The 144,179-nt window shown below is 38.6% G+C and overlaps 2 protein-coding genes and 10 pseudogenes across 2 annotated transcripts; all 12 read right to left on the bottom strand.

Moving 5' to 3' along the window:
• Positions 1 to 5,968: 5,968 nt before the first annotated feature.
• LOC148937478 (uncharacterized) lies at positions 5,969 to 7,090 on the bottom strand. Its single transcript, XM_089072399.1, has one exon. It carries the CDS (start codon positions 6,825 to 6,827, stop codon positions 6,045 to 6,047), a length of 783 nt encoding a protein of 260 aa, XP_088928525.1. The 5' UTR covers positions 6,828 to 7,090; the 3' UTR covers positions 5,969 to 6,044.
• A 6,540-nt stretch (positions 7,091 to 13,630) lies between these two features.
• LOC148937479 (uncharacterized) lies at positions 13,631 to 14,975 on the bottom strand (annotated as a pseudogene).
• Positions 14,976 to 17,757: 2,782 nt separating this feature from the next.
• LOC148937480 (uncharacterized) lies at positions 17,758 to 18,961 on the bottom strand (annotated as a pseudogene).
• A 36-nt stretch (positions 18,962 to 18,997) lies between these two features.
• On the bottom strand, positions 18,998 to 21,375 carry LOC148937481 (uncharacterized; annotated as a pseudogene).
• Positions 21,376 to 21,384: 9 nt separating this feature from the next.
• On the bottom strand, positions 21,385 to 22,891 carry LOC148937482 (uncharacterized; annotated as a pseudogene).
• On the bottom strand, positions 22,843 to 24,095 carry LOC148937483 (uncharacterized; annotated as a pseudogene).
• Positions 24,096 to 24,231: 136 nt separating this feature from the next.
• On the bottom strand, positions 24,232 to 31,442 carry LOC112552349 (uncharacterized). The gene is made up of 3 exons (XM_089072207.1): positions 31,332 to 31,442; positions 30,940 to 31,080; positions 24,232 to 24,344 (listed from the first exon to the last, which is right to left on the bottom strand). The coding sequence occupies exons 1-3, from the start codon at positions 31,396 to 31,398 to the stop codon at positions 24,232 to 24,234; spliced, it is 321 nt and encodes a 106-aa protein (XP_088928333.1). The 5' UTR covers positions 31,399 to 31,442.
• A 10,298-nt stretch (positions 31,443 to 41,740) lies between these two features.
• Positions 41,741 to 44,391, bottom strand: LOC148937484 (uncharacterized; annotated as a pseudogene).
• A 5,140-nt stretch (positions 44,392 to 49,531) lies between these two features.
• Positions 49,532 to 50,094, bottom strand: LOC148937485 (uncharacterized; annotated as a pseudogene).
• A 1,459-nt stretch (positions 50,095 to 51,553) lies between these two features.
• On the bottom strand, positions 51,554 to 52,568 carry LOC148937486 (uncharacterized; annotated as a pseudogene).
• A 3,890-nt stretch (positions 52,569 to 56,458) lies between these two features.
• On the bottom strand, positions 56,459 to 57,303 carry LOC148937487 (uncharacterized; annotated as a pseudogene).
• A 2,262-nt stretch (positions 57,304 to 59,565) lies between these two features.
• On the bottom strand, positions 59,566 to 60,317 carry LOC148937488 (uncharacterized; annotated as a pseudogene).
• Positions 60,318 to 144,179: the final 83,862 nt, after the last annotated feature.

Genomic DNA, 144,179 nt, shown 5'->3' on the forward strand with positions numbered 1-144,179 from the left:
CTTCGTTAGTTTTCCCTCGATATATAAAAAGCTTTCGTACGGCAATGTGTACAGATCCTGTTGCTGTATAGGTATTCTTATCTCATCGCTGTACATCCGAATCGTATTGGCGAACGGGTTGTACGCATGAGTCTCAATCTTGACGATGCGATCGTCAAAGATTGGCTCGTCTTCGATGTTTAGGATATCAGTCATTTCACAAGTTGCGCACGACGAATCCTAAAGCTTGTAAAAATTTAACGTTCGACGCGTTAAGTTTCTTCCTCTTCTTGACGCAGCCGGATGAGCGAATATTGTCGATCGATGTTTTCTTTGTAAAAGATGCGTTATCTCTCTGCGTATGCTTCGCTTCGTTCAACACGAACATCTCAAATGTCACGCTCGCGTTATCGCTGTCGCCGTCGTACGTGCAATCTGACGGTGATCTCTTCTCCTCTGAAATCGAGCAATCGTCCGTTTTGGTCAACAATGCGTATCGTTAGCTCCGTAATGCTCCGTACGATGACTAGCAGGTAAATGATCTGCATCGGCCTTTCCGATATCTTATATCCTGGCGACACACTCGGCGAAAATTCGTGTATCATGTGCACATTTTTGTCGTTGCTGTATGCGCCCGCGGTCACGTTGCACTCTACACGGATAATGTTTACGTTCATTGATCGACACATCTGATTCGTGCCATCTTCGCGGTTGCAGTATACACCTCGAGAAACCCAGCAGCGATCCAATGTTATGAGACTTGTTAAAGTTTATTCTGTAGGCGCATTTAATCTCACATCTCATCGTGTTGTAATTTGCGCGGAGCACTATCGGGTATTCTCCAATCTCGTCATCGCCGCGCGCGGTGTTACCAGCGTTACCCTCGGGCGCGTCGCGTCGCGGACGTTTCCGTAAAATCTCATGTTTCAAAAATTCATTTATGGCATGCAGTTCATACGATTCCCCTCGGGAATCGTAATTTCTGCATCGTCTTTGCCAAAATAAAATGTATTGTTCGAAGCGTTTACATTCGGTATCGTATGATAAGTCTCCAAAATTGTTAGACCAAGCTCGTAGTCATCGTCGCTCAAATCTATGGCTGGAGAGTAATTTGTCGCGAGAACGCTGCTCTTCCCGCTCAGCGTAAGCGTCAGCGACATGATGGAAAAAGCGTTCGACGAATACTGAGACGTCGCGACATTTTGTCGGACTTTATAAATTCACACGCGTCGGCAGTTTTGGAGAAGAAACCACAAGCATAGCTGTCCGCAGACACTCTGATTGTACGTCTGATAGGACGTTCGATTGTATTCTATCGTAGCATTGTCTCCGAAATATCGTATCAGTTCCTTGGGCGGTCGAAGATTACCGAAACTGTCAAAGTACACAACGCGATTGTTTCTCTTTGCGTATGCTACCCAATGAGTACCGGGACCCGTCGTGTCGTCCAGATTTACAATATCGCTCTCTTTTCGACATGTGCCGCTAATCGGTAATGCGTCACGCATAAAAACGCCTCTAAAGTACGGTACGCGCATACGCTTCGCCAGCTGGTCCAATTGTACATTGGTGGTTACACCCGTAGGTATTTTTATCGTCTCTTTGGCATTTTTTTTTCTTTTTTCGCTGTTACTCCTCGTCCACGTTTGTACGGAGCGAGATACAGTCCTCGTCCGTATTTGTACGGAGCGAGATGCAGTCCCTGTCCGCGCGTTTCCATCGCGCGACGTTGCAGTTCCTCGAGTTGACGTTGCGCGATTTTCCTGTCGTTTACCGCTTTCGCCACACTAGCCGCTCCGCCGATTAAGGACCCGAGAGCGCCCAAAATTGGCAAAATCGGTAACACACCACCTCGTTTCGCCGTTGGAAGTATTCGTTTCTTTTTTTTGCCGGCTTTTTTCTTCGCCTTCATACCCATGCTGATCTTGGTCTTGGCTTTCATCGCTGTCCAAACGGCTGCAGCTGCAGCTTTCTCGCTCAGAGCCGAATCTCTCGCGATGACGCGTACCGAGCCAGGATATAAGATATCCTAAGGCTTTATCGGCGAGTACTTTGTCCGCCGCGTGTCTGTCGGTGAGATCGTTGCTCTGAGAATACGCAATGTCGTGTTCACGGCACGCCGCGTTCAGTGGATTTATGCCGGTTTCACCTCTAGCTAATCGCTTTTTCAGCCGAGTACCCGAACCACAAAACTGATAGCTCGGGATATGTAGTTCGAAAGGAAGCGCGTTTATCGCTCGATTGAGCAGACCTCCAATGTAGCCTTCGTTTGACGCTGTTGCTGCCATAGGCCACAATTCTTTATCTTCGGTGCAGGACCGTCTATATGATCTCGATCCCACGATTGATTATAATGTTCGACGCAGCGACGATAGGTTTGAACTTCCAAATCCGCCTTTATATACTCCGAAAGCTTGTCCCACACGTGATCGATATAATTACCGCACACGCGTAACAGTACGACCTGCGGTATATATTGCAACTGCTCAGCGCTCAAATCCCGAATATCGGAGGGATGCGACAGCGCGAGATACATTTTTGCTACTGAGCGATTCGTGGTTTCACGCGCCTATAAATAGGCGTTCGATCGAAGCCTAGATAACACAGTGCGAACATGAAATTTGTACGGCAGCCGCTGACGATACGCGTCGCGAACTGTGACGAGAGAGCGCGAATGATGGGAGACATCGCGACGGAGCGCAAGCACGGTGAAATGTTACCGAGTACTATACGCGCCATCATTTGCGGGCCGTCGAATTGTGGTAAAACCAACGTTCTCATAAGCTTGCTCGAGAGTTCGCATGGTGTACGTTTCGAGAACGTGTACGTATCTCGAAATCGCTGCAACAATTGAAATATCGATACTTGGAAAATTTACTAACATTGATAGAAGAAATCGGCTACTTTACGTTCTCCAACAACAGTAACGTCATTCCACCGAGCGAGGTACGTCTCAATTCGATCTTCGTCTTCGACGACGTTGCGTGCGATAAGCAAGATGCTGTGAGAGAATACTTTTTGATGGGCCACAACTCGAACGTCGATTGCTTCTATCTCTGTCAGACGTACGCGAGGATACCTAAACATCTGATAATGATCGCGACAATGCGAACCTGCTGATTCTGTTCAAACAGGATGGTACCAACTTGAAACATGTTTACAACGATCACGTAAATACCGACATGTCATACGATGAATTCTGTGCGTTATGCCGCGATTGTTGGCAGCGCGAGTATGGATTTCTAGTGATAGATAAGGACAGTCCGCTTATCAATGGGCGATACAGAAAGGAATTTAATACGTTCGCGGTACCGTAACGTGGTTAATCGATGTCGATACGTGGAGCAGGCAACATGGATAACACCAAAGATCGCGAGAAAATAGCGAAACAGATTGCGAAAACGAGCGATTCGATTCGCAAAAAATATCGCGCTTTAAAAATTGGTAAAATAGCTGAAGATACAGCGTTGGAGAAACGCTTCAAGCCCATCGTCGAACCTCTAAAACAGATTGTTGAAAAAACCGAGGAATCTCAATCGATTGAAAGAAAAGCAAAGGATCTCGGTATTAAGAAAAAACAAAAACGTGAAGACAGCGATGACGATAACGATAACGATATTATTACTACTGACAAGGATTCATATTGGACGGATGTTGGATGGTTGAAATTAACGCCGCAGTCTAAAAAACAACGTACAACGAAAGAATTGAAAGCCGTGTCAGATTCACTCATGTTCGAGTCTATACCGATACAACCATCGAAAGACCCATCAAAAGAACCACCGCTGTTCCTGCAAAAGGAAGATGTTTTCGAAACAAAAGACGCCAGTGAACCGTCATTCGAAACAACCATTAAACAGAGTCTGCAAACGCAACAAGGTCGAGAGGCGTTGCATAATCAGCTGGGACCATTAGGGCAAAAGTACGTAGCCCTCTCCTCGATGATAATGGAAAAAACGATACATTTGATCGCGTATACGGTGTTTATTTCGATAAAAACAATGGTGCGATGCTTGGTGACAAGAAATTTGACGTTGACAAAAATGACTCCATAATCATAGACAATGTGAGATACAATGGTACACCAGGATTGTACGAATTGATCTTCAAGAGACTTCCCGATGACGCGGTTTTTACCGAGGATGACAAACAAACGTATAAAAGTATATTATTAACAACAAAGCTCATAGACGACAAATGGTCATAGCGCCCATAATCCCATCAAGGGCAATAGGGGATCCAAGTATATTAACATCATCGCTCCGCTCGTATCTACGTATGGAAGTAGCGAGCGTAAAAAGGGTGCAGGCGTGAGCAATATACCAACCGCCATGAAGTTAAACAACAACAAGATCGATTACGTGCATTGGGACGATCCCAACAAACTGGTGGATCGACTCCGATTGCTCGACGCTTCGCACCGAGCTAGTAACAACGCTCACGACAACGAGATACTGTCGATCATCGAGGAACTTCGCGAAGCCGGCATTATTATAAATTAATCGCGTATCGACGAAACGAGCCAGTCGATTAACGTCAGTGAGGAAAAAAACAATTTTAAATTGTATATCTTATTTACTATTAAACATCGTTGAAACATGCGATCCGATGGACGTGAAAAAAATGTTAGCTCCGAGAGGCGACGACTCGTTGAGGAATTGCACGCTCCGGCGAGGAGAAATTTTCCGCGAAGACGTGTCATAATTCGGGGATACGACGATCTGTGGCAGGCTGACATCGTCGAGATACGTCCGTATTCGAGTTTCAACAGAGGTCATCACTACATACTCACCGTCATCGATGCATTGAGCAAGTACGCCTGGACCGTACCGCTCAAGAGCAAGGTCGGAAGCGAGACGGCTAACGCTATCGCTAAGATAATTCGAGAGAGCGGAAGATGCCCGAGAAACTTGCAAACAGATATGGGAAAGGAATTTTACAATGCCGATGTGCAAAAACTCTTGAAAAAACACAACATTAATCATTATTCCACGTATACGGTGTTGAAGGCATCGATCGTCGAGCGATTCAATCGCACGCTTAAGAACGACATGTGGAAGATGTTTACGCTCAACGGCACTTACAAGTGGGTCGACGCGCTACCGTGTCTCGTGTCAGATTACAATGCGCGTAAGCATCGCACTATCGGCATGCGACCCGTTGACGTAACTCCCGCGATCGCCAAAAGACTCTTGGATACGGTATACAGCGCGATAAAGATCGCAGGTCCAGCAAAATTCAAAGTAGGCGAATCGGTACGCGTGAGCAAGCACAAGACAATTTTCGAAAAAGCTTACACGCCAAATTGGATCACCGAGGTATTTAAGATCGTTAAAGTGCAGCGTACTAATCCCATAACTTATCTGCTCGAGAACTATCGCGGAAAATCGATCGCGAGCGCGTTCTACGAGCACGAATTGCATCGCGCGACTCATCCGGACGTATCTCAGAGAAAGTACTACGCAGGAAGGGAGACAAGTGGCTGGGATTCGATAGATCGCATAACTCATGGATAAACAAAAGCAGTGTGATTTAATTCATTTTTCTTATTTTTATAATGTATTTAAAAAATTAATATACACTGTATACATGTATACAAAGAGTTTTTATTATTTTTTTCTGCCATTACATTTTTTAAACTATACATGTATGTAACTTACGAGAACACATGTAAAACTGCATGTATTATAAACAATATATATATTAAGCCGAGTATACATTAAATAAATCGAAGAGAGAATTAAAGCTAATTCCTCAGCAAGCAGGATCTTGGTTGCTATTATAAATATTATATAAAATAAATTTTATTGTAAAACTACATATAAAAACTATAAAAAAATACATACATCTATACTACATATATAACAGTGTCGTATCGTATAAAACAGTATCGTATAAAACTACAAGAATACATACGTTCATACATACATAAATAGATATGATACATAGGTACGTACATACATACATACATGCATTTATGCATATATATAAACTATATAAAAAATATAAAAATATATGTACATTATATAAACATGTATATATATATATATATATATATATATATATTACAATGGAATCCGCCAATGTCCCCACGGTAACGTCTCCGTCGAATCCGGTACGATGTATCGTTTGTCGTCGTACGGACTCAGAGCGATTTTCGATTCGGACACCGTATATATTTGGTGTAGCTTGGATCTTATACACGACTGGCGACGAGTCATTTCGATCTCTTCATTCAAGCATCGCGTATAATCGTCGAACGTTATTGTTCGCGTTACGACGTTATTCTTTACACCTTTCGCCTTTTTAATATCTTTTCTGCCGTCCAGCCTCACCGCATACATCTTCGCTCTGAGTCCGACGAATTCCGTCATTATCGCACCGTTATTCTCATCCGTCATTAGACCGGGTACTTTTTTATTCGCGAGAGGCATCCCGTACGCGTTGTCTATCGGATAATCGCTCGTATCGAATCTAGCGATATCACGTTTCATCGCCTCGTACACATAATCGCACTCGATGTGATATACGAGACTGTCCGTGTCGGTGTACATGATCTTACATTTCTCGCGATACAGCGGTGACATGTATTCGTGATGAAATTCGTACAAGCAGATTTTCGATATGTCGAGTATACACATACCCACGTAAATCGGCTTGTTGAATTTTACCTCGAGTTTACGCATTTCGACGGCGATTAAGTTTTCCGCAAAGACGCTGCGGCTGTGGAAATTTGGTTTCGCGATCATTGCCTCCGCGCCATACCGTCCGTCCCATTTGGTTAAAAGTTTAACGTCGACGTGATTGCGCACATTTTCCATTGTTTTACCGAATACCGCGTTGTTCATTAATTTGTACAAATTTTTCTCAAAATCGTTTTTCGCGTACGTTCTAAAGTGTGTATTGAATTCGATGTAATCGCGGAGCCAGGCGGATTGAGCAAATTGTAGTACGCGATATATCTTTGCGATACGAAAATCATGGCGCGTACATTGCTGCAGGTTGCGATAATGGATGACATACCGCTTCTTATGGTATAACGTCGCGAGAAGTTTATCCTGCCGCGTGCCGGGTGATTTATCGCGCGTCGGACAGAAAGGTAGGTCAGTGTGTCGATCGTGCAAATGATGCGGACCTCGAGAATATAACCCGTAGACGAATCCGGAGTGATCGCGCTCGCGTCAAAGTTCTCAATGTCTTCCATCTATCGAAATTCGGCATAGGGCAGCGGTTGACACATCGCCCATCCGTACAGATTATTTACGTCAAAGTACATAAGGTATGACGACGGTTTCGATGGGTCGTACGAATGCATGTACTTATTATTGGCCTGCGCGTATCTGCCGGAACATTGACTGAGACCGCCGCGTATACCGCGTTAGATAAACATAACCATATCGATGTCGGTGAGCAACTCAAATTTTACGCGCGTATGTTTCAACATGGCGTCCCATGTGAAACCTGGCAATGTGTAGTAATGTGCGGGATCGAGTCCGTAACTCGCGACGCAAACTTTCGCGGAAATTTTCGAAAACGTCGGCCAATAACAAGACATCAGTCTTGAGATATAGATCGCTGTATTCGCTGAGCGTTCGGATGGAGAATCGCTGCCAAACGTTCGCGGCGTGCGCGTAATCGTTCTCAGACACTCCGTGTCACCGGTCAACGAGTTATAGAACGATTCGCGCGGTGGTAGGTGCATGTCCTGCAGCTTGTCCGCACGATCCACGTATTCGTACGGACAGACATCTTTGCGCGTCGACAAATCAAAATCTTCATTTGAGACCGTGGAAAATTTGGAACGTAAAATTTTTAATTTTTCTTTCGTTAGAAAAGATGCTAATTTATCAAGGCTGGTATTTAAAAATTTGTACGAATCTATGAACCGCAAGCGTACGCAATTTCGCGAATCTGATCTCTCGGTGGTACCTTGAATATGTTTTGTAAACGAAATATATTTTTCTTTTGTTATCGGCAGCACGTCGATCCTGCCTTCGAACGCCGTAGCTATTTCCGTGATAATAAAGTGCGCGTCATAACCGGATAAGTTGTGAAATACTATGGGAATGCAATATGAATCTTTATAATTTAGATTACAATTTGAGTGCGCGGGACTACGGTAACGACCGGTAAGATGGCAATGATCGCGTATCCGCGTGTCGTCCGACGCAAATGATTTTTCGCAAATGTGACAACGCGTCGCGCTACGATATGCCTCCCACTACTTTCTCAACAACGACAACGTTTCCATGGGGACATTCGCGGATAACAGAATTTTTACTTGATGCGCCAAATCTTTGAATTGCCGAACGAACCACGCAACGCAGTTTTCGTCGCGACGAAATCGATATACCGATAACGCGTCGTCGTACGAGCATCGCACGATGCTAAATACCTCGTGCTGCTGGTAAGTACGATGCGTCTTCCCTCTCTGCCGGTTCCGTTCGCCGTAGTACGCATTCCAAGTCCGCGTAAAGATGAATGGAAGTCATTCCTTATTCGTGTAGTTCTTGAATTCGAGACACTTGTCGTCCTCGCTCGGCAGTCGGATGGCGCAATCGTTCATCTTTTCGCAGTCCGTTGTATGTGACTGCAATCTTTCAGACAAACTGAAGTAATGTAGACATCTGCAAACGGAAAATATGATTTTTTAAACAATTTTATAAGAGAATTTTATAAGAGAAATAATAAATTTGTTAAAATACATACCGGTCGCAAAAGTATTTCTTATGTCCGTATTTATTTAGTTGTGAGCTCACAAGACGGGACAGATCTTTGATGTACGCAAAGTGCCCCGCGTTGTCGTCGCGCGGATCCTGCACGTACAATAGATTTGCTTCTCCATCTTCCTTGATGTCAGCCTTATCGGGAGAATCTCCTTTTCCTTGATACCGTAGACGTTGATTGAGATGTCGTTGAGATGTTCGAACTTCTTAATTTGGTTCAACGTCATCGGAAACGTAATGTCTTGCAAATTTAACACCGTATAATGCGGGTACGACAATTCCCGATTTGTATTGCTTTCAGCCGAATGCAGAGCCGCGACCACCGACCACGCATTGTCATTGGATCGTACATTGATCACCGCTCGCTTTAACATAATTTCCCGCGGTAATTCGATGTAACATCTCGCGTGCATTGGATTATATTTGTTCACGTTTACAGTCAAATTTAGAATTCGCGACAACGCCCATCTACTGTCGCATTCTTGGAATTCTTCGAGCGACGCCAACGTGGGTTCGATAACGTACTGCTCGTACCACTCGTCCAAATTTGACATTCGAAAGAGTTCACTATTTTTAGTGTTTATACTTTTGTTCGCGCGTTTATCGCTCGTCACAAACTCGCTGTTAAATGCAGTGTTCACTTTCACACTATTGTATCTTTGTACAATATCTCGCACTCGCTCGAGCACTACACCACCAGCGTCTTTTAAAAATTGTCGCAGCTCGATATAGTCCACATTGATCATCATACCAGTCAATATACGGTTTTCAAATGCCGTATCGATCTCTCGCCAAACGAGAGATCCAGTGTCTCTACTCGCGTATTCACCACCAACGTGCACGAAACGTCTTTCTAGTTGTACTTTTGCACCCGCGAGTCGCGCGATCCTCGCCATCGCAGATTGTCTATTTGCAACGGTGAATCGAGGAGGCTTAACACGGCTAAGTTCCTCGAGTTCGACTCCTCACATCGTTGCAACCACGCGAAACACTCCACCAAGGTAGCGACTTGGCTGCACTGCTCCAGCAGCTCGCGTTCCACTCGCTCTAGGTGTTCCATATTGCAAAATCTTGATTCTTTTAAAATGTTGTGCTGTCTCATCAAAACAATTTTACATTTTTTTACTTTATTTTTTTCTTTTCTCTATAGCTGCTTTAACTCGAAGCCAGTATATAAAGCGTTGTATTTCCGACATGTCCGGAGATTGATGGGAATAGAACAACCATATATGATTATCCTTGCTTCTTGGAATTATCTCTGCTACTTTTTGCCGCGAGAGAAGTAATAATATATTGTATGCGTGTCCTCTATAATGATAATATGTGCACGCTTCCAGAATTATTTCCGCTCTCTCAGAAGGAGGGGAGAAGCAGAGAGTCTAATTGTAGCGTCCCTTAACTCTTGGACGAGAAATCGGGAAATGAGGAGTTGAGGTGTAGTGTCTCTTTATAAAATACATCGCCACGTTTACTGATAGATGAGAAATTGAATCCCATAACGGAGAACTTGTTAATTCTTCCAATGACCTTTCCATATTGTTTTTATATCACATCACACTCTTCCACGAAGTACTTGCATATGCCTCGTTCACAATGTCGTCTTTTTTCAATTTGTGCAAATTGGGAACATGTTGCATGGCATTACCATACAGACGGACTGTTGACAATTGGAGCAAAATCGGCTGTTTAGCGCATTGAGAGTATCTATCTCGTGCTTCCTAACGGCATACAATACTCCAATGTCAGTGTCCGCCAGACGAATGCATTCGGCACATAGAGTTAGTGCACCACCCGTTGAATAATAAAATTGTATTGAACAATACTTTTTATTATTATTCTCAACGCAAGGAGTTCCGAACGGGTAACAATTTTTTCTGCATAATCACTTTGATCACTTATGTAATTGCTATCGTGCGATGACAATGCGTGCTCTTCGTCTTCAATATCAGTGTCAATATTGTCAATATTGTCAATCTCTATTTCTTCTTCATTTTCAAACACTTCGTCCACTATATTCACAAAGTCTTCCTCATTCATATTAAACACATTTTCTATATTCAACACATTATCCATTTTCACCGTCACCTATTTTTTTTACACACATTAGACTTCCATCTACTGTGATCCTGCACACTCCATAACCCATTATATATCATCGACAATTTCTTTGTCCCTTTGTCGGAGCATCATCATAGGTCTCCCCAATTTGTTTATAGCAGCCGGAGTATCGGCGCTTCTCTTGACACGCCGCGACACGTACGCCGATTTCCACGAAAAAAAACCATCATAAGTCTCCCCGATTTGTTTATAGTAACCGGAGTATCGGCGCTTCTCTTGACACGCCGCGACACGTACGTCGATTTCTACGAAGAGCTATCTTTTCACGGGCTCTTCCTAGGAACAAATTTGAACATCATCGTGCTCCTTTGCGAACATGTCGCTACATGTTTGATTGCAACAATGCAATTCCTAGAAAAAAAGGAGGGCGGGGGGAGGAGGGGGGGGTTTAACGATATGCCATGTCAAAAAATTTACACGATCAGTCCTCCTCCATCGAACGATCTGCACGACAAAAAAGATACTCCTCTCCTCCATCATTCGAACAACACGCAATGTATTCCGCCAAAGGAAGCAGCGCACCGTACAATGGCGAAAAACAAAAGAAGAAATGTAACGCGTTTCAACTGCATTTTTTTATTTTTTTCTCTTTTTTTCCAACATTGTGCAATATTATATATTTAATTTCCACAGTATTTCGGTGGAGCGTCGCGCGGTGCGCTTACTGAGCAGACGTTACACTCTGACAGCCACGGGTTACAAATTTCTGGAAATTGGAATCAACGTTGATCCACCGCTACGTGGAGATCGCTCTGGGAGATCATCGGGGATAGGAATTGATACTGTCTCTCGAAACATGGAAGGGACTCTACGAGCAGCGATAGAATATTTATAAATTGCTGCGAAACGATTACAAAGACAATTTTATAAGCGTCGGACCGTTAACCGTCAGAATTTGTCTGATGAACGACGTTACACTCGTACGTCTTGAATCTTTGAACGTACGCGTAACGATGATCGAATCGACCCTGCGCCGTATGTTTGCTCTGGACGAATGTATCGATGTGACGTTCGATCGACTCGTCAGATTCGTCGATACGATCGATACCAAGTATACGCGATTCTCCAACATCGCGTCTGTTGTAACAGATCCCGAGGAAGTGCCGAACGCGATACGCGATTGCGATACATTCGATAGACGTCAACTCGTCGATTGCGAGCTGTTAGCTTTAGTTTTTAGTGTATAAGAAAAAAACATGTGAATAAAAAAATTTCACACTTAAAAATGTATTCAATTTGTTTAAAAATATAAACATATATAATATGTAAAAAAACATATATTTCTTTCATTTCTTTCTTCCTCACCATAAAATAATTAGAAAAAAGTAACATTCGCCATAAGAGAGAGAGAGAGAGCCACAACGGAAGAGATAATACGAGAGAGTTATTTATTTTTTTACTCGGCGGCGGTGGCGGCGGGCGCGGCGGCGGCGGCGGCGGCGGCGGCGGCGGCGGCGGCCCCCCTCCCCCTCCCCCCACTGACGTCATGTTCACGCGCAATTTTTTATATCATCTTCGCCGCCCATTTTGTTTATATCGCCTTGCTATCTTATCCTATTTGTTTATCTCACCTCTTTCTTCACTACCCCTTCCCCCCCGTGACGTCATGTCCTTCGAGTTGCAATTTTCTATTTATTTATCTATATATTTATCTTCTTATTTATCTATTTGTTTATCTATTTGTTTATATCCCCTTCACCGAATCCTACTATCTTATCCCCCCTCCCTCCCGCGGTTTAGTTCAAAGGACTGCCGACTCGGACTTCCCCCTCCCTTCTTCCCCGCACCTTCCGTTCCCCCCCGCACACCCGCACCCCTCTCAACGCTTCTGAGTTAGAATCGGTGCTATATTCTTCCTACTCATATCACTTGGGTTTAGTAGAATGATGTAACTTTTATAGTAGGATTATAACTTGGTACCAATTATTGATATCAAATCTTTTATACAAATGATATCATTTGAGTTAAGTTAGCAATGTGGAAATCAATTTTTTTTTTTAAGAATTAAAGCTACTATCACTTGGGTTAGAATACGAAATGAAAATATAAAGATCATCACAAAGATACTAGCACTTAGATTTTATTTTTTAGTTTGATCACAACTAGAATTGAGTTAAGTATTAGATGTACAAAAAAGTTCTGAGCTTTTATTTGTAAAATTCAAAAACAAACAAAAAAATATTAATCAACGAAATATTTCCCGTCGTTTGCATCAACGACCTTTTGCCATCTTTCGGGTAGCTTGCGAATTCCTTGACGATAGAAGCTCACCGGCTTCGAAGCGATAAAATCAATGCATTTTCGCATCTCTTCAAATCTCATGAAATGTGTATCAGCCAAATGATGCTGCAGCGATCGGAATAGATAGTAATCGGAAGGCGCCATGTCTGGGCTATACGCGTGCGGGAGAAGTTCCCAGCCTAACGCAAAGATATGGTCCTGAGTCGCTTTCGCAACATGTAGTCGAGTATTGTTATGAAGCAAGATCACTTTACGACGTCCTTGGCCAGTAAATGGTCTCTTTTCTTCTAATGCATCGCTCAAATTGGTCAATTATTGTTAGTAGCGATCTGCCGTGATTGTTTCATCCGGTTACAACTAGTAATACAACACTTTCCAATCCCATCAGAGCAAAACCTTCTTGACGTGGATATTGGGCTTTAGCGTCGATGTCGAAGGTTGACCAGAGTCAACCCATGATTTTCTATGTTTAGGGTTATCATAAAGAATTCACTTTTCATCGCCTGTAATGATTTTGTACAGAAAATCTTTTTTCCAGAACTTTGAAAGCAAAGTGAGTGCAGTGTCACACTGATGATTTTTGTCTTCGGACAATTCATGCGGAACTCATCTGCCTTCCTTCTGAACCTTTCTCATCGTATGTAAACATACAGAAATGATTTGCTGCGTAACGCCAAGCTGTTCTGCAAGCTCCTTTTCTTATATATATTACTTTCTAACAAATATTCGTTTTATAAATTATGTTTCTGTAAATACTTTCCTTTCGATTGTGTGTCCGCCTTTACCAAATCACGTCAATCTTCCATTTCCCTCGTTGCAACAATATCTGGAAGATTGTTAATATTCTGGTAGTCGACACATATTCGTTGTTGACCGTATCCTTCTTCTCCAACTGGCTTCGAACATTCATCTAAAGCATGTACATATTTTTAACATACATAACACCTATGTCCTCCGGTAGGCTGATGTCCATTTGCTCACGCTGAACATTTTTTTTCAATTCCAACGTTGTTTGTAATTTCATTTTGATTTGTTGGAATACTTTGTTCAATGTTTATATCCATCTCCATATTTGTGTCCGTAGAAATATCACCGGCTTCGAAGCGATTATCCGTAGGATTATTCGTAGAAATATCCTTATTCTGTACTATTTTTAGGCGACCGTTTAGAAACTTGATATGTTTTTCGACAAACTCGTCTGCACGCATAGATGTTTTCTCTGTTTTTAATAAAATATGTTTTATTATGTTGAAATCACTTTCCACGGATGCGCTATTGGCAGGTACTCTGCCAAATCCGAAGTTATCCCTGCAAACACAAGACCATAAAGGAAGTAATTTTACATTTTTAATCAAGTAGTTCGGCAAATTTCGACATGTAGTGCGCGTTTTCTCTGTCTCCTTTGTTGTCAATCAATAAAATGTTTACTTCTTCGTCGATATTTCTTACCCACCACTGATTCCAATTATTGGAACAGTCTTCTTCTTCGTTTTCAATCTCAATATATTCTTTATCATTTTCTACATTTATTTCTTCGGAATTTTTAAGTAAATTTTTCATTTTTATTTTATATTCTTCACATAACGTTTTATTATTTTCGGTTATCATCCCTTGCTTTTCGTTTCGGGCAATAATTAAAATTCCTTTTAATAAATCACGCGCGGCTACGATATCGCGACATAAAATTAATTTTCCTACTATGTATAAATAAAATTCTTTTATTCGCGGACGTGATTCTTTTAAAAAAATTAGCGTATTTTTTTATAAAATGCGCTACATCGACGCGAATATAGCAAGACGGTACATTTTCATAGCAAGCGTCCGCGTATTCGTCCAGTGAAGAATAACGAGTAAAGTTTCGAATGGCTGCGGTTAATAATACACGTGAAAAGTTGCAAACGACTTCACGTGATCGTGGCGCACCGGATCATACCCATTCATTTAACCAGTACTGAATCGAACTTGTATTATGTCTTTTGGATAACATTTATGCAACTGGAAACATACCACTTTTTTTAGAATGAACGACACAATTTTATAAAAATATATGACCTGTCTTTGAGTTATCAGGTCTTTTAATTTTCTTTATAATGCTTCCAGTTGCATCTATAAAAATACAAGCTGATTCATCTAAAGTATATGTTCTATATACATCCAGTTGAAAATTGGAAGTAATGAATAAAAAACGGATTTAAACCAATGTTATGAATTACATATTTTAAGGAACCTAATTGCATTATTTCTAAAGCTCTTAATGGATTTTTATGAAAATAATTTTTTTGTTTGACTTCATATTTGACTACTCGTAAAATATTAGCATTAAATAAGTGAGATAGTTCGACATTATCACCTTCTTGCATTAATTTTTTTGCTAATTCGATCCTGTATTTCATAATATTGGTTCCTTGTAAATTATTAACAACAGTTTGTCTAATAGGATTTCTTAAATATCGTTTTCCATACCGTCCTTCTCCCTCGATAAATTTACATTTTATTTCTGTAGTTGTATCGTTACTGTTATTAATAATACATTTTATCAACGAACCACATTTACAAGTTCCGTACGCGTACTCGGATTCCCCGTTACTTATCAACTTATGTCGCCTAAAATTAAATCCGCAAGATAATTTTGTACTTTTCCAAATTTTTTCAGAAAATACATGCTGCCAAATGCCCGATTGCAAAATCGTATATTGTCGCGTGGAAGGGGATCGACCTTTCTCTCTTCGTCTGTACGTTTTATTAATTAACATGGCATTAAATTCCGTTTTTGGTATTGTAATTGTAAATGTAAGCAAGCCGTCCTTATTATTTAAGGGCATATTTAATCCACTTATTATTGAACTATTTATTATTATTTATTATTATTTATTTTATTGAATCATTTTTCGTTCTATTAATACTAGATACTTCGAACAGTTCTAATTCTACGCTGTTATCAACATTTATTGATTGACAAGAAGGGACAGAAGGACGATCAAACAATATATTTCTTACATTATATCTATTGCATGTTACAAATGTATATATGGACAACGGCGTCAACTGATTTTCAAGTTCTCTCGCTATAGTTACCCAAATTGCATTACATTTAGTAACAATTTTTTGACCGTCTTCTATAATTTAGTCTTTATATTTTAGTAATATCTAAATTAAAAAATGCTTATCTGTTTTAGCTGGTCTTCCTCGTGCAGGCATTGTAATCCAATCGTGTGTGAATACTTCCACAGTTAAATCTTAAATCTAAACTTAAAATTTAAACACGAAGATAAAAAATGCGAAAAAAGAAAGGAAAAAAAAATCAAGAACACAAAGTAATAAACGAATCACAAATGTAATAAAAAATACTAAATGAAATAGAAAGAAAAAAAAACTAAAAGAACTAAATAAACTAAATAAATGTGAATAAACTAAATAAACTATGAAAGAATTAAGAATTAAGAACTAAGAAAAAAAAAACAAAACGAGAAACGCGAAATTAATAACACGAAATCACGAAATTAATAACACGAAATCACGAAATCTCGAAATCTGTCGTACACTGACGCGGTCACCGAAAGAATGAGCACTGCGATTTCAATCACACTAGATATTCGTAACTATGGCAACGATGAAATCGCCGAAGTATTTGCGCATTAAATATCTGCGCGTAAAGAATCTGCGAATATCCGCAGCATGAACAAAAAATTTACCTTTCAGAAGCCGAACAAACACGGCCGAGGACCGCAAGGTAGCAAATTCTTTGAACTTTTTATCTCTATTGTTTGCCTCATATCGAAAGAGGAAACTAGATGACACGTGCATCACAACAATCGAGCGAGAAACATAGAAGAAGTGAGATAAAAAAATAAAAAATTGTAGCATCTAAAAGAAAATATTAATGCAAAGATGTTACATATAAATTTAAGACATAGATATTACCATAAATTTAAAACATAGAATTTTTAACAAAACTTTTCCTTTATTTCAAAAATTTTTAAACCACAAAACATCAAAATACAATATATAATAATAAGGTTCGAAAAATATCTGACAAGCGGACCTGCCAAGATAAATTGTCTATTTCCGAGTCTTTGGCGATTCTGTCTCGACAATTTGATTATTTGCGAGCCGTTAGAACGAGCAACAAATTCGGATTTTGCCATACCTCGAAAGTTTGGAGTGTGTAGAGTATGTCAGTAACAAATTGGACCAAGCAACAATTTATTTGTTATAATTACAACGTCTGGAATCTGAGTATCTGACACGCGGAGGGGTCCAGCTTAATGTCAAACTAGTCCCCCCAAAGAAAAAAAATATATAGGCGTGTCGTATCAACAAAAACAAATACACCAGAATTTGTTGCTAATTTGTTGCTCTAACTTTACGCAAAAATATTTTCAAAATTAATATTTTTACTATTGTTTACTAATATTATTTTGCAAAAATATTGAATTTTTTTTATACGACACGCCTATATATATTTTTTATTATGGGGGGGGTCCAGCTTTATGTCAAACTGGACCCCTCCAGTTTGATTGCGATTTCCTGTCAAACGGCTGGAGCAACAAAATTCGGACTAGAGCAACAAATTAGCACATAAATAGCACTAAATTTTTTTTTATATATGAACTCGATTTGCGATGGTAGGAGCTCCAATTTAATAGAGATCATTTCTTCCACAACGATCACATGATTGGTCAAACGATTGACATCAATTTGATGAAAATATAGTTTTTAGTAAATCATTAAGATTAAAATTTTTCTTTTTCATGTTATTAATAGAAATTAAAAGAATAATCTTAATAATAATTTTTGTATTATCACATGAATTGTATCAATAATTTGCAATAATTTGATGCTCTATAAAATTTTTTATATAATCGTATTTTATACAGAGAGATGTAAGAAAATCGAATGGATCTTGTTTAATAGCAACTGAAAAATTCTCTTCTAAAGATTTCCGTATTTCAGATATCCAAATTGTTCATTTTATGTTCATATCGATGCAAGTAAATTTAATACATCTAGTTTATCGCAATTTAATAATTGTTGTCTGATAATATGTAAACATTGCAATAAACATTGTAATACCGTATTTGCATAACATGAAATCTTGTCTATATTTTGAAAACTATACATAATCCAATTAGTACTTTTGAGAGTGCGTTTTGAGCTGACTCTTGAACGGAAGTAATTGTTTTCAATAATATTCATGAAACATCTTTAACTTTACGATAACGCTCCTTCGAAACAGTAATCATTTTTGATTCTGGATTATATATTCGTTTAGCCGATTATATTCTATAATAGCTTTTTCACTAGCAAATATGGATGGAGGATCAAAATTAATTAAATGCAATCCATCTAGAGATGTCACTCGGGATAAGGCAACATAAACCTGTTCGCAATTAAATATGGAGTTATATTCATAATAGCACTTTTCAAACTTAATCTCTGGCTTTTATGAATAGTGATACCATAACTCAAAGATAATGGAAATTGTTTTCTAATAACATATGCTTTATCCATCACTTGGAACTTAACACTTACTTTTTCAATAAAATATTCCAAACCAGATGATAAAAGAAGTTTTATTTTTTTCTATGTAATCAGTTGTATCTTGTACAAATAACTGTAGCTATTGTACCATTTACAAGGCTATTGTATCATTTACCAAACTAGCAATATTCAATCATAATCAATATTGCGTTTTATCATAACTTCTTTTGCTCCAATTTTAATTATAATTTGTTTTAAAAACTGTTCTAGTATTATCATCATCGTTATCTATCAATATCCCTTTTTGTTATCCTTTTTTTCATATATGAAATACAATTAATTGTATTTTCAGCTATTAATAATATTTCTTTTGAAACAATACGATTTAACATTGCAGTGTTAAGAACGTCACACATATGACAAGTAGGTAATAAACAAACGGTATCATTTGACAAATTATTAATAAAATCACACAATTCGTTTATTTTTGCTTCGAAAGATTTATATGTGTATGTGAAAGATGTATAAACATTAAAATTAAATTTGATATCATTGACACTTCATCAATTATTATAAAAACAACATCTTTGAGATCAACTCGTATAATTTTCAAAACGTGGTCAGATAATTGTTTATATTTAAGAGTATGAGCATGTTCAACAGGTAACTGCAGTAATCTGCGAACTGTCAAACTATCTATATTAAATGCTGTTATACCTGTAAGTGCTATAGCAGTATTTTTGTTAAGATTTTGTTTTATCTAACACTTAATTGTTTTAACCAAGTAACTCTTACCAAGTACCTCTTCCTCCACTAATATATAATCGTAATATTGATTTATTTGACATTATGGTATTAGTAACTTTATCAAATACTCTTTTTTGATCTATATTCCGTTTTGAAATCATTTCAGATATATCGATTTTTTCGATTTGTCAACAAGATCTTTAAAATCTTGCATTGCTTCATCAGCTTCAACATTTTGAACATTTATTGGGTCATCTTGAAACATTCTGTTTTGCCAAATTATCTAAATGTTCTTGAAGTAATTGTTTTGCAGTTTCAAATGCTTCTTGCAATTTCTCTAATTTTTCATGATACTGCAATGCTTTCGCAAGATGTAATTTTACATTGTGAAATGATTCCGCATAAGTATCACATCCATTTTTAAGTTCTTCTATCTTCCGCCATGTTTAAACATAAGGTTTAAACATAAGAAGTAATAAGAAGAAATAATTTTCTAGCCATACTTTGACATTATCTATAGAGATTAATAAGATATCCACGTCGTTGTTTAATGACCATTAGCCATCTTAAAGAACTTAATTTTTTTACTTTGTGGTTTTATTTTGGTACTATTATTTAATATTAAACCACTGTGCAAATTCATAATGACATCGATTCTAATTCTTTTGGTCTATCCGGATAATGATTATATATTAAAGATGGATAAAATGTGTCTGTAGAATCTTTATCAAAAGTTTCAATTTCCTTATAGCTTTTGAGTTTTCTGTATCTAATCGTATCTAATTAACATCTAACTATCTAATAGTCGTATTTGTACCAGTTCCATGTAAAGAAATACTTAATAATGTATCAGCAGCTTCAAAAGCTTTATATTCTCTATTATTCGCAAAGCGATATTCCAACGATAACTCGCTAACGATTTGTTTTTATTATTTTTACTATTAAGGATAGAATCAAATAATTCACATTTTCTTGCTTTATTCATATACTTAGTAACATAAAAAGTAAGCAAAGATGATTTTTTACCTATAAATTGTATATCCATATTTCCTTCCCACGCAGTAAGAAGGATAGAATTATAATCATTTATATCAATTTCGAGGAAGGTCATAAAGTCTTTTATGTTTTAATTGTTTTCTACCTGCTATTGAACTTAAGACATCTCTCAACAAATATTTCCGTGATAGGATGAGGAAAACTGAAACGACATATACGAACAATTTTACGTCCTATTTTCTTAGAACGAAGACAACATAATCGCTATGTTTGTGTTGTTGATATATATTGACTCGTCTGTATAATAATGGTGAAATATTTTTATTCGGCAATTTACAAGTTATATGTTGTAAAATAAATGAAGACACTTCTTTTGGAGAAGATTTGCCAATAATTGATGAATTTTTAACCCAAAGTAATAAATGAAAATATGGGGTACCTCTACCTTGATATTTTCGTCGCCAGAAGTAATGTAACTTCTCTAATCGGATGATCTTTAGAACAAATAAAATCAAGCATTGCTCGAAATTTTTTGTCCAGAAATCTCGATGTTGATATAGGATCTCTAGCAATTGAAATACTGGTAAATAAAGAAGATTCATTAGACCATCCATTTACTTCACGAATATATTCGCCTAATTCATTCCACATATACTCGCTAGGACTTAAAAACCACGTTGCAGGACCGTAATGTTGCGTCATACAATTTAAATCACCTCTTGGTTTACGCCAATATTGTTCCGTATTTCTTAAAGTAGAAAAAATAGTACTTAAATCAGATTCTAATAAATCTTTTTTGCAATGCTTCTAAATATTCTGAAGCCGTGTAACAGTCTCGCAAATTAGTTATATTCAATTTATGATAAATATCATAATTGAATTGACGTAAATTCGCATTATTTAATAAATAAGACAAATATTATTATTTTAATCTATATTGTGGATGTTTAGATTTTAAACGACATTTAATGAATTTATGATCATGAAGTTTAATCAGTCTAGTTTGACATTGTCCATTAACACCAAAAGGATATAAATCTGGAAAACACAATAGAGCTAAATCTTTTTCACGATTATCTAAGGTAAATCGGTATTTTTACATAATTTGTTCCATGTGTTTCTTGTAAAGGTAGTGGTAATGAAAAGTCCTACCTTTTATTTTTTGTATCATTCGCCTATGAGGTAATTTTTTATTAATAACAGTTTCCATTTTAACAACAATTTGAAACGCTTTAGTTCTTTGTATGAGAATTTTTTCGAATATGTTAAGAGATGCTTACATTAGATACATCATGTACAATGAGATTATTTAATACGCAATATGCATTTAACCCGTTCCGAAATTTGCGTTCGCAATAATCGCATATATACTGTGAGTTAATATTTTATTTCTTTATATATGCCATTAAATCTCTCCAACCTGGAATATTTATTTGTGCTTTAAATTTATTAATTTCGGATATATTTCTTTTTTAACAAAGTCTCTCACATGATACACAAACATATCGAGGTGTGTCCATGGAGCGCTTAATTAAAGCTTTAAACGCGTTTTTATATTTATAAATAATATCCTCATCACTCAAAATAGTATCAGTAGATTGATGTCTGTACATACGATTTGTTGTGCCAAAATTATAATTTGATTTAATGTATCTAAATCAGCAAATGTTAAAGCCTTTTCTAAATTTAACATTTTTTTATAGAAATTTGTTATATGATAAATTAAACTTTTAAAATATCTGACCATTGGGAAATAAGATGATAACAATTGAACAGGAAGAATCATTGCTTTGTAAAAAGTTGTATCAATGTAACAAATATATGTGTGTGACCCAACTTTGTATTCAAATTCTCTTTTATTGTATTGTATATTTATGAATTTTCTATAATAATTTCGGTATTCTTTTGAAACATTACTTACATGTACTTATTGTTCGGAGGAATGTTTCGATAACATTCAATTAGAAGTGGATTATCAGTTTTACATAATTCGTTAACACAACTATGATTTTTTTTTTGTTCTTTCATCAAAGATAATACATATGTATTTTGAGCTCCTAAGTCCACAGATTGTGATAAAGTAATGTTACGATATATAGAATCATTAAAATAATTTTCAGACGAAGTTATGCGATTTACCACAAAATGCACTTAATTTATCACTAATTGTTTTACAGTTAATAGCAAGATTCAAGCACATTTCTGACTTTTTTTTTTAGTAAAGTTAATATTTTATACATAACCATGATTTTTTTGTTTGTTTTTTGTTTGCGAATATAATTGTCTCGAATATATATACAACAACAATACAATACAATAACAGTACAATTTTTTCGACTTCTAATCGTTCTTCAACATAATTTTTAATATCAAGTTTATTATAAATTTCTTCAGTTGTTTTAGAATTATGAAATTTTATATAATTGCGTGACCAAAACTTTTCATATTTTCTAATATAATATTTTTGGCAATATCGCAATTATTTTTAACAAAACTGAATTTTAACTTTTTTTTCTCGTAATATTGTTTGTTATACAATCACTTACGATCACAATTTATTTTTTTTTATCTCGTTCATGGTGAAAATTTTTTAAATAATGCATTCGTTTTTTAGCACGATTTTTTTCTAAATCTTGTTGGTATAGACGATATTTTTTAGCATGATTTTTTTATAAATCCTGTTGGTAAAGACAATGTTTTTTAGCAAGATTTTTTTCTAAATTCTGTTGTGTACTGTTGTGTACTATTGATGTTTTTTAGCACGATTTTCTTCTAGATTTTGTTGGTATAGACATCATTTTTTAGCAAGACTTTTTTCTAACTGCTGTTGATAACATTTTATAACATAATTATTATCTATATCTTGTTTATATTGCTGACGTTTTTCAGTAACATTATTTTCTAAGTTTTCTAGATACCGATTTTTATTTTGAGAACATTTATTTTTATGTTGTTCAGTTTGAATATTAATTTGTGTTAATTGTATTTCTTTAGAAACACTTTGTGGTAACTATATTTCTTTTGTAATGTTTTGAAGAATTAACTATATTTTAATTAATTTTTGTTTAGTAATATAATTATCGCGATATTTTCTTAATTGATTCGATTTTTGTTGTTCCATCTCATGTTGACGTATTGTTCGTATACAAATCGCTTCAGTTTCTCTCGCTTGTATTACTATTAATGGAAGTACTTTTTGAATGAACACCATATTGCAAATCTTGAGGAAAATGTTCAATTACATTTGTTTCAATAATTTGTATTAAATGCAAACGCATTAACTTACGTTCATACTTCATTTTATCAAGTTTAATGTTAAATAACAATGAAGTCGCAAAAGTTATAACGAAAACATCACAATTACTACAGTTCGATTGACAGTAGGAAATTTGACAGGACGTTTCTGAAAATCGTATGATGGAAATAATCTTTTTAAAAATTGTTTATGATGTTTATGCAAAGTTTTATTATTTAAGGAATCATATATAAACATATTTTTTCTATCGTATTAGCTACATACCCAATGTCCATTAAATATATCAGATGAACTGTGAATATTTGTATATATTTTTTATCTATAAGTATGGATTGTATTGTATCAGGTAACTGTATTCGCCATGTTTCAATAGGTGCATATTGTGAATAATTTCGTAAAAGATTTTGAAAATGTTCCATATGTGAGTTTGTAAACCATTCGCCTTATTCAATAATATTTCTATTGGCAGATGTTAAAATATATTTTGTCTTTATAAACATTTTATTAAAAATATACGGACAATAAATTTTCTTGATAATAAGCATTTTGCAGATAGACACACAGCACCTTTGTATTAGCGTATAGTATTTTATGTTAATGCACAACAGTGTTTGTTGGAAATGCCTAGTAATCGTTCCTTTTAGGCGCACAACACTCGTTCCTTTTAGGCGCATAACATCCGTTTTTTTAGGTGCACAGCATCCGATCTTTGCAGGCGCACAGCACCCATCCCTTCGTCCCTTTTAGGCGCACTCGTTCCGTGCAAGCGCACAGTACCCGTTCTTTGCAGGCACACAGCACTAGAGATGTCAGAAAAAAATTGATTCTTAAATAATCGAGTGTCCAAATAATCGATTATTAAATAATCGTTAAATAAATAATCAATCATACACATCGATTGTATCTTAACAAAAAAATGATCGATTATTTTACAAAATATCGAAAAAGATCGATTATTAAGCAATCAATTATTATTTAATGGCTGTGCAATAGAAAGCGCAGTGCTCTATAGCGAAAGACTCGCCTCCAAATTTTAACTACTCGAATGCTATTTTTTTATTAATATCATTTATTTACTTGTTTGTAAAAAGTATAAGTCATATATTTAAATCAGATTAGATATATAATCAAAATATATAATCAGGATTGACAATTTATTCCATTTTTTCAAGTATCTTTGTGCTAGATATGAATCATCGTTATAAGTCCCAAAATCTAAAATATAAAAAAGTAGCAATTAAAATTTTATGTGTATTAATAAATCAATATAATATATAATAGAAACTTATAAGAAAATATATGAACAATGGCATTGCATACAGACAGAATAGAATAATAATAATAAAGATGAGAGAAAGTACATGCCAATTGCCAATTTTAAATATATGCAACTAATCTTTACTAAAAGAAAATTTTTTTACAATGTTTTTTTTTACAATTGTTTTTTACAATTTTTTACAATTTTTTTACAATTGTTCATACAGTTGTGCACAATTATACACAAAACTTAATTATATGACACACACACACACACACACACACACACACGCGCGCGCGCGCGCGCGCGCGCATAATATATAAGTAATATGTACTTAATATATAAGTTATATGTAATAATAGAGTATAATATACATAAAACTCAGAAAGCTTGGATTTTTTCAGTCTAGTGCCCAAGTCTATTCACTAAGTGAACCTAAGAAGAGTAATCGTTTTGCGTTAAGTCTATTTCGTAAATTTGACTTGATAATTCCAGTTTCTTAAAAAATACGCTTAAAAGGAACCGAAGTTGCAACGACGGATAAATAATGCATTGCAATTGTGAAAAGTGTCAGCTAAGCGGACTTAAGTGTCTGTCAATGTTCAAATGGATTTTGATTTCACAAAATAGGTGGTTAGTTTAAATATTGCCGTAACTCAAGATTCATACCTCCGGATTCATCGAGAGATGATGCATGTTTCGATTTAACTGTCATGAACAATCCACACATCGAACCTATTAGTTTTGGTCTCAATTCGAGATTCCAGATGTACTTTGTTTATGTTATTATTAATGGAAACTGATTTTAATTGATTATTAATATGTGACAAAGCGACGGAAGCAGCTTTTGGTGACTGAAAATGCATGCGTTTATGTCGCGGATCCAGAAGAGTTGATACTCAAGCAAGTACGATTCAATTTCTTTGAAACGTCGCTGAATTTTGGACAAGATATTATTTTTGAATGTATTATCTTCAACTGTTAAAGGAACGTACTTTTTATTTTACTTTCCATGCAGTGAATAACTAGAATCACCAAACTACTAGTCAGATACGAATCATCGTTTCGGTAGTTACAAAGTCAATTGGACTTAAAATTAGTACAATATCTTCTAAGATATTGATTTGAACAGTACAAAATAAATAATAAAATTTTATTTAAATAAAAAAAATTTTTATGTAAAAATATAATAAAAGTTATATGAAAGTTATCAATGTTTAAAAGAGACATGAATGATACCCTAAATGGATCTAATGGTGTGTGTGTGTGTGTGTGTGTGTGTGTGTGTGTGTGTGTGTGTGTGTGTGTGTGTGTGTGTGTGTGTGTGTGTACAAATGAAATTCTAAATTAACAATGAGATTAATAAAATTATAGTTTTAGATTAGTATAAAAATATATAAATGACACTATATATTTTATTACATAAACATTTATATTTGATGACATTTATATCTGGATATACCAGGTGTATGCATAAGTTTTTTCTGGTTTTTTAGTAAAAAAAGACACATAATTTTCAAGGGAAATTAATTTTTTTTTATTCAAAATATTAGCCATCGGCTTCTACACATTTCGCCCATCTTTCAGGTAATTTATGAATACCATGCCAGAAAAACTGCTTGTCTTTTGCGGCAAACCATTCGTCGAGCCATTTTCCAACTTCCTCGAAATTGCTGAAGTGCTGCTCTGCGAGCGCGTGCCTCATTGATGCGAAGAGGTGATAGTCAGATGGCGCCAGGTCTGGGGAGTACGGCGAGTGCGGAAGGATGTCCCATCCAAGCGATTTCAAGGTGTCTTTCACTGGTTTTGCTGTGTGAGACGGCGCATTGTCGTGTAACAAAATCACTTTGCTATGTCTTCTGGCCAATTCCGGTCGTCTTTCGATTAATGCGTGGTTTAAATTAATCATTTGTTGGCGATAGCGTTGTGTATTAACGGTTTCGCCGGGCTTCAAGAGTTCATAGTACACAATACCGGTCCCACCAGACACAGAGCATCTTCTTGCCGAAGCGATTTGGCCTTGGTATTGATGGACCGGCTTCGCCAGGTGAAAGCCACGATTTTTTCCGCTTTGGGTTTTCAAAATAAATCCATTTTTCGTCACCCGTCACAATTCGATACAAAAATGATTTCCTTTCGTGGCGTTGAAGCAGCATTTCACAAGTGACTTTGCGATTTTCCATTTGACGTTCATTCAAATCGTGTGGGACCCATTTACCGAGTTTATTGATCTTTCCCATTGCTCGTAAACATCTGCTGATTGTTTCTTGTGATACATGTAATGCTTCTGCTAATTGCCGTTGAGTTTGAGTTGGGTCATCATCCAATAACTCCTGCAATTGCTCGTCTTCGCATTTTTGTGGTCTACCAGAGCGCTCACTGTCTTTCATATTGAAATCACCACTTTTAAATTGTCGAAACCATGTCTCACATGTTCTAATCGATAGAGCATGTTCATCATATGTTTCTACCAGCAAACGATGACTTTCAATAGCCTTTTTCTTTTGATTAAATAAAAAAAGCAATGCGTGCCGCAAATGTTCTTTTTCAGGCACAAAACTCGACATGATCACTGAACGATAAAACAAAGACGCTAGTTTTTGGCGGACTCAACTTGTGTGTGTTTGTAGTTTTAAATGTCGACGAACAAAATGATGTATGTGTCAAATTAATACGCTGCGTACTTTTCGCTGGCGACATCTCTTAATTAAACCGGAAAAAATTTATGTATACACCTGGTATATCCATATTCATATACATATTTTTATATAAAATAAGTAATTTTATTTAACTGTGGAGAAAAATACTAAAATTAATTAATTATTGAATGACAAAGTTCAGAAGAAAATTAAAATGTTAATATTAACATTACTATTTTACATAAACGTTTCAACTTGGCTTTAGATTCTTTGTAACTGGTTTTTATAATCGTATATTTAATTGGTAAATTTTATAATTCTTTCATTTCTTGTTGAAACAAGAATATTTGAGAACCAAAGATATTTATTTATTTTAACATTTCTTTCTCTTGCAGATTTAAATAAGAGAGTTACATGAAAGTTATCAATGTTCAAAAGAGAAATAAATGATACCTATACTAAATGGAACTAATATGTGTGTACAAATGAAACTCTAAATTAATGAGATTAATAAAATTATAGCTTTAGTTGGATGTTATCTAGATTATATTCATGTATATATGTAATTATAGAAAAAAAATCAAGTACAAAAATGTCAAGACGCGCTTATCGAATATGAAAGATGGTTAATATTACAAATGTTTGATACCACTATAATTATCTTTTTAAAAAGAGGTAAAAAAAGGGTGTCAAGTATAGTGGACGCTTGAAAAAAAAAAGAAGCTGTTGTTAACCAAATTAAAAAATAGAATCCAATTGACAATATCTTTTATTTTCTTTTTATAATTCTCCAACCCATGTGATAGTAGTTTTAATTCTTTAAAAAAAAGTTATGTTACGAAATTGCTATATCTAATGCAATTCTAGTTGTGATCAAACTAAAAAATAAAATCTAAGTGCTAGTATCTTTGTGATCTTTATACTCATTGAAGAACCTGCCTATTCTAATTCAAATGATACTAGTTTTAATTAAAAAACAAAAAAAATTTATTTTGCACATTGCCAACTCAACTCAAATGATATCATTTGTATAAAAGATTTGATATCAATAACTGACGCCAAGTTATAATCCTACTATAAAAATTGTGTTATTCTACTAAACTCAAGTGATATGTATTAAAAAATAAAATTTAACTGACAATACCTTTTATTTTAAATAAATAGAACCTAAGTGGTATCTTCATTGAAGAGTCTTTTCATTCCAACCCACGTGATAGTAGTCTTAATTTAAAAAAAAAATTTGAATTTTGAATAAAAAATCTTCCTATTTTGATCAAAATGATACTAATTTTAATTCTTTAAAAAAAAAAATTTTGTTTCGAATAAGAAGGGAGGGTGTGCGTCACGGCAGAGCCCAACCACGAATCAGTTGTGAAAACTCGTAATTATTCACCGAAAATGTTTTTTGAAAATGTTTTTTGCTGTTCTCAAATAGTCGGGAATAATTCTTTCGACATAATCGGATAATTTTTTTGATACGATTATTTCTCCCCGCGTACTATTAACCATTAAAATGAAATATAATATCTCTAATTCTTTATTTAAAGTAAATTTTTCACCGTCACTATTTATTAATAAATTTTATTCCCGTCAAATTGCATCAAACGCATTTAAATCGTTCCATTTCTAAGCGCGTATACTACGCAAGCGAAACGGAACGCTATCCACAGTGTCTGCTATCTATGCGCTCGATGTGTGAAACGGAACGGACCCATAGTTCTATAAATATTGAGCTACAATCCACCTTAAATTATATATTTCAATTGTATAAAAAATTTGATATTCCACTATTTACAAAAAAAATTAAAGTAGTAGTATCTTTAATTTAAAAATAATAAAAACCAAATTATATATTATATATATCTTTCTATCTATTCAAGACTTCTTCTTCTTCTAATTCAAGTGATAGTAATTATTTAGCTCTAAAATATTATTATATCACAAAATTGCTTTACTCAATCTACGTTCTTATCACAAAGAATTAAAAAATAACAGTACAAAATAAATGATAAAATTTTAAATAACAAAATTTTTATGTAAAAACAGTTGGCGCTGCCTAAACCTCTAAAAAGAACACGAATAAGTGAATATATATATATGTATGTGTGTGTGTGTGTGTGTGTGTGTGTGTGTGTGTGTGTGTGTGTGTGTGTGTGTGTGTGTATTATATATAAAATTGTAATTATATTAAACAATAAATCTTACCTTTATTTATAACATTCAAATAATTTCATTATTAGTTTTGCATTTTTCTTATTTTCCTTGTTTGGTCTGAGCAGCGTCAAGTATTATACTTCGAGAACATTTATTTAAGCAGCGATGACCCCCTTTCCTCGCGATATCTGATATTGCATGATATGCAATAACCTCCTCTATTTTCCGCGACCGCTTTTAAATTTAAAATAAGATTATAATGATGTTGACGTTTGTAATATATAATATTGTCGCGTTCGGGTTCTTGGCGGAACACTTCCGGATAGGAGAACACAGTTTTTAAGAAAAACACGCTCTTTATTTGATCATCGATACACCGGCACAGAAACGCGTCCATCCGCCGCGGAATCTGGCCGTAAACATCACATAACAACCGCAGAACAACGCGTTGTCAAGGGCCGATCCTCACTTAAAACTCTCATCGAACGGTATTGATTGATTTTTCGGGAGCAGCGCCGAGCGGAACACCGCACGGCCGCAACAATATTTATAATAGGTATAAGGGCTCGTGAGAGGCAAGTACCTTCTAGAAAGGCAAGTACCGCGGTTCCGTCGAGTAAAGGTCTCTCGCCGCGTCTGAAAGTGGCAAAATTACAAAATTAAACAATAATCGCGATATCGGATGCGGCGAGAAAGCGTTGGAAATATTCTATTTCCTGAATCCCGCAACCCTCCGATGTAATAGTGATGCCAGCCCTCCTCGTCAAATCCTGCGCGAGATCGCGTTGTAACGAGGAATTCTGACGTTTTACCATATTCCATCGCTTGTGAAGTTCCCCCGCTCGCAACGTTCCGCGTTCATGATAAATTTGCGTGGTTATGAGAGAGCAGGGAAAACACAAATTATCCAAATTGGAGATTGTTAAAATCGAACGTTTCGCAACGTCTTCCCGTGTAAGTTTATTCGAAACGCGCTCGCGACCTCTGGGTGCCGTTGATATTGAAAACACGTTAAAATTCTTCGCGATATCGAGACCACCGGCGTTTTGCGCTACTGAACTCACAAGACGCCAAATGTCCTCATGAGTTAAGTCGCGTGCCGGTCGAAATGAACCCCACAGGATCGTGCGTTAAATCCTCCGAATCGAATGAAAATCCCACATAATCATGCGGTTCGAAAGTATGCAATGCATAGGCATGAATTTCAGCGAATGCGTTTTCAAGCCAATTATAAAATTCGATTCCTTCGGATAGCGGATGCAAACGGAATATCGTCTCCTTTCCTAATATCTCTAAACCGGCGCGAATTTTCCCCGATTAATAGTAAATGGTTAAAATTTCTACCTCGTGCTTGTTCCCTTTCCTCCTCCTCCCTTTCTTCGTCAGCTGTTTCTTGCTCCTGCTCCTCCTCCTCTTCCTCTTCCAAATTCTCCTGAGCAGGGAGTATTCGGTTTCCTCCACGCTGCGGCTCTTCGATGTTCGCTTCTGCACAAAAGTTACAAAAATTAGAATTTTACTTTATAGAAAATACTTCGATAATGCTTCGAATATTATGTCCGTATTTAATTTAATAAACGTGCATACATGATATTTTTCGTCGAGGTAACCCGCCTTTTAACGTTGCCGTCTCCTTTTCACATGAAGAATAGGACTGAGAGGAATTCTTATTAAAAAAATTCGATAATTTAAAATTAAATACGAACATAAATCGAAAAATTAAGAAAGAGTTTATATACCAGCAGGAGGTGTTTCTCCAATTTCCTCTTCGGCTTCTCGTTCTTCCTCGCGTTTCCTCCTCCTCATCCCCCCTCCTCCCCCTCCTCTCTTCTCCTCCTCCTCTTCCTCCCTCTTCTTCCTCTTCCTACTTTTCCCGTTTTTCATCCCCTCCCTCTTCCGGGAGAATACATATGATCGTATTCTAGGAAAAAAGTATATATATCATAAATTTTTATTCACGATATTAATATTATGCCCTTAATTAATATAATTATTATGTCTTTTAATTAATTTTTTCTCTTTATCAACATATAACGGTCTCGCTTTTCCGCGCGGAGAGCGGTCAGTCGGTTACCAGGGGGAGAAGCGAGGACGTTGGAGACAGAAAGGCGAGATTAAAGTGTGAGGCGAGATTGATAATAAATAATAACGAGGTTTATTTAACTAAAAGTGGTGCGATGGAATGCACCGAATCGTCGCGTTAAATGTTCGTGGCCGTAGACGGGCGAGGCGGCGATCGGCGTGCGGATAATGCGTAAATACAAAATAAGAGATCGCTCGGGCGGTCGGCGCGATACTGATCGCGGTGCGCAGTTCGGTGGCGCGGGGCGCGCGCGGCGGCGGCGGTGTCGCACGTGTTAGTCGCGGGCCTTTAAATCGGCGATTTAAACGTGCACGCGTGTCGCGGGTATTGTCGCGAGGGTGGATATTTCGCGAGGTCGGCGGATCGTTGAGATCGGAGAACGGGTGTGCCCGTTCCCTGCCGAGAGTGCTCGGCTGACGGGGGGTGGGCCCCTCATCTGTTTGCGTGAACGCCGAGTGTACTCGGCCAGCCGGGGAGAGCCCCAGCTGTGTGCGGAGAAGGTGGCGGCGCCGAGTGTACTCGGCCGACCAGGGTGTACCCTGGTGCTCGGAGAGGTAGTATCGGGGAGAACCCCGGTACTCGGCGGTGAAATCTCGGAACGGCAGAGTCGGGTCGAGCGAACTCGACGCGCTGGGGAGACCCCAGCAACTCTCGGCTTGCCGTGCGAGTTACGGAGACGGCTTTCGGCCAGGCCAAGCGAACTTGGCGCGTTGGGGAGAGCTCCAACAATCTCAGGCTTGCTGCCGGTTTCGGAAGATCGTTTCCTCGAGGCGAGCTCTCGGAGACGATCTAGGAACAGGAGTAAACGGAGAGTGAGTGCTTTTCTGTGGAGAGTGATGCCTTTTTATATCCGAGATCGACCTCGGTATTTTCGGTCGGATCGGTCGGATTGGTCGATCTCGGGGTTAGCATCCCTCTCCCCAGGAGCGGAAAAAAAAGGATCGGGGGGATGATTGGTTTTTTGGGTAGGGAAGGAATTCGGTGGGAAGGTAGCGGCGCGGTGCGGGGTGGTTGCGCGCTTGTGGACGCGGTCGTGGCGCGGTGCGGGACGCTCGCTCGGTTGCGTGGCGCGGCGTCGGTGCGGTGCGGGACGCTTTCGCGCTCGGTGGTACGGTGCGTGGCGCGGCGTGGGGTGCGTTCGCGCTTGTTGACGCGACGCTTGGCGCGGTGCGGGGAAATACCACGAAAACATACGTGTTTTCGCGGTATTCTCCGACGCTTTCGGAGTTCGCGTGTTACAAGAATTTAAAAAAGGAGGCATTGCTGCCTCTTTGCGGCCACTGCCGCACTCCGCCTGATGTTCGGCGGTCCCCGACGGATGGTCGGTCGGGGGAAATCCGGAGGAGGAACGGAGCGGAAGGATGCGCTCCGTTACAAACATATCAGGCGAAAACACACACGGGGGTACTTACTTCCGTATCTGAAAAAGTTGTAAGATTTTTTTATTTTTTACTTTTGTTTTAGAGATTATTTATTTAAAAATGTAAACCTACCAGACGAGAGCTGGATAATTTCTGGAGGTGCCTCCTCCTCCTGCGTTAATTCAACACGTGCCCTTCCTAAAAGCATTTAATATTTTAATCTTAGAAAATTGTAAAAAATTATATTTTTAATATTACTCCTGTCTAGTTTTTTAGTGATATTACTTACGCGCTGGTCCTGTTTCTGACTCTTCCTCGGCGTGTCGCCTCCGAATCTGCATGAGAGGATACACTAACGCAGTAACTCTTTGACGAGCATTTTCTTCTACAATTTATTATTAAAAATTAGCTAAATTGCCGATTTGTTATTGTAATTACTTATATATAGAAATAATAGTGCGGTGCTTACCATTATGGAGATGCGAGAGGAGATTTTGGATGTGTCCACTCATATCCTCCTCCTCGTGTCCAGCTGCACGTCGCGATTATTTCTCAATTATTTCTCTGGCAATTCGGGGTAACTGCGCGTCGATACCAAAGTATCCTAACTGATACAATGCTCCCAATATTGTATCAGAACATTCGCACGAAAAACGTGTGAAAAGCAGATAGTTAGCATCGAGCGAAATGTTGGATATTTTAGTTAAAAATTTCCCCGTTGTTTATGCGAGTATCCAGCATCGATGCTAACTTTACGCTTCTTCTAATTACTTCACTGCCCATTTTTCGCATCTTTATTCGCACAAAATAATTTGAAACTTTTAAAACTCGCGTGACGAAACTGAAGTGAAGCACGAAAGAGTTCAACTCAGAAATAGTTTTAGATAGCGCAAAACGCACTATATATAAGGAAAATCCTACCTTTTCTGGCAAAGAGACTTATAAAAATTCTAGAAATTTTCTTTCTTCTGTAGTTTCAAGGAGAAAGGAGGTAAGAATGTTATCTCAGCCTTAGTAATAAACCATTTTTTCTTGAAAATTTGTATTCCTTGTATCTAGACTTGACCTTTTTCAATTTTACCTTTTTTTGTTTATTAACGCATAAATGGTGCCAGACATATGTCCAAAGGAATAGTTATTTAAGTTTGAGGAAAGTTCTCGCTTCTTCAAATTTAATAAAATTTATAAAATATTTCTTATTCGTAATTCTATTGTATATTTCGATAATTTCTTCTTCTTGAAATAGTTTTTGTATGATGTTTTTCGATGATTTTTTTTAATTTTCTCATTTAATTTTCTCATTTAATATTCAAGCATGTTCGAACGTGATCGAACTTGCAATATTCGCTTTATTCGAAAAAATTCTTTCCTTGTTGAAAAAAGAGCAGCGTCAAATTATAGTTTACTCGAATGTTTAATAATTTATTTATTTAAAAATTTTTCTCATCTAACATCTAAGACACACGCGTGTTCGAACATGATCGAATCTGTAATAATTCTGTTATTCTGTTATTCGAGAAAAGTTTTTCGTTGAAAAAGAGCAGAGACAAAGCGAAGAGATGCGATTTCTTCTAGAATCTTCAATCTTTTGATTATTATTTATAGAATGTACTTTTTTATTTATTTCGAAAGGATGGAAGACTTACTATATAAGTAGGTATTGCTACATACTAGTACATTGCTTTATTCAAGTATCGACATTTGAAGCGTTCACTTCGAAAATATCCCTCCAAGTTTTTGTTTATTAAAAATGAACATTTATTCAAAATTCGTCAAGTAATATGGCCACGAGAAGTTGCGAATCCCACTAAAGTAGAAAATATTCGCAAGATATTCAAGAATTCTGTACAAAATGTGCAACAAAATTTGTTGCTTTCTACGACGTACCCTCTCATACGAAAAAATTACACGTGGAATTACAATTATCTAAGGAAAGTATCTTCAAGCCTGTCGTCAAATTGAATGGTAATTCTGCAGAAGGAATCAGTTTTGATCCGGACACGTAACAGCAATTTCAAGAGAATATGCGGGAACATGAACGCGTACTTTAATGGAAGCAACAAAAGCAAAATAAATCCTATCACATTTGCAAACATATTCATCAACTTCACCTCTGCCTACGGAACGAAAGCTGTATTGGTGACGTATAAGGAAAATGAAAATTTTCCTAAAGAAAGCAATACTGGAGTAATACGCAAGCAGACTCGAAAGCGGAGGAACAATCACCATCGAAAAAAAAGAAAACTTACTCCGTCGCAGTTATGCAGCAAGCTACTTTTCAAGGAATGAAGAATATCATCAAATATGTCGATGCTCGTATAAACCAGCTAGCATCTGTCGTCGATGCTGTTAACAAGTGCGCACGTTATTTGACCAAGGAGATAGAATTATGTCTACCTAACAATTACATCGACGCCGATATCATCAAACTCACTCTCCAAGGCAACCAAAAGGATATCGAAGTTGCTGTGAGAACACAAATAAATAATTTACCATTTTTGAATACATATTTTAATATTGTATTTTTAGAATTAATTACACTAAAATTTAAAGAAATTACTAATATAATTTTAATGAATCGAGAGTTATAATTTTTATATAATAACTGAATCATGTATTTAATTTTGTAACAAAATATATTCATATATAGTGAAAAATAATAAATTTAGCTTATACCTGATAACATTCAAATTTACGTCGTTTCTTTATCTTTTTCTTTATTCTAAATTTTTCACAACTCTTTCCCTTTTTTTTGAAAGCTATTTACGCTGACCTGCACGAGCGTGTTTTCCTATTGTCTCCTAGTATCTCTCTGTTTTCCTGACATATCTCTCTCTCTCTCTCTCTCTCTCTCTCTCTCTCTCATCCTTCAATATTCCTGCAAAGTTATCATCGCGTCGAAAGAAAATTTTTTCAATCCACGTTTGTCATAGGATAAAAGCCTCGTATAACTCTAAATTCGTCGTCGTCGTCGTCGTCAGAAACTTCTAGTGCGAACCTGACCGTTCCTGTTTTCCTCCCCCAAATACCATACAACTCGATAAATAACTCTAACTCTAACGGTTATTACACTTCGAAAACCTCTCTTCAAAACATTTATTCATTTCCTCCATACAAAAAATGTCAAACAACTCGAGAAATTTATTTAAATTCGTTAGTTATGAGGCGCCGAGAAACCTTCCGTCTTAGAAAACGTGATTCATCATAACCCATATACACGTAATAAAAACTCGCAAAAAATCAATTTTCTTCTCCTCGCTCCATCTCTCGTGTCATAAAAAACCGTATTCCATTCTCGTCAAGTATATTCCCTTCACACACCCTCCATCTTTCTTTTTCGCTGACGCCATTTTGTTTTCGAACCCCGAACAGTCCCAGACACTTTCTCCCCCTTCCCCTTCTTTTTCGGCATTTCGACAACCAATCACACACATAGGGCAGATTATGGGCAGAGCCAATCATGCGTCGGGCAGCCTTGGCTTCAGCCAATTAGAACGGTACTAATTACGTAATTATTGCCTGCCACGCCCATCGATCAATCAGAATGCTCCATTCCCATGTGACTGACAGTTTTTTGACAGCGGGAGGCCACGTCTCTGGCGCCAGTGGGGAAGTGGTGAAGGTTTGTTTTGACGGGCCATGGCTATCCACATACTACTGATGAAATTTTCACTAACTAATTTGGTCATTCGCCAGGAAATCCGGAAACATAAAAATAACCACAATCCACAGAACACTGCTTCCCTCCTCCTCCTAAACTCGCAATTTTTCTAAACTCTATCATTCGACAGCCAACACAGAAATTCATTACGTCCTCAGATATTCCCATCCTTCCGGAACCCTTTATAAACCGCAACTTGGAACAGATCGCTCTCTCTTCTCTTCACTCCACACTTCCACAGACGGGACCCTTTAAAACTGTTGGCGAAATACATTTTCAGTTAGAATCTGTGCGCGAAACTCCAATTCCGTGTGATTCACGATCCAGCCAAGCCAACACAACTCTCGTCCATCACCTGCGCCACAACAAAAGTAAGTTCGTCTTTATCATTCTTTTCCGCGGTTGACTGGCTGTTTGGTTCGCAATCTTAACTTAATTGTTTTCTGGAATCACCCCTCCACATTCCAAATTGGCAAGTCGCCAATTGATTCGGTGAAGCTGCCCTAGCACGATTCCTCAGTTCTTTTACCTCTCTCAAACTCACTCTCTCTCTCACTTAACTCTTACATTTATCATAGTGAACCAAACGAAAATAACGGCCCGAACAAACAAAGCATTGCGACATCGTCAGGAAAAACAAAACAAGCGGATTCGTCGCGAAACTGAACACGCCGGGGAACTCGCGGACCAGTTGATCAAAATAGAATCTAGATTCGTGAATATCTCATTACAAGAGTACGCCACCGCCCTCCGCTCCGCGGCAGAATTCAAAAATCAGTGCACCCCTTCGACGTGGAGAAGTTCTACCATCTCGTCCGCCAATTTCCTTGATCTTCCACACATCCTCCACCGAGAGTTTTCTACATAAAACGAAAATTTAAACCCGACAATGAGTTTTGGGAAGAAATCTCGAAACATTAATCTCACAACACTATCCCTCTATGTACATTTCCCGTAATCCTTTTCCCTATCTCGTTCCCGTCAAGCACAGCGCTCACCCTAATCTTCCGCCACCTTCAACCCGATCCCATTGACATTCTTCCATAATCAACTTTTTGCCCCAATTAGAGCAATTGGGAATTTAGAGATAATCGGATTCTCAACTATATAAAGTTTTTTTTTTATGTAAATGAAAGTTTTTTTGTAAACGAAAGTTTTTCATGAAACGAAAGTATTTAAATGTACACTTTAATATTTGTGTTCGCTTGCTATTACATAAGAGCATAGAGTTAAGATGTTTGTATTTCGTTTTTTATTATTAAATCATAGTTGACCCGAATTGCGTTTCAATTTATTTAAAAAAAATCTTGACCTCGAACCATTCTCGAGTCCCTGAAGGTCGCACGAGGTCCATCCCTGGTTGAAGAGATTCGATTCTCTGATCTAAAAACGGACCACCGACCGCGCTAGCGCAGGGTTATAGCGCAAGGGTTATAGCGTCACCGACGTTGATCCATTCCCTATGCTCTTAGGGCGCGTTCGACTCGCGGATCGACTCCATGACGTTGATGTGGGAGAGCAAAAAAATAGTTCCGTGTGTCCACCCGAGTTCCTGACCAAAAGTATTATCTTTTCTCTCGATCCTCGGACGTAACAGATTACTCAGCCTATGAATAGCGACTCGTAATTATAATTATTTAATATATTCTTAACTTCAATAAAAAGAACATGTACAAACGAATACATCTAATAATCCGCACATTTTAATGGAAATAAGGAATGTAACAATATATAAGATTTTTATATTATACCATCAATAATATATTTAAAGTTCAAATAAATTTTCACAGAAAATATAATTTTCAGTATATTGAAAATAAAAATGATAAATCTATTAAATTTTTTTGTTTTATAAAAAAAAAATTGATTCTATTCTAATATCTTGTACTCACTTTTATATGGATTAAAACTTAAAGTAGAAAGTTTTTCAAATAGAAAGAATATTTCTTTGTTTTGGTTCAAAAGAATATATCGAATTTTTCCAAATGAACGGTCGTAAATATTTGTACATATAATATTATTAATTTCATACTGTGTACATTAATTATAGCCTATGATACTGTATGTAAATCATTATATATAAGTTATTATTTCTGGATGTAAAACATTTTTCATATTAAGATAATCTGATAATATAGTAAATTTGATTATTTTAGCATCATATTGTAAACGATTTGATAATCCTTTTCCGCAAACAAATCAATGACAAAGTTTTAATTGATGCTTGAGAGCAAGTGTATAGGAAGGATTTGACCGTGACGTAATAACTTTAGCATAATGTTTCAATTCTCGATGTTTTGTCTCAAAGCGAAGAGATGACATTAATGGATCCATATTTTCTCATAATTCTTGCATAATAAAATAGATTATGTTTAGATTTAAATGCAATGTTAAATAATTTTTTTATGTAAAGATAAATACTTAGTTACAGCATAAATAGTTAGTTACAGCAAGAGCAAATAAATCAATACAATTAGAGGTAAGGAAACGTGAACATGATATATTAATCTTTTTTAAAAATAAAAATAAATTGCCAACTTAAGTTTTTTTCTGGTACAAAATCACTAATCATCAATGACAAATTATTGATCAAATAATACATTTCAGAAGCTGTTATAATTTTTTTTATTTTAATTGAGTCAGAATTAAATAGTGGAAGTACATTCTCATGAAATGAATTAATACAATGTAATAGTCTCTCATTGAAAATTTCCAAAGTAAAAAATTGTTTCTATATAAATAAAATTATTTAATAAGATTTTAGGAAGGTCGTATCTACAAATACCCTCTAGTAAATCATGCATTGGATCTATAGATAAATTTTCCAAAACATGATAATTAGGGATCTTATTAAAAATACATTCTTCCTTTATTCCAAACGTAGAATTAACACAGTTAAAATAATCATTTTGTGTTCTTATATATTTCTTTTCTTCGTTAACAAAATTTTGTGCATCCTTGATGACTGTACAAATTCGACAATAGTACTGAGTATTAAATCCCTTTGAAAAACCAAGAATTGTGTTCAGATCTAAATTATCCTCAACAATATACATTAAGCGGAAGATTATTTTAACATCTTATTTTAACCTCTTTATTAACATTTATAATTAATCCATTAGTACTTAGGTCAATTATTTGATCAACAATGTGTGAAAAGATTTTATTTCCTAACTTTTTGTGATTTTGATAGTTATGAAGTTGCATAAGTAAAATATTATCTAGATTGCTACTATTAGAAGGTAAACCAAGATTGCTACTATTTAGAAGGTAAACCAAGTAGATTTAAATAAACTTGCACCTAACTTATGAATCGATTTGCGCGATCCTAGTGGATTATTGATTTCAAAATCGTCAAAAAATATTGCAATTGGTAGAACAAATTCATTCTTTTTTAATCCTGTAGAATTCCACATTTTGCCATTCATACCCAAATAAGAAGGGAGGGTGTCACGGCGAGGCCCGACGAACCAGTCATGAAAACTCGTAATTATTTTGCGAAAAAATACCACCTCAGCCAGGAATCGAACTTGAATCTCCTGCTTATCGGGCAGGCATCTTATCCCTTCGACTATGCCGATAACGATAATATATATATATATATATATATATATGTGTATCATTGTATTGTTGACGTGTTATTTTAAATATGTTATTTGCGATATCATCACATGCCTCGGCATAGTCGAAGGGATAAGATGCCTGTCCGGTAAGCAGGAGATCCAGGTTCGATTCCTAGTTGAGGTGGTATTTTTTCGCAAAATAATTACGAGTATACGTATATATATATATATATATATATATATATATATACACACGTATATTACAATAACATATATACATGTATTCTTTCGAATCTCCACGACCGGTACTCCAGAGAGATGATGTTCTATTCTCGATAAATCGAAGTTAGTAATGTAATATTATTTTTGCATTCATTAATATATTTTATAATATTAGCGAAAACATTAGGCATTTCCAGAAACTTTTTCAAAACAGATTTTATAAGAACTAGAGCAATTGTTTTATAATGTATAACTAATTGCTTTTTTAACTTTTTCTTTTTTGGAATTAAAAAAGAATAAATTTTTATTTTTGTCGGTTTTATTAAACAATAAATATCAGATAAAAATTTTAAAGTGTAATGCTCAGTTTTAAATTTCTGAAAACTCTCTTTCATAATACTTAAATAATTACATATATTATTCGTATTGCCAATTTTCTTTTCTAATATTTCAAAACTGTCTGACAAATAAATATAAAAAATTTCATTAACAATTTTATGGACGTTCTTTTTATTCAAATTTTCAAAAGAATATAATTTTGTAATTAGAGATAATATTATATTTAATATTTCAGAACTGAAATTTTCAAGAGAAAAGTCATAGTCTTTTTTTTTTATTTATTATAGATTCTAAATTTGTAGCAACAATCTACTAGATTTACGTTCTGAGAAGTTGTAGCTTCAATCATCGATTTGTTAAAAGACATGGATTCTTTATTATATGTTTTACATCCTTTGTCTGATTCAATATCATGAGCTGTATATGTCGAAGTAGAATACGTAATAGTATGTGATTTTATGCAATTCAAAAAATTACATTTACTTTCTGAATATAATTAATCAATATATTTAAGTTTAATATAACATTTCAAATATTCGAAGTCAGATAAGATCTCATTACAAAACATACAATTAAACATTTTGGATATAAAAAGTTGTAATTATATTAATAATATACGTATTTTGAGTGTAATATAATATTTATAGAAGAGATAGTTTAAAAAATTTTGTTTTTAAAAAGTTTATCAATATGTAATATTCAACTTATGAATAATATGTATATCATACATGTATGTACATATAACATAAACTTATATATGATACACTATATAATAAATGCATGTGTGTGTGTGTGTGTGTGTGTGTGTGTGTGTGTGTGTGTGCGTGCGTGTGCGTGCGTCTGCGTGTGCGTGCGTCTGCGTGTGCGTGCGTCTGCGTGTGCGTGCGTCTGCGTGTGCGTGCGTGTTGCATGCGCGCGCGTGGTGTGTGTGTGTGTGTGTGTGTGTGTGTGTGTGTGTGTGTGTGTGTGTGTGTGTGTGTGTGTGTGTGTGTGTGCGTGTGTGTATCATATATATATGGAAATACTATACTATAATAAACAAAAAACAAAATCTTCAAAATTCTTCGAATCCTTTAGTCTGATATATAAAATAAAAATTTTATTCAGAAAAAAATAGTACCTCACTTCAATTATGTGTACTTAGTCATTTCAAACTGTATTAATTGTAAGCTTTTTTAGTATATGTTCTGTATTTGAATATGATATGTCCCATAGTGTATAGAACTGGTATAATCCTTTCTATATAAACATCCATAAATGTTTATTAGTATCAGGATAGTTAAAACGGTCTCGCTTTTCCGCGCGGAGAGCGGTCAGTCGATTACCAGGAGGAGAAGCGAGGATGTTGGAGACAGAAAGGTGTAATTAAATTGTTAGGCGAGAATGATAATAAATAACGATGTTTATTTGACTAAGAGTGGTGCGATGGAATGCACCGAATCGTCGCGTTTAATGTTCGTGGCCGTGGACGGACGAGACGGCGATCGGCGCGCGGATAGCGCGTGAATACAAAATAAGAGATCGCTCGGGCGGTCGGCGCGCAGTTCGGTGGCGCGGGGCGCGCGCGGCGGCGGCGGTGTCGCACGTGTTCGTCGCGGGCCTTTAAATCGGCGTGGATTTAAACGTGCACGCGTGTCGCGGGTGTTGTCGCGAGGGTGGATATTTCGCGAGGTCAGCGGATCGTTGAGATCGGAGAACGGGTGTGCCTGTTCCCTGCCGAGAGTGCTCGGTTGACGGGGGGTGCGCCCCTCGTCTGTCTGTCGGAATGCCGAGTGAACTCGGCCAGCCGGGGAGGGCCCCGGCTGTGTGCGGAGAAGAAAGTGGCGGTGCCGAGTGTACTCGGCCGACTAGGGTGTACCCTGGTGCTCGGAGAGGTCGTATCGGGGAGAACGATACTCGGCGGTGAAATCTCAGGAACGGCGGAGTCGGGTCGAGCGAACTCGACGCGCTGGGGAGACCCCAGCAATTCTCGGCTTGCCGTGCGAGTTACGGAGACGGCTTTCGGCCAGGCCAAGCGAACTTGGCGCGTTGGGGAGAACCCCAACAAATCTCAGGCTTGCTGCCGGTTTCGGAAGATCGTTTCCTCGAGGCGAGCTCTCGGAAACGAGCTAGGAACAGGAGTAAACGGAGAGTGATTTCCTGTGGAGAGCGATGCCTTTTTATATCCTTTTTATATTCGATCTCGGTATTTTCAGTCGGATCGGTCGGATTGGTCGATCTCGGGGTTAGCATCCCTCTCCCCAGGAGCGGAAAAAAAGGATCGGGGGATGATTGGTTTTTTTGGTAGGAAAGGAATTCGGTGGGAAGATAGCGGCGCGGTGCGGGGTGGTTGCGCGCTTGTGGACGCGGTCGTGGCGCGGTGCGGGACGCTCGCTCGGTTGCGTGGCGCGGCGTCGGTGCGGCGCGGGACGCGTTCACACTCGGTGGTACGGTGTGTGGCGCGGTGCGGGGTGCGTTCGCGCTTGTTGACGCGACGCTTGGCGCGGTGCGGGGAAATACCATGAAAACATATGTGTTTTCGTGGTATTCTCCGACGCTTTCGGAGTTCGCGTATACAAGTATTAAAAAAGGAGGCATTGCTGCCTCTTTGCGGCCACTGCCGCACTCCGCCTGATGTTCGGCGGTCCCCGACGGATGGTCGGTCGGGGGAAATCCGGAGGAGGAATGGAGCGGAAGGATGCGCTCCGTTACATAGTTAATTTTTAATACATGAAAAGCTTTAAAGCAAATATCTAAAGCTTCTAATGTAGATTCCATTGAATATAAGACTTCATCAATTATAACATATGAGTTGGTTATGTTTTTAATTGAGCCCTCAACTATTACATAAAGGTGTACAGATATTTGCATTTCTTTTGCTATATCACTGACTTCTTGATAAATTTTTGTAATATCAGCACAAGTCTATAATAATATAATTAAATTTTGAGTTAATGAAAACCATATTTAAATAAAAATTCAAACATCAACATACTAACAGTTACATATTTTATCATGCTGTCTCTTGACAAAGCAATAGATGCTTATTATAGTATTTCTTTGTCCCAGTTTGACCTTTTTGTTTAACTTTTTGTTTTGGGGGTATCAAATATGAAAGAAGTTGTATTGCAATCGTTAACTTAGAGTCCTTAACAAACCAAAAATTGTTAAATTATAACAAAGCATTTATATTGTATATAATGCAATATAGTATAATATGAATAATTTTACCTTCGGATATGTCTAAATTTAATGTTTCCATTAAATCTGAGAAATCATCATTTTTACTCGTAACTTGTATATTTTGTTTGACTGTATTAAAAAATTCATTCCATTTTTCTAAAGTTAAACAAAAATTTGTTAATTGCATTTGATGAAAATCAAGTTTCAAAAGTTTATATCTATATGGATGTTTCAAAAGGCCATTCCTCGAATATGTTACTTAATATTTTATCAGATGAATTCATCAATATTTGTAATCGAGTACTTAGAAGTTAAGCTCCATTTCTCCAAAACTATTTCTCAAGATGCTTGGTTAACTTTTAATCAATCCAAAGCTTTTTTAATATTTTCATTGCTTACTAGAAACATAATAGTTACATAATATGTACATAACAGTTACATAATATTATATTAATATTAAATAATAATATAATTATTATTTAATTTAATTAATATTTTTAATAATGTTATTTAATAATATAAATATTACAACACGACGCTAGCAGAAAAACACGTTCTCGTCCGCCGCGTGCGTGCCGACTTTTCTGCCAGCGTCGTGCTGTAATATTTATTAAATAATATTAAAAATATTAATTAAATTAAAAATAATTATATTATTATTTAATATTAATATAATATTAAATACTATTAATCATGAAAAAGAAAATTGTAGTGTCATGGGTGTTATATTAATGTTTTACTTATGTATTTTTGTATCTGGCTGTGGCATCGGCGGCTACGGCTCTGATGGTCCAGATACAGTGATGGTCCCGGCTGAGACGAACCCTTTGCAGGTTCTGAGGAGTGATTTATTTTTTTATTTAGCTCTTCTTTTAATTTTTTAATTTCCGCCTTTTAAGATTCAAGATTTCAGTTGTATCGTTAACAACAATCTGACTGACTTCGTCACTCGTATCTCTGAAATTAGAAATGATTAAAAATTAATATTTTTATTTTATATTATTATAATTATATAAATTTATTTATTATAATTATATAAAATGTTAGGATGAATATACTTACATGTTTTCTTCCGTAGCCATGTTGCAGCAGCTTATTTCATGATATTATCAATTGAATATGTTATTGACTGAATACGTAAATAAATTAATTCAGTATAAAGATATACATGAACAGTGTAAAGTTCAATCAATCAATTGAATATATTTCAATCAATATTCAATAAATTGAATATGTTATCGACTAAATATGTTAATAGATTAATTCAGTATGTACAAAGATATAAAGAAAATATACGTGAACAGTGTAAACTGTCAGTGCAAAAGTTGACTCTGCGGATAAATCAGGCCGATAATCAGGGTCACTGTAAGACTAAGCGAATCAGCGAATCAGCGGCTCTCGCGACAGAAATTGCAACTGTACATGGGAGACGACGACGACGTTTTTTAAAGTAAAAATTTTCAAATCGGACTTTGCATAAAAATATCTTCACTCGTAGGGCGCTTAGTAAAAAAACAAAAATACTTTTATTATACAAGTCGAAGCTACCGATTGAGCCTACTTAGAAATCAATTTATCGATTACTGAGATCTGATAGTTTTAGGTGCTCGCATCTCGCCGACTCGCGTAAGTAAGACTCACACGGTAGCGTTCAGTTGACTTGATTACCGTGTCTCCTGACGTGTTTCCTGTCGATTTTGAAATATCCATTTCATAACTTACTGCACGAATACTCGTTGTAAGATCTTCTTCTTGCGTAATACTTCCTCTTCATTTTCAAGTGTTCTAGCGATAAAATCAGGACCTGCGCCAACATTTTTTGTTACTATTTGGATTGAGCTTGTTATCTTAACTCGATTTATTAGACGAAGAAATACATTTGGGTCTGGCGTATTCTATGATTAAAGGGACATTCCATGTATATTTGTCTTGCTGCATGTGCGTTTTTATTACTTGCACCATAAATAAATAACGTGTCAATAATTCTTTATTAATATAGTCCATGTAATAAAGAAATTAACATATACATACATACATACATACATACATATACAGGATGTCTGATATCGGTTGCATCGCCTGTCATGGGCAGGTAGAGCTGATAAAATTGAATAAAAAAGTCCTCTACTGTTTCGCAATTTTCGCAATTATCGAGTTATTAATTTTGAAAAATCATCGTCTTAGTTCGGCAAATGCAAACGTGCGGTGATATATTCCCGCCTGGTGATTATCGTTATTAGGCATGCAAAAAATTGTTTTCTCCAAGCGGCAATAACGGCGATACCACGCGACTCGTGCGTAGCGATGCATTAAAAGGAAATCTACAAACTCCTATTCATATACATTATCTAAAAATTCTTTTATTTATGAAAATTATTTCATTAATAACTTGTAAATAAATATTAACTTATAAATGAACAATTGCTAAAACCTTTAAAATATTACTCAGAAACATAACCTTGACAACATATATCAGGGCAAGCTGAGGCGAGATGTTTAATATTAAATTACTTAAAAATATATTTAAAAAATATAAATATATTTTTTACAGTTTATTTATTTTAAATATTAAAAACAATTTATGTAAAGTTTTAAAGATGACAAAATTTAATTACTCTATAAAATGTGTTTCTAACACATTTTCATTAGAACACATTTACACTTGTTTAAAATATAAAATAACACGGCACTCACACTTGAATATGCATGGTCCCACAAATGGAGAGAAAAACAAAATAGAATAATGTAAATAAATAAAAATAAAAATAACAAAAAAATATAAATAAAAAAAATTACAAAAAGCGGTGTAAAACAACTGTCCGGTCAAAAGAATATATAAAATAAATAAAAAATATAAAATGTCCGGAAGCTAAAAAGAGGCGGGCAGGAATCCTGTCTGCATAGCTTAAAAACTAAAAATTAATTACTAAATATACATAATTAAAAATAAATAAATTAAAGAGAAAAACTTAACATATTAAAAAGCTGAGCATCGGCTCCTTTTTTTTTTTTAAATAATGGAGATAGGGGAAATGCATTTACGCACACTTGGAGAGCGACCGTTCCCTCCAGATAGTGTGGGACTCATCCGATATGCGGAAATACCCACTAAAACCCCTCCTCAGGACATGAGAACACCCTCGAGCCACAATGAGACGATCCTGGAACGTTAGGCATAACTTCAAGACCAACCCAGGTCATAACAATAAGTCACATCCAGTACGGTTGACAAGAAACTACAGAAAGATAGAACCTACTACAGAGGTCTTCAGTGGAGGACGTCACATGACTGAGACATGAGGCATCTCAACAGGCATCCATCACAGTAAATAAATAAATAAATACGACAAAACCGTACACTAAAGGGAGAGAGGGGGATAACAAGTATAACCAACACGACCACTAGATAATAACATAAACTATAGTATATAACATTTAGAGAGAGACGATAGACAAATGGTGACTAGAAGATCACTAGACATCACGAGAAACAGCAACGAGGGACACAAAGCGCAATACGGGATACGCATAATACGGGCAATGCGATTGACCATGCGGGAAGACCAATCCCATCATCCATCGGAACAGGGAACACCGCGGCTCAAAGACGATGAGTCTCACAGTGCTATCCATCGGAAGGAGGACCCCGTTGTCTCGCTCTCTCCGCACACTCCTTAACAAACATTACATCTTCCGCGAAAGAAGCAACGAGCTTCCAATTATCCTCGCTGGAAAGCAGTATCAAAGTGATTGTTTCGTCGTTCAAAACCCGACCTACGCTAGTCACAAGAACATCCCGTAAGAAGGACCACGCCTCGCAACGTGTGGGACGCGTCGATCCCAAACTCGCAATGTTCGCAACCATCCGAGTAGTATCTACCTATTCTCTTAAAGTATACGCTAAAACAGTCATGGCCCGTAAAGAGTTGTGTTCAGTCTAAACGTCAATCCGCCAAAATCTCGTGACATCCACTCGACAAAGTGAGGCAAGATAACTCCCCTAGTGCGAGGAGCGGGATCCTCGGGGCCCATCCCCTCGATGTGCGCTCGCCACATGTACATCAGTTCGTTTCCCTTCGTCTTAATAGCCAATCAAGCTCTGTGTGAGATAGCACAACCATTGCGACGTCCAATTTGCGAAATCGTACACGTATTTTCAATTTTCAGCCATCAACTGAAAAGGAGAGATCCTAGCCAGCAGGGTGGCTGCGACAAAGGAAACCGTATGGTAAGATGACGTCACCCTAATAGTTAGCCGACGCTGTACCCTATGAATCAGCCGCAGGTTCCTATTGCTGAAAACGCGATCCAAAGCCCACACTGGAGCCGCATACAGCATAATGGAATGCACGTCGCTCGCGTACAACATACACTTGTTGGTCGATGGCCCACGGAGATTGGACATTAACGAGCTAAGAGAGCTTCTAAACTTCCCCGCCTTCAACGCTACTCATGTGCTCGAAGAATCGCCACCGATCATCGATGACCACTCCCAGATATTTCATCGATTCTTTAGTTACGACTATAACGGAGTCAAATATGAATCGGAAAGGTTCCGATTTGATGTATCTCGGTAGAAAGAGCAGTCTTATGCGGGGAGACCTCCAAATCCAGTACCTTGATGTGTTGCAGGATTACCTCGCAAACGATGTTCGCTTTATTATACAACACGTCTCTATTTTCAGCAGCCACGAGCAACAGAGTGTCGTCGGCGAAGCAAATGGCGTGAACACCTCTGGGAAGACCCACACTCAATATAGAGTCGTATGCGATAATCCACAGGAGAGGACCCAAGACGGAACCCCACCACACGACATCGCGTAAGTGCGCGACACTCCACTGCTCTTGACCGCAACGATCGATCGATTAGACAAGTAGTCCATAGTAATGATACTAGGACGCTTCTAACCCAGGAGTTCCGAGTGGGGTGCGGGTGTGCGGGGTAAGCGTGGGTGTGGTAGGCACGGGGAAGGGGGAATGCTTTGTCGATGATCCTTTGGAATGTACTTTTGAGGGGGAAAGGGGGCAAGGGGGTCCTTTTTTGTCTAGGAAGAGCTGCTAGAAAAGATATTTTTTTGTAGAAATTGACGTAAGAAAAAAAAGGAAAAAAAGCGCCGTTATTCCGGCTGCAATAAATGTACGTGTCGCAACATGTTCATTTCGAACAATCTCGAAAAATCCGTTATTCAATGAAAATAATGTATTAGTCGGTAAATGGATACTTTTCCTTAATTTTATTCTTGTTTTTTTTTAGTAATAAATACTGAATGTGCTCATTTCTATTTGATCAAGTTCTCACGTAGGAAACAATAAATTTTGATGGCGACAGAAAATGGGAAACTACAAAAAAAGTGAACTATAGAAAAATGAAATGAATTCAATAAAAAAAAGATATTATCCTTTTTTTATTGATGTTTTTTATTGATTATACCAATAAATAATATCTTATTATAACTGAAATATTATTTTATTTTAAGATGAGAAATAGGAAAATTTGTTTTGATTGAAATCATATTTTTAAACGTGAAAACGTTTTTATTCACATTTTTTACATCATCTTTTTTTCATACATCCTAAAAACTAAAGCTAACAATTCGCAATCGACGAGTTGATGCCTATCGAAGATATCGCTATCGCGTATCACGTATGGTACCTCCTCGGGATTTGTTATAATAGACGCAATGTTGAAGAATCGCGTATACTTTTCATCGATCGTTTCAACGAGTCTGTCTAGTTGATTGAACGTTATATCAATACATTCGGCGAGATTAAACATCGTAGCGTCGATTCGATCACCATAATGCGTACGTTTGAAGATTCAAGACGTACGAGTGTAACGTTGTTCATCATACAAACTCGGACTGTTAACGATCCGACGCTTATAAAATTGTCTTTATAATTGTTTCGTAGCAATTTGTAGATATTCCGTTGCTGCTCATGGAGTCCTTTCCATGTTTCGAGAGACAATATCAGCTCTTGTCCTCGATGATCTCCTAGGGCGATCTTTACGTAGCTCGGTGGACCAACATTGATTCCAATTTCCAGAAACTTGAAGCCCGTAGCCGTCAGGTTGTAACATCTGCTCATCAAGCGCACCGCGCGAGGCTCCATCGAAATGCTGTGTAACAGCAATTAAGTACATAATATTGCGTAATGTTGCAAAAAGAAAAAAAGAAAATGTCGAACTTACGCGTTACGTTCCTTCTTCGTTTCACCATCGTATAGTGCACTGCTTCCTTTGGCGGAGTACGTTGCGTATGGTTCGTTTGTACAAACGAATGACGGAGGACTGATCGCACCCGCGTAAATTTTGACACGGCAGAGCGTTAATCCCCCCTTCCTCTCATTTGAAAGATGGAGTGGACAAAAACTCCAATGACCTCGCTGAACGATAATACTCTATTATGAGTATTTCGTGAATAGGCATGTTATAGTGGCCAAGAAAAAGACAAAGAATCGTACAATTGCAGATAGCACATCGAGAACGAGTTTACTGTTATAGTGATTATAAACTGAAAGAAAAAAAAGATTGCGTCATTATCAATTAATTATAAAATTTTTATTTCAAGAAAAAAAAACCTAATCAGCTATAAAAAATATGTAAAGAGAAAAAAAGAAAATGTGAATAAAAAGTTTCACGCTTCAATCATAACGCAATTTCTTTGTCATCGATGAATCGATCGAACGTTACATTGAAAAAAAATGTATAGGATCGTTGGAATATTAAATAATCATCAATGTAATAGCGGGGAAAAGAAATAAAAGAAAATATATTATATGTTATATATGTTTATTTAAGATTATCTACCATCAATTAAACAATTTAAATACATTTTGTATAATGGCGCGCAATTGGTATAATGATATCCACATCGTATAGAATTATCAGCATCTAGATTATTTAAAGAATCTATGTCTTCGTAATCCGCATCCAGGATCTCGATGCACACGCGCTCTCGCTCATCGTCCAGAAGCAAATTCCACAACCATTTTCGTTTTTCGTGTCCCTTAACATATATGACAGCATCATCGTCGTCGTCGTCGTCGTCGTTATCTTCTTTCGTACCATGCACAGCTTTCGTAATCAAACTTTTAGCTTCGCTGTACGGAATCGTTCCGTCGTTCCATTGCAGTCTATGATGATGACGTATCACCCAGCGTGCGCGAGATTTGTCGGCACTTGCCAGGAAATGCTACGGTATAGAGCTTGCGAAAATGTAATGAGAGAGAACGGTCCGTTCTTTAAGAGCAGCAACTCTTTTACGACAAACTGTCCTTCAACGAGGAAGGACCTTGCAGGTCTACGAACGTTGGCACAGACATGACTGTCGAGAAGAAAACTGCGATCGATGTATAAATTTTATTGTCTCTCTCTCTCTCATGTGCCAGCGATGCTCTTAGGTGATCTTGCGTACAACATTGGTCAACGGATTGTACTGAACCACGCGATCGTGTATAATGAGACAGCACGCGGTGATATTCATCGGTACGTTTTCCTTAGTCTCAAATTCCAATCTCACATCCACGGTTGCGCTCTTGACTGATTCGTTTTGTCGAGAACAATCGATGATTACGAATGGACCGTAATGTAGAAAAGACGTGAGGGTAAGACTTGGCTGGAGATACTCGTATCCGTAGTAGTTTTTGCAGAAACGCGCGTACGTTTCGTACAACACAGACTATCTGTTTTTTTCGAAATCCAGATTCATATCATCGTACGGATAACATTCCGAGTTCAGATAGAATTTCACGTTGGTCAAGTTGCAGTCGTCGAATCGGCTCGTGTCCTCGGCCATGATGTTCTTTCGGCCTGTTTACAAAGCGAAGATGACATATCGCGGCTTCTCCAGCTGAGTAGCGGTCTTGATGGCCCACGAATGCTTGGTTGTACGCTGTAACAGCGGAAATTCGTACAGATCCCACGAGCGAAAAGCCAAGTATCGTCCGCTCTCCAAAGTGCGCAGCATCGATAGTTTTGTTATCTCGTTTAATAACACGTGCGGCATTCGCCATTGTATCTTGAATAAGTCGATCACGGGATCCAATGCCGAATTTCCCATCAGGCAATTGTTGTCGTTGCGCGATCGTATTAAGATCAACTCGTGACGAGCGTTGATTACTACGCGTCTGTAATCCTCGCAGAATCCTAACAGTACGTAGAGAGGTACGCAAAAGTTAAAATATCCATCTGCGTTGGTACGCGCCATCCTAGCATTTCTCAGAATCACGCTTCTCTCGGATGATGTCGTTACGTAGTATTTGAGCGCGTTAGTTATGCCCACGTTTCTGTTACGATCAATCTCCACGCCATCGAGCTCGTATCGAATCTCATCGAACATGAACGCCACACAATTATTTCCCAACATCACATCAGATCCGTCGACATTTTTCTTCGTTAATTTTCCCTCGATATATAGAAAGCTTTTGTACGGCAATGTGTACAGATCCTGTTGCTGTATGGGTATTCTTATTTCATCACTGTACCCAAACGTTATATTGGCGAATGGGTTATACATATGAGTTTCAATTTTGAAGATGCGATCGTCGAAGATTGGCTCGTCTTCGATGTTTAGGATGTCAGTCATCTCACAAATTGCGCACCGCGAATTCTAAAGCTTGTAAAAATTTAACGTTCGATGCGTTGAGTTTCTTTCTCTTTTTGATGCAACCGGATGAGCGAGTATTGTCGATTGGTGTTTTCTTTATAAAAGATGCGTTATCTCTCTGCGCGTGCTTCGTTTCGTTCAACACGAGCATCCCAAATGTCGCGCTCGCGTTATCGCTGTCGCCGTCGTACGTGCAATCTGATAGTGATCTCTTCTCCTCTGAAATCGAGCAATCGTCCGTTCTGATCAACAATGCGTATCGTTAGCTCCGTAATGCTCCGTACGATGACTGGCAAGTAAATGATTTGCATCGGCCTTTCCGATATCTTATATCCTGGTGGCACACTCGGCGAAAATTCATGTATCGTGTGCACACTTTTGTCGTTGCTATACGCGCCCGCGGTCACGTTGCACTCTACACGGATAATGTTTATATTTATTATGTTGATTGACATGTCCGATTTATACCACTTTCGCGGTTGCAATATACGCTTTGACGAGAAACCAAGCAGCGATCCAATGTTATTGGGCTTGTTAAAGTTTATTCTGTAATCACATTTAATCTCATACCTCATCGTGTTGTAATTTGCGCGGAGCACTATCGGGTATTCACCAATGTCATCATCGCCGCGCGCGGTGTCACCGGCGTTACCATCGGATGTGTCGCGTCGCGGATGTTTTCGTAAAATCTCACGTTTCAAAAATTCATTTATGGCTTGCAGTTCGTACGACCCCTCGGGAATCGTAATTTCTGCGTCGTCTTTGTCAAAATAAAATTTGTTGTTCGAAACGTTTACATTCGGTATCGTGTGATAAGTCTCCAAAATTGTTAGACCAAGCTCGTAGTCATCGTCGTTCAAATCTATGGCTGGAAAGTAGTTTGTCGCGAGAACGCTGCTCTTCCCGCTTAATGTAAGCGTCAGCGACATGATGGAACGTTTCAATGAATACTGAAACGTCGCGGCATTTTGTCAGACTTTATAAATTCATGCGCGTCGTTTGGAGAAACTACAAACACAGCTGTCCGCAGACGCTCTGATCGTACGTCTGATAGGACGTTCGATTGTACTCTATCATAACATTGTCTCCGAAATATCGTACCAATTCCTTCGGCGGTCGAAGATTACCGAAACTGTCGAAATATATAACACGATCGTTTCTCTTTGCGTACGCTACCCAATGAGTGCCGGGACCCATCGTGTCATCCAGATTTACGATACCGCTCTCTTTTCGACGCGCGCCGCTAATCGGTAATGCGTCACGCATGAAAACGCCTCTGAAGTATGGTACGCCCATACGTTTCGCCAGCTGGTCCAATTGTACGTTGGTAGTTACACCCGTAGGTATTTTTATTGTCTCTTTGACGTTTTTTTTTCTTTTTTTCTCTTTTCGCTGTTACACCTCGTCCGCCTTTGTACGGAGCGAAATATAGTCCCCGTCCGTATTTGTACGGAGCGAGATACAATCCCTGTCCGCGCGTTTCCATTGCGCGATTGTGACGTTGTAGTTCCTCGAGCTGACGTTGTATGGCTTTCTTGTCGTTTACCGCTTTCGCCACGTTGGCCAATCATGGAACCGAGCGCGCCCAACATTGGCAGAATCGGTAATATGCCGCCTCGTTTCGCCGTTGGAAGTATTCGTTTTTTTTTTGTTGGCTTTTTCGCTTTCATACCCATGCCGATCTTGATCTTGGCTTTCATCGCTGCCCAAACAGCTGTAGCGGCAGCTTTTTCGCCCAAATTCGAATCTCTCGCAATGACGCATCCTTTATTGGCGAGTATCTTATCCACCGCGTATCGAGCCCCCGAGTATAAAAGTATACTATTAACAACGAATGCTCATAGACGTGGTCACAGCGCCCATAATCCCATCATGGGCAACAAGGAATACAAGTACATTATCAAATATCATCGCTTCGCTCGTATCTACATATAAAAGAAGCAGTAAAAAGGGTGCAGGCATGAATAATATACCATCCACCATGAAGTTAACAAGATCGATTACGTGCATTGGGACGATCCCAATGAACTAGTGGATCGACTTTGATTACTCGACGCTTCGCACCGAGCTGGTCACAACGCTCACGACAACGAGATGCTGTCGATCATCGAGGAACTTCGCGAAGCCGGCATTATTATACATTAAATCGCGTGTCGACGAAACGAGCCAGTCGATTGACGTCAGTGAGGAAGAAAACTTTAATTGTAATAAATCTTATTTACACGCATTAATATCAAACATCGTCGAAACATGAGATCGTCAAAATCCAATGAACGTAAAAAAAATATTAACTCCGTAAGGCGACGACTCGTCGAGGAATTGCACGTTCCAGCCAGAAGAAATTTTCCACGAAGACGTGTCATAATTCGGGGATACGACGATCTGTGGCAAGCTGATATCGTCGAGATGCGCCCATATTCGAATTTCAACAGAGATCATCATTACATACTCACCGTTATCGATGCGTTGAGCAAATATGCCTGGGCCGTATCGCTTAAGAGCAAGATCGGAAGCGAGACGGCTAACGCTATCGCCGAGATAATTCGAGAGAGCGGAAGATGCCCGAGAAATTTGCAAACGGATATGAGGAAGGAGTCCCGTTTACAACGCCGATGTGCAGAAACTCTTGAAAAAACATAGCGTTAATCATTATTCCACGTATTCGATATTGAAGGCATCGATCGTCGAACGGTTCAATCGCACACTTAAAAACGACATGTGGAAGATGTTTACATTTAATGGTACTTACAAGTGGGTCGACGTGCTGCCACGTCTCGTGTTAGATTACAACGCGTGCAAATATCGCACTATTGGCATGCGACCCATTGACGTAACTCTCACGATCGCTAAAAAACTCTTGGGCACGATGTACAGCGCGATAAAGATCGCAGGTCCAGCAAAATTCAAAGTAGGCGAATCGGTACGCGTGAGCAAGTACAAGACAGTTTTCGAAAAAGGTTACACGCCAAATTGGACCACCGAGGTGTTTAAGATCGTTAAAGTGCAGCATACTAATTCCGTAACCTATCTACTCGAAGACTATCGCGGAGAATTCGTTGCTGGAGCGTTCTACGAGTTGCATCGCGCGACTCATCCGGACGTGTATCTCGTGGAGAAAGTACTGCGTAGGAAAGGAGATAAGGTTTACGTCAAGTGGCTAGGATTTGATGGGTCACACAATTCTTGGATACACAAAAATAATGTGATTTAATTCATTTATTGTAAACAAATATAAAAATATTTATATAAAAAATTTTAAATTCATTCATTTTATTGTAAAAACAAATAAAAAAAATATTTATATAAAAATATATACAATAAGTCTTATTTTTTCTTCCATTACATTTTCGTAAAGAAACTATACAGATGGACTAACTACGATGAACTTAAGATAATATATAAAATGTATAAAACTACGGGAAATACGTACATATAAACTACAAGTTCATATAAATTACAAGTACATATAAACTACAAGTACATATAAATTATAAGAAATACATACATATGTATATGCATACGTACATATGTGCATAAACTACAAGTATGTATATACATACGTACACACGTACATAAATACATACGTACATATGTACATACGTACATAAATACATACATACGTATATATGTATATGCATACGTACATATATATGTACGTACATTACATACTGTACATATGTACATACGTACATATGTATATATAAACATATGTACATATGTATATATAAACTATAAGAAATACGTACATATGTACATACATACATAAATACATACATACGTACATATGTACATAAACTACAAGTATGTATATACATACGTACACACGTACATAAATACATACATACATATATATGTACGTACATTACATACTGTACATATGTACATACGTACATATGTACATACGTATATATAAACTATAAGAAATATGTGCATATGTACATATATATGTATAAAACTATATAAAAAAAATACATGTATATTACAAAGGTATTCGCCAATGTCCCCATGGTAACGTTTCCGTCGAATCCGGTATGATGTATCGTTTGTCATCGTATGGACTCAGAGCAATTTTTGACTCGGATACCGTATATACTTGGTGTAACTTGAATCTTATACATGACTGGCGACGAGTCATTTCGATCTCTTCATTCAAACACCGTGTATAATCATCGAACGTTATTGTTCGCGCTACGACGTTATTCTTTACACCTTTCGTCTTTTTGGTGTCCTTTTTATCATCCACTCTCATCGCATACATTTTCGCTCTGAGTCCGACAAATTCCGTCATAATCGCCGTTATTTTCGTCCTTCATTAGGCCGGGTACTTTTTTATTCACGAGAGACATACCATATGCGTTGTTCGCCAGATAATCGCTCGTATCGAATCTAGCGATATCGCGTTTCATCGTCTCGTACACATCATCACATTCAATGTGATATACAAGACTGTCGGTGTACATGATTTTATATTTGTCGCAATACAGCGGTAACATATATTCGTGATGAAATTCGTACAAGCAGATTTTTGATATATCGAGTATACACATACCCACATAAATCGGCTTGTTGAATTTTACCTCGAGTTTACGCAGTTCGACGGCGATTAAATAAATTTTCCGCAAAGACGCTGCGGCTGTGGAAATTTGGTTTCGCGATCATTGCCTCCGCACCGTATCGTCCGTCCCATTTCGTTATCAATTTTACATCCACGTGATTCCGGACATTTTCCATCGTTTTACCGAATATCGCGTTGTTCATTAATTTGTATAAATTTTTTTCGAAATCGTTCTTCGCGCACATTCTAAGCTGTGTATTAAGTTCGATGTAATCGCGGAGCCAGGTGGATTGAGCGAATTGTAGTACGCGGTGTATCTTTGCGATACGAAGATGGCGCGTACATTGCTGCAGGTTACGATAGTGGATGACATATCGCTTTTTGTCATATAGCGTCGCGACAAGTTTATTCTGCCGCGTGCCGGGTGGTTTATCGCGCGTCGGACAGAAAGTCGGTGTGTCGGTCGTGTGCAGATGATGCGGATACTCGAGATCGACCTCGAGAATATAACCCGAATCCGGAGCGATCGCGCTCGCGTCAAAGTTCGCGATGTCTTCAATCCATCGAAATTTGGCATAGGGCAGCGATTGACACATCGCCCATCCGTATAAATTGTTCACGTCATAGTACATCAAATACGACGACGGTTTCGACGGGTCATACGAACGCATGTACTTGTTATTGGCCTGCATGTATCTGTTGGAACATTGACTGAGGTCGCCGCGTATACCGCGCTCGATAAACATAATCATATCGATGTCGGTAAGCAACTCAAATTTTACACGCGTATGTTTCAGCATGGCGTCCCATGTGAAATCTGGCAATGTGTAGTAATGAGCGGAATAGAGACTGTAACTTTTGATACAACTTTCATGGAAATTTTCAAAAACATCGGCCAATAACAAGACATCAGTTTTCAAATATAGATCGCTATATTCGCCTAAGGTTTCAATAGAGAACCGCTGCCAGATGTTCACGGCGTGCGCATAATCATTCTCTGACACTGTGTTACCGGTCAACGAGCTATAAAATGATTCGCGCGATGGTAGGCGCGTGTCCTGCAGCTTGTCCGCGCGATTCACGTATTCATAAGGAAAGACACCTTTACGCGTCAACAAATCAAAATCCTCGTTCGATAACGTGGAAAATTCGGAATGTAAAATTTTCAATTTCTCTCTACTTAAAAAAGATGTCAATTTATCGAGACTGGTACTCAAAAATTTGTACGAATCGATGAATCGTAATTGTACACAATTTTGCGAATCTGATCTATCTTTGACATGTTTAGTGAATGAAATGTATTTTTTCTTTGTTATCGACAGCACGTCAATTTTGCCTTCGTACGCCGTAGCTATTTCTATGATAACAAAGTGCGCGTCATAACTGGATAAATTGTGAAAGACTACAGAAATGCAATATGATTTTTTATAGTTTAGATTGCAATTCGAATGTGCGGGTCCGCGGTAACGACCGGTAAGGTGGCAATGATCACGTATCCGCGTGTCGTCCGACGCAAATGATTTCTCACAAATGTGACAACTCGTCGCGCTACGGTATGTCTCCCACTGATCTCTCGATAATGTTTCCATAGGGACATTCGCGGATAACAAAATTTTTATTTGATGCGCCAAATTTTCGAGTTGTCGAACGAACCATGCAACGCAGTCTTCGTCGCGATGAAATTGATACGCCGATAACGCATCGTCGTACGAGCATCGCACATAATATCCTACGCTAAATACCTTGTGCTGCTGTTAATATGTGTACGTGTTTTCTCTTTGCTGCTCCATCCTTCGCAATATGCACTCAAGATCTGTGTAGACGATGAAATCGTTCTTTGTTGCAGTAGTTCTTGAAGTCGAGCCACTTGTCGTTCTCATTCAGCAGTCGGATGGCGCAATCGTTCATCCGTTCGCAATCCACCGTATGCGATTCCAATTTTTCGGATGAATTAAAATAATGTAAACATCTGCAAACGGAAAACATGATTTTTTAGTATTTTTAGCATTTAAATTAACAATTATAAAATATTTTACATATTTTACATATTTTGTTAAAAAATATGCATACGTACCGATCACAAAAGTATTTCTTGTGTTCTTTTTTACTCAGTTGCGAACTCACAAGACGGGATAAGTTTTTGATGTACGCGAAGTGCCCATTATCGTCGCGCGGATCCTGCATGTATACCAAATTTGCATGTTTCTCCATCTTCTTTGTTGTCAGATATATTGGGAGAATCTCCTTTTCCTTGATACCATAGACATTGATAGAGATTTCGTTGAGATGTTCGAACTTTTTAATTTGATTCAACGTCATCAGAAATGTAATGTCTTGGAGTTTTAACACCGTCGTATAATGTGGATACGATGATTCCCGATTTGTATGCCTTTCGACCGGATGCAAGGCCGCGACCACTGACTATGCGAAACACGCATTGTCTGTTGACTGCACGTTAATTATCGCTCTCTTTAACATAATTTTCCGCGGTAACTCGATGTAACACCCCGCGTGCATGGGATTATATTTATTAACATTAATTATTAAATTTAATATACGTGATAGCGCCCATCCACTGTCGCGTTCTTGAAATTCTTCGAGCGATGCCAACGTAGGTTCGATGACGTGCTGCTCGTACCACTCATCCACATTTGACACTCGAAAGAGTTCACTATTTTTAGTGTTTATACTTTTATTGGCGCGTTTATCGCCCGTCACAAACTCGCCGTTGAACGCGGTGTTCACTTTTATATTATCGTGTCTTTCTATAATGTCTCGCACTCGTTCGAGCACTACATCACCGGCATCTTCCAAAAATCATCGCGGCTCGATATAGTTCACGTTGATCACCGCACCAGTCAATATACGGCTTTCAAACGCCGTATCAATCTCGCGCCAAACGAGAGATCCATTATCTCTACTGGTGCTCGCGTACTCGCCACCAACGTGCACGAAACGTCTTTCTAACTGTACCTTTGCACCCGCGAGTCGTGCGATCCTCGCCACCACAAATTGTCTATTTGCAACGGTGAATCGAGGACGCTTAACACGACTAAGTTCTTTGAGTTGTTCGATACACTCGTCGCATTGTTGCAGCCACGCGAAACACTCCACTAAAGTAGCGACCTGGCTGCATTGTTCAGCTCGCGTTCCACTCGCTCGAGATGTTCCATTTTTTTAGCAGCTGCGTCCCACGAAGCACTTGCACTTGCATGTGATTTGTCCACAATATCGTCTTTTTTTTTACGCGGTGCAAATTGGGCACATATTGCATGGCATTATTACACAGACGGACTGTTGGCAATTGGAGCAAAATCGACCGTTTAACGCATCAAGAGTATTTATCTCATGCTTCCTAACGGTATACAATACTCCAATGTCAGTGTCCGCCAGACGAATCATGCATTCGGCACATATAATTAGAGCACCACCTGTCGAATAATAAAATTGTATTGAACAATACTTTTTATTATTATTCAACGCAAGGAGTTCCGAACGCGTAACAATTTTTTCTGAATAATCCATAAGTTCATCACTCATATTACTTATGCAATCACTGTCGTCAGACAATGCAGACAATGTTCATCTTCGTCTTCAATGTCAATGTTAATATTGTCAATACTGTTAATCTCCATTTCTAGTTCATCTCCAAACTCTTCGTCCACTATATTCCTGAGGTTTTCCATGTTTATATTAAACACATTTTCTATATTTAACACATTATTCATCGTCAACTATTTTTCTTACACACGCACACAGTATCACAGTCGATATTCACTTCGAGACTTCCGAAAATCTACTGTGATCTCGCATACCCAATGATCTACTGTATATCGTCTGTAATTTCGCTGTCCCTTTGTCAAACTCGAAGCATGGTTATAGGTTTTCCGAGTCACAATTTGGATTTTTATAGCAGCCCAAGTTTTCCCGTTTTTTTTACCCTCAATTTTTTCTCCGATAAGAAGATTCGATAGAAAAGATTTGATGACTTTTTTTTAAAGACAGCACAACTTGAAAGTAACAGTTGGAATAATATCAATCGATATCCGGAAATAGTTTTTTTTTTAACATAAAAAGAAAGAAACTTGGTATTTATGATGGAATATTATTTATCGGTGTAACATCGATAAAAAATCGTATTCAGTTTTATAGTTTCCGTTCCGTGTCACTCAAAATTTATTTGGCTCTTACGTGAAAACTTGGACTTGACCAAACAGGAACGAACATATTTCAATATTTATTATTAGGAAAAAATTAAGAAAGAAGAAGTGTCCATTTACCGACTTATTTTTTATTGAATAATGAATTTTTCGAGATTGTTCGAAATTAACTCGTTACAACATGTACATTTGTTTAGCAGCCGAATTATTGACGCTTCTCTTAACATGCTGTGACACGTACAGTCGTCAATGCTATTTTTTCTAAATCGGGACATCATTATAAATTTTTCGAATCGCAATTTGTTAGGTACATTATTTTCATTAAATAACGGATTTTTGAGATTGTTCGAAACTAACACGTTGTGACATGTACATTTGTTTATTGCAGCCGGAGTATCGGCACTTTTCTTATCATGCTACGATACATACAGTCGTCAATGCTATTTTTTCTAAGTCGGGACATCATTATAAATCTTCCGAATCGCAATTTGTTTAGTACATTATTTTCATTAAATAACGGATTTTTCGAGATTGTTCGAAATTAACTCGCAACATATACATTTGTTTATAGCAGTCGGATTATTGGCGCTTCTCTTAGTATGCTGCGACACGTACAATCGTCAATGATATTTTTTTCTATATCGGGACATCATTATAAATCTTTCGAATTTGTTTAGGTACATTATTTTCATTAAATAACGGATTTTTCGAGATTGTTCGAAATTAACTCATTGCAACATGTACATTTGTTTATGGCAGCCGGATTATTGGCGCTTCTCTTAACATGCTGTGACACGTACAGTCGTCAATATTTTTTCTAAATCGGGACATCATTATAAATCTTTCGAATCGCAATTTGTTAGGTACATTATTCCAAATAGCAATTTGTTTAAGTATATAGCAGCCGGAATATCGGCGCTTTTTTTTCCTTTTTTTCCTACGTCAATTTCTACAAAAAAATATCTTTTCTAGCAGCTTTTCCTAGACAAAAAAAAGACCCCCTCCTCCCTTCCCCCCAAAAGTACATTCCAAAGGATCATCGACAAAGCATTCCCCCTTCCCCGTGCCTACCAGTTATCCCCCCCTCTTTTTTACCCCCGCGTCCCCGAGTTACTCCGCACACCCGCACCCCGCTCGGAGCTCCTGGATTAGAACCGGCCTAGTATCACTACTGTCCATAATAATATTTACAAGATAAGAAGGAATCTCCTTGTTACTCAAAGCCTCGACAATATAGTTCCAGGGCAATAAATTAAACGCGTTCTTAATGTCGATACTGATAGCCAGACACAGCTTATCCTCGACAGTGTACCCATCGCGCATTCTAATGATCGCATCACACGTCGATTTCCCGACCCTAAACTCGTATTGATTAGGGTTCAAACCGCCGCTATTCGGGAGGGATCGCAAGTGGACCAAAATCCTATTCGCGGTAATGTGCTTCAGAATCTTGCCCAGATCGCTGAGCAAGCAGATAGGCCGGAAGACGAGGAGGGCGAATCGTCCTCCTTACCGGGTTTGCGAATGAGGACCAGCCTCGCATGCTTCCACAACGCAGGGAATACGCCTTCGCTAAGGCACCTGGAGAAGCAAGCGACCAGGCAGCGATGGTCGACAAGGTGGGCCAGAGAGGCGATAGTAGCCGAGATGCCGTCTAAGCCCGGAGCCGCTCTGCGGGAGCAGGACTTTTTGAGCGCCAAGTCCACCTCGACACCGGTAACATCCGGAATGCAACCGACGACCCTGGACTTTCGCCACGCGATCCTACTCCTGTCAGGGAAGAGCAGGCGAACGATGTCTCCGATGCGAGGCATCGGAAGATAATCCACCGGAGCCAAAGATTCCCGAAGTCTAACACGCTTCATAACTATGATATAGAGGCGACCCCACGGATCTCTGTCTATTTCGCCAATGAGATCGTTCCATGCCGCTTGCTGGGATCTATTGATCGCAACCTTTACTACTGGCCGCTCCTGCCCACTTAGATAAAAAAGGAGAGGCCAAGACGAAGATAAAATAAATACACGGCATTTACATTACATATAAGAAGCAATATGAATATAATATGAATATAATATGAATAATTTTTATTTTTTGTATTGAACGTTTTGGTGTCTTTTTAAATCTGAACGGTTTAACTTAATGGTTTAAGTCTGCATATGTCACAAGAAATTTTATTTACAATATGCGTCATTATGTGTCGTTTAAAATTTGGCACATATTTATTACACTGCTTGCACTTCTGTAACAAAAAGAAGAAAATTTACTTTTTACACGCACTTTCAACAAAGTCATTTTTTTCTCAGATATTTGTAATGATTAAGAAATCTTTTACCTTTTTCTTATAAGTGATTTCTGTTGATCTCTTTTTTTTCTATTTTTCAATTAGTACATTTTTTGTTTCTTTTTTTTTCACTTTTATCTGAGAATTGGAAGAAAATATCCAAATTACAGATTAATATTTTTTATATACGTCATTCTATTTTTATGTATTCAATATTTCATTATTTATTATTAATAAAATATACTGGATTTCACGAGGTGTCAGAAATATTGAACAGAAATAATGTAAGAATTTGTATAAAGAAAAACAGTCGAGTGGTGCACTAACCGATTATGAATATCATATATTAAAACAGTCGATCATTAAAATCAATAATTAATCCCACTCGAAAATAACCGAAGAAGAGAAAGAATGATATGCATAAACGATAACTTAATTACCTAAATATTCGATACCAGTAAGAACACACACAAAAAAGAAACAAAAAGGAAATATAAAAAGGAAATCTGTTTAAAACTCATCGGTGCAAGTTACATTCATGACGGCGGTGAATGTCGAGAAGCTCTGCCCACACCTCGGCCTCGGCCATCACCTCGTTGACAGTCTAGTCCGGATGGTCTCGGGCGTTGTATAGAGACATCCTCGGCAGGGATGCCATTTCATGTACGATTGCAGCCACGCTGCAGCACGTAGAGGGGATAGACTGGCACACACCCTAGCGCGAACGCTCGTCCGTGTACGCTCCGCGCTTCGGCCAAGTTCGAGCGGTAAAGAAGGAGTACCGACAACTGCTGTCTTCTTCTTTCTCGAGAAACGCTGTACCGCTAATTTGAAGCTGGCGTCTCATGACATGACACGAATTAATCATGCGAATTAGTCATTGTCGATTATTTTTACATATACTTTTATACATATATTTTATTAAGTTAATAACATTATTACAATATATTTTTTTCATACATAAATAAAAATTAAAATTTGTAAATACAAAAATCCACTCTTTGCCAATATATACGCTTTTTATTTGCAAAAAGTAATTATTATATTAAAAAAAATTTATTGTCTTATAAAGATATTTAGATATAGCTATTAAAAACTGAATAAATATATAAATAAATATATAAATAAACAATATATATATATATATATATTATATATATTTATATATATATTTATATATATATATATATATATATATATATATACCAATAAATATATAAAATAAATATTAGATATATTATTATATAAAAGGGAACTGAATATAAAAAGGCTATATAGCTTTTATGATATTAATAAATAATAGATAAATAAATGATGATGATGAAATAAATTATGATATTAATAAATAATAATTAATAAATAAAATTAATAAATAAAATTAATAACTGATATGAATATATCAATTGCAAAAAGAAATTCAAATTATGTTAACACTCTTATCTTTTCATTATTGTTATTAGTTTTTAAATGTTTAATGCTTCTTTGATAAATTATTACTAAAAAGAATAATTATTACTAAAATAATATAAAATAAAATAAATAAAATTATTACTAATTATTACTAAAAAGAATAATTAATACTTCTTTTAATAAAAATTTAATCCACTTAAATTAATAATTAATAATAATTAATAATAATTAATCCATTTAAATTTATTTTTATATTTTTTATTTGAAATAATATTTTTTAACAGTTATATTTTTTCCTCCTCTATTTCTTTCTGGGCCTCTTTCACCTCTCCCCCTCCGGCCCCTCCTCCAACTATATGACATCCGTCCCCCTCGTTGCAAGGCCCATCTTGCACGGGAACGTCCACCACTATTTCGTCTATGAGACACTGAAAATAATTAAATGTCAATTAATATGTTTACATATATATGTATTATACATGACATATATGTGTGTATTTATATACATATAATTATTTCAATAAATAATACCATTATCTGGCTGCTGCTGCTGCGGTTGTTGTTTCTATATAAAAAAAACTTTTGAAAAATCTAAAAATTATAAATTAACCAAATACAGATCTGGAAATAATTTTATTGGACCATCAATATTATTACGTAGGACACTTAAATATAATAATAATGTTTACAAATTTCTGATCTAGCAATCGATTTGAATATAAGATTTCCCAGATAATCATTTTAAAGATCCAATAAAATTATTTACATATCTGTCCAAATTGTTATATTTGTCAGCAAAAGCGTTCTTTTTCTTATCAAGTTTATCTGCTCCCGCAGCTGTTGTAATTGCAGCTCATGCTGCTCTCTCAATTGCTGCATTTGCAGCTCATGTTGTTTTTACTGCTATTGCAGCATATCCGCAAATTTTTTTTTGCTCTGTAAAATACATTTTTTCTTTTGCTCTGTAAAATACATAAACTATATATAGTAACATTATAATACTACTGATAGTATAATAGTAACATTATTATACTACTGATTATACTACTGATTATACTACTGATATCAGATAATGATAAAGTTTAATACACACGTACACGCGTACGCACACAGCACACGCATATGCAGGCACACGTACACGCAGGCACACGTACACACAGGCACACGTACACGCAGGCACACGCAGGCACACGTACACGCAGGCACACGTAGGCACATGCACATGCAGGCACACACATAATGAAGCATATTAAATTACATTGAAAATGTGATTTATATTTCTTAAATAATAATAAATTGTAACTAACCTTTTGCGTCGTCAAATATGCTGCTCACTGTGTCGCCGAAAGAAACAATGATCTCGATTTTCCATTGTTTATCTCACGATGCGCGACGATTTCATTTGTCTTTCGGTGACTTCGTGTATCATCTTTCGATCACATCGTGTATCCCCATCTTAACTTTTTAATATTGAAGAATATATTCGATATTAAAAGATATAACTTTCCATATATACATTTATACACACACACACACACACACACACACACACGCACGCACGCACGCACGCACGCACGCACGCACGCACGCACGCACGCACGCACGCACGCACGCACGCACGCACGCACACACACACACACACACACACACACACACACACACAGGGAAATGTAAAAAATCAATTTTGTAATATTAAAAAATTAATTTTTAATATTACAATAATTAAATTATTTAAATTATTTTTTATTAATAATTTAAATAAATAATTTTTTACATTTCCCTCTTGACGGAAGAGACCACCACCTTCTCGCGGTTTCTGTCGAGCAACAATATATACGTTTTTATATTTATAGAAAATAAATACAATAAAAGTACAAGGAATACAATATACAAACGCTAAGTTTTTAATAATTATATATAAATATCTTTATAAGACCACAATAAATTTTTTTTAATATAATAATTACTTTTTGCAAATAAAAAGCGTATATATTGGCAAAGAGTGGATTTTTGTATTTACAAATTTTAATTTTTATTTATGTATGAAAAAAATATATTGTAATAATGTTATTAACTTAATAAAATATATGTATAAAAGTATATGTAAAAATAATCGACAATGACATCGCATGATTAATTCGTCATGTCATGAGACGCCAGCTTCAAATCAGCGGTACAGCGTTTCTCGAGAAAGAGGAAGACAGCAATTGTCGGTACTCCTTCTCTACCGCTCGAACTTGGCCGAAGCGCGGAGCGTACACGGACGAGCGCTCGCGCTAGAGTGTGTGCCAGTCTATCCCCTCTACATGCTGCAGCGTGGCTGCAATCGTACATGAAATGGCATCCCTGATCCTTGGACCTGACTGCTCCATCCCGACCTCGTCGGTAACGTGACAGGAGGCGCCGTCCACCAGCTCCTCCAGATCGTCGTCCAGATCACGACGACGAGAACTCGTCGCGCCTTTCCGATATCGAGCCAAGAAACTCACCTGGCTCTGGCAAATCCATACCATCAACCGGCATTACACCTTCTAGGGCATTCGTTTCCGGGTCACGAAGCCACCACACTATTTCACCGTCACTTCGGTTATGGGATGATTTTCCTATATTCACGAACGGGATGGACGAAGCGGACGCCCGTCGTCCACCCGATTATATCGCAACTACTCGAGACGCGATCGTGGCGATAATCGTGCCACGTCAACTTCGGGCAGCTCCGGCACGATCCTATCCGGAGACGGAAGGAAGAAACGATCGACATCACGAGCCGGTTGCGGCGACGGCGAAGCTGCAACGTTTCCACCTGGATTCCGTGGGGGCGGGTTTGGAGAATGGCGACCCAGATCCACACCAGCACCGGCTCTCGCGACGAATTCCTCGAAAACCTCTAGGAGAAGCGCTGCTAAATCAAAAGACAATCTAAACAGGATCACGGAGAATCGTGAGGACACAAGATAAATAACCCCCGCATCTCTTCCTTCACACTATCTCCCATCGAACCGGCCTCGCTAGTCCAGGCCACTATCACACCCATAATCATCGAAAAATCGCGCGGCTATCCTTACTGTATAGAGACTCAAGAATAACTGTGGGCTCACGAAATCTTTTATAAATATAAAAAGGAAATCTGTTTAAAACTCACTGTGGAAGACGTTTATGGGAAACTAGCTTCATCGCATTACTACGAACACTCGGTATACACATGTTTCAGAAATAAGTCGTAAATCCAACAAAAATGAGACCAAAGGGGGAGAATCCGAGAAAATACGAGACAATACTTCGATAATCAGAAGTCAACAAACTTACCTGCCTGCTAAAGTCCAAATTTTACCCTCACAGATAAATTTTTTTTTATCATTAACTCTGGTTTCCAGAATATGTAAACGATAAGAATACCTAAGAATGACATTACGAAAATTAACGAACGCGACCTGTGAAAAATTTGAAACCCATAAATAAATAAAGAAACAGCAGAATTACAAATCAACCATTATCATATCCATTAGTAAGGAACTAACATTCAAATAAATAATAATGAAATAATCGAAATTTCAGATGGATCATCGAATCACGAGAATAACTACCATAATCCTGATAATTTTAATAACGCAGATCGACGAAAATTATGGATAGGTTACGATTGCGGATCGCCATTTGCAAATTACACTACCTTATCTTTGTTAAATATCGAGGAATGTGACATTTCGTTACAAAACGTAGAATCTAGCAGTCTACGTACAATTATTACAGATAAATGAATTCGAGGCAGTAAGAGTAATTTAATGCAAAGTTGAAATCGATAGAATGATCAAAAGATGTGGCATGTTCTTTCACTCCATGAACGTTTTTAACGGCAAATATTCCTACATAGAAGAAACAAGTATGTCAGCATATGCATGCCTATAGAACTTATTAATTACAACACCAGATTATATTACCAGATTAAAATCGAATCACACCTCAGCACGACCGGTAACATTAGCAGGCAACATAGATGCGACGATGCATACAAAGGGAGCACATAATCAGATCTGTACGGCACGTGGACAGACGTTGTCGTACTCGCCAGTATAAGGATTACGTTACAAGATTACATAACCGATGTACGAATAAACCAATCAAGTACTACTCAGATCGAGAGTAGCTTGTGAACTTAGCGCTACTTGTTGCGCGGATATACGTAGAAGGAGGCGATAGCTTTTGGGATCCAGTGCCTGTAGATTCTTATAAATTTAATAATTATGGAGTATTATATAGCGGATATGCAAACAAAATATTAGAAAATATGAACAACCTGTAACGGTTTACTCTTTAACCGCTCAAGACACTGTTTTTGTTTTTGTTTTTAGCAATTAAAGGAAAGTAACATGCAACATGCGGATATACGCTTATAATGACACCCGACTCACCCCGCTCAATTATTAACAATGTTAAAACGTCCCCGACCGATCAACCGTCGGGGCGCCGACACGGCGATCCTTCCGCGATCCCACCGTCGTGAAAAGCCCGTCGAACAGCGGACGCGGCAAACCGGAGATCACGCGGCTTCACGTGCGCGCCGCGTGAAACAACACGCACACGGTAAGGCCACCGCCGCCGGCTCCGCTACCGACCGCGCCACCGAACATCCTCGCGGAATTCCCGAACGCATTCGGCGAATTATCGCGAGGATTCCGACAAAGACATCCCCCGGAACTACTCCGACCCGAGTTCGGCCGACCCGTACCCGACGACTCCCGATGGCCGGCTCGGGTATATTAGGCGATTCCGGGAGATAATCGAGACCTATCTCCGACGAGACAGTAACCAGTCCAGTACTGCTCTCGATATTCCCAGTCATCTCCAAAAGCGATCTAGGGTGCTACCTATCATGCCAGGAGCTTCTGGCCGATCGCTCCTCTAAATCCACCAGCGCAACAAGTATTCACAGGTTGAAGAGCTTCTCAATCTGGGCTCCAAAAAGTAAGCCCTTGTGCCCATCTTCCTCTGACGATCGAGAAGCAAGGAGCTTCGAAGCGTCATAGCACTATACACAGCTGATCCGTCAAAACAAGACGGCCGAACTCTCCGCGCACCGTCGCGCTCGCGCCGCGCCTATCAAGGAACGCGCCGAATTCGGAAAACCGACCGCGAGCCGAGCGATTATATAATACTTCGAAACCGCGCGTCTTTTCGCCGTACCAACGGCGAAATACCGAAAGGTACAGGTAAATACTGTATGTACATACAAAAACCACAGCCAGTCGGCATTGTAAATATAAACCTAGATATATAAAGAGACACGATATTTTATTTCTCGTACCGAATCCTGACCATATCCGACCGACGCTATCCTGCAAAACCCGATCGACGCGGAAATAGAGACGTTTTACGCTCACACGCACGGAACATCCCAAGTTAATTATTTTTGAAACCTCACCTAACATAGCAAGCTTTAAAAAACAATCTCGAGTCTTTAACCTCGACATCTTTACTTATATGAACTGAAATTCGTATACATCGAAAAACATATCCGCACACAAATAAATCAATCATACCAAAATATTTTACTACAACAATGTACACTGGAACACAAGATGTTACAAAATGCTTTAGCCATTGCTACGCAATCACCAGATATTTTTGCCTACCATTTAATGAAAGGATATATGGCTTTATTGGCGGGTAATTCACATCGTAAAGTGCGTATCCGTCGAAGTGAAAATTGCACGAATCAATGATTGCTACAATCAGCTATCTATAATTCGAGGAAATAATATTTATTTTTTAACCCCGCAGACTCATATTCTTTTGCGCCAAGGGACTCAAGTAACATGTAATTTTGTTTACACCTGCTGTGTATCTCTTAGGAGATGCATGGTATAAATTAATGCCAAGATCGGTGGATGCACAACCATCGACCATCATGAAACCTATGACTAAACCGATGGAAATATTAATTCTGGAGCGCTCGCAACGAGCGGAATATACACCGATAGTGATCTTGAAGATCTTCGCAATCATATAATGTTCCCTGCCAAGAGGCCGGCAGTACTCAATACCATGGCCAGAGGAATGATGGGACGACCGGGACGACCCAAATAAGAAGGGAGGGTGTGCGTCACGGCGGGGCCCGACCACGAACCAGTCGTGAAAACTCGTAATTATTTTGCGAAAAAATACCACCTCAGCCAGGAATCGAACCTGGATCTCCTGCTTACCGGGCAGGCATCTTATCCTTTCGACTACCGAGGCATGTGATGATATTTATCGCAAATAACGTGTTTAGAATAACACGTCAACAATACAATGATACATATATATATATATATTACAATATACATATATACATGTATTCTTTCGAATCCCCACGACCGGTACTCCAGAGAGATGATGGTCCTATTCTCTCGATGGATGCAGGTCGGACTGCAGCGGCGACACCCTCCAACGCCATTGGCAAATATACAAATAATCCTCCTGGAGCACGACAGGAGAGATTGCATCAAGCATGGCTCGAGCCCCCGAATAAGCGGCGTCTTTGAACGGAGGGTTGTTCTCAAATTTAATGGATAAAGCATCTATAACAAAAATAGCTGAATCTGGCAGAAATTTTGGAGTAAACTTTTAATCTTTGGAAACATCAGCCGGAGTTATTGGAATATACCTAGGGAGAATAATAAAATTATTATTAGATACTCTCATGTATGGATGGTCAATATACTTGATAGGAGTCATATGGAACTCATTAACCCAACTTCTATTACACTTAGGAAAGAAGAGAAACAAGCTTGAAAATCCCGAACCCTCGGCCCCAGCCGAAATAAGCAAAAAAACCAGATACAATCGAATAACTAAATTAACAAGATCTGCAACCTGTATACCCTCCCCTCCCTACTAAAGAAATCTCCACATTTGCATTTCCACTTACATGAACTGCAGACTAGAAATAATGTCGATATTAAAAAAAAACCACCTTTTTCCTACCTAATAATATTTCCTTTTTTTTATATATATATTATTGTTTGCTATAACCAAATCTTTCTTCTAGAACAATAAAAATCGGAAATCGAATAACATGACATTAATTTCTTAATATGCGGATGTTTGGAAGTGAAGATTCTGCGAGTAGAATCGCCGCCACTCTTTTGGGTCCAGCTAAAAAACGGCTGCATTGGAAAAGTTCCACCAGGAGTTAAATCAGAGGATGATTATAAAACAGGACCAGCTGCGCTACTTGAGTGATGTGAAACAAGACGATATAGTAGCCGTTAAAGAGGGAAACGCATGGCGGAGAGACCTCGTAACCGCAGTTCTTCTCAACACACAAACAGCCAGGATTGCCCTTCGTGACTGGGGGCGAGTTGTTTACACGAGGTATTACTCAGACATATATTTCCTGGAGAATGTATTTCGCGAGCTACCGTGGCAAGCTCTTACCTGCGGGCTAACTCATCTGACTCCCCTCATTCCTTGTGACCTGTGATCGCAGGACACGAAGACCTTATGTCGAATCTTAGCGGAAGGACGGAAGGGATGAATTCAAATTATTTACCCCCTCGCCGACGGCGCAGTTCTCAATGATCGTTAAACATAAGGCAAGAAATGAATTTGTAAACTTGCGTCGAGCACTAATCCATCCGGACATGCTCGCTTCGAGCAATATCTGATCGGAAATACACTTCCGTCAGTCTGAATAATCAAAATATAACGAAAAAATAACAATAATAATGGACCTCAGATTGTTGAAAGCTCGCTTTTCGAACTAACAAATAAACTATAAAACCCGATTGAATTGCAACTAAACTAAAAAACACTTGACCGCCATATGAACGCAAAGAAACCCTATTATTTTTAATTCACTGGCAACGGAAAATTATAAATTATCAAAGTAGATTTTCCCTCATAGCAAGCTGCGTGTTCGAATAGCCGCCTTCATAGCGTCAGTTATTTAATCCATTCAGTCACAAATATTTAGATAATGCCATATATTAATAGAGGCTCAGACCCACTACCTAAATATCCTCTCTAAAAATTCTGCCCGTATCAATCACTTTTTTTTCAAAATTCAGAACTACGATAGGCTAACTCCCCCACATGATCCCTCAATGATCCCTCGCTAATTCTTATTCGTTAAAGACCCGCGAGATACTCTTAATTTCGAAACGAAGCCCCACCCCCGCGACAGCTTTTTACTAAAATCCTTCCCGGAGGAAACGCATTTGGTTACTATCTTTTGACCGGCAGTCTTTACGCGTTCTGATCCGTCAGTTTTTTTCACGAGCAATCTTAAACCTTTTTACGGACATACGTGTGCATTCACGTTCGTTCGCGTTCGCATTCGCTCCTTAACTCGCGATTTAATCTTTGTAGTTTCTCGCCGAAGTAACCGCAGATTTAATTATTAATGTTTTAATATTGGGACGGGTGAATTAAAGTAAATTTAACTTCTCTTTATTATCATTTATTTGTATTCAAAATGGAAGTGTTTCCTTTTTTGTGTGTCCTTGCTTCTTCTACTTCCCTGCGGAACCCCAGGAGTGCTCTGCAGAGAATCAACCGCTGGCCGCTGGCCCAACTCCCCTTGTTTTTAGCTGATCCCAACTGCAATGACATTTTTTTTGTAATCATCGCAGTAATAAGTCGCATGGATTAACATGATCTGTAATTTATCCATCATCATTTAAATGCCGATTGTTTCCCCTTGCTTCCGTCCCGCTTGTTTACCTTTCTGAGCCTATCGTGCTGAAGGTTTAACACTTTTATACTTACATAAATGTTTATTTAAATTATTCTATTATTTTTAATTCACTTATATTGTAAAAACCGGGCATAGCTCTAAACATTTTAATGTAGAGTCTTACTCCGAATCGCTATGTCCGACGACCTCCGCACTTTTGTAACACCCGTGTGCTACACTTACATGCACTTATATGCAATTTTATTCTTTTCCATTCTTATGCCCCCATTCGAAAGGATATTAACCATTATCTACCGAGTAATCACTATGCGTACCATTTCTTCTTTATGTTAAGTATTTTGTGTTTTAATTTTGTATTTTGTTCGTTTCACATTAATTAATTAAATGTTTACTTTAACAATAAATTAATTTATTTATTCGTAATTTAATCCTCTCGTTACGTTCGTTCCCGCCTGCTCTCGGGGATCGCATATGGTCCTATCCCAAGCAAAAGAGATTAAATTCTCTTGCCTAAATTAACGAACCGACGGACGTACCTCACGCAATCGGAGTCATAGCGTCTTTTTTAAGACGTTGACCCATATCGGCTGATCTGTACGGTGCGTTCGACTCGCAGGCACGCTCCAGAGCAGTCATCTGCGAGAGGATATTCGATAGAGGATATTACGTCTTTTCTTGTGTCATCCCTTCAACCTTTAAGTAATAATTCCGAGGTCTGGACGTAACAGTCCATAAACGTAAGGAATCATAAATAACGCAATTTTGTATATAATTTTAAATTTTTTGTCCGTTATTTGAAAAATTTTTATTTTTATTCATGATCTATGGTCCTACAAAAGTGACATTGAAGTTTATAAATATAAAGATATAAAAAACATTTCATTAATCGAATAGAAAATTATTTAACATCACGTAGAAGTTAAAATATTTTACAAATATGAACAAGATTTTGTCCAAAACCAAATAAATAATATAAAATTCGAAGCTATATGAGCTGTAATTCTCCGATTTTACTGAAACTCAGTACGTACATTTATAGAGCAATTAAATTATTTAATATTTATTATTAATTACGTTTATCATTATTAATTATTTAATACTTATTATTAATTACATACATTTAAAGTAAAAAATTACTATTTAATTTTGACTTAAATTCTTAACTTATAAATTTAGAAATTAGATTAATTTAACTAAAAAGTTTAACTAAAATCCAATTAGAGATAAATTATTGTTAATAATTCTAAGATATAAAACTGAGATATAAAAAATTTAAGAGATATAAGAAATATATAAAATTAATCTATTAATAATATTATTAGTACGTTTATGTATTTGTTCATATTTTATTTAAAAATTATATTTTTTTAATATCTTCAATATTATGCTTTAAATCTGTATCTGTAAGTTTGATATAGTAACTTTAAAATAATTATAAAATTATAAACAAAAACTAAAAACATAAATTTTAAAGTATAAAATTTCTATAGTTCTCTCTACGCCATTTTAATTAAAAATTTTAATCACGTACAGAATTATAAATATTTAACTCCATTTGATTAATTGGTTCATAGATTCATAAGTGAACTAAATAATTTGTAGACATTAAAAGAATTTTATAATTAATAAAAACTATTCTTTTAAAATTTATTAAAATTGTTATTATTTTAACTTCAAAAGTTAAGAATTATATATTGTCGCACTCGCGGCGGGTTTACTCGTATCACTCTCACGCAAGGAAAGGAAGAGACGGTTAGAAAAGAAACACACTTTATTAAGCACTAAGCACAGAAGCGATAACAAGAGCTTTTCACAGTTTAATAATAATTTGCCGACATAGCTCAAACTCGCATGCCGCGCCGACGACTCTCTCATCAAAACAACGCTTGACGACCGCGTCGGCAAAGAACGATCTTCAGGCTGGAAATGTATGAGAGTAGCGTCGAGCGGAATTCTCTGGAATTGTCGAGACGACAATTTCAAAGAGAAGGGGAATAGTGTTATGACCGAACAGTGTTCCCTTCGACGCTATTCTCATACATTTCCAGCCTGAAGATTGTTTCTTGCCGACGCGGTCGTCCTTCCCAACTACTTTGCAACTTGGGAGCCCTTCCTCGCATTCTTTGAGGATTATAAAATCAAACTTTCTAGCCAGGCATAAAATTTAGTCCTATCCTTCCGATCGTAATTCATTTTTATTCATTTTCCTTTGCGACCTTAAATTTATACGTTAAATTCATACGTACTCGCAACATTATGAATATGAATCATTCTCTCCCTCAATTTAAATGAATAGTCTTCTTCTTGGGAAACATTACTGGTTTCAGGAGGACAACCACGAAGAAGATCTAACGGCAATCTTAATTCTCTATTCAAATTCAACTCTGCAGGAGTAAAATCTGTGACCTCATGCTTAAAAGATCTGTAAGCTAATAATCCTAAAGGGATAATCCCAACGATCCCAATCAACTGATTTTCTGAAACAAATTTAGACAAATAATTTAACAAAAGTAATAATTTAACAAAGTCTGATGTCGTTCCACCTGATCGTTAGATTGTGGATGAAGAGGAGTAGTGCGAATTTTCTTTATTCCTAAAATTTGACATAACTCCTGAAACATTCGCGATTCGTAATTCTTACCTTGATCCGTATGTATTTCCAATGGCACTCCATGCCTAGATACTATCTGACTTATAAAGACTTCCGTCACCGTACAAGCTTTGATATTTCTCAGTAGAAAAGCCAGCTTCCATCCATTTTGAGAAACAATCAGTGACTACTAATAAATATTTATTCTCAGAAGAAGAAACCGGTAAGGGACCTAACACATCCATTTGCATCCATTCTCTCAAAGGAAGCACCTACATCATAAATCTGAAAAGCAGATTTTCCCTTTCCAGCAGGACCATTTTAGCTACACAAATTTTACAGATCCTGATCCAATGTTCTACATCTTGTTTGCATGTCGCCCAAAAAAAACGCTTCTGAATCTTTTCAAGAATTTTATTTTATTACTCCAAAATGTCCCCTTGTAGGAGAATCATGAGCCTCCTCCAAAACCTGTTGCATCATTTTATGAGGAACAACATTTTGAAGAATAATAGTTTGTCAAATCAGGAGACTCTCTACAAAGAATTCCATTCTTAATTACCAAAGAATCCCATTGAGATTAATAAATTTTCGAAGAAGTATTCCCGGAAATAATCTCATGTTGAAGAGAGCGTCTACCTATTTCCTTACTCCGAAGAATTTCAACAATCGAAAGATCTAATTGCGCTGACCGCCAAGTTTTCGATACCCTCTAAAATTATCCTTCTTAAATATTCCACTTTGTTTTCCTCCTCTTTTCTTTTCACTCTGGCGCAATAATTGCAGACACCTTTCGCACAGGGGCATTTTGATAATCCATCAGCGTTCCCATGCGATTTTCCTGCTCGATGAGAAATTTCAAAATTATATTGCTGAAGACGTTTCAACCAGCGGGCTAACTGACCTTTCGGTTTCTTAAAAAACATCAATCAATGGAGAGAAACATGATCAGTTCTTATTAAGAATTCTCGTCCATATAAATAGTGATGAAAACTTTTCAAAGAATCAACTATTGCTAACAACTCTCTTCGAGACACAATAATTTCTTTTACTTAAAACCCTACTAAAATAAGCAATTACTTCTTCAGGCTGGAAATGTATGAGAGTAGTGTCGAGCGGAACACCGCTTGGTCATAACAATATTAAGAATATTATATTAATATTAAGAAAAAGTATTCAATTTAAGAGCAGTCACTCTAATTCTTAAAATAATTAAAATTACTATAAAAAAGTTTATCATTTAATCTTTCTTTTAAATTTTAAAAGTCTATATAATATTTTATCTCTAATATTTTAAATATGTAAAGTATATGTGTGACTGATTGAAGTGGATAAGAAAATTGTAAATAGTAAAGATAATAATATCACAACAAACTTACTTTTTATAAAAAAGTAAAAAAATCACCAAGTGTACGCGTAGTGTGTATGTGAAAAATTATTATATAAAAGTATTATTTTTTAATGGAAAAAAAGTTTTCAACTACTAACGCAAACTATATCTTCTTAAAAAAATAAAAATAAAAATAAATAAAACTCAAGATTCATATCTTTGCACCCAAGAACTTTTTATTTTTAGTTGTATGTACAAGATATATCATCATATTATAAATATGTGGCAAAAAATGGAAATGGTATTTCTTCATCTTGAGCTTGATATATGTTATAGAGATGAGAGTACTGATCAACTTTTTCTTCTAAATTAATCGGCGGTCTCGTTTTCGAGATATACTTACATAAAGCTTAATTTTGAAATATTATTTTGTTTATATGACACCTTTTATATGATGGATAGTACATACATATATATTTCAAAGTTATTTCAAAGTAGTATTTATATAAAGTAATATTTTTGGTGATCTTCCAGTTTATTTATTAGGTATTAGTCGTTGCATCAACATGCGTTTTCACGAATCTTCTCAGCGTTATCGATGATAAAGATAAATTGCTAAATTATTTAATTGATTCTGTGATACGGGCTGAGTTAGATCTTTTAGTAGTGTAGCCTCCCGTCTAGGGGGGGGGGGGGAGGCGGAACAAACTGTCTTCAAGCACATACTTCAATGTAAAGCGAGATTCTATATGGGTTTATAGTTTTTCATAATGATGATATGATACATAATGATATTTAATCACCACTGTAAACGGGTTGGGTTAGATTAGATCTTTTGGTAGTGGAGCTCCCATTAGTTATATATGTAATAATTTGAGTATTAAGGAGGAATTAAATTTTTTTTATAATTTTTTTGAGAGTTTAGAGGAGTGGGTTATTAAAAATTATTTTTAATAATTTATTATTTATAAATTGATTTATTATAAATTAGTTAAATATTATAATTGAGGTAGATTTTTGTATATATTATTTATAATTTATATATATTTGGTAAAAGTAGTAAGATTTATTGTAATTATTATATTAAATGGGGAAAGGTGTTTTTATTATAGTTATATTAGTTTTTTTTATAAATTAATTATTTATTTAGTATTTATTTGTAATGAAATAATGATGTTACAAAGAGTAAATAATTAATGATCTGTGGGATTATATTTGTGAAAATATAATAATAAGTATTTATTTTGTAACATTGAATGACATTAAATATAAATGTGGAAAAAAATTTTAACATTTCCTCGCCGTAGGAGGAGAAAGGGGGAGGTGGAATATATTGCCTCCAAGCACTTCAATGCGAAGCGAGTGTTACGTCCGAGCTTCGGAGGAAAGGAAAGGTCGATTTGTTTAAGAGAGAGAGCTCGGGTGGATGCATGGAACTGCTTTTATTCTCTCGCTGAGACAACGATCTGCGAATCGAACGCACCCTTTGAGTACGGATCGATGACGCTATAACTCGCGCCTGTGCTAACATAGTCGATGGTCCGTTTTTTGGTCAGAGAATGAATCTCTTTAATCTGGGATAGGACCTCGTGCAATCTTTAGAGTGCGGGAATGGTCGAGGTTTTATTTTAAATAAGAAATACGAATTTTAATTTTAACATTGAATTTTAAATAAACAGACTAAATAAATAGACTATAATATAATTTAATTTTACAAATAATCAAAGTAAAAATTTATTGAAAGTTACATTCAAATAAAATGATAATAATAATAATAGATTGGGTACATAATATTTCATCCGAGCAAAAGTTTATTAAAAGGTACATTCTTCAAAAAGATAATAATAATAATAATAATAATAATAATAATGATAATAATTTATGATTAACATTTTAAGAATATAATTATTTTCTTAACATAATTCGTGGGTATGTGTGTGTGTGCGTATGCGTGTGCGTACGTGCATGCGCGCGCGCGCGCGCGCGCGTGTGTATGTGTATGTGTGTGTGTGTGTGTGTGTGTGTGTGTGTGTGTGTGTGTGTGTGTGTGTGTGTGTGTGTGTGTGTGTGTGTGTGTGTGTGTGTGTGTGTTGGAGATGGAAGGAAGATTTGATGAATTTGTATGACTTTTTTTTTTTACACATCAGATTTCTTTTATATTTTATTTTTATATAAACACAAGTACAATAATTCAATAAAATCTTTTGGCAACTACAAATTGATATTAATTTTGAATTAATAACGTCTTTTTTCCTTTACAAAATTTCTTTTCTACTTTATAGGATTAAAAGTTTAGGCCATTTTTTTATATGTTAGAAATAATTACGTAATATAATACTTGAATTAAAATAAAAAAATTCTTGGATGCAAAGATATGTCGAATTTTATTCTTATTTTTTTAAAAAGATCGAATTTTCCAGTTAATGTAACTATAACTTGAGGCCACTTTTTTTATATCAAATCTTTTATACAAATGATACATGTTATTAGAAGTGAGTAGTATATATTATATATATTATTATTAAACATCAGTATGATGTAATTTTATAATATTTGGATTGAAATAGAAATATTCTTGAATGTAAAGATATGTATAATACTTGAGTTATATTTTTATTAAGTTTTTTTTTAAAGATATAAATGGCGCCAAAAATTGATAAAACGCTTTTAATTGATACTTATCACGGGTTTTATATTTTATTTTAAAAGCAATTGTATATTGAACTTCCGAGATAATGTAAGTATAATTTGGTGCCACTTCTTTGATATCAACTCTTTTATACAAATATTAAAATTAAATATTATATATACTATTCGAACATTAGATATTGCGTAATTTTGTAAATATTAGATATACAGATCACGAAATAATAATATCACTTTCGAAATAATGAAATAATAAAAGTATAGCAATAAAAAAAGTTTAATATTCAAATTAATAGATTAAGTAATATATTTTATAATAATTTTTAATTCTTTTTACTTTTTACATTTAATATTTTGTATAATGTTAATTTTCATACTTTATTTCTTTATTTTTAAGTCTCAGATACTTAAAGAAAAAACAAATACAATAAATAACAGACACAATGTCTGAATACTCAATGGGTAGATACGAGGGTAATCTGTTTTGATCTTAACATGAAGATGACGTTACTCGTCAAAACCATTCTAGTATTACAATTGTGACGCGGTCACCTCGCTCGACGCTCGGATCGGCTCGGTCCGAGAGGAGGGGAGACTAAAGCTTACGAGAACACAGATTGAAGCGAAAAAGATAGCGCGAACGGTGTGTATGCAAGCAGGATAGGTAGCGCAGGATAATAAGCCAAAAAACAGTCCAATAGAAGAATATACGCTCGGCTTATATCTATTTATATATATATGTATATATTTTGTACATGTAACGGCCCTGCCGTTACACAATAGTATATGCTTTGAAAACTTTTATGAAAATTTTAGCCATTTTGGACGCTCAGTTGTTGTTTGACAGTCATTTGCGTCAGTCAGTGTCAGTGTTTTTGTAAAAATGGAAAAAATTGAATATCGTGCCGTGATTAAATTCTTACATTTGAAAGGCAATACCTGCGCCTGCGCAAATTAACATCGAGTTGGACGCTGTTTACGGGGACTCTGCCCCATCATTTGTCACCGTAAAAAGATGGGCAGCTGAATTTAAACGTGGTCGTACCAGCTTAGCTGATGATGAGCGTTCGGAACGGCCAAAAACTGCGATCACCGCTGATAACATCGAAAATGTTCACCAAATGATACTGGACGACCGTCGAATCAAGATTAGAGAGATAGCAGAGGCTATGATGCAGAGGCATCGAAAGAACGCGTTTGTCATATATTGACTGAAGAATTGGATATGCGCAACCTATCCGCGCGTTGGATGCCGCGCTTGCTCACTTTGGACCAAAAATGAATTCGAACATTTCCAAGGCCTTGTTGGAGTGGTTCAAGCGAAACGAGTCAGATATTTTGCATCAATTCATAACTGTAGATAAAACTTGGATGCACCACTACACTCCGGAGACAAAAGAAGAGTCAAAAGGGTGAACCTGCTCCGAAAAAGGTGAAGACGGTTCCATTAACTGGGAAGGTAATGGCGACTGTTTTTTGGGATAGTCACGGAATTGTGTGTATCGACTATCTTGAAAAAGGTAAAACAATAACGGGAGCGTATTACGCTATCATTACTTGATAAGCTGAAGGCAGAAATTGCAAAAAAACGGCCGCATTTGAAGAAGAAGAAAGTGCTGTTCCATCAAGACAACGCACCATGCTCACACTTCGACGATCGCCATGGCCAAAATTCACGAACTGCACTTCACGAATTGGTTGACCACCCACCGTATTCGCCCCCAGCGACTTTCTTGTTTCCTAAGCTTAAAGTTTCGCTTGGAGGACAAAGATTTTCATCGAATGAGGAGGTCATCGCATACGTAAACGCCTATTTTGCGGAGCAAGACGCCAACTACTATTTGAAGGGGTTAAAGAGGTTAAAGTATCGATGGGAAAAGTGTATCATCTTAAAAGCAGATTATGTTGAAAAATAAAATTATATTTGACAGAAAAAATACTTGTTTCTATGTTAGGCTCAAAACTTTTCAGACTACCCTTACATACAAACAAAGCAGATCGGTGATTTTTTATGATTGGTTTTTGCCTTCAGTTTTTCTATGAATCTAAGTATAGATATCAATCCTAATGAAAAATTACTCAACACTCACTGATTTGTTTTGTTTATTAAATGTGCCATTTTGAACATTTTTTGTTCAAGGATTACCCTATTATAATAAAATTTTGCCTCTGAATTTTTTAAGAAAGCAAAGTCCATTATTGATTTCCTTTTAGAAAATCTATCACAATGCTCAAGTATCTAACATTAGGTATCAAAATTTAATCTAATATTAGGTATCAAAATTTTTTTTTTTCTCTTTTGGCAATACCTTATAATTATTACGTGTATAAATTAATTTATTTTGAAAAATAAATTAATTTAAAAAAATAATGAAAAGTAATTTAATTATCTTTTCTCTTTATCTTATCTTTTCTCTCTTCTAAATTAACAATGTACATTTCTGCATATATAACAATGTTAGCATGCTGTTTCATCTCATTTTAATATTATTATTCATTATATATAAAATAAAAATAGAATGACAAACAACGCTATTATCATTATAAGCACGTTTTAAAAATAAAAATTTACATAAATTAATATGGTACTTTATATTTGATCCTCAATAATCCAATTCAGTCAATTAACGAATAAAATTGATTTATCAATTTCTTCATCATTCGAAATCTCGGAGAAATATTTAATATTGTAATCACAAAACTTTAAAACGATCCGTCTTTTCGTCGGTTCGTGTTCCGCAAGGATATGCTACATACATGGATACGTTCGTCAGTCCAGATTCGGTATGAAAAAGCGGCAAGACGAATAAATTCTCTGATATTAATATCTGTATTTAATATATGCTGGATGACAAGATTGCTACAATTAATCGTGATGGTGACGATAGCAGCGCGTTTTACAATTAATTAGTCAGCGGTGCAGTTATCGTCCAAAGCAGTGGACGCGGATATGTACAGCAGACGCAGATCTTGTTACGGCGGCGCGGGTCGCGGGTATTTACAGCGGTCGTGGGTCGCGGATATTGACAGCGGACGCGGATCGCGGATAGATGCTCGGAGACAAGAATGGCGACGGCGGTCCACAGTGGCGGGGCTGGCATGTTCGGCCGCAGGGCGCAACGGCCAGAAACACCTGGCGTGGCGAGCTTGCCGATACGTTACGTTTATGCGGAAATGGAGGAGATGCTTAGCCAGCGCTAGTAATCCTTGGCTGGGACAGCGAACACGCTACCTCAAGCGTTTCTAGTAAACGGATTCGGTGGATTGGATAGGAGCGGAGAATCGGCTCTGGCCAATAACTCCTGGCTGGAGCGGCGTACTCGCAATCTCTGCTTGGCGGATTCTCGGTTCGGGATCGGAGTCGGTTTCGCTAAGCGAGCCCCGCGAATGATTCCGAGGATCTCTCTCATTTCTGATCGGATCGGGCTTTTTATACCCCGCGAATCGATAATTCGGTGAAATTCGACGTCTCTTCAGGTTGATCCGCGAGTATTATTTTGCCGAACTAATTTGTAATAACAAAATAACTTTGTTCATTGCTTCTGATCTTTGAAACGGCGCGTTCAGATTTCTCCGGCACCGGGTTCGGGTATTTGTGCCATGTGGCGCTAAGTAGCGCAAATTCCCCGTACGGCCCGTAGGTCGTACTAATTATTTCGGTAGTTTAAAGCGTTTATCGGTGCCTTTTAAGCCGACGGGTGATTGGTCGGCTTTTATCCGGTAGGGTGATGGTTCGAACGGAACGATGCATCGTTACAGCTTAATAAAAATAGATAAAATAATTTGAGAAATTATTAATTAATGACTGAAGATCTTTTAGGAACTAAATTTTCTCTTAAAATAACATTTTAATTCTCTGTTAACTAACTTAGATAACAGATATATATTCAGAGACTCAAAATTATACAAAGTAGTAATTCGTATTTGTATGATTGCTGTATTTGTCAGTCTTAAACTATAATTTAGAATTAAATTAATTATAAAATTGAATTAATTGTATTACAAAACTTATAATTTATTGAAACAGAAATTTAGTTCAAATTATTGGGTTGTTGGAAAAGTCATGACACTTTTTTGTAACAGATGGCGCTAGTTTATTTTTGGAAGTACTAGAGTCATTCGCATCTATATTATTGCTATGTCATTTGACAGCTGACAGTTCTAGCTTCATTCTAAAAAAAAATTGAGCAATTTGGTTAAGTTTTGGAGATTTTATAATAAGTTGAAGAAAGACCACACTGTGCATTTTCGCCATATATTACTGTTTTACTTCCGTAAAGGGAAGAACGCGCGTCAAGCTTGTGAAAAGTTGTGTAAAGTTTACAGTGACAATATTCTACAAGAATATCAGTGCCAACGATGGTTCACGAAATTCCATGCTGGTGATTTTGACCTCAACGACGCTCCTCGGTCAGGGAGATTATTCCCATCGAGATTAATGATAACAAAATAAAGGCATTGATCAAGTCAACTTACATTACACGACACGAGAGATTGCAGAAACATTGAACATCATTCAAGCGTTCACGATCACTTGAAAAAGCTGGGATACGTAAGCAAGTTTGATATTTGGATTCCTCATGAACTCAAAGAAGGCATTCATTTGATGGCACGTATAAACATCTGCGATATGCTTATTAAACGTGAGAAAAATGATCCTTTTTTGAAGCAACTGATAACTTGATGAGAAGTGAATTGTTTACAACAATGTGCACAAACGCATATTGATCCTGACATGACGATTCGCCTCAAACGACATTAAAAACAAACATTCATCAGAAGAAGATTATGCTTTCAGTGTGGTGGGATTTTAAAGGTGTCGTGTTTTCCTACCGAGGAACCAAACAATCAATTCGAATGTGTACTGTTGGCAATTGGGCATTTTGAACGAATTCATTCAGAAACATCCAAAACTCGTTAATCATAAAGGAATTGTATTCTATCACGACAATGCGAGACCACAAGTTTGACCACCCGTCAAAAATTATTGGAGCTTGGATGGAACGTGTCGTCACACTCATTCGCCTGACCTTGCGCCGTCAGACTTTCACTTGTCTCGCTCTCTTCAAAACTCCTTGCTTGATATAACATGGTTTAATTCAGGCTGTAAATCAGCATCTTGTTCAGTTTTTCGCCGACAGATTCTTCTATGAACGAGGAATTATGAGTCATTTATTTATATAATAAATAAAATAAATTATATAATAATAATTTATATAATTTATTTATATAATATCTTTCAATGAGATGGCAAAAGATTGTCGAACAAAACGGGCAATATATCATTGATTGATCTTTGCTCTTTATATAAATAAATGACTTTTGAAAAAGAGAGAGAGAGACTTTAGAAAAAATACGTCACGACTTTTCCGACAACCCTATATAAGAAATAAAAATATAAAAAATGACCATGAGGATACTTTATATATTATGATATATGCGTTATGTAATATAAAAGTAATAGATATAATAATAGATATATGAAAAGAAGAATGTATTTGCCATCCTAAACTGCAAGGCATAGAAATTATATATTGATACATGATATAAAAAAATTACCATTGTAACGATATGTCCCTGTATAGTCGGATAATATAGGGTACGGATGCGGGGACATAGCTCGGGAGTTCGGAAATGCTCGTCGGATGCCGGGTTCAGAAAAGAATTTACAGATGCCTGGATTTAATTTACAATAAAATGATTAGATTTATTATAACAAGTTTAGTGAAAACAAGATGATGTATTTGATTCTCCTAGCGCAACGTCGTTCGAGTAGGCTTGGATAATATTTGAGATTACCGCAGCGCGGTCGAGCAGTAAATGCAATGAGGTATACTCGCAATGAGGATAGCGCGTGAGTCGAATACGCAGCGCGTTACTAGGCAATCAGGCCTGCGTGTTGCCAAGCGTGTAGACGCACGAGTTGCTAAGCAATCATAAACGCTTTCGCGACACGTATTTTCGCGTATGTCGAAAGAAAAATCCGAGAACACTCCGACTTTTGAACGGGCAGGAATATGAGAATATCGCAAGCGCCCAATATTCCGTAGAAGAAAAGTCCGAGAACGCTTTGACTTTCCGGACGAGAAAGAAACGAGAATACTGAGAACTCTCGGTATCTCGCGGAAAAAAAACTCGAGAACACTCCGATTTTTCGTGAAATGATAGAATGTGTATATTGAGAACGCTCGATATTCGGTGCGAGAAGATTCTCGCGTTGTTCGGATCGGATTGGTGATTTCAGAAGCGGACGGATGATTGGACAGATTTGATGTCATTTGCAAAAATTTGCCGGATTTATATACCAAATTTTTGTGTTGACGCATTAGTACGCGACTTGTTGAAATTGTTTAAGACGACGCGTCACCACGCGATTTGTTAAAATTGTTTAGGATCAGCTGATCTGTCACGCCGTCGGCACGTGACTGATCTGCGGCATACGTGAATCACGGCATACGTGAATCGGTCGCAGTTGAGGGTGTTCGGGCGATTCCGGATGAGATGGCCGTATAGCGCGCGCTAGTAACGGAGCTTTTACATACGTTCCGTTACACCATAATATATTACAACAATCTTATCATTTATACATCGTATTAATATAAAAAAAATTATATTTGTCATAATATTACAACAGTTGTATCGTTTATACATCTGATTATATCTACATATGTATTTATGATTTATTTTATAATTGCTAGATAATTTTATATATATATGTATATTGTTGTAGCCAGGCCTACAACCAATAATAAAAGTAGTCCGCATGGCAACAAAATTAGGTTGCACGAACCTCGAAAAGTCTTTCGAAAGATTACACAAATGTGTGATCGCCGAAATCGCGACCAGTCTTTCGAAAGACCGAAGAAATGCATCGCGAGAACATTGCGAAAAAGCTGATCAGCAAATTCCTAAATTTGATGATCAAATCGAGCGTGATATTGATTGATCAACCGATCGACGCAAACGATCAGAATGCTGACCAGGCATCGATCAGACTATATAACCGGCTACACAAGGCGGAATAGTCAGAGTCGGGAATCAATCAAACATTACGTGTCGTTCGGAATCGTTACTATAATTATCGCGCAAGATATTACACGAGCGCAGCGAAGTTCACGCGAGCCGTACTATCAACGTCTCAGGTGACATACTCGGTCGACGGCCGCCAGAGTAACGCGATACGCGCCCGCCGACGTCTAACCGTGTGTGAAAGAAATAATATAAATATTAAATCCAAGAAATTGTGCAATTGTTAAATAAATCAAATATCATAAAGAAAGTGTGTTAGTGATTTTAAGAAGATTTCCTTCCATTCGTTTGATCCTGCTCGGAGTCCCAACTCCTTAGGCTTAACGGACCCGACTATCTCTAAAAATTAACGTTGTAGCCCATCCGGGGTACAACATTTTGGTGGCAGCGGTGGGATAGTCAAAACCATCCCCAAGAACAACTTGAGAGGATCATCGTTAATCAAGCCAGCAGAATCAAACGAGTAAGCCCCGTCAAAAAAATAAGCCGCCCAAACAAAATAAGACCTGCAGTAATAGTCAGGCAGAAGAATCAAATTCTCAATAAGCAGAAAATACAAGACCTGCAGTAATAGACAGGCAGAAGAATCAAATTCTCAATAAGCAAAAAAAAAAAATACAAGACCTGCAGTAATAGACAGGCAGAAGAATCAAATTCTCAATAAGCAGAAAATACAAGACCTGTAGAAAACAGGCGGACGGAAAAGGCCTCGTCAAAAAATAAGCCGCCCACGAAATTGTGTCAAGTGTACAGTGCAATATTAGTAGAGTGCCGACCTACGACAACGAGTGTCCAGTGGCAGCGGAGCAACGACCAGAGAGTCCACGAGCACCGAGAGCCAGCCAGCGCTGACCGTGTACAACGATACCAGGCAGCAAGGACGCTTCACCGACACGCACTACTACACGTAGCCAATTGACGCACCAGCACAAGCAGCGAACATGCGAGCGTATGCGATTTATCTACTAATGTAAGTCCAAGAAATTATATTTTAAAAAGGCGAATGTCCGCAGCGAAGGACAGCGTAGCAAATGCGACTTGGCTCAAAACGCGGTCAATAAATAATTCTGTAAACTTTTCGCATACTATCTCCGCGTTAAATACCGCGAGAAACGCATTAAAAGAAATACGCGATAACGTGCGCCGCGTATTACAATACGATAGTGACGAAGACGTCCACGTAATAACAGAACGCGAATTTCCATACGACGAAAAAGATTACAGCTTGCTCGAACCGAACGACACCGACTCTCACAATAACACACACGTACAAGCGCGAAAAAACATACATACAAACCTACGAGACGGAAGCTTATTCAATTCTTTTAATATATATCAATCGCTAATAAACGAAATGGCTCACTCACCTGTCGAACAACAGAATGAAATCGACAACGAAATTTTACAATTACGACATTCGGTCGAGAGACATGGACCGCAAGAAAGTCGAACGAACCGTCGCGTCACAATCGACGCACCGCCCGATAACAGTCTCATTCGAGAATTAATGGACGAAATACGCGATCTCCGTGTGCAAGTCAACGGATTAAGACAACAAACACAATTGCCTATGGGCGAACGAACGAGAATATCTCAGGATTTTCTACCGCACCCGTTAGATCTAACTTACGGACATTCGTATCAAGATATACGAAACCAGCCGGGAAATGCACTGCCATTCCTCACACTGAAAGACGCGCGTAACATGATCCCAGAGATCGACGGCACGTCACGAGAACGCGTGTACGAATTTCTAAACGCAAGTACGTACGCGATAAAAAATATACATCCCGCGGATGAACATTCTCTATTAGAAGCCATTCTTTGCACTAAATTCAAAGGCAAGGCCATGATGGATTTCCGTACGCGAGATATAATAAACTTTGAACAATTGAAACGAGAATTAGAAAAAGAATATTTGAGCAAACGAAGCACCGCACATTTGCAACTCGAATTCAACTCGCTCAAACAAAAAGCAAACGAGAATGCACAAGAATTCGGCAGACGAACCGAAAATATAGCCATGGAATTATACGAATCCATGGAAGAAGGAAAAAATCATACGGTCGAACAGCAACGCGCGATCTTAGAAAATATAAAAGAGCAGGCGCTCCACAATTATCAGAATGGTTTACACGAAGAAATTAAATTAATTGTACGATCGCAGCGATATCAAACAATACAGGAAGCAATCGCAGGAGCAACCGCGGAAGAAAAAACGCGAGGACCTAGCATGCGAACGCTAACCTATCGAAACCGGCCAGTATTTAAAGCGCATATACCTAGTCCGCGTTGTGAAAAATGCGGAAAAATCGGTCATTACGGATACGATTGTAGGACTAGCCGTTTTTCAAATAGATATACTCTGCCTAAGACAGAAAGGCAACCACGAATAAATACAGTTGAGAAACAGTGTAGCTATTGTAAAAAGATAGGACATTTACGGCACAAATGTTGGACATTAAATGGAAAACCGGAAAACAGCAAAAATTCCGGAAAAATTTTTTCGAATTCGCGAAGAGAAAATTCCGCGAAGAATTTTAAAAATAAAAAGAGCGAAACTGGCGAAGATAAATCGACCGTCCCGCGTCCCGCGTCAGAGTATCGCGTGGCACACGTTAAGGGGACACCGCTCGTTAACACTGGGTTAAATGCAATCACATTACCGATTGCAGAAGCCAAAGGTAGAAAAATAAATTTCTTGTTTGATACGGGAGCATCAGCAACAATAATAAAACTGAAACATGTTCTAGACCACGTCCTAATATATGAAGAAAAAACTAAGCTAACAGGCATAACAGGACATGAATTAATAACATTGGGCAAAACACATATTACGGTGCAACTGTCGCGAGAAAAGATACGACACCCCGTATACATAGTGCGAGATAATGCGCCAATGGAATATGATGCAATCCTAGGAGCAGATTTTATTTGGAAATACATGACTGCGTTCAATCCAAGAATAAATTTAGTACAATTTCAAAATACGAAATTCAGACTGTACCCATACAGGCGCGTAACCTTAGGGCCGCGCAGCGAAACAATCGTGCAAGTCACGACTAACCAAAATATAATGGGATTGACAAAACCAGAGGAAATGATACCTGGAATTTTTATTGGATGTTGCCTAGTCGAACCACGAAATTATACGTGCCCAATAAGTATAATAAACATTACAGAAGAAGAAAAAATTGTGCAAGTACCACAAGTAATAATAGAAGAAATAAATACACAAGAAAAAATAATACAAGAATCTGTAAACGCAATACAGACAAAAAATAAAGAAACAAAATCAATAGCTCGAGAAAAGCAAATAAACAATTCCTTGCGCACAGAACATTTAAATGAAGAAGAACGAAAATCTATATTAAAATTATGTCACGAATACAATGACGTGTTCCACCTAGAAGGGGATACATTATCATGCACAACAAAGATTAAGCATGAAATAGCAGTACGAACAGATTCGTCACCAGTAAACGTACGACCTTATCGTTTACCGGAAAAACACAAAGACGAAGTAAATAAACAAATTCAAGAAATGTTGAAACAAGAAATTATCAGACCGAGCGTTAGTCAATGGAACGCACCACTATTAGTCATGCCCAAAAAGACAGATGCGTCAGGAAAAACAAAATTACGAATTGTAATAGACTTCAGAAAATTAAACGATCTCACAATCGGAGATTCATTTCCGTTGCCCAATATAACGGATATACTTGATCAGCTGGGCAACGCAAAATACTTCACGACACTGGATCTCGCATCAGGTTACCACCAAATATCAATGGCGGAGCGAGATAAAAATAAAACAGCATTCTCTACACCACACGGTCATTATGAATTTAACAGAATGCCATTTGGTCTAAAAAACGCACCTGCAACCTTCCAACGATTAATGAATTCAATTTTAACAGGGTTGCAAGGAATTAAATGTCTAGTGTATCTGGACGATATTGTAATATACGGTCCTAGCTTAATAGAGCATAACAAAAGATTAAAATTAGTTCTCCAGAGATTAAGAGAGAACAATCTAAAGCTCCAACCGGACAAGTGCGAATTTTTAAGAAAAGAAGTGATTTATTTAGGACACATAATTACGGAAAATGGAATTTCGCCAGATCCATCAAAACTACACGCCGTAAAAAATTTTCCTATGCCCAAAAAAGTAAAAGATGTGCAATTATTTATCGGATTAGCCGGATATTACCGAAAATTTATCTAAGATTTCTCACGAATAGCAAAACCTCTAACAAAACTCACAAAAAAGGGAGAGAAATTCGAATGGACCGAAAAACAGCAAAACGCATTTGATACGTTAAAAAATAAATTAACGACGGCACCGATATTAAAATATCCAGACTTTACGAGAGAATTTCTCCTAACAACGGATGCATCGGATTATGCAATAGGAGCCGTCTTATCGCAAGGCGAGGTAGGTCAAGACCAACCCGTCGCGTACGCCAGCCGTGTACTATCGCGAGCAGAACAAAATTATAATACAACTGAAAAGGAATTACTCGCAATAGTATGGGCAGTAAAACATTTCAGACCTTATTTATACGGGACAAAATTTAAAATAATTACCGATCATAAACCGTTAATATGGTTATTTAACGTAACAGATCCCGGATCACGTTTAGTCAGATAGAGATTAAAATTGGAAGAATTCGATTATGAAATAATACATAAAGCTGGAAAAGCAAACGCTAACGCCGACGCATTGAACCGTAACGTAGCAGCAATAACAGAAGGACAGCAAACTGACGACGTCGCGTCAGAAAAACAATATAAAGAAGAAGAAAAGAAACAAATATTATATGAATATCACAACGCACCTATAGGAGGACACCAGGGCGTTGAACGAACAATAAATAGAATACGATTACACCACAACTGGCCAGGATTAAAAAGAGACGTTGAGCAATACATCTCAAAATGTGAATATTGCCAGAAAAATAAATTGCAACGACGCGCTAAAGCACCATTAATGATAACAGATACGCCAACAAAACCATTTGAGAAATGCGCGTTAGATATTGTAGAACCTTTGCCTATAACAACGATGGAAAACAAATATGTATTGACATTCCAGGACAGTTTAACAAAATTTAGCAAAGGAATACCAATACAAAATCAAGAGGCGACAACAGTAGCGAAAGAATTTGTCACAAAAATTATATTAGAATATGGAATTCCAGACAAAATATTAACCGACCAAGGAACAAATTTTACAAGCGAATTATTTAAGAATACGTGCAAATTACTAAAAATACACAAATTACAAACGACGGCCTATCATCCAGAAACAAACGGAGCACTCGAAAGATCACATCGGACATTAACCGAATATTTAAGACATTATATTAATAATGATCAGACAGACTGGGACGAATGGATACCGTATGCGATGTTCGCATATAATACGACACCGCACACCGCTACGGGATTCACGCCGTTCGAACTGGTATACGGGCACCAGGCACCACTACCTACGGCCCTAACTAGCTCACCGAAATCATCGTATACATACGATGACTATGCGCAAGAACTCCGTGAAAGAATACGAGCCGCGAATCAAATAGCGAAGGAAAATATAAAAGAAGAAAAACAAAAAGCGAAGGAAACATACGATAGAAAAACAAAAATACGCACGTTCGAAATAGGAGATAAAGTCCTACTACACGACGAAACAGTTCGGCGAGGGAGATCAAAAAAGCTAGACGCGTTATGGATCGGACCCTACACAATTCTAGAAAAATTAAGCGATTTAAATTATAAAATAAAAATGGGCCGCCGAACGATAAACGTGCACGCGAACCGAATTAAACCGTTCGTGGAAAATTAAAAAGGAAATAAAAAGAAAAAAGCACACAGTACAGAATAATATAAGAAAAATAATAGGAAAATGAAAATAAAAATTTTGGGACTCACCAGAGAAGAAATCCCAGGTCCGAAAAATAATCCAAAAGTACGAAAACACTACACTACAGTACTACACTACACTAAATAACTACACTACAAACTAAATTATGGTAGTACGAGGCATGCGTCATATCAGGCCCCAGGACAGCGGTCCCTCGCCTGCACGGGATCATCCCCCAGATCAATCTCGTCTTGAGCAGCCACCTCGACGGGATCGTCTGGATCTTCCAGCTCCTCGTCCTCCACCACCACACTGGAAAGTATAGCATCAGGCATGGATATGAGCAGCTCATAAAGCTCCACGGACCACTCGAAAATCCGACCAGGAGCCTCATCGGTGGCGAACCAGATGCAATCGCCACACACATAAAAAGTACCATTATCGTAAAAACGGTTGACAATTGACAACCACTCGCGCACGCGTCGGAAATGGGCCTGAGCGTCAGGCTGACCCATAAACTCGTCAACGTTATTATCGTCGATTTCAATATCGAAATCGTCATCAGACGCTTCCGCCGCGGCCCGATCGTCGAAAATCGGCGGCGACGCGTCTCGACCATAATTCCCTTGAGAACCCATAGTGTCACAAGGAAGGCACTTCGACAACTGGCGAAATGCAGCCAGAGAGCTCATCGCAAAAATGAAATATTAGAAGATAGATCACACCGATATAATAAATAAGACACCAAGAGAAACGATATACGTCGTAAAAAAGCAAGCTCAACAGACTCACAGGAGAATCGTTTAACTAAGATAACAAATTCAGAATAAAGTAATATTACACCTGGGAACAGGATAAAAAAGAAAAAACGCCGAATTCGAGCATCGACAAATTTTCAGGAGAAATAAGAATTTTTATTTTTGCAGAATAAAGATATGGATGACCAACGGAGAAGAAGAGAAAAAATTACCATTCGAAATAGAAAACTTCGAGCATCACCCCGGAATATACTTCGAGGAAATAGGAAAACTAAATATAATCGAGTCATTCTGGAAGATAATTATAAAAATAGATATTTCGCCAATTGAAAAGCGAACAGAACAAATAGAAGAATACATTCAAAAAACGCAAAATATATGCACAATGTTACACCTCACAAACAAGGGGTCATGTCAAAACTATAATATCATCATTGAAAACAATTATCAGCGGTTAAAACACTTAATAAAAAGAATAAACGCTCTGTATAAAGCACAAGAGACAAAAACGAAAAGAGGACTAATAGATGGAATAGGAACTATTGCCAAAACATTATTTGGAACAATGGACAATGAAGATAGAAAATTAATCAATGAGCAACTAAGTATCCTAGACAACAAACAAAAAACGACAGAGCACATAATAAGGAACCAAATCAAGATTATAAACGCGACAATAGCGCACATAAATAACCATGAAGAAATAATTCAGAATAACGAAAACATTTTAGCTAATGCAATCAAAAAATTAGAAATGACGTTAACAACAGAAATAAGTAACGAAAACATAAAAGAATATTTTATAATCACCAACGTAATACTTGCAGCAGTGACACAAAACGCGGAAGACACGCTAGAATACCTAACGGCGATAAAAAGTGGAATATTACACCCACGACTAATACCGTTAGAAGAAATAATAAAAAGTCTTAAAGAAGCTATCACACAAATACCACAAGGATCATATTTCCCATTTAAAATAAGGGAAGAGGATTGGCAGACAATAGAAAAAGTAACGACAATGAGCGCGCACTGCGACAAAACAAACGTATACACAATCCTACATTTCCCATTAATTACACTTCCGCTATATGAAATATTAAATGTAATACCACTACCGGTACCATACAAACAAAATATATCCGCATTAATTGAGACGAACAACCCATTAATCGCTTTGGATACTAACAGACACACGTACGCAAAACTAACTCACGAAAAATTAAAACAATGCAAGCAAATAAATAAAAATTACTTGTGCGAACAAATCTTTCCAATAAGAAATGTAAAAACCGACCCGCTATGCGAAATAGATGTATATATAGAAAACGACAACGGTTATAATAATTGTAAAAAAATATATAACAATAAAAAATAGCATATGGATAGCCTTAAGCAATTCATATTCTTGGCTATATTCCACACCAGCAAAACAAACTATTACAATTTCATGCAAAAATAATAAAGAAACGCGTACAACCATTACAAACACAGGAAAAATAACGTTATCAGACAATTGCAAAATAGTCACATCAGACGCGACAATAAAATCTACAAGCACCAATAAAGGAAAAGAAATAAAAACATATCTACCAAAATATAATATCACACTACTAAGCGAAACGTTCAAGGCAAATAAGACAGAGAAATTAAAATTAAAAGTTATACAAGACGCAACAGACCTGACAGAACTAACAAAGAAATTAAATGACATGAAAAACGAAATAAACAATAACGAGACACCTTTTTTCCAACAAAAACACTTTATATATCCAGTATCAATTAGCAGCTCATTAATAATAATCATTGTTATCGCAACAATAATAATTGTATTAAGGAAAAAACAAAACGAAACAATAATTCACGCAATGTAAATCGCGCCGTTAGAATAAGCGAAAGCATGTGATTCTAAGTAAACGATTATACCAAAAAATGTATCGGGAAAAAACAAAAATTATGTAAAAAGCGAAAACTTCGTACCTCCGTTTTCTTTTAATAACAGGGGGGGGATGTTGTAGCCAGGCCTACAACCAATAATAAAAGTAGTCCGCATGGCAACAAAATTAGGTTGCACGAACCTCGAAAAGTCTTTCGAAAGATTACACAAATGTGTGATCGCCGAAATCGCGACCAGTCTTTCGAAAGACCGAAGAAATGCATCGCGAGAACATTGCGAAAAAGCTGATCAGCAAATTCCTAAATTTGATGATCAAATCGAGCGTGATATTGATTGATCAACCGATCGACGCAAACGATCAGAATGCTGACCAGGCATCGATCAGACTATATAACCGGCTACACAAGGCGGAATAGTCAGAGTCGGGAATCAATCAAACATTACGTGTCGTTCGGAATCGTTACTATAATTATCGCGCAAGATATTACACGAGCGCAGCGAAGTTCACGCGAGCCGTACTATCAACGTCTCAGGTGACATACTCGGTCGACGGCCGCCAGAGTAACGCGATACGCGCCCGCCGACGTCTAACCGTGTGTGAAAGAAATAATATAAATATTAAATCCAAGAAATTGTGCAATTGTTAAATAAATCAAATATCATAAAGAAAGTGTGTTAGTGATTTTAAGAAGATTTCCTTCCATTCGTTTGATCCTGCTCGGAGTCCCAACTCCTTAGGCTTAACGGACCCGACTATCTCTAAAAATTAACGTTGTAGCCCATCCGGGATACAACAATATGTACATGTACATGTACATACATATATATATATATATATATATAAAACTGCGTGCGTGCGTGCTTGCGTGCGTGCGTGCGTGCGTGCGTGCGTGCGTGCGTGCGTGCATAGGTTTTTTATTCATCGATCATTTGCATTATGTACGAATACAATATTTATAGAGCAAACAAAGTTACGCATAATGCAATTAATTAATCGATGAATTAAAAAATTCATTCATGTTTGTTCTTATATCTAAAATCGTCTTAATTAAGCTTATATAACCATCTCATTGATTGAAATCTTAAATATAAGAATTGATTAGGAATACCAGCAATAATTTGTTTAAAAATAGATTTGATTGAATTGAGGATTTAAACTTACTGTAAATCCTACAATATTCTCTCTTTCTCTTTCTAGATTAAATAATAATTTTATAATAATTTTTAATTTCTTTTACTTTATACATTTAATATTTAATCTGTACATTTAAATGATATTAATAAGATTCTCGATGTTAAATATGAAATAATAGAAAGGCAAATGAGAATCAGTGCTGTTCGCAATTTACATTCTTTTTTACAAATTAAAAAATGTGACATACGTTTCGACTCCAGTTTGAGTCATCCTCAGTGTATATAAAAATGAATATAAGAATAAAAATAATTATAAAAATAAAGATAAGATGCCGTGCTTATTCGACGTGCTCACTAATGTTGATTTCATTGACTCGAATTATGATCATCATCCTTAAAGAGATCCAGTCTTTAAGGATTGTCAATTATCGGATGGACACGGCTCACACATATCGAACAAAGCACGTGCAGGAGTGCAGCACGGTTCGTACCGAGCAGCACACCGACAGTGCGTCCGTGTGTCTCGAGTTCAAGGCAGTGACTGAATGCGGTGATTCTACAAGTTAACAGCTTGTTGTCAAAATAAAGCCGAGGTTACAGCCTGCTCAAGATCGAAATGTATGCGTTGTGTAAGAATTCAGTATCAGACTGTGAATTCAAGCAATTATTCTATTTCTTAATATAAAGCATCTCTGAGATTAGTCGTTTCTACAAGTTATAGTCTAACACTTTCACACTGTCTCAGTCAAATTCATAATTGTAATCTAATCTATGTTCTATATGTATTCTATATAATAATCTCTCATCGGATCCATCCTTATTTACCAGTAATGGCCATTATTAATTTAATATTTGTCATCTTATGAGCGACAAAATTCAGTAAGTTACATACATGTTTCTTCTATTCTTATTTATTAATTATTTTCACTTCCATTATGTGTGCAGAAATAATTGGCAAAAGTTTAAACCATATACTAATGTTCTGTGATTGCACTATATTTTGAATAAGATGACTATGGCGATAAGATACAAAAAAAGAAATTCAGGCTCTTGTCTCTCTGCAGCTATATTGAATTATGACGTCAGAGGCGAAAAATGACATGTAAAAAGTTTCTTGCATCGTATAGCTTTGTCTTGTACTTTTCCCTTAAAAACATGATATTTTCGTATTTTTAAAACTTGTAAAAAATATCAGAAAGTAAGATATCTGTCTAATAAATCACGTAAAAGTGTAAAATAAATCTTGAAATAATAGTACATTGTTAGTTATTAGAAATTATCAGATCAATAGATCTAGTTGTTTCTGATAGCTAAGCAGTGACCATTATTTCAAAAATTATTTTACACTTTTATATGATTTATTGGACAGATATCTTTCTAGTATTTTTTACAAGTCTTAAGAATACGAAAATATCATGTTTTTAAGGGACAAATACAAGAGAAAGCTATACGACGCAAGAAACTTTTTATATGTCATTTCTTGCCTCTGACATTACACAACCATATCGCGCCGCGAGAGAACCGAGTTTTAAAAATCCATAAAAATGCCATCAAATTAAAAAAATTGAAAAATATAATTTTAAATTCTGACAGTGCATCAATTCGTATGTTTGAAAAAAATTTAATTTCGAGAAAAACGCAATTAAAACTTCAGATTAAGTTCTTACTCAATAAAATTACTATTTTTCAACTTAGAATCATCTATTCCAAACTCATAAAGTAAACCTTCTGCTGCAGAAGCTGTCTCCAAAATATCAATTTACATTTCAATTTTACACAGAAAGGACCGTTTTGCCTCGGCAGTTATGGCGCGCTATCTGCACTAAGCTCTTCTCGTACTATATCTTCGATAATTTTAATTCAAATCACTTCAAACTTTCAGAAAATATTCTTTAGATGGTATAGTTGTGACGCGGTCACCTCGCTCGACGCTCGGATCGGCTCGTCGGTGTCCAAGTTCGAGAGGAGGGGAGACTCAAGCGTACGCGAACACAAGTGGTGGCGAAAAGATTGCTTATTGATGGAAGGTAGCTATAGAGTAGTGCAGAGCCGGATGATGTCGCAGTGTCGCTGGTAGCAAAGCGGTGAGACGCAACCGGTACGGCGATGAGATGCGCAGGACGGGCGCGGCGTGCGGTCAACAACGGTTTATTTACACGCGGTTACTAGGGATCTTAGGATTACCAACTTATAACTAGCGGCCTTAATCTCTATCGCATGCACTTACGAGCTAATGTCAGGCGGGACGGTTAGGTATTGCGGGCAGGGTCGAGTGCCACGTCGAGCCCTGGCTTCGCAACGGAAACCGGCGAAACCCGGTAGAGCTGAGCGAAACCTCAGCCCGTGGAGCGGTGACAGGAGTCGGTGAAACCCGACAGAGCTGAGTGAAACCTCAGCCCGTGGAGCGGTGACAGGAGTCGGTGAAACCCGACAGAGCTGAGTGAAACCTCAGCCCGTAGGTAGAGAGAGCCGGTGAAACCCGACAGAGTTGAGTGAAACCTCAGCCCGTGGAGCGGTGACAGGAGTCGGTGAAACCCGGCAGAGCCAAGTGAAACCTTGACCCCGAGAGGTAGTAGGTACTGGTTAGGTCGGTAGCAGGAGTCGGATCGCAGGATAAGATCTGGTCTCGATGTCTCGGCCGGCCGGGCTTATATACCCGGCCGACGTTCCCCACTGCGCGCCGTCGGTCCGGTGGCGGGGAGTCGATATCGCGTGGGGGCACCGTGAGCGAGATAGCGTGAGCGAGACGGCGCGTGCGCCCTACAGGCAAGGGAATGCGATAGCGCGAGTGGTGTACGTGCAAGCGGGATAGGTAGTGCAGGATAGTGAGCCCAGTGTTTGTATATGTATATATGTATGTGTGCTTGTAACGGCCCTGCCGTTACATAGTGAAAACAAATATTTTTAAAAATCAATTTTTTTTACCTATACATCTGCATATAATTCCTTAAATATAAAATAGCAATGTTTTAATAGAAATGTAATTAAGAAATAATGATAAAAATTATAACTCTTTTTATATAAGTACTTTATATATAAGTATATAAGTATTATAAGTACTTTTTATATAAGTATATAAGTTTGTTACTTTGAGAAATCAAAAGATTTATATAAAGTTTCATCGCGATGCGAAAATTAGTTGTTCTTTATAATTTAAGTTTTTATTAAGAGCACAAACGAAAAGAGTAGTACAAATTAAATAAAGTTTTTCTTTACAGAACCACTAATATTTCTGCATCGCAATAAAAGTTTACATAAAAAATATTGAATATGTGCAGATCCTCATGAGACGGGTCGGGAGATACTCCAGCTCCGCACAAGTCGACTAATTGTATGAAAATCTCCATCCGGATTATAAATTATATATCCGTCGCGATGACGTCCGCACCCTCTATGACTTGCAACAACGCGCCGTAGAATATGAGGAAATCCAAAAATGTATAGCGATAAAAAACACATGTAGAAACCGAGAAAACCACGCTGTCCGTAACAGCTACCACGTACGATTCAAAAGCGTGTTGCTGGCGTTGCAAGCAACGCGGACACATCCATTTTGAGTGCCGCCGTACTTTGCGCCGATTCTGCTCATAGTGCGGCAAAAATGGAATCTATACACAAGATTGCCATCGCCACCGGGAAACGCTGACCGGACCGAGGAATTCGCAGCCGTATCCCGATCCTCCGTCTGAGTTATTTACCGCGACCTAACCATTTATATCAATACGGCACCGATACAAGCCTTACTAGACACCGAAATATCGTTCGTTCCGAAATATCGTTCGTTAACGCCGCGACAGCGTGGATTGTCCGAAAACTAAAATTCACGTCGAACAACTGCCAGGAACAAACACAAGGAACGATATTGATTCCCGTGAAAATCGGAGCACAAGCACCAGTTGCATCGATGGTGGCACCGGTTCTACATCTCCGTCACTCCACAGCGACATGCTCGGAGTCGACCTCTGGGCCACCACCGACATTATTATCCGATGCATAAAATCATCACCGAAATTACCTCGACAATCGCAGTCACACTGGACGAACATTTACGCAAATTTCTTCGAAGAGAACTCGCGGCGTTCGAAAATATCAAAAGGACCGACCGATTGAATAAAACATAAAATCCGAGTATTACCGAGTATACCGTGCCGATTAAACAAAGATATCAGTCCTGCAACCCGATTATGCAAGAAATCATTAATAAAGAGGTGGACGAAATGATTGCAAATAAAATCATCGAGCCATCACACAGCGCTTTTCTCCCGTCGTTATTGTCCGGAAAAAGGATGGGAAGCCGCGATTTTGCATCGACTTCCGCCGAGTAAATGACGTAATTGTCCGCGACGCATATTCGTTACTCCAGATATCCGCATGCTCGACAAACTTCGCTCGATATTTTTCCACCCTCGGCTTGAAGAACGGCTACTGGCAAGTACCGCTCACATCCGAAAGCTGAAAAATCACCGCGTTTACCATACTAAGTCGAGACCTTATGCAATTTCGCGTAATGCCGTTTGGATTACATTCCGCACCCGCAACGTTCCAATGATTCCTAGATTTAATCATCGGGCTAGAGCTAGAGTCGCACGCTTTTGTTTACTTGGACGACATTGTCGTTGCAACGCGAACATTCGACGAACATATCGAAATGCTGTCCAATGTATTCCGCCGCGCTGCACGGCTATGAATTAACCCCGAGAAATGTCGATTTTGCACCGATCAAATTAAATACCTCGGCCATATCGTCGATCATGACGGATTGCGTACCAACTCCGAAAACACGAGCGCAAATTGACCGGAATCGGTCCGGAATTGATCCGGAATTGACCGATTACGGTTAGGCACGTCTGACAATTTTTTGGGAATGGCATCGTGGTTTCGCCGTGGTATTTATAAAAGCTTTTGCAACCGTAACCGTTCCGTTGATCACTCTAACGCGGAGAAACACACGCTAGACCTGGAGTGCAGAAATGGACAAAGCATTTTCAGCATTAAAAATGCAACTAACATTCGCACCGATACTTGCATGCCCAGATTTTAACCGGGAATTCTCGCTACAAACCGACGCTAGCACGCACGGCCTCGGCGCCGTACTTACGCAAAACTTCTCCGAGGGCGAGCGTGTTATTGCCTATGCGTGTCGCACATTAAACGGAGCCGAGCGCAATTACAGTGTGACCGAGCTTGAATGCTTGGCTGTCGTATGGGGCATCCGAATGCATGGATACCTCAAGGGTACCACTTCACTGTCGTGATCGATCATCAGGCTCTCCGCTGACTGCAGAAACTAGAATCGCCCACCGGACGATTAGGACGATGGTCGCTGGAATTGCAGCAATACAATTTCGAAATTACATATTGAAAGGAAGTTTTGAATAAAGTCGCCAATGCCCTCTCGCCAGCTCTCCGAGCTCGCTGCCGTCACGCAACTAACGTGCCGCTGGTACCACCGAATATGGAAACAGGTAGAATCCGCACAGCACACAGCACCGATTATATTATACGCGAGAGCAAATTGTATCATCACATATTACACAGCTTAAACTTTCGCGAAACACCCGCCGCCGAACAATAAAGAATTTGCGTACCGTCCGACCAACGCGCCGAGATTATGCAATAATACCACGACGCTCCGACCGCCGGTCATCTGGGTATCGCGAAAACGATAGCGTGAATTACGGAATTATGCTATTGGTCGGGAATGTTCCGGGAAATCGCACGCTACATGCGCGCGTGTAAAAACTGTATCGCGCACAAAATCGAACAACAGCGACCATCCAGATTGCTCCACGCCACCGATGTAAAACGACCTTGGCAACAAGTGATGATAGATCTAGTAGGGCCGCTATCTCGATCAAGTAATGGTTACACGTGGCTATTTAACAAGCAGGATTTTACGAAGTGGGTGGAAATGCGATCGTTATGCAAAATCACCGCCGACGTCGTCACAAAGAGCAGAAGTTATCATTTATCACCACAGGCTGCCCAGAAGAAATGTTAGCAGACAACGGGACGCAATTACGTTCCGAAAAGCTGCAGCGAATGTTGGCAAGCTTAGGAATCCGTCAGAGATTCCCACCGGCATATACACCACAATACAACCCTGTGGAACGCACTAACCGCACGGTGAAGACGATGATTACATAATATGTCGACAAAAATCATTGCCGATGGGAGCATGTAAGCGAACTACAATTCGCTTACAATATCGTCGTAGATGCCACGGGTTATACGCCGGCTTATTTAAACCACAGTCGAGAACTAGCTACACGATCGTCGCCGCATATTCTGAGACAATAAATCGCTACCTCTAAGAGGCATATAAGGTGGTGCAGATAAATCTAGCCAAAGCCTTTCAATGGCAGACCCATCATTACAATTTCAGACATTGAGATTGGAAATCCAAAGATCGGTAAGAAAGTGTGAAAAAGAATGCACTTCCTATTCAAGAAAACCGATGAACGCTAAATTAGCGCCACGCTACGAAGGACCATACAAGATGCGAAAAATAATATCACCCGTAACGGATTACGGATTACGGATTTGAAAGACGCACGAGGACGCTGGCACTGGCATATACATGTGCGCCCCATTCCAACTGAGTACACGTGCACTGACGAAGACTCCGAAAACGAATTAGCGGGGGAAGAAAACAAAGAGACTAGAACGACCGCTAGAAAACAATTTGGAAAAGAAACCAACCACTTTTTTTATGACACCGTCGAGGATGGAGAAGCAATTGAAAGAGCTCGAGGAGATTCTGGCAGAATATGCCAACTCAGAATACGATCTCGAAAATCCCAAGATCGGGGAAGAGTGGGTTCGCCTACGACGACCACCCAGCCACCACAGCAATGATTGCCACTACTATGACCGTCGCAAAACCAGCCATCAACCGCCCGGAACAACCGCCGAACCACCACCGCACGATGCCGGCAATCGGCACCCAAATACAAAGGTCCGACCAACAGCAGCAACAGAAGATGCAAGCGCTGCTGACAACGCCGCCTTCACGCCGCTGCAGCCACGAAAGCGCCCAGCAACCGACACCACTGAAATCGCAACAGCCCGAACAGGTCGTGGAACTCGAGCCGCCGCCACCAATCCCCGTAGAGGTAGTATCTGGAGTCATCATTGACGTGCCTTTGCTGCGCACGTCAGCCACCGTTACAGGGCTCGCCACGACAACGAGCGATGGCTCATTCAGCCATTTCATTTCAACTACAACGGCAAGCCGCGAATGAGCCACCGAATGGATTGAAATGTGCCTCGAATTCAGGCACTCAGAAGGGGTGGGGAATGTAATGATGCACCTCGCCGTATCATTCCGTTCGATCCTCCATCCTGCGGACGAAAGACGACCGATTACCCGTCAGCTTAAAAGCGCAAAAGCGCCAATAAACTTTTTAATTATTTTAATAATAATCACGGCTCAATAATAATCACGAGCCGTACGAGAAATCTGCACTATTTAGCACGACGCGGCGAAGATATCCGAACGCGCCCGAAGAAGCCCAAACGCGATACTTTAAATTCTATCGAAGTAATAAACAAGATTGTTTATTAGTCACTTTGTTGTGAATTATTACGGTAGAATAATACCCGCGGATCGATCCGAAATACTCGGAAATCAACCGAATTATCGATCTGTGGGGTATAAAAAGCCCGATCCGAGAGAGACAGAGAAATAGAAGAGACAGATTCTTGGAATCATCCACCGGGCTCGCTCTAGCGAAACCGACTTCGATCCCGACAAAGAATCCGCCAAGAAGATGTTGCGAGTACGCAGCCTCAGTCAGAAGTTACTGGCCGAAATCGATCTTTGTCTTCTACCCGATCCGCCGAATCCGCTTGCCGGAGACACTTGAGGTAGCGTATTCGCTGCCTCAGCCAAAAGTTACTGGTGCCGGTCAAAGCATCTCCTCCGTTACCGTTAAACACAACGTACGGCAAATCGCCATGCCAGGTGTTTCTGGCCGTTGTGCCCTGTGGCTGAACACGCTGACGCTCGCCGTCGTGAATGGCCTCCGCTTTCCTTGCTTCCGGGAATCAACCCGCGGTCCGCGCCCGCGACGAATTGCTACTATATTTGTGCCGTTCCGATCATCTCCCACGACCGCTGTAAACATCCGCATCCACTATCGCGTCCGCGCCGCTTCGATTCTCAACCGCATCCATCATAAATATCCATATTCATGTCCATGCCGCTGTAAGTTTCCGCGTCCGCGTCGCTGTAAGTTTCCGAGTCCGCGCCGCTGTAAATAACAACGCTACCTGTTAATTACTTATCGCTGTACATAATCGCATCCACTCCATTGTATGATAACCGTTAACTGTGCCGTTATGTTAATAAATTGTAAAATAAATTGTACGCTGTGATCGTTGCCATCATGATTGGCCATATTAATTTGTCATTTAAAATCTCTTACTGAATAAATAACTGACATTCAAAGATAATTTATTCGTCTTGCCGTCTTTTCACTCCGAACCCGGACAAACCGACGAGCGTATCCGCGTACTTATAAAAACTTCGCAAATTATGAACGGCAAAGGCGGACCATTTTTACACTGTATATTTTTAGCTTAAAATTACGCGCAGTGAGAAAAAAAGAATTTTTCTAAATATGTAATTATATCAAATATTAACTATCAAGTTACGCTATTTCATTTTTCAGCTATAATAAATTGTATTTATCATTGTTTCTTTCCGTTTGATTTGGAGATGTCTCAAAGATCTCTTTGAATTAATATTAGATGTAACAGTACGGTGTGGTACTGTGCGGACTCTGCACGGTCAGATAATGTTCGGTACGGATGCGGGGACGTGACTCAGGAACTCGGAAATGCTCGTCGGATGCCGAGTTCGGAAAAGAAGTTGCAAATGCCTGGGATGAATAATAAAGTAATTAGATTTATTCTAATTTAAAAGTTGGTAGTTTAGTGAATACAAAGTGTCTCTCGCAGCGCAACGTCGTTCGGATAGGTTTTGATAATATTCGTTGAATTTGAGAGTGCCGCAGTGCGGTCGAGTAATGAATGCGACGAGGTATATTCGCATGATAGTGCGCGGATCGAATACGCGGCGCGTTGCTAAGCAATCGGACCCGTGTGTTGCTAAGCGTTCGAACGCATGGGTTGCTAAGTAATCGTTGTACGCTTTCGCGACACGTGTTGTCGCGTATGTCGAAGAAAAAGTCCGAAAACACTTCGACTTTTGATGGGCAGGAATACGGAAATATCGCGAGCACCCGATATTCCATAGAAAAAAAGTCCAAGAATGCTCCGACTTTCCGGATGAGAAGGAAACGAGGATATTGAGAACGCTCGGTATCCCGTGGAAAAAAACCTCAGGTTTTTCTGAGAACACTCCGATTTTTCGTGAAAGGATAGAACGTGAATTGAGAATGCTTGGTATTCGGTGCGAGAAGATTCTCACGTTGTTCGGATCGAATCGGTGATTTCGGAAGCGGACGGATCGGATGACCGGACAGGTATGGTTATTTTCTGCAAAAATTGTCATTTATATCTATTTTGTGCTGCATGCGATTTGTTAACATAATTTAAAAACAGCTGATCTGTCACACCGTTGATGCGTGACAGACCAGCCGCGCGCAAGTATTCTTCAGTCGCCGTCGAGGATGTTCGGCGGCTTCGGAAGACGCGGTCTGCATAGCGCGCGCTAGTGATGAGCTTCCACGGATGCTCGATTACATTATTAAAAATAATTAAAGGATTAAAAACATGTAAATCAAGTAAACAGTTATTCAAGTTCTAAGGTAAATAAATACGAGCTCTTCCAAATTCAAATACTGATGCCGAAAGAATGTTTTCCATGCCGACGTAAAAACAAAGAAACGTAATAAACTTTCTCCAATTCACGTTCAGTCTACATGCGTATTAAAATTATGTTTAAGGGCGAGAGGACAAACGGCTCAAACTATGAAAATTGATCGACATTTAGCTCTTATGACAATCACAAATTTATATGGAAGAAATGCAACAGAAGATACATGTTTTTTGTGTTTGTTTGCTGCCAATATGCCTCTATGTCCTCCGTTTTGTAATTGAGTTTTTCAAAAACCAAACTAATTCCATTTTTTGTTAATTTCTAAATTTTAATATTACAGCATATGTTTACAATTAATTCTATGATGCTACATTAAATAAGTTATATGGAAGTTTAATTACTGAGAGGTCGAATTGTAGCTTGGATTGCTTAGTGACCATTAATATTGCTTTTGTATACTCGTATATAATAGTACACTCATGTATATTTCTTTATATTTCTTATGTTTTTCATTTTTTTTTTGGTTAGTTAGCGAGTTTTTATGAAATGATTTTTCATATGATTTTTCATAATGGACTGGCAAGATATTCCACGTTCATCTTTAATTTCTCTGCTGAAATTAATCGTATGTTTAGTATGTATAAATATTAATTAAATCTTAAACTTTATAGAATCGTAGCACGATAATTTTTTACAAGCAAATATGGAGAATATATATTCAAGAATTTTTCAGGTTTTAGCCAGACGATGTTGTTTTACATCATTCATTCTCAGATCAGCTCTCTAACGCAACTTCATGCGATAGAGAACACATCCTACGAAAGTTTTTTCAGAATCAATTTCTCATTAAAACTGTGTAAGTCCAACAATTAATATTTTTCATGCAAAATTTTTGATGTAAAATTTGTTCATTTTTCAACTCAAATCCACGTCTCGTAATGTTGCAAAAAAATGTCATCACTCCTTTGAATTTTATATTCATTATGTTTAATTTAAATTGAAATGAAGGATTGATATATTTAATTCTAGAAAGTCTATAATTATTTCGCAGCTGTTATTGTCAAATATGCATTTCTTTCATTGTCTATTTAAACTCTTTACGAAAGTAAAGGATCTTGATATAGATTTTCAGCTTAAAACCAAGCTATTTCTTAGTAAAAAAAATTTATGCAAGAACATATGATTATACACGAAATATATTAATTTATATTAATTTCTTTCTTTTGGAAAATAATAAGAGTAATAATGACAGAACATAAGAAATAATTAAAAGATTAAATTTCACATTGATTCTTTTACAAAAAGTTAAGTTGAGATATGAGATAAAATTAAAATATATATAATCATATATATAAAATTGAAATATATATATAATCATATATATTTATGATTAAAAATATATGTGATTATATATGGACAATTTTAAATCCAAACTTCAAGCTTTTGTAAAAGAAACAAAAAAATTATTGTAATTATTTTTTAATTATTTTTATTTATTATTATTGTTTTATTTACTATTACTCATTATTATTGTTATTTTCTTATAAAAAATTCTATTTGTAAAAAATTATATGTCATAATATATATTATAAATATATGTGTATATTTATATATATGTATATATTTTTTATATTTATATATATTTATGTACGTTCTTGCATAAAAACTTTCTTATCAGATTCTTATCTTAATAAACTTTTTATTATGGATGGAGTCCGCCGTAAGGTAGGACATACTATTATCGAAAGCTGAAGTTGCAGACTGTCGAATGGCCTTCAGATATAGAAGTAAACTGCAAATATACAAAGAAGCAATCTGGCAGTGAACAAGCTCTGAGACGAGCAATGGGCTTTGCTACTCTCCCTTGGAAAAAGTTACATGTTCTAATGCAGCTTTTACAAAATAAGTTGACGCCTCTCGTCTAAAAATAACTTTGAAATTTTGTGGAATTGTCTCCACATTCAACGTACTGCTCCTCGTGTCTGAAGAGCTTAATTGAGACGAGCAGTGAGCTTTGCTATTCTCCCTTGGAAAAAGTTACATGTTCTAATGCAGCTTTTACAAGATGAGTTGACGCGTCTTGTCTAAACATAACTTTGGAATTTTGTGGGATTTTGTGGAATTTTTTCCACATTCAGCGTACTGCTCCCGTATCCGGGAAGCTTAAACAGTATTTTACGGCGAGCAATTGTAATAAGAAACGTTATGTTTCACCAGCTACATGTAAGATGGTAGGCCTATCAGGGACGCGATTATCAATCATTAGATTGAGATAAATTCCGGCGGCTTTTATGTATACTTGACAATAATAGCGACGAATTTATTATATGATTTCAGAATTGAGTATATCAGTACTTCATTCCAATTAAGGCTGCATTCCGATATTCATTGCTAGTATTGAAATTATATATTATATAGGTCATGTCACATATATTATAGACTTTCAGTACTGGCAGTGATTATGGAACGCAGCCCAAATATAATCAATATGAAATTCAAAAGAGTGGTGATTTTTTGAGAGTGAACATTATTTGCAGCATTGCGAGACGTGATTTTGAGTTGAAAAATGAATAAATTTTGTATAAATGAAAAATATTAATTGTTGGACTTACACAGTTTTAATGAAAAACACATATGCACATATTCTGGAGAAACTTTTGGTTGCAGGATATATTCTCCATCAATACATAAGCACCGCAGAAGTTGCAGAGCTGAAAAGCAGACTGAGAATGATGTAGAACAATGTTATCTGGACAAATTCTTTAAAATATTCTGTATATGTACTTATCAGAATACAGAAATTACCAGAATATCAGATTACAGAAATTTGTCTATGCGAAAGAATTGTGCTTCTATTTTATATAAAATTTTAGATTTCCTTATTATTTATGCATACGTACGTATCACTTTGGCAGAGAAAGAGAAATCTACGTGAATAATCTCGCTTTCCATTATGTAAAAAACTTTTCATAAAGACAATTTGCAAATGCATTATTGCAACTGTAAATATTGTGATTAAATATAGTTTTTATTATGTGTATATATTACTTGACTTATACTTTGCATGCAAAATCTATATACAAAATCTATAATACTATAATAGTAGGCAATTCTAACTCTTTCGCGCACATATACATGAATATTAATTTAAATATTTTATATATTGTTATTTTTTATTTTTGCATTTTATTTTTTGTTTACATCCTTTTTTTTTAATACTGTCACGAAATTGTTTTTTGTGAAATGTTTATTTCTTCATTTCTCCTTTCATCCCTCTATTTCTTTGGAAATGTAGAAAATTATCAAATAGTTATATTTCATAAATAACTTAGACAATTTTTTTACATTTTTTTTACATTTCCTCCTGATGGAAGAAACCATCACCTTCCCGTAGTTTCTTTCGAGCAAAAATATAAACATGTTTGTTGTGTTTAAATATTTTTTTAATATTAAATTTTTTAATTATACTATATTACAACTTTTAGACATTTATTATTTTTTTCATACATGTATAATAATGTTCTTTTAAAATAATGTTATTAATGAATAAGAATATTTAATATTTTTAAAATTTTATTTTGTCCATGTTTCTAGCCAAGAGTGGATTTCCTATTTCATAAACTCTAAGCTGTACAATGCTTCTTTAATACATCTTTAATTATTCTTTCTGTTTAATACCAAATTCGTTTGAATTTCCTCAAATTTTAATAAGAAAAAATTATTCCTTTTATTATATTTTAATTGAATAGCCAGTAAAAAATTTTTTATGCAATGATATATAAATATATGTCATTCTCACATATATATATGTAAATCTAGATAAATATATAAAATATATATAAGTATATATGAAATATGTTCATCTTATACATGTTCATATATACAGGAGGGTGTTTCATTTTAAGTGATATGGTCGATTATCTCGCGAATCGATGATTTTATTGAAAAATTTTTCGAATGAAAGTTGCATGGCTTGAAGGGAGACACATGATGGAAATGGACTTGATCTTGAGTGACCTTGTCAAACTCAGGTCAAGATCATTAATGTTTTTTTTAAATGGAAACTCCTATTTTTTATTACATATTCTTGTAGCTTATCTCGAGAGTTTACCGAAACATTATAATAAAGTTACTTTTCATTAAGTACTTGTTAAGTTATAAGACTAGACCGATCACTGATCCGGTCAATTAAGGCAAGACCGATCACTTACATCTTGGGTTAAGGTGATATGATAGGGATAGAATTTATGTCTTTATAAAATCCTCCACACAGTGACAGGAATTCCTAAATTACGTTGCAGTTCTCTAGTCAAAATATAAGGATTCAAGTTTATCATTGCTAATTATGCATAGCTATCAATGCACTGCTAATACACGCGGATTATTAACGTCATCTTCAGCATTTATTTGCTTGCGGTTTCTCTTACGGATTCTTCTACGCTCTCGTAATAAAATTCTTTTTATCTGCATTGCATTTGGATGTTGTCTAAACGGATATATGTTACAATTCAATCTTTCTGCAATAATTTCGTCCAGCTTAATTAAGTACAAGAATAATATCAACGATTTCACAAATCTACACACACACACACACACACACACACACACACACACACACACACACACACACACACACACACACACACACACACACACACACATACACAAGTATAGACATTATACAGAGAACGTACGTCTCCGTTAAGGGCGCCCGAGGAGGGGGGTTCGCCCCCCGAGTAGCAATAATCGGAATAGTTGCGAAATAGCTGTAAAGATATGCGAAAAGATTCCGCAATTCTTTCGCAATCTTTTCGTATATCTTTATAGCTATTTCGCAACTATTCCGCAACTCTTCCACAATCCTTTCGCATATTATAGCACCTTTTCCGCAACTCTCGCAACCTTTCCGCAACCACTTCGCAACCATTTCGCAACTCTTTCACAATCTTTTCGCATATTATCGCACATTTTCCGTGACTCTTCCGTAATCATTTCACATATTTTTGCGAGCACTCCGCAATCCGAAACTCTTTTGCAATTTTTCCGCACATCGTAACAATTTCACAACTCTCTCATAATCTTTCCGTAACTCTTTCGCAACCTTTCCGCGTATCTTTGCATCTCTTCCGCATATCTTCCACAATCTTTCGGCAACCATTTTGGACCATTCCACCTCTTCCACAATCCTTGTGCATATCTTTGCACCTCTTCCGCAACTTCTCCGCAATCTTTCCGCATATCTTTGCACCTCTTTCACAACAATTCCGCAACTCTTCCACAATCTTTCCGCAACCATTCCGCAACTCTTCCGTAATCTTTCCGCAACAATTCCGCAACTTTTCCACAATCTTTCCGCGTATCTTTACACCTCTTTCACAATATTTCGCAACTCTTCCGCAATCTTTCCGCAACCATTCTACAACTAGTCCGAAATTTTTTCGCAATCTTTCCATCTCTTATATATCTTTGCATCTCTTCTGCAACTCTTTTGCAATCATTCCGCAACTTTTTCGCAATTATTTCGCAACATTTCCGCAATCTTTCCACATGTCTTTACAGCTATTCCACAACTCTCGCAATCTTTCCGCGACTCTTCCGCAACGTTTCCGCAATCTTTCCGCATATCTTTGCATCTCTTTCACGACAATTCCGCAACTCTTCCACAACTCTTTTGTATTCCATAACTCTTTAATCTTTTCACATATCATCGCACTTCTTCCGCAATTCTTTCGTAAGAATTCTGCAATTATAAGAATACTAGAATTGTAAGAATTTTGCAATCATTTCCGCAATTATTCCACAACTCTTCCAAAATTTTTTGCATTTCTTGCATCTTTTCCGCAACTTGCAACCATTCCGCAACTATTCTTTCTTTTACATTTTTCTATATGCTTAAAACCTATCTAGATTGTGCCCTCGATGTCTAAACTTAAAATAAATGCTATTTTATTGTCTAAAGTTTTTGGTGAAACAAAATGGCGGCCGAAATGAAATAATTTTTCTTTTAAACTTTACAAACTTTTTTCTCGAAAACTATAGACTTTGGTAAAAATTTTCTCAGAACAAAAATGTCTTAGAATTAGTTAGAGTATACTCTCAATTTTTTTCAGAATTTTTCGAGATAATTTTTGATTTTTTGAAAAATCACGAAGTCGAAATTTCCAAAAACGTCATAAAAAATTCTGAAAAAATTCAAAAGTATTCTTTGATTAATTCTAAAACATTTTTGTTCCTAGGAAATTTTTATTTAAGTTTATAGTTTCGAGACAAAAATTCTTAAACTTTACTAAGATAAACTTTCATCACATTTTTCTACGAAATAAAAAATCAAGAATTATTCAAAGAGTGTCCGCAAACGTTTTCAAAATTTCTCACGATTTTTCTAATTTTTACTATATTAATTTTTTTGAAAATTGAAAGTCTATTCAATTTTTATTCAATTTTTGGACAGAAACGCCATCTTCAGCCATTTATATTATATAAATGTTGCCCGATTCTCATCGCAAGAAAGTAGACGTTACCAAAAATCTCGTTTTTTTTGTTTTTTTCATTTCTTTTTTTTCATTTTTAAAAATTTTTTTATAATTTTTTTTCTATTTTTTTTTAATTATTTTTTTATTATATATTTACTCTGATATTTTCAATAATTTGATAAAATTTTTATTTGTTATATACAAAAGGCAAATAAGTTTTATTAAAGCATTCGAGAAATATAAATTGCAATCCTCACAGAACTTATTACTTCTGACTGAATATTTCCCTCCATTACAATATTTTTTTGTCTCATTAATTTTGAGTGCATGATCTTTTTTTTTCGTCTGTGATTTTGCAAAATAATTCTGACTGATATTGAGAGCAAATTCTTTCGTACCAACTTTTCGATCAACGTTGTTGCATAAAACAGTGTTGTATAAAACAGTGGCGTTAGTTATAGATGATTGTATCAATCGTATAAAGATAACCCATGTCCATTTTTTTTATCTTATTGTCGGGAGAAGTCTATTGCAGTGTTGATCATGAACATCTACGCCTCCCATTTATTGAATTTATTGTAATAAGTGAAAGCATTTGGATATTGTAAGTTAGTTTTTTTTTCTCTGTCTTATTGTAACGTTTAACAGTTGATAACAGGGTGACATCCTCAGCAATAGAAAGAATGGACACAGGCTTTGAATCAATAACCGTAATAAAATTCATTTTACTGCCTTTTTCATGTTTTACAGCATACGTATCCTTAGCAGCTGTTTTATTTATTTCATTTTTTTCTGAAACTCTATCACTTCTAACCGTACAGGGCGAACCTCGTCTGCGAGATAGTGCTAATGCACATTAGGAGTTTGGACTTGGAGGTCTCTCCACCTAAAACAGAGGCTCTCCTTTTCTGTCCTCGCGGTGCCAATTCGGATCCTTTACTTCGGATCTCCCTGGAATCGATTGTTATCTCCACTAGGATCTATGAGATATCTGGGAATTGTGATCGATGATCGGTGGCGTTTTTCCGAGCATCTCAGGCTGGTCTCGTTGAAGGCGGAGAGACTTTTAAACGCCCTTAGTGTATTGATGCCCAATTTGTGTGGGCCCGGTTAACAAGCGGCTACTGTATTCCAGTGTCGTTCACTCAGTGATGCTCTACGCATTCCTGGTGTGGACGCTGGATTACGTATTTACTGGCAGGAATATGCGTTCGATACACCGTGTCCAGCGACGTCTGGCTATTCGGGTGATTTCATCATATCGTACGGTATCGTTCGTGGCGGCCACGCTACTGGCTAGAATTCCCCCGTTTCGCCTTTTGGTGGAATATAGACGATATGTATATAACACTATTGCGGACGTCGAGCGACGTAACAACTGTAGTATTACTACGTAATAACTGTAGGATTTCGGTGGCAGCGAGAAGAGTCATCAGGAACAGAGGCAGAGAGATCATGCGCGACGTGTAGTGTGCGCAAATAGAGGAGATGGGTCCCGAGGATCCTGCGGCGCGTTTGAGAGATATGATCCTCCCACATTTTAACGAATGGATGACACGTGAGTACGGAAATCTCACGTACAGGTTGTCTCAGCTCCTGACGGATCACGACTGTTTTAGCGTTTATTTGTGTCGCATAAGGAAATACTTCTCGGAGGGTTGCGAACACTGTGAGTTCGGTAGAGACGACGCGTCGCATACACTAGCCAGGTGCGAGGCCTGGTCTTTTCTTCGCGAACTCTGTAAAATAGTCGGCAGGACTCTCACCGACGATTCGGTGATCCCTATAATGTTATCAAGAGAAGAGAATTGGGAGCTTGTGGCTTCCTTCGCGGAAGAGGTGATGCTGACGAAGGAAGAGTCTGAGAGAGCCAGACAGGCCATTTCTTCGCCTGGATAGTCTTGCATCCTTAAGACATGTGACATATCCTGTTGCGACGAATGATGTGGTTGGCTACTCGCATGGCCAATGGCATTGTTCGTCCGCGTTTCTCGGGGTACATCCCGCTCTCCTGCTGTCCTGTGTTTGTTTCCTCTCTGTATTTTTATATTAACGTGTCTTTACTATCTAATTGTGGTGTATATATATATATATATATATATATATATATATATATGTGTTATTTATTTAACTTATCTCGATGTGAATGTTCGTTTCCAAACTCGATCCGTGACTTCGGATTCCACTCGTTCCCGCGACTCCCGTTTGGCTGGTATGCGTTCGTATTGGAGACCTGAAACGCAGGTTTATTTTATCGGGTTGTTAATAATTACCGTCTCGCTGAAGCGACTCTTTAAGTCAGGACTGGAGTGATCCTAAAGTTGTACTCTGCGTTCCGGAATCCCTCCTTGTGTCGTGGTAGGAATAGATAGAGCATGGTTTTTAGTGGGTAGTTCTCGAATATCGGGAGAGTCCCACACTCCCTGCAGGGAACGGTTACCTCCAGGAGTGCATTTTCTTCCTCTCGCAAAAAAAAAGGTCTAATCCACTGTCATTATTTAATGCAGAAATTGCTCGAAGTGCCGTCCTCGTTCTCGTAAACAAAGGCTCTTCGACCAATATTACACGTCGCGCGGTGCGCCATTTCCAGCGTGATGGCATTGAAGGTGGTGAGAATTATTTTTTATACATCGTTTTCATTATTCTCACGCCGTGATTAGATTTTTGATATAACCCCAAACGAAATAATCGAGCACATACCGATCGTAGGGGCGAGATCCCAAATAAAAAGGGAGGATGTGCATCACGGCGAGGTTCGATCACGAACCAGTCGTGAAAACTCGTAATTATTTTGCGAAAAAATACCACCTCAGCCAGGAATCGAACCTGGATCTCCTGCTTACCGAGCAGACATTTTATCCTTTCGACTACCGAAGCATGTGATGATATTTATCGCAAATAACGTGTTTAGAATAACACGTCAACAATACAATGATACATATATACGTATATTACAATATACATATATACAAGTATTCTCTCGAATCCCCACGATCGGTACCGTACTCAGTACAAGGTCCGGCGACCGCGCCGATCAAATGATTGGGTCATCTCGATCCATTTATTTATCCGGATAACTTGCATTTAAAATTTTGCTTACTTGAAAGCAAAAGTGCGAAAAGTGCGTAGAAGTTCCGTCATGCTGGAAAATGAGTTCGTCGCGAAAAAGAATGTCTTCGAGAAGCGCGGGTAACATTTTCTAAGAAACGTGCATAAGCGTCTTCTGTTAAGCGCGGCAAGAGAAAATACGGACCAATCTGAAAATTATCAAGCGAGTAATTAAAAACTGCGTGTGAGAGAGAGAAAGAGAGAGAGAAAGAAAATTTTTTACCTTATAAATTTACTTACGATTCGATTCGCTTCTATTCCTGCCCATACATTAATAGAACAACGATACTGGCGCCTTGGCAAACGACGTGCGAATTCTCGTCTCGTCATAATAAAAAATTACGAGAGTTAAATACGCCGTTCGATGTGAAGATCGCTTCATCCGTCCATAGGATGCGGTTGGAAAAAAAAAAGTATTACCGCCGACACTATCCTACGTGTCGCGAGCAATCCTACGTGTTTTGCTGATAATTATAATATTTATTAAAAATAGGGCTAACATATTAAATGAAAATAATAAAAATACTTTCACAAAAATAGACGCGCTGCGACTTTAACTCCCACAAGAAATTGCTGCACTTGTTGAAAATGATACGGGTGTAATCCGTTTTGACAAAGAATACAATGCACCATGTATTAGGATAAAGCGAGTGCACAAATCAGACGGCGCACGCTGTTCATTGAATTTTCCTCGAACGCGCTCAGGATTCTCTCCTCATCATTCACGTAAATATGTCTTCGTCCACCAACGTACAATCGACAACATTGATCCCGTTTTTCCCGCACACGTCGAATACATCCCGAAATAGTATTATAATTGGGATGTCATTCGCGCGCTAGAGAAATCGTTTCACATAGAGCCGGTGGCAGCACGCACGTTTTCTCCTGTTACACCGTACATGATGATCATGTCATGTGTATTCTTAGAGAGAAGTATATACCGCCATTTGATAGAATTTTTATAATATACTTTGAGCACAACTTAAGACATGCTGGACACGGATTGTTGATCGTTTTTTCTTCTTACACATCAAATTTTCTTTTATATTTTATTTTTATGTAAACACAAGTACAATAATTTGATAAAACTTTTTTGGCAACTACAAATGGATATTAATTTTTGAATTTTTGGATTGATAACATCTTTTTTCATCTTTGCAAAATTTCTTTTCTACTTTATAGGATTAAAAGTTTGGGCCATTTTTTGATATCATGTTTCTTGTAGAAATAATGAAACGACTTTTCAAATAAAAATGAACTACAAAATAAAATGTATTTCATGTAAAATTTTTTTTATTTTATTAAATTAGAAGTTGGCACCAATTCTTGATATCACATCTTTTATATCAATGTAAAATTTATTACTAAAAAGATTTTTGTATGGAAATTTTTATATAAAATTCTTTCTTCTACATAAATAAGAAAAGGGACGCATAAACTTGGCGTTATTCTTTACCTTTAAACGATAATTTCGTTTGTAATCATCAAAGATATGAAGTGTTTATATTATTTATATTATACGTTACATATATCCTCTATAATCACGTTTATTTTTATAGTCACTTAGCCATAGGTTCTCGTGAAGAGAAGATCAATGATCTGTGGATTCTAAGTGCTTCTAAGTGCTAAGTGCTATTTGTAACATTTATTTTATATCACATTTATTTTATAGCACATTTACGGCATAAAGACATTGGAGATTTTTAACGGTAAGTTTAAAACTTACTTACTTATAAAGTTTATAAGCATATAAAATTTTAGATGAAAGATATAGTGAAGCTAATGTATATGTAATTATTATTAAAGGTATGTTTTAAAGGTGAAGGTTTCGTAGGAAGACTGAGTTCATAATTTTGACTGATGATTATATTAAAAATAAAATTTATTTATATAAAATAAAAAATTTTTTAATTAGATTTAATTAAATATTTAAATGTTTTTATGTTTAAAAAATTTCTTTTAAAAATAAAAATATATATAAAGTTTTGGGATTTGGGTTTATTTAAATAGTTTAAATAATTATTTTAAATTAGAGTGTTTATATTAAATTTATAGATTATCTAGATATAACAGATTATCTAGTTATAACATTTATTTTATATTACAGATTACCGTATAAAGGCACAATTATATAACACTTTGAAGACATTAAATACGGTAAACGAACATATCAAAACGGTAAGTTTAAAACACACACACACACACACACACACACACACACACACAAAATACATCACATATTTAACAATAATGGGTGCTTTTCATTTAATGACACAAGTCGATTAGATTTAGATTTAAGAATTAGATTTAGATTGAACTTAGATATAAGTTTAGAATCACGATTTTTCTATTTCGACAGTTCATCGTCATCGTGGTCGTCATGGTCGTCGTCGTCGTCGTCGTCTAAAATAAAATATTTATATTACTTAATTTTATTATTTAATATATAATTATATATATGATTTTGTATTATTTAATATATAATTATATATATAATATATATTTATATTATTTAATATATAAATTTTATTTTTATTAATATATAAATTTTTTTACAGGAATGGACGTTCTCCGACTGTTGAGAGTATCAAATACAATTCATTTAGGGTTTTCTAGATATTTTTCCAAAAAATAATTTCTGAAAAATTAATTTTGGATTATAAAAATAATAATGATTTAATTAGAGCATATACACTTATCCTTATGGGAGAATGTGCTTTTCACATAAAAAAAACAATTATTCGTATGACTTTTAAAGATAAGTTTAAAGACAGAGTAATTAGATATGCGTTCCTTCATAAAATTGAAAGCGAATATTTCAATTCTTTATTACTAAGAGACAAACAAGAATGGAAGAATGGAACATTGTTCTGTTTCAAATTAAAATTTAAAGGATTAAATAATTATGATTTAAATATGAACCTGGAATATTTTCGATCTTTGCGAAATATTGCACGTCTTCCTTTAAACGAAGATACAATGTCACTTATCTCAGATCTTTTTTAAAATTACTGCAATAAAGAAGAAATAGCAAATCTAATAGAATTATAAAAATTTTTTACATATAATATAATTATTTTCCAGGAAAATGATGAAGAAAAATAAAAATATTCTTTGTATTGTTGTATTGTTGTTTGCTATAATTTATAAATTATATTAATATTAATTTTTTATCAATTATATTAATCTTTTTTCACTTATTTTAATATTTAGTCGTAATTTTAATAATTGTATTAACTGTGCATAAATTTGTTAAGTTTATTTTTGATTGTTTTTTATAAAAATGTTTATAAAAATGTTTATAATAATGTTCAAGCGCTTGTCTGAAATCCAGAGGAAATAAAATCTTATATTAATATGTGTATATATATATATATAATAATATTAACAAACATTAGAATTTCGTTAGACTTCTTCAAAAATAAATACAAATTTTTGTACTTTTATTTTATTTGCTCTGAATTATAAAAATTTAAAAACTGTATTAATAAATTTCTGCAAAAGTATTCTTTTAATTGTATTTATTAATAAGCCTATATCTAAAACAATAAAGGCCAAAAGGCAAATTGTTGTTAATGTTAAAATGACTATATTAAATTAACTTATAAATAATAATTAATATTAAACAAATGTTTCAACTATACAATTTGGTCATCTTCAATGTTAAAATTAAAAATTATAAGATTATAAGAACGATAATATCTGACGATGATAGAAACATTAATGGTCAATAATAGCCAAGCCGCAATAAATTGATAAGTAACGATCGAATATTTTATAACATTCAAGTATATTGTTAATTTAATTAAAAAACAAAAAAATTTGTTCCGACATTGCCAACTTAACTCAAATAATATTTGTATAAAAAATTTGATATCAGTAACTGGCGCTAATTTATAATCCTACTATGTCCTACTATAAAAATTGCGTTATTCTACTAAACCCAAGTGATGTAACACGACAAAATGCATGATATCATTAAGAAATTATCTTTTTAAAAAAAAGGTAAAAAAAGAGTCAAGTATAGGGGCGTGCTTGAAAAAAAAAAGAAACTTGTACCGAATTCCTCCTACTTACCAAAATTGCGATCAGTCTTTCGAAAGACCGCAGAAATGCATCGCGCGAGAACATTGCGAACATTTACGAAAAGTCTATCAGCAAATTCCTCAATTTGCTGATCGAACCAGGCGTGATATTGAGCAATCAATATCACGCGATCAATCGACGCAACCGATCAGAATGCTGATCGGGCATCGACCAGTCTATATAATCGACCATACAAGACAGAGTCGAGAGAGTCAAAAATTACGTGTCGTCCGGAACCGAACTTATAATAATCGCACGAGATATTATCGAATCTCGTAGCGAAGTTCCCGCAAGCCATATTATCAGCATCTCAGGTGACATATTCGATCGTGGGCTGCCAGAGTAACGCGATACGCACCGAGTCACCCGACGACATTTAACCGTGTGTAAAATATAATCGTTAATATATCAAACATCTGTGCACTTGTGAGAATAAATCAATTAAAATAAAGAAAGTGTGTAAATGAATTCAAGAAGATCCCTACAATCTTTTGATCCTGCTCTTAGTCCCAACTCTTTAGGCTTAACGAACCCGACTATTCCTAATATTAACATTGTAGCCCATCCGGGGTACAACAGAATTCAAATAGCGAAAATTCGGGAAACCACTATCTCCTATGTTTTGAAGGGTGTTCTTTCCAAAGGTGATAGTTAAAAATCTCCCAAAAAAAGTTTTACTATGGAAAAATCAAAAATAAAAAAAATCGTGATTTTTCAATCAAATTTTTTTGTTTAAAATTATTTTTCATTTCTTTTACATTTTTCTATATGCTTAAAACCTATCTAGATCGTGGCCTCGATGTTTAAACTTAAAATAAATGGAGCTATTTTATTGTCTAAAGTTTTTGGTGAAATAAAATGGCGACCGAAATGAAATATTTTTTCTTTTAAACTTTACAAACTTTTTTCTCGAAAACTAGACTTTGGTAAAAATTTTCTCAAAACAAAAATGTCTTAGAATTAATTAGTTGAGAGTATACTCTCAATTTTTTTCAGAATTTTTCGAGATAATTTTTTATTTTTTGAAAAATCACGAAATCGAAATTTCCAAAAACGTCATAAAAAATTCTGAAAAAATTCAAGAGTATTCTTTGACTAATTCTAAGACATTTTTGTTCCAAGAAAATTTTTATTTAAGTTTATAGTGTTCGAGACAAAAATTTTTAAACTTCAAATCGCATGAATTTTGATATATTCGTATATATCTTATATCCGGACGCCATTTATATATTTTCGAGTATTATATCTTGCGGTACTTTCATTGCTTTTGAGGTGACTTTAGAAGGATCAAATCATTAACTTTATCAATCAGCTCCTTTTGTTCACTATTATCTATCTTTTGTACGAAAAAATAAATATTGAAAACTCCAGTCACATCATCGTGCGTAATAAAACAGCCGAGCATACGCACGCTCTAGAAAAATAGTAAATATTCGGTTGCAGTATGTTGTGCGGGTCGTTTCGGTGGATCGATCGAGGAGTCGGCGGGAAGGAGGCGCTCATCACTTTGCTTTATAATCAATAAATTTTATTAACACTTGATACAGATTGTCCTTTTTAATTCGGACCGCGACAGACGTGACGGCACGGCGGATCTCGACGAGTCCTCTCCTAGTATCGGTCTTCCGTTTTTATCCTGTTCCAGGCGGCCGGTCCTTGCCGTGTCATCAACAGCGTTCGTCAGCGTTCGCGGTATATTTCTAGGTCGCGCGGCGGTTTTCCGCGTAAGGGCCGCGCAACCCGGTTAGCAGTTGCTTCACGTGGAACGATTACACAATATTTGCGCGATTAGCACGTTGGTAATCGCTATCGCTTGGTAAAATAATAATTCGTCAGATAAAGTATCGCTTGCCGCAATCCGCTTTGTCAGCGGTGAGCGTGATTGCGTTCTCGGCGCTCGCGACAAATATATCAGTATATTATTTTGATTTCGATTGGTTTCGAATATCTATGAAACATGCCTAAAAAAAAGAGAAATGATCCTCCTTGTGAATTTCTGATTCTACAAAAAAACGTAATTGTCAATCAACAGTGATAACGCGCACTCAAAGAAAAAGAATCGAAGATTCTTGAAAAGGAGAAAGTAATTGATGCTGTTTATATTCCGAATCCTGATGTTTCTGGGGAATCTGATTTTGTCGATTTTGACAATTCTGACGAGTCGGGTGATAATGATTGTTCTGAGACTAGTAGCAGTGATTCGGAAGTTGACTCTTTCCTATCCTTTGAATCTTATGAAAAAATATTGAGTAACTATTTCGTAACTAAGAAAAGGTTGGAGAATAATTATGTGTACATATGGGAATAGAGTGAACATCCTTCAAACGAAACTTTGATCAATGAAATACTACTCACTAACAAAGATAAAACTCGGTTAGCATCTTATTCTTTTACAGAATTGTTTGAGTTATTTTTTTCAACTGATTTTGAAAAACTATATTGTATCCTGTACTGTTGCTAATGGCTATGGCATTTCTCGGGATAAACTAGAGATATTCACAGGGATAATCATGTTTACTATCTATAATAGAAGGTTATCTCAAAGAGATTATTGGTCTGCCGATCCTTTATTGGAATCGAAAGAAGTAAAATCAGCAATGTCTCGAAATGAATTTGAAGAAATAAAGTTGTTTATAAAATATTCAATGCCTGATGATCAGAACGATAATGATAAAGTCTGGCGAGTCCGAAAAATACTAAATATTTTTAGAATGAACATTAGGCAATTCGGATTTTTTTCGACAGCTCTTTCTATCGATGAGATGATGGTTAAATATTTTGGGAGGAATTCCCTTAAGCAGTTCATAAAATCGAAGTCTATTAGATTTGGGATAAAGATGTGGGCTTTATGCAGTGCTAAAGATTACTTATTTGATTGCGATACTGCAGAAAAAACTCAAATGCAGCCCATTTTCTACTAAACTATACTCAGGGAAGCAGGGTTGTTCTTCAAATGTTGCAACAATTACTTATAAGTACTTCTCCTAGAAAATTGTTTCGATACCATATTTATTTTGATGATCTTTTCACCAGCCCGGACTTATTAGTTCATATGAAAAAAATCGGTATTAGAGCAACTGTGTCGCAGGGGCTCCCTCGACTCGCCCGACACCAACAACAACATGTCGTCCGCGAAGCAGACGGCGTGCGTGCTCCCCGGGAGACCCAGATTGAGTATGGCATCGTACGCAACGATCCACAACAATGGACCGAGGACCGAACCCTGGGGGACACCACACGACATCCCATAGGTCACCGATCTGCCGTTACTCTTGACCGCAATCACCGATCGATTCGACAAATAGTCCCTAATGACGTCGATCAATTAGGGGGGAACGGACTTGAAACAAAGCCTCCACGATGCGATTCCACGGCAGAGAATTAAAGGCATTCTTAATATCGAGGCTGATAGCCAAATAATAATTACCCCGCACGGTATATTCATCGACAATCTTTCTCATATGAAGGATCGCGTCGCAGGTAGACCTACCGGAGCGAAATCCAAACTGAAAGGGGCTGATGCCCCCATTCGGAAGGGATTGCAGATACGCTAAAATCCTATTCGCTATGATCCGCTCCAATACTTTGCCCAGATCGTTCAAAAGACAAATAGGACGGAAGGACGAAGGAGCGTCATCCGTTTTACCCGGCTTCCGGATCAGGATGAGCATCGCGCGCTTACAAATGGACGGAAATATGCCTTCTCTGAGGCAACGAGTATAGCATAACGACATGTAACGCTGGTTAACAATCACTGGTGAGTCATCGAGGCTACGCGGGCGGTAATGCCATCAAGGCCCGGTGCGGCACGACGAGAACACGACTTCTTGAGCGCAATTTCGACTTCAGCAGCCGTAACCTCGTGATCGCGGAACGTGATCACGGTCAGATCGAGACATCACCCAATTTATCTTCTCTTTGGACCGGAACAAAAGACGGACGATCTCGCCGATACGAGAGAAGTCCAAATAATCGATCGGGGCCAGGGGCTCGCGATCCCTGACCCGTCTTATCACGATTTTGTATGGGCGACCCCAAGGGTTCCTGTCGATCTCATCGATGAGATCGGTCCACGCAGCCTTCTGCACCCTAGAGATCGCAGACTTGACCCTTCTCATACTACGACGGTAAGAGAGGCGAAGAACTTCCAAGTCGCCAGCTGAGATATTCCTCTTCCATCTTCACGTATCTCCTTCTCGCCTTGTTGCAGTCGGAACGAAGGAGCGCGATTTCTTCGGATCACCAGTACGCCCTTCTCCGATGACGAGACCGGATCCTCGGCATAGACGCGTCACAAACGTTACATCGTAATGTCGCCAGGTAACCGAGCCGCCAGCCGTTCCGCGTTCGACGAGGAATGATCAACCTCCGTGAGCGAGGACTGCAGAAAAATTCCTCGAACCTGTCCTTATTGAGGAGCGCGGCACTCCAGCTTACAACGGGGCACCTGGCAAAGACCTCACCGAAACGAGGACGATCAATGTTCCAGTATATAAACTGATGATCGGACATTGAGCAATTGAACTCGTCCACCTTGCACCTGACAGAGCTACGCGGAACGTCGCTCGACACCAGACACAGGTCAATAACCGACCGACCCTGACTCTCTCGCACGTGGGAATTCCGAAATCGTTAGCTACGTAAAGACCTATCATGTCCTCCATCCAGTACTTCAACAACTCGTCACGGTCAGAGGTAATCCGATCACCCCAATATGTCGAGCGCGAATTAAAGTCACTAGCGACGACAAATCTAGGTCTCAAGTTAGGACCAATCACGTCATGAATGTTATTTAAAAGCGCATTAAACTCCACCACGGTTCTGCTAGGCGGCGAGTAGCAGCTAATAACCAGGTAGCTGTTGATCGTGACAGCCACAAAGTACCGCGACACGCAAGGGACGACGAGATATAACCCTTATTGTACAACGCTAGGACAGCACAGTTAAGATTATCCGAACAGAACCACATACCCGAACCGGCAGGCCTGTAGGGATCCGACACGACTGCAATTGCAATCCTGCGCTCTATCCAGCGGATCATCAGGTCCTGTGCCATCTTGTCATGATTTAAATTGACCTGAAGGACCTTAGTCATTATGGAGGTCCATTTCCACGTTCTCCGCAGCAGCCAGCCTCCGAACTGGCTTGAGCTTCCCCGGGAACATGATCGCCCCGCAACGCACACTACCGATTCAGTGATTGTGCTGAATACTCGCCTCAAAACACAAAACACCGAAGCACACCGAAGCACACCGGAACACTGCTTAGCTACGTGTCCCTTTTCATCACACTTGTAGCACGAACCGGATCTGTCGATACCACTCTTACACGCCGAGCTCAAGTGGCCAAAATCGAGACATCGGTAACACTGCACCTTTCTCTGGGATTCAAGAATGACCCTGACATTGGAGTAATCAATCATAAACCGGCCCTCCTGCACGAGCCTCAACGCCACTACGAGGGGACATTTGACCCAGACAACGTTGAGCCTGTTCCCGAGTTTTAGGGCATTGGGATCGATACCGATACTTTTACAGTTACACGTACTCGCAATCGCGTACTATCTCTCCTCTCGACACGAAGTCCTCTAGACTGTATAACTTGACTTCAGCTATTTTCACAGGACGGGTGACCTTTACACTGGGATTCACCACTTGCCTGATCTTGTCGGCCAGGAGATCCGCCTTAGCCGAGTTGTCCTCCCCGTGTACCTCTATGAGGACATTGCCGGCACCGGTTTCTCGTGCTGGTACGAGAAATACCCTGTTGACTTAGGGAAACCATCTCCCTGACCTTCCTAAAGGCCTCGGGAATCATCTCCTTGTCCTTGAAGTTAATAACCATGGCGGAGGACCTGGGGGGGTCGACGACGATCGCCCACACGCCGATCCATATCTTCATCCTTCCCCGAATCCCTCCTTCGAGGGACTCCCTTTCCCCCTCTCCCCAGACCGGGTAGAGAGGGGGGAAGAAACGAATCTCTCTTATCCTTTCCACTGGTCCTCTTCCTCTTCATCCTTCTACCAACCGTCCTCCACTCTCCGTCAGTGTCCGTGACGGAGGGAGGGAAAACGTCCGTAGCCGACAGGTTTGAGTGATCCGGCAAAGACTTAAAGATCGAGGATTTCCTAAGCTTGTTGTCCTTGATTCTTATCCTCTTAACCACAGAAGAACCCGCGGATTTACGCTTTTCAGGCGCATGCGCCACGAAACTCAGGCCAAGGAACCCATGAGAGGTGAACAACTCCACCAGCCGAAAGACCACCGAGGCCACTCTCTCCTCAACCACCGGGAAGCTATAGGAGCCTCCATCATCCCGCGCGGGGGGAGCACACACCTCGCTGTACAACTTCTTCCTGGGCTTCTCAGGAGGATCCCTAGGGGACCTCCTAGGGGACCTCCTTGAGCGACGCGGAGAGCAGCGGTCCTCCCTCGAGGCAGCCGGAACATCCAGGAGCTCAATACGCTCATCCCGCGATCTTCGGCTCTCCAGAGTAAGGCGCCTATTCTCCTTCTTCAGATGCTGGATCTCCTTGTTGAGGATTTTAACCTCCTTGGAGAGCGACATCACTGTACGCCTCAGCTTATCGTCGTCCGACTTGGCCTCGGCCCTTCTGGTAAACTCCTCCGAGATAATCTTCATTTTGCCGAAGTAAGAACGGAACTTATCAGAGAATTCCCCCTTCAGCCTACCACATCTCGAGCGAAGAGACTCGGCTTCGTCGACAAAGTATGCCAGTCTGGCTCCAAGATGAGTCGTCGGCATCTGAAGGTCAACCGGGTCATCGATTACCTCTGGTTCATCCTTACCCGCGCCGTCCAACCCGTCGCTGTCGACAACGATCGTTCTTCTCTTCCTCGTCGTTCGAGATCCCACGCTGCTGGACGAAGACAGTCGATCGTCCTCCAAGCGAGACAACCTAGTCCCCAAATCTCCAGTGGGTCACACAGTGGCCGCCTCCTTTGGGACCGGTTTGTATGGGCCCTTGTAATTGGGGCCCGGTGAACGACCCCTCGGCTTGGGTCTCTCCAGCATCGCCGCATCATGGGCAGTGAAATCAGCCATGCTCATCGATCGTTCGCTTAGCGCAGAAGACCGCGCGGAAGCATGGTCCACACTGAGTCTCCTAGGAGTAGCTAGGGGAAGGCTCGATGTGCACCTTGACGTCCTCTATCGATGTGACTCGCGTTCCAGAAGGAGTGATCAAACTCGTGTCATGGGTATAGCCTCGGTCGATACAAAAGATTCGTCTGGAGAATTGAAATTTTGCGGATCCATTCCTAGTCAAAAAATAATAAGCGGTTCGCCCATCATGGGAGCCCTACCGCGGTAGGGCTACTTCCCCGCTGAAAAGAAGTCCCTAGTGAAGAGTACAGAAGCCGAGAAGCGGCTTGTCAGGAGGCCCACCCTCTGCACTTGTAATAAAAGACTTTACTGAAAAAGGTTACGGATAGCCCCGCGCCATGAATGATGCTAAAGATTTAACGTCACCCCTATTACACGTATCTCTCCGAAGGGCGGACATCCGTGCCTTAGGCTAGATGGTGCTGCGATTTACTCAGCTCCGGGTATGGGAGAATATCGGCCACATAACTCCCCACACACACACATGCCTTCGGACCCCCTTCAACCCCGGTATAGGCTCCAGCCACTGGGAGGAGAGCGGCCATCACGACATGGGGGTTCACGGGATCTTTGCCTGCAGTCTGCCGGAGGAGGCTGCAGGACTTACGGTTACCCATATTACTACCCCAGAGGTCGCGACGCCAGTCCGGTCGGGGGCAACTACTCCCCCCTTGGTTAGTCTACCGGGAATATCCAAGGACCCTCCACCATGTCTCACGCATCCATCACGCATTCTCTCTCTCTCTCAGTCACACCAGCTCGAGTATTCCGGGTGCGCGAGGCCTGTACTGATTCGCTTCCCGAAGGAGCCAGCCCCTGGAAAACAGTGAATTAGACCTACTGGAGATACCACTTTAAAAAAAATGCACATCATGCTATCTATCGCAAGGTGGTGCGGAAATAATAGTTTCAATATTTTTTTTTCATTAAAAAGATGTGAGCGGTACTATGCGACCGCGCCGCTCGTATGTAGCTATTGCTGCTTGAAGAAAACAGTTTCTCACGCGCCTAGCAACGATGATCATCGGGCGGAAATATCTTACCGCGCGCTTGCATTTGCTAGTGGGCCGGGCTAATGCCATGATTTTTAAAAATTAATAATTTGATAATTATCGCGGAAATTGCAAAATGGTAGAGTTTTCTACTCAGTTTAGCCCGCTCTATCTACACACAAAAATAGTCTCCATTAATCTGGGACATTCTGTATATATATAAATAATTGTCGAACGATGCTGTTATCAATTTACTTTTATAAACTATATATACGTTAATAATTATGTTAAAATATATCACTTCACAAAGTGGTCACTGTAAATATGCATACTCAAAAATGTTAGGGGCACTGAGTACCACACATATCCCACTAGTCCCTATACGCCCTCTATTTAAATGCACAGATCAAAATTATGACAGAAAGTAAGCACTTGCCCAACGAGATAAAAATTTAAATAAATTACTAAAATTACTGAAAGTAATTTAAATAAATTACTGAAGTACAACAAAAAATTATACAAAATAGGCGCAACAATGACTAAGTGATAGCTTAAAATAAAATTAAAAAGCAAATATATAGGCAGCAAATAAAAGATAATGCAAATGTACATATAGAGGCAGCCAGGGAATAGCATTATATTAGATGTACAAAAAAGTTCTGAGCTTTTTTTTGTAAAATTCAATTTTTATTCAAAAACAAACAAAACAAATATTAATCAGCGAAATATTCCTCGTTTGCATCAATGACCTTTTGCCATTTTTCAAGTAGCTTGCGAATTCCTTGATAGAAGCTCACCAGCTTCGAAGCGATAATCACCATTTTCGTATCTCTTCAAATCTCACGAAATGTGTATCAGCCAAATGATGCTGTAGCGACCGGAATAGATAGTAATCGGAAGACGCCATGTCTGGGCTATACGCCGCGTGCGGGAGAAGTTCCCAGCCTAACGTAAAGATATGGTCCTGAGTCGCTTTCGCAACATGTGGTCGAGCATTGTCATGAAGCAAGATCTTTAGACTTTACGATATACTTGGCCAGTAAATGGCCTCTTTTCTTCTAATGCATCGCTCAAATTGGTCAACTGTTGTTGGTAGCGGTCTGCCGTGATTGTTTCACCCGGTTGTAACAACTCGTAATACAACACACCTTTCCAATCCTACCAGAGCAAAACCTTCTTGGCGTGGATATTGGGCTTTGGCGTCGATGTCGAAGGGTTATATGCTTCTGCATTATTTTTCGAAAAAATTGTTTTTCGATGTTAACGTTCATACTTCAGGTGATGGTAGAGGAGGACCCGAGGGTGACAATCGTCATATTGGTTTGGGGAGAAGGGGGGAAGTTTCGGTCCTCCCCCATAGCATCCAAACGAGGTGGGGAGGCGGGGAGGGGGTGCGACTGGATTTCCCTCAGCGAGACCTTGAACCATCCCCACCCCCATCTCTCCACCCCTCCCCCTCCGTTCGCTATCGGGTGTTCTCGTCGAAACTTCGAGACGCCGTATCTCCGGTGTTTATGAATTCTTAACGACGGGCCACGGCTCGTTCGAAAGGGCTCGTCGAGCTCTACAAATAAGTCGTATAACTTTTTTCGATCGGACCAATAGTTTTCGAGATACGGATCCCCACTTCGAGCTTGAGCTTTGACCCATCGTAGCTCGGAAGAGGTGAGTGGTAGAGGGTCGGGTCGCAGGACCAAAGTGGCAGGCCTCGTCGAGCTCTACGGGATGGCCCCACCCCTCGTCTCGGGGCGTGAAATTTTTTTTTTACTTTTTTACCGTAACTCACCAACCAGCGGGTATTAAGGAACACTCCTGTGAGGTCTCGTAGCGGTCGGTCGGCCACGTCGAACGAGCGCAGGCTCGTCGTTAAGAATTAATAAACAAAAAAGTTACGGTAAAGAGTGGGGATTCTACTTTGAGCAACGGTAACTGGGAAGGGGGGACGATAAGGGGGTGGATCAGAGGACCAAAATGGTAGCTCCCGTCGAGATCTATCGCCCACCGTGGAGAACCAGATTTTGATTTTTTTTGAAAAATTTTTCAGTCCCGAGGTTATTTCTTTGAAAAGTTGGGACAAACTGGTCTTGGGTTTATTATACCAATCGATAGAGAATCTTCTGAAACGCATTTGGACATACAAATTTTGGATCATTTTTTTTACATGATATAAAAAATGTGCATTGTTGGATTGTAGGTGTGAGGATGGCGGGGACGAAGCCCCGCGAGTAGCAGTAAAAGGCGGGTCGGAGGCGAAGCCCTTCCATCTATATAATTAATGCGGACGTTACGCAGAGGACGTACGTCTTCGTTAAGGGCGTCCAAAGGGCGAGTTGGGGGACGAAGCCCCCCCTGCACAGAATTATACGAACGTTACGCACGCCTCTGTCGAGGACGCTCGAGGGAGGGTGGAAGGGCGAAGCCCCCCCAACAATGGGGGGTTTAGGGGACGAAGCCCCCCGATGGGGGATTGGGGGGGCGAAGCCCCCCTCATGGGGGTCCAAGGGGCGAAGCCCCCGGTCAGGGATCCAGAGGGCAAAGCTCCTTGGTCGGGGTCCAGGGGGCCAAGCCCCCTGGTGGGGGGGTTGGGGGCAAAGCCCCCCCCACCATCATAAAACTAATATCGAAAGCAAAACCATAAGAAATTTTTCATTCGAAAGGACCAGTGCAAGCAGTATATACATCCAATCTTCACGTTGGTGTTTTGGCTCTGTATATTGCAACTACATATCGTATCGTAAAAGATAGACGACCGTAAGCGGTCATGACGGATATCGGGATTACGAAGAGCTAACCGTAGAGGAGACATGCATTCATCGAGAGACTAGGATCATCAATTCTTCTTGGAGTGGGGATTCGAGAGAATATACATGTGCATATGTATATTGCGATAAATGTACATCATTGCGTATCATTGTGTATTGTAGACACGTTATTTGCGATAAATATCATCATATGCTTCTGTAGTCGAAAAAAGATAAGATGCCTGGCCGGAGTAAACGGGAGATAAACAGGTTTGATTCCTGGCTGAGGTGATATTTTTTCGCAAAATAATTACGAGTTTTCACGACTGGTTCGGGCCCCGCCGTTCGTGATGCACACCCTCCCTCCTTATTTGGATGCAGACCAAGTGTAGCTTGGTAGTAAGCGAAGGCTTCCGAATCAATTCAAATCCAGTCGAATTATTTTTCCGAATCTAATAAATACCTTTTAGTAGTGTTACGTTCGGGGGACTTCACGAATTCTTCTCTTTCGAAAAAAAAACGGCTGCTAATCTGTAAACGAAGCGCTTCAAACGATCTAAGGAAACCCTAAATAAATAAACAAAAATTGCTGTCGAGATATGTCTCAATGTCAAAAAAATTTTTGGGATAAACAGCTTTGTCGGCACCGACAAGTTTATGACCTACCAATAAAAAATTAATATTAACAAAAGTAAATTCCTAACGGATAAGAAACGCGTCGGATCGTTCGAGGGTGACACTCCCCAAATTGGTGGGGAAACTAAGGGAAACGCCAATCAAGAAGAAACGATTAGCGGCCGTTGGCGGCCACACCAATGAATGATTGAGGGTGTGGAATGGTGGGAAAATTTTTACTAACTAATTCCATCATTCGCTAGGAAATCTGGAAATATAAAAACAACCACAATTCACAGAACACCGCTCCCCTCCTTCCTCTATACTCACAATTTTTCTAAACTATCATTCGACAAGCCAACGCGGAAATCCATCACGCCCTCAGATATTCCCACCCCTTCGGAACTCTTTAAAAACCGCAACTTGGAGCGGATCGCTCTCTTCCTGCTTCTCATCGCTCCACGCCTTCACGGACGGGACCATCCGAAGTTGTTGAAAAATTTTTTTATCAGTTAGAATCTGTGCGCGATTCTTACATTTTTCGTATGATTCGATCCAGCCTAGCCATTACACTTCTCGTCCATCACCAGCGCCCGCTACAATAAAAGTAAATCCATCTTTATCACTTTTTCCCGCAATAGACTGGCTGTTTGGTTCGCGACCTCTACATATTTGTTTCATTAAAAAACTCCAACATTCCAAATTGGCAAGCCGCCAATTAACTCAGTGAAGCTGCCTCCCTCGATTCCACAACATTCCAACCTGGCAAGCCGCCGATTGATTCGGTGAAGCTGCCTTATCACGATTCCTCAATTTCCTGTTTTTTACCACTCTCGCCTCACATTCTCTTTCATCTGACTCTCTTTTACATAGTGAACCAAACGAACACCATCCCGAATAGACGAACGAAACGGGCATTGCGACACCGTCGGGAGAAATCTAATAAGCGGATTCGTCGCGAAACCGGCCACGCCGAAGAACTCGCGGAGCAGTTGATAGGTGTAGAACCGAGACTAACTAACATCACCTTGCAACAGTACGCCACCGTCTTCCGCGGCAGATTTTGAAAGCCAGTGTACTCCAGAGAACTTCGACGTGGAGAAGTTCTTCAATCTCGTCCGCCAATTTCCCCGCTCTCTCACCCATCCACCTCCTGACACCTTTTTCATTAAAAGAAGATTCAAACCCGACAGCCAATTTTGGGATCAGATTTCAAAACATCAAATTATTGATACCATCCCCATGTATATTTCCCGTGATCCTCTCCCTTATCTCGTCCCAGTCAAGGCTTTCCGCAGCGCTCACCCTGATCCCCCGCCACACCTGCAACCCGATCCCATCGACATGCTTGCGATCACCAATTTTTTACCCCAATTGGAACAATTGGGTATATAAAATCCAGATTTTCTTTTGTTTGTTGTTATTTATTATTATTCAAAATTTATGTATAAAAAATCTTTTTTTCTTTTTTTGTAACCAGTATTTCAACCCTTCAATGTAACCAGAGAAATTTCCGAATAACATTGTAATTCATTTTTTTTATTAAATCAGTTAACTCGAATTCCGTCTCAATTTCTTTACCCTAAACTTGACCCCTAACCATTCACGGCTCCCTGAGGATCGCACGAGGTCCATCCCTGGAAAAAGAGATTCGGTTCTCTGACCAAAACGGATTACCGATAGCGCGGGCGCAGGCAAGGGTAATAATGTCACCGACGCTGACCCGATTCCTGCCCCCCTTAACGCGCGTTCGACTCGCGGATCGACCTCACGACATTTCATGAGAATAGAAAAGGTTCCGTGCGTCCACCCGAGTTCTCCTCCTCCTAACGAAAGGTATTATCTTTCCTCCAGAACCACGGACGTAACAGTAGTATAAACGTGTATAAATGTCTGATGTAAAAGTAAATAAAATAAAGATGTATATAAATCGATTTAAAAAAAGTGTAAATCAACCATAAATAAATTATAACAATGTAAAAATAAATGACTAACATGTGTATAAATAATAATTCGATTGTAAAAAAAGTGTATATTAACGATAAATAAATAAATAGATAACGAAATATATACAATATATACAAACAACGAAATATAAATAATATATACAATAACAAATATATACAAATATATACAAAATTATATATACAAAATTAATTATGCCAACAGCTGGCGCAGGCGCTGGAGCATCAGCCGGTGGTCTCGTTGGAATTGTACTCCAACGAGACCCACGGCTAGCTGCGCCACTCTATTTTCATGGTCACAGCGTCCACCAGAAAGAACAACTGTAACTCTTCTGAACGGAGGACGCTGTAAATTTCTAAGTTTCGCGGCATTTCAGTTCGTACAACCTCTTGGAGGAGCCTATAATCATGCTCCTCGGTGAACCGTGCCACGTGCCTGACGCTTATCTCGTGCGTCGGTTCCGGCACGGGCACGGCTATCGGCGATCTCGCCTCGTCGACGAGATTCAATCCTCAACTCGTCGACGGGCCCGCTTCACCGAGGAGCACTATTGGGCGTTTCGTCCTTGGCAGCGGTCGCGGTGTCGATGGCAATGACGTTGGCGATGGTCGCGTTGGTGGCGGCGGCGGCGGTGGCAGCGACGTGGTCGGCCAATGGCGTTGGAGAGTGTCGCCGCTGCAGTCCGACCTGCATCCATTGAGAGAAGAGGACCATCATCTCTCTGGAGTACCGGTCATGGGGATTCGAAAGAATACATGTATATATGTATATTGTAATATATATATATGTATCATTGTATTGTTGACGTGTTATTCTAAACACGTTATTTGCGATAAATATCATCACATGCCTCGGTAATCGAAAGGATAAGATGCCTGCCCGATAAGCAGGAGATCCAGGTCCGATTCCTGGCTGAGGTGGTATTTTTTCGTAAAATAATTACGAATTTTCACGACTGGTTCGTGGTCGGGCCCCGCCGTGACGCACACCCTCCCTTCTTATTTGGGTGACGGCGAATCACGTAGAAAACCCTTCGGATGCGTAGCCCGAAGTTATCGGGGGATTTTTTCGCCGCCTACGCGTAGCCGGAGAAAGACCCTCCGAAAACAGGGCCTTCGCTCCGGCTAGGCGGGCCAATTGATGCTTCGGCGGCGGCGTGCGCGGACGTAAAAATTGCGACGAATCCATGTCGATTCGCCGCAATACAACGCGTGGGGTAGTTGCGCTAGTTTATCCGCCGACGATGACGATGGTGGTGGTGGTGCTGGTGGTGATGGTGGTGGTGACGGTAGTGGTGGCGACAAATGCGGCGGACGGCGGACTTTACTAGCTCCCTTTATCGCCCGAGCCGTCGCGTCGATATCGACGACGCTGCCGTATGGTGACGTGACAGCCACCCAATACTTGGGATCAGAGGTTTTACTCTCGATCATTGCGGCGGGAATAATCCGTACGTTTTCACGTACGAAATTACGCCATTCCCGCCGCAGAACTACGGCGGCGTCGTTCGGCAGGGTCGCCGCGATGACCTTGCATATCGCCGATTTCGGCCGGGCGATAATTTTCGTGGCTATAGTATCGGCGTTAAATCGCCGCCGTCGCCTTATTCGAATTATTGGGGAGTCGTTGAGCTCACGGTCGTTTTTCAATTGGTCCGTCAGGAAACGGACCGAAAAAAATGCTGGATAGCTGTTTAGCATTTTTCGGCATGTTTCGGCCGGATAATCCGTTGTGGGCCGCAACGTCCACACGTGGCGTTCGTACGCCCATGTGGCGAGACATACGTCGACGTATAAAATGGGATCGTCGCGGGGCGCGATGCCCGCTAGTCCCATCTCATGCCTAATCTGCCATACCGTCCGTATGTAGGATAAGGCGGAGGGGCACATAGGGGCGTACAGAGGGAAAACGAATGGCGCGTCGTCGCGCAACGGCGTGACGCGAACAAGGCCGTCTCGCGTACGCGCCATTTCGCTTCCCCCGAACATATGACGGGCGGTTGCATAATTATAGGCAAAGTTCTTACCTTGGCAGAAATAATGGAGGCGGAATTCTGCCACTATGCACCGCCTCACCGTCGCGATCGGGACATCGTCGAGCGTCTGCAACGCGCGGACGTTGTGTGTTTTGATGATATTACGCAAAAATGCGACGTCCGTCCCGATCGATTGATCGCAATGTCGCGACCAATTGGTGAGGCGGTACACCAAACCGCCCGCCAATCTGATGGTCGAGCACTCCGCCCTCATGACCTCTCCGATGGCCGTCGGCATAGCCTCCACCACGCGAGAATCGCTACTTCTTCGATCCTCAATGCCGACATGTCTCATGTATCGGCTCGCGTACATGAGGAGATTTCGAGTGTGCTGCAGGGCGGCCGCCGCTGCGCTCTGCGCCCTCGCTTCCCGATCACTTTCAAAGAAGCGGCATAAAACGGCGATGGCCAAAAGGGACATTTGCGCCGGTCTGGCGCTCTTCGCCGGATTGTACGCTTGTACGTACGTTACCCGGGAGTCACATTGGAGGGAGCAATATTTTCGAAAAAATCCAAAATTGGAGAGACCCGACGCGGTACCTCTCCAATTTGCCTCCCGGGTAACGTACCGGGCCGGATAATGTCGCGAACAACATACCCGGCCCGCGACCATCCAATTTTACGACAAGCGCGTTCCCGTCGGCGCGGAGTACGTCGGCGCGATGGATCTGTATCACATCCACGTCTGGATGTGATACGTCGCATGTAATCGACAAAAGTCGGAGGGCGGCGTCAGCGGGGGCGAATGCCATGATGGCACCGATAGAATCGGAGCCACTGGATCCCGCACTCACGTTTAAGGGAGAGTCTCCTCCAAGATATCCCCCACGTGCGCCGCGTATATCGGCCAGTCGTTGGACGGCACATGAAACGCGCCGTCGCAACGTTCCGGCACCCACCCCAGTCCGGACATTGCCATCACGGACTGGGGGGGGCATCCGCCTGGCCGCCCTGGCCATCACCTCGCGCAAAAATAATTTACGGGCTATTAGTAGCCGCTCCTCGCTATATCTTGTCGTTGTTGGCGGTGCGGCCGCCAGCACCGTGGCCGTCCTCTTAATCTGGAAGAGGACAAACAGCGAGTCGCCGCCGAAATGTCCGACGACGAACTCGTATGCTGTGTCCTCTTTCACAAATCTGTCCTCCAGCCTCGACGACCGGTCTATCTCGTCGTTTTCTAAGTGAGTCTCGACATCGAAGATACGAGATTAATTTCTCGTTTTGACTCACTTGTATTCTTTCGCGTCTCAGCGACACGGTAAGGCTCAGGCGATTAAGCCAAGGCCTCCGGTGAGACGTGACCAACGGGATTACGGTGTGAGCCTGGAGAACTCTTGGCCCCGCCCCAGACGTTAGGATGGGAAGCCTCCTCACCGCGACAAGGTGGTTCTCCGTTGAGGGGGGACCACCTCTGGACGGCGGTCATGAGCGAACAACGACGGTAAAACGGAAAGCGGGTCGCCGACCATTCTTCATTAAAACGGACGAACGGTCGTCGTCGTCGTCGTCGTCGTCGTCATCGAGAGAGAGAGAGAGGAGACGGTACGGTATAGTTGCAACATGGAGCGGACAACAACCATTTCCGAAGATCGATCCATCGTGGTGATACGGGATGACGTGGAGGAGGAAGACACGTACGTCTCGTCGCGTTCTATACAATACAGCTTGGTATCAAATCATATCATTTCGAAGACGAGAAAGACGTTGAAACGCGAGAATCTCCCGTATATTAGTGCAAAATATTAATAAAATTTATGGAAGAGGAAGGAAGATAGTCACCTTGTACCATGGACGAAATCAAACAGGAAGCGTAATACCGGAATGTATCACGAATAAGTATAAAGTCGCTGGAGTCCCCCCGTCAACACTACGTGTGCTTTGGACAGCATCCAAAAATATGGATGTTACCAAAGACGATTAGTGCAAAACATTAATAAAATTTACTGCAGAGTAAGGAAATACTCTTGTACCGTGGACGAAGTTAAATAGGAAGCATGATATCGCGATGTACCAATGAAAAGGTATAAAGTTGCTGGAGTCCCTCCGTCAGGATTACGTGTGCTTTTGACAGCATTTTTTTCTGGTTTTTCATATATATATATGTTATATATACTTAACGTTAATTAATAGTCCAAACACTATTAGCTCGTAATTAGTATCGCACATGCACGCAATTATATACCAATTATTAATATTAACGTAACGAGTCCAGTAACGAGATTGTCCAAGTGTGAAGTGTAAATCAACATTGTTATTTATTTTGCATTCTAAGTGATAAAAGTAATGATAGACCGGAAATAGAAACAGGATATTATATTTTTTAAATATAATTGTTTTGTTTTTAATAAGATTTTAATAGGATTTATATTTAATTTTTTTTTATAATTTTTTTTACATTCAGTAATGAATCTCTTATTTTTTTGTTTATTTTTTAATAATAGTTCGTTTTATTTGATACATTTCATCAGTGATTGATTTGCGAACTAATACCTGGATATTCCAAAGGAACGAAAGAATAATCTGATTTAGATATATCTGCGATGACAAACATCGTTGAGACTGAGCACACAATCAAGTTCCTCTGGTTTAAGAGCTTTATTTATAGCAAGGTATACGTTTAACAAATATTTTTGTATTCCAAGTGATAAAAGTAATGATAGACCCGAAATAGAAAGAGGATATTATATTCTTTAAATATAATTGTTTTGTTTTTAATATAATTTAATATAATTTAATATAATTTAATATAATTTAAGTTATATTAATTTAATTTATATTAAATTAATATAATTTAATTTAATATAATTTAAGATTTCAATAGGATTAATATTTAATTTGTTTTTTTTGTTTATTTTTAATAATAGTTCGTTTTATTTGATACATTTGATCAGTGATTTGAGAATTAATACCTGGATATTCCAAACGAAGGAAAGAATAATCTTCTGATGTATTAGATATATCTGTGATAACAAACATCGTTGAGACTGAGCACGCAATCAAGTTCCTCTTGTTTAAGAGCTTTATTTATAGCAAAATATACGTGTAAGAAATATTTTTGTAATGCTATACTATACATATATTATATATATATATATAATGTGTGTGTGTGTGTGTGTGTGTGTGTGTGTCTTTCTTTTGGATTGTCGGCATTAACTTTACCCGAGATGTACCACGTGGAGGTTGCCGGTCGGATTTACACCTCTGTGTAAGTGTAAGTGCATGTGTCTGTGTGTTTGCGTCAGTGTGACTCTATGTGTGTGTGTGTGTGCGTGCGTGCGTGCGTGTTTGTGTTAGTCTATCGTCGATAGGGACGGGACCTCGCGGCTCGTCGGTTTCCGCAGTATTTAATGACTCCAAACCTGCCCTGTCGATGTACGTGTGAGTGCGTGTACATGAGAGTGTGCTAGGAGCGAATAAGGAGGAGAATTAGGCACTGGGTCCCTCTTCTCCTCCTTGTTCCTCCCTTTCTTCCTCCCTTTCTTCCTCCTCTGTCTCTTCCCTCTCATGCTCCGTCCGTCTTCGTTTTTCCATTTCATTCATTTCCTTACATTTCCGTTTCATGGATAAATACCGAAACAATGCGTCTCGCTGTCGTTCTTCTGACCAGATCTTTCAATATGTTTCGAGAATAGTGCTTTCCCGGGCAATTCTCCGGTCTAAATTGACATTGACCGGAGCAAAGGTCTCTGGGACCGTTGAGCGGCGTCGAGACGGGGACGTATACAAACGCTTTAAAAGCTGCGTAGCTCGCGACGGCTCCCGCAGCTCCTCCTCCGGCGAGTGCGATCGCACAATATACTTTTTTTTGCGAATCCGATCGCGATAGTTTTTAAGAGCAAATCGGACGTTGCTATCGTCCAACATTTCCTTTATGCTAGGGTATCGACCAAACATTGACATCTGCAAAAAAAAAGATTAGATTAGTGTAGAAAATTATAAGAGAAAAAAGACCAGCGTTACGCGACGCCGTTCGCGCGTCTCTATATTCGATCGTTGTTGTGCGTCGGTGAGGATAACGGGAACAAGAGTGGATTTTCGACATTGGACGGGGAAATCCGAAACGAGGCTCAAACGCGAGGCGCGATGGATGGGGATAGGCGCGAGATACCGTTGTATCTCGCGTCCATTTCCATCTCTCATGCGTCACATCGAGTCCTCGATCCGAATTTTCCTGTCCAAAATCTAAAGTCTACCCCCGTTCCTATTATTCTCCCTGACGTGCCAACGATCGAATATAGAGATACGCGAGATGCACCATCGCGTAGCGCTTGTCGAGACGAAAATTTAAAAAAAAATTCGTCAAAATCGAATGAAAATTACGGTTTTGCCTGTTTTTTTTTTCCTTTAGGTAAGAATACCGGAGCGCTCTAGAAACACAGTAGCGTCACAGCGGATTTGTCTCCAGCAGGTAAATATAAATTTTTTTTTCTTTGCTTGTGATTTGTGCTTTAGGTAACCAAATTGACTTGTCCTAACCTAACCTTTTTTTTTATTATAGAGGTGGAAATCTTCCAAAGACCCCCAGTGGACGAAACTGGGGAGTGTGGGATTCAAGTGGGAGGCGCGTCGAGCGAAAAACCTCCCAGCCGTGCCTACCCACTAAAACCATCTCTGTCACCGGCCGACTGTTGACGGGGTCCTGGTTGACAGACAACTCATCACGGACCCCCCCTCCCCAGTCATATTCACAAGCACAATTCGTCCAGTACGTACACAAAAACACGGTGGTGACACACCCACACACGCACTAATGGCCAAACAATCCATTCCCCCTCATAGTGAGAATGGTTCTACAAGGCCCCTAAAATCTTTCATTGGGCAATCTCTGTATGGCCCTCTCGTATATCTCCTTGACGCCCATGACGACTTCCGCGAATCGATGAAAGTTCCTCCAAGCCTCCCTGCTACCATATCTATTAATGAAGTGGTATCGTAGGTATTGTCCACATTACCAGTTATTCGTCGAAGTTATTCGTTCCGCCCTCTCTCTGTTCCATGCGGAGCACTGGAAGAAAATGTGATCCGCTGTATTCGGATTTCGACTGTTGCATCAATCACAATAGGGGTAGGAGGTCTTCCCAATTCTATATAGGAAATCGTTGAATACGCCATGACCTCCCAACAACTGCGTGGTTCTAAAAGTGAGCGCCCCATAGTCGCGCCCGGTCCACGCCTTAAGCCTCTCTCCCAGTGCAGAGACTACTCTGTGTCCAGGCGTGCGATGGTTAGCGACGTCTAGGAGCTGTCGCCATTCCGCAAAGGCTTCCGCATCAGAGTCCGCCCTCAGACTCTATCCTGTGGGGACAAAAGGCTCCCCGTCTGCTTAGTTATCCTTCTGATGTTCCAATACAATCTACGGAGCTTCCTCGCCCTAACTTCGAATGGCAGGATGCTAGCCAATAGGAAGGATGAATTTCTAGAAAGAGTACGATATCCTGAGATAACCCTCGAGGCTATCTGTCCGAAAGCCCTAGAGACTTCTCCGGCCAGCAGCAATCTAAAGTCGAAACTCTTGGCCCAGACAGGTGCACCATAGAAGATAATCGATTGAAGAACCGACGCATATAGAGCTCTCCGCCTCTGACCCAGGCCCCTCAGGTTTGACATCAGCCGGACCAGGCCCAAAGAAATTCCCTTAATTTTTGGAATCAGAGCCAAGAAATGCTCCCTAAAGCTCAGCCTCGTATCTAAAATAATAAACCGAGATATTTAATCCTGCATCCGACGGGAACTCACCCCGCCAAGGTTCAATGATTTAGTGCCGGGCATGAAAGGGGGTCGCCCCCTAACAAAGATGGCAGACTCGAATTTGAGTGGAGCCACGGTAAGCCTCATAACCTGGATCCTGTTGATGACTATAGTGGAGGCCAACTCGCGCGCGCGTTTTAGCCGACTCGAAATCCGGAGCCTCAGCAACTATTAAGGTGTCATCGGCGTAACAACAAATTGAGCAATTCGGAGGAAGAAAGTCCTCAAATAAGCGATTAAACGCTATGTTCCAAAGGAGTGGCCCCAGAACCGACCCCTGTGGAACCCTGCAATTCACCTCCATCTCCTCCATTTCGCCGTTCCTGTTAACATAGGCGATTCTGCGATCCTTCAAATAATCACTCAACACGCTATATAAATACTCAGGGACCTCAAAGCTCCTCCCTGAGAGCTCTAAGGATTTTAGTCCATGAGATTGAGTTAAAGGCGTTCGATATGTCCAAACTCACCGCAACCATGTGGTCAGCAGCAAAGGCCTTTCTAACCACCTTTGTGAAACGATGTATAGCGTCTATTGTGGATCGGCCCTGTCGAAAGCCAAACTGCCGTGTCGACAACAGTTTTCTACTTTCAATAAACAATATGAGAGTCTATTGGCTATAATTTTTTCATAGACCTTACCAAAGGTATTAAGAAGACATAAAGGTCTATAGGAAGAATACGAGTCGGACGGTTTATTTGGCTTCCTGAGCAAAATCAATCTGGCGTGCTTCCACTCGGATGGGAAGACACTAGTTCGCAAGAGACCGGTAAAGATTGAGCAAACCAGATTAGCACAGTATTCGAACGCACCAGTCAAGGTCTGATACGTTATGCCATCAGGTCCAGGGGTCTTTCCATTTCTCCTGAGTCTTGCCACAACCAATCGCAGCTCCGCCAATGCCACCTCCGGTATTTCCTGAAAATTATAGCCTCTCTCAGGCCTATCCACATCACCAACCGATGGAAACAACGCACATACAGTGTTATGTATAAAATCCGGCTCCAAGGATTCACATACAGGCGATAAGTAGCCTCTCAGCTTCTTGTTGACTATTTTGTAGGGCAGCCCCACGGATCGCCTTCCAAAGATTCCAACATGTCGTTCCAAGCTTGATCTTTTGCCTTCGCTATGGTCTGTTTCAGTGCCTTCTGCAACCGTTTAAATTCCCGCTGCCATCGGTTCCCAAACCAGTCTCGTCTTGCGTGCCCTGGCGCGGGTGAGTCGTCTGCGTAAAATTTGGCACTGCTGTTGCAGCTCCTTGATCTCACTATTTCACCAATATATTGGTTTTTTATTATTGTTATGTTTCCGAATGCGAAGCATTGAAAGATCACAGGCGCGTCGTATAACAAAGGTGACTCTCCTAAGAGAAGTCCCTAGATCCTCTTCGTGAGGATGCGCCCAAAAACCAGCAATCATTGCTGCCGCAAATCTGTCTTTATCCATTTGTTTCGTGCTCCATGTAGTAAACAAAGATCGCTTGTTAACTCTTTGAACCGAAGGGATGTCAATTCGGTAGTCAATTAATACATGATCGGTGTACACCATATCATAATCATTACGTATCCTCCATGATCTAATTAAGGAATTCATTACTGGTGAACACAGAGTAAGATCGACAACGGAAGACCCTTGAGGTCAAATACAGGTAGGTACTTCTGGCTCATTGAGTAAGTACAAGTCCAGCGAAGAGGCCCAGACACATAATGAGTCTCCACGTATATTATTGAATCTATCCCACGCATGCGATCTGACATTGAAATCGCCCGCCACGATTAACTTTTTATTTCTGAGCGGAGCTATGAACGACTTTAAGTCCTCCAACACGGAGTCGAAATATCTTATATTCCGGTTAGGCGAGATGTAAACATTGACTAAATGTAGATCCTGTAATTTAATAGCCACAAAGCACGGCCGGGAGACAAGAAGCTTCGCGCTGTTCAGCAAGTTATTATTTATGAATATCGCGGCCTGCGAAGATGAACCCAATGAGATAAACCATTTGGGATCATCCAGCGGAGGTCTAGCTAGCTCCGAGATTATAGCCACTCCCGGGCCACGCTCTCACAGAAAGGAGGAGATCCTGCGTAAATCTTGAATGATTACAGTTGAGCTGGGCTATTTCCATTATTATAGTTGTCTGTAAGTGTATCGCCTGGAACTATGTTGTCCTCTTCATTAACTGACATGTCGTTATCTTCGACTAATTCTACTAATTCTACTAATTATGCCGTCTGTATGGCTATTATTAGAGCCCCGTGGGGAGCGGTCTCTAAGGTTAACTAGAGGCCCAGGCGGACGAGGAGGACATACTTCACTGCCTGCTCTGTGATCGTACGCCTTACCATTTTCTCTGCATAGAGGGCAGCTTGGTCTGTTATTGCATGCAGAGGCCTTATGCGAGGGATCTCCGCAATTAAAGCATGATCCGGCTCTGTCGGTTTTATCAGTATATCTGTGTCAGGTATGACCTCTTCCAAAACAACGGAAGCACTTAACTGGCTCGGGGAGTAATAGCCGAATTCTAGCGGAGTACATCCATCCAATTTTGATGATCTTCAGATTAGATAG

This window comes from Pogonomyrmex barbatus, unplaced genomic scaffold (genome assembly GCF_055798465.1).
Source record: "Pogonomyrmex barbatus isolate J1 unplaced genomic scaffold, ASM5579846v1 scaffold13, whole genome shotgun sequence".
NCBI lineage: Eukaryota > Metazoa > Arthropoda > Insecta > Hymenoptera > Formicidae > Pogonomyrmex > Pogonomyrmex barbatus.

What these genes read in the sequence shown, in the direction of transcription:
- LOC112552349 (XM_089072207.1), bottom strand. Translation starts at nt 31,398, where the DNA reads ATGAGGAGGAGGAAACGCGAGGAAGAACGAGAAGCCGAAGAGGAAATT. An exon ending in TGGAGAAACACCTCCTGCTG is followed by an intron (nt 31,081 to 31,331) that starts GTATATAAACTC and finishes ACTTTTGTGCAG; the next exon opens with AAGCGAACATCGAAGAGCCG. An exon ending in GGAAAGGGAACAAGCACGAG is followed by an intron (nt 24,345 to 30,939) that starts GTAGAAATTTTA and finishes TGACATCTCTAG; the next exon opens with TGCTGTGTGCCTGCAAAGAA.
- LOC148937478 (XM_089072399.1), bottom strand. Translation starts at nt 6,827, where the DNA reads ATGAACAACGCGGTATTCGGTAAAACAATGGAAAATGTGCGCAATCAC.